This window comes from Aphelocoma coerulescens, chromosome 5 (genome assembly GCF_041296385.1).
Source record: "Aphelocoma coerulescens isolate FSJ_1873_10779 chromosome 5, UR_Acoe_1.0, whole genome shotgun sequence".
Classification (NCBI taxonomy): domain Eukaryota; kingdom Metazoa; phylum Chordata; class Aves; order Passeriformes; family Corvidae; genus Aphelocoma; species Aphelocoma coerulescens.
Genome location: NC_091019.1, coordinates 56,668,861 through 56,813,039, shown reverse-complemented (window position 1 = coordinate 56,813,039; position 144,179 = coordinate 56,668,861). Strand labels below are relative to the sequence as shown.

At 41.1% G+C, this 144,179-nt stretch overlaps 1 protein-coding gene and 2 long non-coding RNA genes across 3 annotated transcripts; 1 reads left to right on the top strand and 2 right to left on the bottom strand.

The window, feature by feature from the left end:
• Nucleotides 1–25,898: 25,898 nt before the first annotated feature.
• Nucleotides 25,899–27,846, bottom strand: DIO3 (iodothyronine deiodinase 3). Its single transcript, XM_069016033.1, has one exon. It carries the CDS (start codon nucleotides 27,349–27,351, stop codon nucleotides 26,527–26,529), a length of 825 nt encoding a protein of 274 aa, XP_068872134.1. The 5' UTR covers nucleotides 27,352–27,846; the 3' UTR covers nucleotides 25,899–26,526.
• A 15,712-nt stretch (nucleotides 27,847–43,558) lies between these two features.
• On the top strand, nucleotides 43,559–54,551 carry LOC138111848 (uncharacterized). Its single transcript, XR_011151477.1, has 3 exons — nucleotides 43,559–43,645; nucleotides 47,186–47,308; nucleotides 53,971–54,551. It is a non-coding gene; the product is annotated as an uncharacterized lncRNA (long non-coding RNA).
• Nucleotides 47,734–88,931, bottom strand: LOC138111849 (uncharacterized). The gene is made up of 3 exons (XR_011151478.1): nucleotides 88,825–88,931; nucleotides 50,444–50,611; nucleotides 47,734–49,387 (listed from the first exon to the last, which is right to left on the bottom strand). It is a non-coding gene; the product is annotated as an uncharacterized lncRNA (long non-coding RNA).
• Nucleotides 88,932–144,179: the final 55,248 nt, after the last annotated feature.

The window sequence follows — 144,179 nt, the reverse complement described above, 5'->3', positions numbered from 1 at the left end:
GTGCTCTGAGTTGGTCTGTCCCAGGTGTGCTGACTGCCAATGGCCTCACAGGGCTGATCGAACAACAACTGGAAAACGTCATGATGTGCCTTCTGGTTCTGCCCAGTGCCTCCTTAGTGGTGGATAAATGGGATAGAGGGCACTGTGCTGGGGTTGCACCGTGGGGAAAAAACTGCTTAGTGCATTTTTCTTAGAGAACTGAAGGTGTCACTAAAAATCATGAAGACAAATCCATTCTCTGGAAGCCAGAACAGGGAAAATCTGGGGAAGTAGTGAAAAAGATGAACCCTTTTCCAGTTGCAGAGTTTGATAAGCCAACATAACAGAAAACAGGGTACTTTTTTATTGGTGTTAGATCTGTCTCAGTTCTTTATACATCTATGTCCTTAAAAAGTGCTAATTGTGGCTATAATTGGAGTTAGTAAGTTCTCCAAGTAGTCATTATGGTAAGAACAGTTTAAAGGTTCAATTTCCATCTGTTACTAGATCCATGGCTTGAATAGCAAACATTTTTTTTCCCTTAAAATTGGCTTTGTTTCTTGTATTACACTTGTTTGTCACTGTGTTCAGTATGTGGAAGATAAATACATGTCACTGTAAAATGTTTTAAAATTATTTTTAAATGCTTCTTCCTGAATAGGTAGGACTTCTGATGGTCATAGTTTCTGCTTCTTTCTCTAGATTCTCTAATGGTGAATATTGCTTATTTAAGTATTTTCTTTCCATAATTCCTTCAGCTTGGCTTTCCTTATAATTCAGTATCTCATAGGACATAATGGTATACTTAATGAAAAGATATAGAAAATATCTTGATAAGCATGTTTCAATTGACATATACTGAACACAGTGGAGAATGTAAGACAGTATTGCAATAGTTCTCCATTCACTCTGCATCTTTCAGTTTTCTCCCTTTCAGTTTTGGCATGAAGTAATGTTTTAAGTTTCATGCTTGCCTGGAAGACAAGAATTCTGGGAGTATTTGCGGTCAATGATCTGTCACAGTGTCAAACAGTGCATCAAGAATTTAATAAGACAATTACCAATGAACCATATTTTTTTTTCTGTAACAATGGAAAATGATCACTTTATCACTTTTAGCAATGAACAATCATCTCTTTCCTTTCTACCAGGAGGGATAAGAAATCATTAAATATCTACTTAAGGGGGGAAAGGCAAATAGGAAATAGAGAAAGAGATGGCCAAACAAATGGATAGCAGCAGGCTGAATTGAAAAGGTCAGTGTCTCTTTCCTGTTATACAATCTAGTACGGTCTTATTGGGTTGGGGATTGTTGACTTCTGATTCTGAATTGTTGTGATCACTTTTTTGCTTAGCAGGCTGTAGCTCCCTGAGAGCTCAGCAAGGGTTTCCTAGGGCAATGCGACCCATTGCATCCCACAGTCCGTTTCGGACGACCTCGTGCTCTTGCTCTGGTCAGCTACCAGCGTTACAACCAGTGATGAAGGAAGTGAGAAGGGTCCCTCATGAGGGTTTGAGATGGCTTTAACCACATCTTGTCGCCTCAATCTCCACAGGTAGAGAGGCCTTGTGGTCTGGGAGCGGGGTTTTGTCAAGGGCCCAGGGGCGGTCCCTGGGTGGGGTTGGGGTACGGGAACCAATAGGGAGAGTCCGAGGGAGTGGCCAAGGCTAAGGGCAGGGAACGGGGGGAACCTGTGAAATAGGAAAGCAATGGATCGCCACACTGAATGACCCTTAAATTGTAAATTATTTTAGAAAAAATATCTTTCCAATATCAAACTACTTCTGGTTTCAATTTCAAAGCAAGTTTAATTTGCATGCAGTGGTGTGGTGTGCCAGCATTTCCCGAGTTGGAGGAAACACCGACCATTTATCCATATGCAGAAGCAGTGTGAGGGCTAACTTTGAAACTGATTTGAGGAAGTTGTGTTATGGCCAAAATGGAAAATGCAATTACTTTTGTCAAACATCTGTGGAAATATGAATTAGCATCTCATAAAATGTGTTAAAACGTGTCTTGCAGAGTTTATTACTTTGCTGATTTATATCCTGTTGTACAAGGTGTTAGCTCCAGAAATATTTCATGTGTCTGCCTTGCTTGCTCTTTCTCATCTGTCATCTATCAGTGGTCTCTGGTAGTCTTGTCTCAAAAAATGTGTGTTAGGTAATCTGATAGTGCAGTTGGAAGCTTAATCCTGTAGCTGAGTTTAGCTTCTATGGGAAACAACATTGATAAGGAAAAGTGCACTTTCCCAATTGAATTTCCACTTTGCAAAGTTTCTGTACCTTGTTTAACATCTTCAACAGACATCTGAAGGACTAACACTTTCTAATTTTTAATATTTTTTAAAAAGTGCTTCTATATTTTTTCAATCATTTTTATTCTACCAAAGCCATAAATAAAGTATCATGCACATCTGCCTGTCTTTCTCTACCAGAAAAAGCTCTATGCAGAGCTTTCCCACTTTCATTTTTCACTTCATCTTTATTGGCTGAAAATCAAACGCCTTCTTGTTTACTTTGGCAGGCATTTGAAGGTTGTGACTGAGCCCCTCCATTTTCTTTCTTTGTTACATTTACAGTAGTGATCAAAACCACGAAGTTGCCTTTATGTGTTTCTTTTCTGTGAATTCCTGTGAAATCACATTGTGGACATAAGTGCTCTTGGCATGTACTGCCAAAATTTAATTATCTGATGCCTGTGTCATATTATCACTTATTCATTTCAGTCTTTTCTTATAATAGGGTCATATTGTGTCTGTAACCACATTTTCATTACTTGTCTTTGACACCTTTCTCTTTCAGCTAAACATCTCTTGAAGTGGCACGGAAAACAATAGTCAAAGTTTCATTGCACCATCACTAACCTTTACACAGTTTATATTGCTTTCCAGCTTTTTTCTCTGCTGTACTTGATTCTCAGTTTGATGACTTTCTGTGTGAGTTGTGAGACTCATTTGTTTTCCAAATATATCAGTCGGTTTTGCATCACACTTATGCTAACTACAATATAATTTATATTTCTCAGATTCGATATTTGAGTTTTGCAGTTTGTCATAATAATGAAAAAGAAAGCAAGGATTTTCTGTATCTAGTTCATTTCACTATTTGTTTCTTTAAGATTATCACACTTTTGAGTTTCTAGTACACCAAATGGAATATAAAATTTCATATAGATAGATTTGATGAAAATATTTTTATGTGAGAAATATAATTGTCTAAAAATTCTCTAAAAATATTATAAGATACAAGGAATATATTTGTGTTTCATTGTACATGAATATTTTTAGTTGGTTGACATATACTTTTTGTTCTTTTAATGTAATCCTGTTTGCAAGTACTAGGCTCTTTGAGAATTCATTGTGCTTCTTAGAATATTGAAAAATTTTATGCTTGCACTCATATTCATGTATTTAATATGCATAAGTACTTGTTACATTATCATATTATGTGAAAAATATATAAGCATATAATATGTATGAGTAATTGAGACAAATTAAGACCTTATAATTACCTCTGGAAAGAATGTACCACTGTTTGTAGAAACTCCTAGAGTTACCTTTTACAAACCTGAATTTGTGGGGAGAGGACTTCTATTGCACGTGCACCAAAAATTTTGCTGGCAGCTTTCCCCATCCCCATCCAGCACCACAGAAATGGCTCATTGCCTTAAAGAAATACAAAGGAGCAAGTGAAGGGAAAAGTCACTAAACGCCAGAATGAGAACAACCACAAGACTGAAAAAGGATGAAAAATAAAACATTCAAAATTTTGTAATAAACTGGAATTCAGATGGAAGTCAAACTGAAGGAAATAATAAAAGAGAAATCAAGACATGCAGAGTAATGTATACATGTACACTGAGATTTATTCAAAAGCAGTAATTAGTGATCTAAACTTGTAGATTTCTGCCATAAACTCCTATCTGGGAGATTTTGGCCATCTTCCTATGAGAAGGCAAGGCTTTTAGAAAGCATGGAATTCTCACAGCTGAAAAGAGACTTTAATGTTGGCACACAGATGCTCCATTGGCTTCTGAAGCTGTTGATCTAAAAACATTTCTTATTCCAGTAAAAAAATATATGGTAGAGTTGCAGGCTGTGGATCATCTCCACTTTCTCCTGCAAGAGAGAAGACTTCAGGAAACGGAGTTTTTATGGAATGTAGAGCCGTAGAAGAGGGTTCTTCTCCTTGAGTCTGCCAGGGAGAGGAAAAAGAAAATAGTCAATTAGTCTGAAGTTCAATGCCATTAGTTTAATACAGGGGATGTCAAGGATGTTTTCTTTATATTGCCTTTCAGTTATGAAAAGCCAGTTTTGAAAGCATATTAAGTCCTGTCCTAAGATATATTACATGCCTGAAAATCCTACTGACCTTGCTGGAAATTTGTAATCCTGTGTAGGAAGTCAACAAGTTCATTTTTATGAACTCATTGCCTTGTTTTCCTTTGAGGTTGACTCCTGAACTACCCGGTAACAGAGTTCAATGTCTAGAATTTGCCTTTGCAGTCTTGTCTTAGCTTATCCCAGAGCCAACATCTGTGTTCCTCCTTTAAATTCTCATTTGAGGGAAACTGGCTCACTTGGCAGACAGAGTTACTGGGACAAATATAACTGGACCTCAATGTAATTCCCTCATGGGCAGATGTAGGCTGATGTTTTTGCTACTCGTTGTTTGGCAAAAGGTCTTGCAAGGCCCGATTGATTGTTGCTTAGATTATAAAGCATTATAGATTATATACAGTGGAAAACAGTACAAATACATGAAACCTGAAAAATGAAGACTCCATCACGCTTTTGCATCTGTGATTTTCCATTGGTTTGGGACGTAACCATTTGATTTTGGCATTGTACTTATGCTCTGTCAATAAGTAAGATAGCTAAACCTCTTGTGAATTACTGTCTCTTAATCAAGCCCATCATTAAATTGTGTACACAGAAATGGGCCTAGAGACTAGAGCTCCTGCCAAAACCCCAGAAGCCAGAAAAGAACATCAAGATTTTAAAAAACATTCCTGTAAGACATTTACCAATGTTTATGCAAGTCTTAGTCCATCTCTTCCATTGCTGCTTTCATTTGATTGAGAGCATAAGGTGCTGTGTTTCCTGTAAGTCACGGGAAGCCTCTGGAGAAGCAGATAGGAGTGATGCCTTTTTTCATTTTGATATCATATGATCTTAAATTTCCTCAAGGGTTCTCTTGGATCCCCCTCTGGAGTTTTGCAGTCTGGAAAACCCTGATTAAGCAAGGCTCCTGTTTGTTTTAATAGCCTCAGATTTCACTCCACAAGTGCCACAGCATGTTTGGAGTGCCCATGGATATTAATTTTAAATTGTCATCTGAAGTGTGTTTACTGCATGCTCATAGACTGAAATGTGTTTATTGTTATGCACATAGAATGTGCATCGTTATAGAAATGTTTAATGTGTGTATAAGCTTATATTATTTTTTTCTTGTTGCCTTTCCTTGTTGCTAAGAATCGTTCAGTGTAATTTGTGTGTATATTGTAAAATGCATGCGAACAAACACATCATATTAGTGGTATAAGCACAAACCTAATGGAAGCACTCTCTTCATGGCCTGGATCTACCAGATATTTACTATCACACAGTCATTAGGTTTCAAACAGACAATGTGTGTTTTAGATGCACATAGAAATATACCATCAGCTCTAAGGGTCTTACATTGAAAATCAGGTCTCTAATCTTACTTTTTCTGCATTTCCAGGTTTTTTTATTTCCCCCTCTAATTTGATCAAAGTTTGAAATTAAATTGTTGTCTTTGAAATTAAATAAATTGCAGAAAATAGTAATTAGGCATGATTCTTCTTTTTAACTCTTGTATAAAATTTGAACCTATAATCAGCAGTGGCGAGGGCCGAAAACAATAGCTCAGGAGTTAAACTGACCTGAAGTGCATTCTTTTTACTGACTTATGTATCTTTCTTGAAGGAAAAAACCCAACCAAACAAAGCTCAACAAACAATCCACACAATTGGTGCACAGATGGTACAGAGCAGAACCAGATTCCTCTGCAGAACTGTAAAGCTTTCATCCCATGCAGTTTCTACACCGATACAGATTTTACCCATCCATCTGAGCTGTTAAGTTTTTGTGCACCGAGTGTGAGACTCATAGATTTGGCTCCAGCATCCACTCACCCCCACAGAACAGGGTATGTCTTACAGACTTTCCTAGCCCAGTGCCAGAATCTGTCTCCTGCTGCATGACCTGATATACCAGCTGCAGGTGGTTGGCAGCTCCTCTCATCCCATCTCCCAGTGTGCTGCTCTGCCCAGTGGGACAGTCTGCTGGGCTACATGTCCACCAGCTCTTTCCCAGGTGTGGGGCTCTAAGGAACCTGCTTCCAGGTGTGTTTCCTGGCTGCAGCACAGGGGCTTTGGCCTCTTCCCCACCATGAACCCCAACACACAGATATGTCTCCTGCACCGGACCAGTCCACAGTTTTGTCTTGTTCCTTGGAAAAGAAGAAACATAAGAGGACTGAGCCATTTGTAAATGAAGTTATGCAAAGCTACAGTCAATTTTGTTTGCCAGAGTTTGAGGATTTGAAAAATTTGTTCGCATATTTCTTCCAGCCTGTATCAAATATTCTGGAAAGTCATCTGCCTCTTCAAACATCTTTTTGGTCCTCTGTTGTATCTGGATAAATGCATCAGGACTGCTGGTTTAGTGGACTTCTACTTTTATACTAATAATGCACTAAATTGTTGTTATTTCCCAGACAACAAAAATAAATATTTCACTTGTTGTTCCACAACTTATTCCACTCCTGTGGCTTCTTAAATTTTTGCTTATTTCAGATCTGGCTCAGCCATATTTCATCAGGCAAAGCTGCCACCAAAGCTTGATGGGAGATTTGTCCAAGTAAAGGCTTTAGGATTTGACATGTACTATTTTGCTCTGTCTTTGTGCTGTTACTGTCTTTCATTTGATTTGGAACGTACATAATTATATTCTAGATGTAAAACAACAACTTTTTTTTTTTTTTTTTTTTTTTATGAAAGATATTTGTTTTACTACCCAACGCCTGGAAACACCTTCAAAGAGGTGATTTTAGTATCTTATAATTTTCTGTACACCATAAATAGTTACTTGGAATGTGCTTCTAGTTGTCTGCCCTAAGAGGAAAAAAATACTGACCAAAAGAATTTAAAGTGCTTAAGAGTTTTAACCACAAAGGATACACAGAGAGGCTAGAATGGCACATGGTGCTGAGCCTGTCAGATTCTTAAAATACCAACAATTTGGTGGTCTATAATCCTGTCACTCTTTTCATGTATCTGAAAAAAAATGCTTAACATCCTCGTTAATTGCAACTATAGCTTTCAGACAAGAGATTTGATTTTTCCAGTATCAATGTTATAAAACCAGGGAGGATTTAGAGTAAGAGCATAGGGTTCTACTTTCTAAAAAACCTACCGAAGCTTTATAAAAAGATTTTGCAAAGCAGTTTACTCAGAAGGGTTCTCTTGTGTATCATGTTATCCACAATTTCTCTTTTCCCATCTTAATTGTAGAACTTTCTTTACAATCTTTGTGTTTTAAAATCCATGTGCCCCTTTTTCTTCCTGCCTGTGAGAATTGAATTAATTCTTTCTTTGTGATTTCATTCCATCAAACTTTTTATGATGTCACAAAAGATTAGATTCAGAGAAAACCTGAGAACTGATGGAAATTAGTGCTCAGGATTCCACAAGATTGAGCCCACTGAAAGAATTGTAGTCATATTGAGGCATGATTTTCTAGCAAAAGCCAATAAGCTTTAGATGTGAAGTGGTCCAAGAATATATGAAGCATAAGGATGAATATTTCAAAATAAAATGTTTTCCAACATTTTCTCTGAAGGGTCAGCTATACAATTCCAAAAAAAAAAAAAAAGATTCTTGTTTGAAAATCTAAGAATAGAAAGATTTTAAACCAGAAATGATGGTACTAAATAGCATATAATCTACAGTGTATGAACCTAAAGACATTCTAGAATAAACTGGAGCTTTGTCATCATTATCACAATAATATTATAATTATTTATTCCAATATATTTATTCAAAGATTTCTGGTTGTCTTCACCCTTTTCTTATCTATGTGTTACAAGAAAAATGATATAGAACCAATATGACCAATGAAGCAGTAAATTACAGTACCTCATGAATATGATTTGTTGAGCCACACATGGTTTGTGTTGCAGTTTGGGTTTGGGGGATTTGTCTGGGTTTTTTGGTGAGAAATAAAATTTTCCTCTCCTCAGCAGCAAAAGTAGTAACAGAGCAGAAAGGATCAAGCCATTCTGAACTTCAGTAGGTGCATTAGTCAGCCTGCCAGAGTCTTTCAATATGACAAATCTATTCTTTATACAAACCATTCTTAGGTTCTTGCTCTGAATAAGTGGAGACAGAATAGGTGCTTTCTTTTCAGACCAGTTGTAGGGAAGCTACCTTTATCATCTTCTGCTATCTAGCATATTCTTACAGATGTCCTTATCCACTTCTCAGCAATGAAATTGTAGGAAATAATTGTTGAGAATAGGAATCCTGAGAATTTATAGCGTCCATGTTGAATCTATTTGATCTTGACAATCAGGTCAGACCTTCATTTCACTGAGGTGTATGTATATCCTTGAAACATTTTCTCCATCTGACAGCAGCAAGGTGTACAGGAGAATGAAAGTGGGTGTCCTTCCACCAAAGGAGGACATTCTTGGGTTAGCGCATGATGTTTGTGTATAATGGGAAAGATGGAATCTTGAAAGGCTCTGTTGACCTTCATCACAAAAATGGGAAGATGACCACATCACAGATGTGACAGTTATGTCATATTGAAGTCTGACCATGGATTCCTATATGCAAACTGTGTGTGCATTTGATCTTTGTAGATACTAGCAGACTTGTATCTGGTAAAACAGCTGAGAAAATAGTAGTGTCTCAAATGGGACAACTACCTTTGGTGATGTGCTCTTATTTATGCTTGGCACATTTTAAATTCCATACAAAACAACCTGCCTGCAGGTTGTGATGTGATATCCCTGCTACTTCTACTCTCTAACTGGATGGAATGGGTTTTCTTATCTCTTCTATTCTGTCTTCCTTTCTAGACTAATAAGGTTTTATAAAAGGTACAGTCTTGTAACAGTGTTCATAAGCTCTTGTCACGTATCATATATTACACAAAGTCTCCTAGGTATTCTTTGATTTCCAGGTTTTCCAAACATCTCTCCCCCAGATAGTTTTTGAATGATTATTTCTTTCAACTTGCATTTTTCCGGAATGAATCTCATTTTGGGTGATATCCAGAGCCCATTGAGGTCACAAGAATGTCTCCTATTGACTTTAGTGAGCTTTGGATTTGTTCCTTTATTTCCTATTTCCAGAAGCCAAATTCTGCACACCTTATTGTTTTAATAGGAATTTTGTATCAGCAGGGCAAGCAGTGTTGGCTTCCACAGTCTGATATTTTCAGACTCCTTTGCAATGTATGTCACTCTTTTCCCTAACATTTGTAATGGTACAACATAATTTGCAAATATAAGTGCTGTTTATCTGTCACCATGGATAGCTAATGGAAATCTTAAGTAATACTGAGTGAATTCTGTTGCATTTGGTACCACCTCTTTCCAAACTTGATATATGTTCTTCCATTACCTTTTGCTTTGGTCTTTTAATTACTTTGCAGTTCATAAGGCTTTGTAATGGTTTGGGAAAATGTGAATCATTTGTGGGTAAAGTTTTGAAAGGCACTGTAATCAGATATAAAGTCCAGCTACAGGTTATATTCTACATATAACAACTCTTGCCCAGATTCAAGAAAGTACTTTAACATGTGCTCAAGTCTATCCCTGTTAAGACATGCAACTAGATTCTTAAATATAATTGTATAAGTGAGACTTTGATCTCAATAAAAGTTAAGGGAAACTTTATCTTCATTCCTGAATAGGGATTTTTTTCAAACAGTGTCTTTTCTATATTATCAGTTCTCTTAGATGAAAAATTCCAAACTGTTCTAAAAAGAATATCCATCACTGCATTATGGTTATCTCTGAAATGAATGTTCTATACATCTTTCCCAGGATTTGTCATTTAAATTTAAAACTGGAGCGAGTTAAGCGGAGGGCCGCCAAGATAATCAGGGATTGAAGAATTTGCCTCAGGAGGAGAAGCTGAGGCTTGTTCAACATGGAGAAGATATGGGTATTGGGGGACCTTGGAGGATGGAGCCAGTGCTGCGTGATGGGATGATTACAGATAATAGGCAGAAGTTGAAACAATACAAGGCCAGGCTGGATTTAAGGAGAAAATTTTTTACAGTTTGGTCAGTCAAGAAGAGATCAGAATCTCAGCAATCAGAACAGATTGCTCAGAGAAGCTGTGCAGTCCTTGAAGATTTTCAAGACCAAGCTGCATACAAATAAGTTGGTCAGATCTCACAGCTGACCCTGCTTTCAGCTGGAGGCTGGACTGGATGAACTTCGGAGGTGCCTTCCAACCTGAATTATCCTGTGATCTTTTGATCCTATTAGTTTTCTACTTTGCTTATGGTTCTAGTCTGCTCTTGGTCTCTCTTTGGGTCCATACATTTTTTTTTCTTAATAGCATGTATCCAATTGCTTTTCTGGAAGGAGAAGAGATACTGGCAAGCAAGTACTGGAATTCCTTGGACTTCCTTTTGAAAGGTATTAACCCTATTTCTCTCTTCGGAATTTCTTTCATTTCTCAGTACCTGCTCCTCTTGGTATACCAATTTAATTGTCAGTGGTTCAAAAATTATCTAGATAATTCTTCTATGATCTGTGGATGCATATGTCCTCCTTCCAGTCTGTATTTTTTCCTAGCTGTTTTATTAAGTACTTGTTATAAATAAATGTACCAAAAAGATTCTGCTTCTCTAGTTGCTCAGGCATATTTTCCTTAATTTTCTTGTTAAAGATTATTTTTTAAATTGTTCCCTTATTCTTTCATTTTTCCTCTTTAATCTTTTGTTAATTTGAGTGATATTTCACAGAATCACAGAATCACAGAATCCCAGAATGGTTGGGGTTGGAAGAAAGCTCTGGAGGTCATCTGGTCCCACCCCCTTTCTCCAGCAGGGCCGCAGTGGAGACAGTTGCCCAGGTCCATGTCCAAATGACTTTTGATTATGTTCATGCATGGAGACTCCACAACTTCCCTGGGAAATCTGTGCCATCACTCAGTCATCCTCCTAGGAAAAAGGGTTTCCTGGTGTTTAGATGAAAACTCCCAGGTTTCAGTTGATGCCCATTGCCTCTTGTCCTGTTCATTGGACACCACTAAAAACCTGTACACCTTCAGATATTTATTTACACTAGGAACCTTCTTTTCTCCAGGTTATACAGTCATCTCTGGGCATTTTTTAGTGCATGGAGTTATTTTAAGATGCTTTAATTTCATACATAACAGAGAGCCTGCAAGGGTAAAGACCAGCAACTGAAGAAATCTAAAAACAGGTAGTTGATACAAACTATTCATATGCCTAGAGCTTTAGTTGGGCTGTATGTAGAATTACAGATTGACTGAGCAGATGAAGCCAATTTTTTCAGACCATAGTTCAGTGCTTTAAACTTAATATAATTAATTATATAATTAATATAATATAATTATATATATAATTAAATATAAATATATAATTATTATATAATATAATAATTAATATAAATTCCTCTATTAAAATTAGGTGTTTTTTTTTTTTTTTTACTGTATTTTTCCTCATCTTTCAGTAAAAGTTTTAGTTTCAGCCTAGCTTTGTCTGCAGCAGGACACTTCTGCTTTGTTTTAGTATCCCCTACAGGCGCACAAACCTCTTGAAAGATGGTTCAGGGAACATTAATCAACAGGGACATACTCTACCCAGAAAAGATAATCTATGAAGAGGTAGTACTAGACAGGTATTGTTTCTACACAGAAGATACTAAGAATTTCTCAAAAGTAGTTCTTGTGGTGTTGTCAACTCATGGCATGTAACGGACAGACAGACCCTGATTTGGTAAGTGAATGACCTTGTTTGTTTGTCAAAAAAAATTTATAATTTGTAAAATAAAGTCATCCTAAGTGGGAAAAAGAAAGACAATTTCTTGAATATCTTCTGGGGAAAAAAGAGAGATACAATTTAAACCTACTTTGGGTAGTTTGAATTGTAGTGTTTGGTTAAATTAAAGACATTCAATTTAAACATCTGCAATTTTTTATAATGTGAAAATTTGAACCTTTCTTTTCCAGATATGTCTGATTGAAATATATCTACATTTTAAAAGTTTTTTCCCCTTTCCCAAGAAATGCATAAAGTTAATTTAATTTCTTTTAAGAAGGAGTTCATTGAAAATGGCAGTTTTCTGGTAGAGAATTATCTGACATATTTTTAGCATTTTGTGTAAATAATTTAACTGAAATACCTCAGTTTTCATTCTATAAGAGTGTTTATAAGGATAATTAGTTTGTATTTCTGAAACACTTAAAGACAAAGATTTCTCTCCAAATGGAATTATAAAAAATACTGTGGTAGTCTAAAAGACATCAATGAAATTAAAAGGCAGTGTCAGGAATACCCTGAATCATGGATATAAATTAATAGTTGGTTTAATTAAGTAACTAAAATCTCTGTAGACTTTGTTGTTCAGAATTATATCAGGCAGGAATTATGTGCAAAAATGTGTACACACCTTGTCTTTCCTACTTAGAAATGGCATTTGATTTCATCTGTCACTTTACCATCAAGTCATTTGGGACTGTGAGGTACTTCTATACTCTGCCTCATACAACTTTAGTTTTGACTCTCCTGGGCAATTTCGGATCATCAGCAGAAGATATAAAGTTTGTGTTTGAGGTTGCTCAGGAGCAGGCTGAACAGCAGAGATTCCAGCAGAGACCTGTTAACACCTTGCGAGCAACTTCTTCCCTTCTGACAATTGGCTGCTCATTCCTTCTTTTCCTTCCTAACTTGAAAAAAATCTAATAATGCTCAAGAGGACCATTGCTCTTGTGCCATGGTAGCTTCTTTCTTTTAAAGGCCTGTGAATTTTCCCAAAGCTCCATGGAAATCCATGACATACGCACCAGAGTATCCAAGTATAGAATTACCACATTGCAGTTACCAGATCATCTTATCCATGTGCTGCTTTGGGTAAGCCTAACACATTTTTGAGACATGACCTCCATCTGCAAATCTGCATTGATTCTTTCCCATTTAAAATCTGTCACAGCTGTAACTCCCATCATATTGCCATACTAGGGTAGATTTGTTAAAATTGCAGTCTTTGTCTTCTAAGATATTTGGATACTTACCCCTTGATTCCTCCAAGTATTATGTTGCTTCTTCTTTTTTTTTTTTTCATAGAAAAAGAAGGTAAAAGTGAACAAAATACCACTTATTTTTTCTGAATAAATCATTAGCTCCAGAGAGTTCATTAAAGAATGCTTATAATGAAAACCAAATTCCAGAAGTGTATTTTATGCAAGGAAAACAAAAAAAAATGAAGAATTGTTTAAGGTAAGGTCCTGAATTTGTACTAATTAGTTACTAACCTGTAACTAATTAAATATTATTTTCTTTATGAGATCTCTGATATTCTTTTCTGTTTTGATTTTCAGATACATGTGTAGGCAACTTTTGTAAAAAGCAAATTAATCTAGGCTTTAGCTCTCACTCAGCTATGTCTGGCATATACACATCTGAGATCTGTAATAGAAGAGACTGTTTTAGAGACATGCACATTCACATCAGTATCATGTTTCTAAATTTCACAACAATCTTCATTTTCATGCCTTCATGCCTTGTATGTGCGAGATTTCCCTGTTGTGTCACTTGGGTTTTCTGCCTGTGGAGCACTGAGTAAAAGCATCAGTAAATTCAGATGGAAATTGCCTGTGCTCTTGACCTTTTCTGCTGTTGAAAGCGTAGCTTTAAACTTACAGAAATGGTGTAACTGCTGCCTGTTTCTAATTATTCCTGAAAAGCCAGTAAGAGGTAGTAGGAAGGGCCACTCAGGAGAATGATTCAGAGTGACCTGGAAGCTTTAGCTATTGTTCTTGGACTGATGACGTTCTCCTTGCTAAGCCTGACATCCGCTGCCCAGACCAAAGTTGTTCGTGTGTCTGTTGCATCCTGTTCTGCCCAAGGCCCAAAATCACACTGAGGGGGGGGTTCAGAGATAGTGAGGATAGTATTTTTCTTAGAAGTAATAAAAATAAAGAAACAGAAGGGGCTTAAGGATGTGTTCTATTGGTAACAACATCTTCTGTGAAAAATTGAAATCTCTGCAACTCATCAATGACATCAGCAGTTACCAAATATTTGAGCCCATCACTGCTTCACTCATGACAAACGTTCAAAACTGGATGCTTGTATTTAAATAGGCTCCTGAATTTAAAATGATAATGAGTTTTTCAGATAGTGTGATGTTTAGCCAAGTTGTACCTCCTACCCATTCATTGAGATTTGTGGATATCCATCACTGAGAATTAACAACTTTACTGACACTAGGGCGACTAAATACAGATTTAAAAGTTTAACATTAGGCTAATAAATGTGTTAATATTTTCACCTATTTTCTAGAAAGTTTTCTTTTTTTTTATCTTAAAAACACCTGCAGTGAGTAAAGCAATTTTTAAATGTCTTGGCCTGGTAGTTACAGCATCTTAGAATCATAGAATGTTTTGGGTTAGAGGGGACCTTAAAGATCATCAAGATCCAATCTCCCTGCCACTTTCCACTAAACCGAATTGCTCCAAGCACCATCCAGTCTGGTCTTGAACACTTCAGGAATGAGGCATCCACAACTTCTCTGGGCAGCCTGTTCCTGTGTCTCACTACCCTCTGGGTAAAGAATATCTTCCTTATATCTAATCTCTCCTCTTTTAGTTTAAAATCATTCCCCCTTGTCCTGTCACTACCTGTCTGTGTAAAAATTTGCACTGTCTCTTTTTAATAAGCCCTCTTTAGGTACTGGAAGGCCACAATGAATTCTTCCTGGAGTCTTCTCTTCTTCAGGCTGAACAACCCCAACTCTCTCAGCCTGTCTCTGTAGGAGAGGTGCTCCAGCCCTCTGATCCTTTTCATGGCCCTCCTCTTCACTCGCTCTTAACAGGTCCATGTATTTCTTGTGTAGAGGACCCCAGAGCTGGATGCAGAACTCCAGGTGGGATCTCATGTGGGCAGGGTAGAGCGGCAGAACCACCTCCCTTGACCTGCTGCCCACACTGCTTTGGATGCAGCCCAGGAGTTAAAACATACTCCAAAAGTTTAGTATTGATACAATCAAACAAACAAAAAAAAAATGGTGAAGATTTATTAAAGACACACAGAGTAGAAGCAAAATACTACCAAAATGAAAAGCAAGTTTATTGCTTTTCCACACTTGTTGGTAAGAGGCAGTGAGAGAGAAAAGCCCTATATGAGCTGGCTGTAAAATGAGCAGTTTCAGTATGATTGTGTTTTATTTTATGTAGACAAACAAATACATGAACAAGTGTGTATAAAATCCTTCATCTAACTTTGATTCTTGAGGAGTCTTCATCACTTGTAGCTTCCTGGCTGACTGCATTAATGCTACTATTTAATATGGATTGGATTCTTTTCTATTTCGTTTAACACTGTTCTCGCCTTTTCTTAAGTAAATCTCACTCATCCTACCTCCATTTCTCAATGATGTGTTTATTTTCACAGTTCTCTCAACCATCTCTTGCACAGGCAAACTCACTGACCATTTTTGAGTAACTTTTGAGACCCAAGTATGTACTTTCTTCACATGATCAGCTGGTAATTTAGAATCTAGGTCTCTTCATCCTCTTATTTCCTGGCAGCTTTGTCTAAAAACTATCATGGGGGCAGCCAGTCATCCTCAAGTACTTCATGCAAAAGCTGATCTCTACAGAACTCAGATAATTGTTGTCTTTAGGGATCTTCTTTATTGAATGCCCATTGTCCAGTGTTATGTGCTCACCTTAAGGTATATTTATTCAGTGTGTCACATGAGCATCTGCACAGCAGATAACAGCAATTTGTGGAACTTCAGTCCTAAGCTGCAAATAACTCTTTTGTAATACAAGCTGCCTCATCCCTTCTGCTCAAAAAAGAGGAGCAAACATTGAAACATACAATGAAAATGAACTGATAACTTTACTATAGCTTAGTAACTTGGATTCCTTTTTCTAATTAAAATAGAAAGTTCTTCAAACAGTAGAATAAAGATTTATGTTTTTCTTATCAGTATTTACAACTAAAACTCCTGAAGATAACCATCTCCTGTGTTAAAATGCTTTTTTTGAAGTCACTGCCAGAAGCAGGCATAAGTTGTCCCCTTCCTATATTCACTGTTGTACCAGTGATTTCTGTGCTGCCTCTGACATACCAGACACATGGCACTGCTGGTATTCAGATAAGATGAATTATGGCTTAGACCTGATATTTCTTTGTTATTTTTACAGTATAGCATATAAATTTTTAAAAAATATAAACCCTAATAAAAGTCTCACATAAAGAAAGCTCTCAAATGGTCATAGGCTTAATGTCCCTCCATCGTTTTTACAGGAAGAAAAATGACTAAAACTTGAAGTCAGACTCTGGCATGCTTGAATACCATATGCCTGCACTATTGAGAGACTGGAGCAGAGTATCTGGAGAAAGATGAGAGAGTGTGGGTGGCAATAGAAAAAACAACCACGACTGTAAGTTAGCAAGATAATATCCTTACTTTCTTCTGTGGGTCTCAAGAGTGATTAAAAAAACATTGGTGTTTTAAAAATATTGCTGAGGACTACAGTGTGACTCATAATGCTTCAGAGAATGGAATTCTTGGAAGTTCCACTGTAATGCCAGATTTTAGAATGGAGGGCAGCAGAGCTGCAGAGAAGTAACATGAGGCTATGTTGATGGAGAAAGAACATCTCTAATGAAATTCAAGTGAGAGAGAAAGAAAGGGAAAAGAATGGGCCTGGGGACATATGACAAGACAATTACTTATACTGAGAACTGTTGCTTGCACTGATGGGAATGTTTCACTGCTTTTTGAGGTTTTATTGGCCAGCACGCCTGCCTACACAACAGTTGGTCATATGCACAGCAGGGGAAGATAAGTAATGTTGACCAATCAGACAATGAAAGCAATTACAAGAGAGTCCAAAAGTCCATCCTAGAGCTGACCTAAAAGTTTTGGATAAAACTTTTCTTCTTTCCTTCTTTTTATTTTCCTTTATTCTTTTGGGGTTTTCTTTGGGATTTTTGGGGTTTTGTTTGGAGTGTGTGTGAATTTCTGGTAAATTCAGTGTTTTTGTGAGGGAATGTATTGGCTAAATGTTGGGAAGCTTTCTCAAGTCAGAATAACCTTTCTGGTCAGAATAAAATAAAGAAGAATGTTTGTCATCTGGAATTAAACAGTAGCCTCACTGTTATGGCATGTACCTGATATTTTGCTTGATACTGTAACACAGCTGTTTTATATCCTCAGTAAGTAGCTTTGCTAGGAAAGTGAACAGTCCAACCATTCCCCACAAGTGCTGATCAGTACCTCTTCTCTTAAAGTTCCAAGAAAATGGTTTGTGTATTTCACAGGCTATGACACTGTCCAGGTTATGGAATTTCCAGGTTCAGATCCATGGACATGGGCTGGGCTTGTACCAAAAAGTCCTCCTTTAAGTAAGTGTCCTCACTATCTGACAGCTGAGGTAGGATTGAATTCTCCCTATTGTTTATACTGGAAGCCAAAATGCTAAAATCTAGACTTTTTAATTATTATTTTTAGGAGCATTCTTATTATCTAGGTCTTTCCTATAAACTCTAGTTTGTGCATACTATTAAATAAAAGATGTTGGTTCAGAGTTCTGAAATGTGTCAATGGCTTAAAGATGGATAATTCTGCTGTCTGGATAGAAACTTTGTATATCTTGTAAACATTTAATGATTATTTGTCTGATAATCCACATCTAAGAAATGCCATTACTTGATATTTGGTATTTCCTCTCTGAAAAAAGAAAGCCATATAATCAGCAGGGGAGCAAATATGACACCATTCATGTAAGTGATGGTTCTATATCACAGCTGAATAAATATCCTATGTGAACAAATAGTTGATACATTCTTGGGTGAAATTTCTTCATGTAATTTGATCGATGAAGTGTGTGGATAAATTAACTGATCATAACCAGTTCCTGAGCAATTCATGAACAGGAAGAAACACTACAGAAGAGGGAATTTGAATAATGTGTGTTTTATTTCATTAACAGGAAAATGTATATTTTTGAGTTGGCCAAAATGGAAAATGAAATTTTAATTTTTTTTTCCTGGAAAATTTAATCTAGTTACATTTAGAAATGAAACGTCTTAAATGAAAAAGGTGGTCTATTATGAAAATGAGCACAGGGTTTTTTTGTTTTACTTTTAATGTTTTTATGGTGTAATGAATTCTTAGTGGACTAATTTTGCAGTTTTCAGATGGATGACACATGGATTTTAACCAGGTTGAAATGGCAATTGGGTAGATTAAAAATTTGATTAAAAATTTGTCCAGCTTTCCTGGGCTTACAATCTACCACTTCCTTATTTCCCAAAGCAGTGAACTGAGAAATGTTTATTCATTATGGGGTTAATGCAACTAATTTTCTCTCATATTGCCTGTCATCCAGTAAATTTCATAATATGTGAACACAGCCAAGCTATTATGATCTCAGAGTCAGCAGTACAATCTACAATGCATGATGATAGCAGATTCTCAGATAAACAGGACTTTGGACATAATGAAAAAATGCACCAAAAATTTGAGTAAACAGCAGCAAGTCAATCTGCATCTTCTCAGTTTGTGTAGGAGATAAGTTGGAGCTGGGAAACATTTTCTGTTATGTGCATTAATGGATGTACAACTCATCCAATCACTTGGGAGCTAATACTGCACTTTTCTGTTCTATGCATAAAAAATGTCATGCCAAATGACTCTGAGTGGTATCCATAATGATGAATTTACAGCCATCAGTAAGGAGACTTCTTCGATTGCCTGCATTAAAGCAGCAGATGATTATGATCCCATCCAGTGATGCTTTTCCTTGGCCTTATTAAAAAAGAGCAGCATACAAGGCAATCATACCCTTGGGTGTCTTTTGACTTACTCAAAAGTATGACTTAAGTGTTGATTTCTTTTCTGAAAAAGCCCAAATTCCATTTTGCAATGATGACACATCCATCGTCTAAAAACAAATGACATGGGAATTGTAATGAATGCCCTGATTGCTCACCTGGTAGCAAAAATAGCACCAGGTTTCAGAGACAATATTTATCTGTGCATGTCTCTCACTGCTGTGCATGGGAATAGATAATCCTCTCCCTCTTCTCATTGTCCCACAGTTTGGCCCTTATCTCACACATTTGTAATACAGTGCTGCAGTCTCTCTCAGAGACCTCAGTGGCTTCTTTCACACCATCTGGCCCTTGAACCACTGTCTTACTTCATTGAGCAAGAGGGGCTTGACAGATCTAGGAATGAGCTGTGAGACTGTTCAATAACTGAAAAGATAGAATAAAGTCTGATTTTCCTTTTTGTCAAGTCTCTTTTCTTGGGATTAGATTTATTAACAAAACAGAAGGTTCCAAAGTGATTTAATATTGGCACTGAATATGTGGTAAAAGGAAAAGGAGATATTTCCAGCTTCAAGCAGTGTCTGCAGGAAGTGCTAATATACATCTCTCTGGGTAGCTTCCTATCCAGCTTTAGGAAACAGATGTATTTCTATGGTACATATCAGTTTGTTTCAGCTTTACTGGTAAATCACTATGGAGTTCCTCCAAACCTGTCTTTGTGTTCATGACAATGCAGTAGAAGAGTTTTACTCAGTCAGTAAAAAAAAATACAAAATGCAAGGCCCATGACATTTCTTCCTCAATCTGCTCTTTTTTCTTCCATTCTGTCCCTCCCAATAGATAACTTCCGGAATGTATTATGGCTGAATGAATCAACTGAAGACATCTCATGGCAACAGGAGAGGTCTTGCCAGTCAGTTCTGGGGAACAGTTCCAAATTCTTCTGTTGCATTTGCTTACCATACCTTTGCTCTAATCAGGTAGATAGAACAATTGACTCCTTTTGATGTCATAGTTTATTTTGTAACAGATACTTCCATCAGCTAAACACTGTCAGAGGCAGATGTGCATGACCATCAAAAAAATTAGAGCCCAACATAATCATTCCAGTGGCATGTGCTCTAGAGAAGGCAATATACAGTTAAAAGGAAAAAAAAGATTAAATGAAATAGAGGGAACTAGACACAACTGAGTTTCATTTAATCTCTTCAATTTCCCCAGAACTGTTCCTTATTCACCAACACACACGCAATGGATGTGTTTCACTTCTGAGTGAGAAGAAATAGAAATTAACTTGGTCATTTAAAAATTTTTTTTGTATATTTATCACTTCTTGAAAGAACTGTTTCATTCTATAAAATGTACAAGTCCCTGCCTCTCTCTTTCCAATGTTCCAAAACCACTTTCGGCTAATTTTGATCTCTTCAATTGTATGTGTCTGTGTTAGTGGCACAGTATGTTCTCTGTGTCCATGTGCTTCAAATCTCATTGACAGCAGCCTTGCGCCCTATTCTTTCCTGATTGTCCTTCATCACAACTGGAAAATGATCAAATAAACAGTATTTTTTCTTGCATGGAATTGTGCAACTTTCAGAATTTCTTCAGCTCAGTGTCATAGTTTTTTTAAGAATCACTTCCATTACAACAATTATTAAAAGTCATAACATATACATAACTTTTTATTTTTAACTTAATAAAATGTATTTTTAATAAATATATATTTAAAATTTTATCCAGATGTTATGAAATTATTTTTTTATTCTTAGAAATTATTCTCATTATCAGGTCATTGGCACTAAAGATACCTTTGGCATAATTATGCCAACAAAGTTATATGAACTTAGAGAAAGCTCTGGAAGATGTTTAGACGCAAAATTTTTTGAATTTATGATACTTGAAGTGAGGTTCTGTGCAGTGACACCTCGTTTAATTTCTGTAATGTGGTACATAATTTGAGGAATTATGCCTGATAACCTCTAGTGATTAAATGAATATGCTGAATTTTGTCCACTGCAAGGGATGGACTGGGATTAGCTCAGTTGGTTAGAGCATGGTACTTACATGCCAGGGTTGTGGGTTTCATTCCCATATAGGCCATTCACATGCGTTGAACTCAACAATCCTTGTGGGTCCCTTCCAGCACAGAATGCGCTGTGATTCTGAATGTATATCCTGACTGACTCTTCAGGCAAGAAAAGCAAGACAGAAGAAAAATAAAAATATGACCCTAAAAATCCAGCCTGGGGTGCCTTGGAATGGAATGTGAAAATCTGGTCAAATGCAGACTGCTCAAGCACTAGTTGATCATAAACCTAAGATGATGAGAGAGAGAAGATGGCCATAAAATAATGAAAGTTTTACCATGATTCTTACCCTCATTACCATCACCTACTGAAACCCCTCATTGCTAGGAGTATCAGTAAAATCTAAATCTGTTTATAATTTTTCATAATGCCCATTGCTTTATAATGGATAATGGAACGCTATTCTGCTCGGGACCATGTTCCAGTTCATTCTTGAAGACACCAGTAAGAAATGCAGCTCTTGGACGCCTTTATCAGACTTTCAGGGATCACCTCCATGTTGGGGTAATTCTGGGCACTGGGGGATGATCTGTAGGGGGTTTAGCTACCTTACCCCATATGGCCATGTCCTAAAGGTCCTTTTAAGATGGAGGATATTTATTGCTTGAAAGGAAATGGAAGCAAATGCTTCCATGAGCAAAGTCTGGATGAAACCATTAATTTGAAAAAGAGAGATGAAACAACATACAGGCCTGATCTTTTAAGTTTGATTGGCCCAGGAACTGCATGGACCAGACTGAGGGAGCCTTACTTTTGAGGGCATAAGCCCTGAGAAGGATTCTCATGCGAAACATATTAGGTGAAGGATTTTAACCTTGTCCTGCATTGCATTTTCACCCAGGAAGTACTGAATACTGTTTGCAATTCTAGTTAAGATGTTTTTGGCCTTTGAGTATTAGTGCATTTACCACTGTAAACCATTTCCAAAATCTCTGAAGAAGTAGATGGAAGGCCAAGAAGATGAGAAATACGTGAGTTTGTCAATTAAGTTGAGGTCATAAATGAACCCCTTTTCAAGAGGCATCATCAAACATTTGTCTGAAAAGAGAAATTTGCAAAGAGGGAAGCAGGTGTCAAATTCCCTTTTTGGCAGCTGGATCTTAAAAGCAATTAGAATGAAAAGCTACCTGACCTAAAGCTCAAGACGCCAAGAGGATGTGCCTTAACAAGTAGAGGGAAACACATATCGATGGGGTTTACAACTCTCATGCTGTAGGGAGGATGCAGAACGATGAGGAAATGTGCTGACATGCCTAAATTGTGGCAGGACATAGGACACTGGCACTGGTGGTGAGGAGGAACTTGAGAATGATTTTTGAGCGCTGTATGCAAACAGCTGTCTGTCTTCCGCAGTGTGCTGTAGAAAAATAGAGGTTTTGAACCATTAGAAAAGCAAAGGAAGTGCAATAGCCCAGATTTTGATCATAATTACACCCAGGTGGTTCTGAAGTGACTACACCCGTGTCATTGAAGTCACACCAGTGCAAAACTTGTGTGAGAACTGAATCGAGCTCTTTGTTTTCTTGCATTTGTGTACCAAAAGAGTACTCGAACAGCTCTTAGTAAATAATAAATTAATAATGATATAATGATCTCTCTTATGACTGGAAGAAGTACAGAAAAATTAGTGTCAGAGTAAGAATTTGCTTGCAAGATTATTTTAATGTGTCATTTCTACATTTGTATTGAATATAGGATGTTTTGCCGGACTAATTTTAATTTCTGGACCAATTAAAATTTTTATTTCAAATATCAGAAACATCCAATGTAGTCAGATAGTACATGGTGAACAATAGAAAACCTACAACATATAGCTCATAGTTCAAATGAGCAAGACCTCTGGTCTTTGCATGGCAAAATACCTTTAAATCCCCAGCAGAAAGTAGTAATGAAAACAACTAACGAATGCAAGTGCTTTTTCTGTCTCCCTGCTGTAAAGCAAATAATATTTTGGTAGTTAGTTTCATTTGTGTTTCCCCATTTGTGCCTCAGAATACACCAGACTGCAATGTTACATCACATTTTTAATGACTGGAACCATGTCCTGAGATCCCCCTCTGACCACACCACAACTTCCTTCTTTCTTTTCTCCTCCTGGCTAGAGGACTGTATGTAATTATGATGAGGACATAATTCAATTAATTATTGACAGAATATGTAATCGCCACTCAGATCTCTCTCTGATAAATCTCTCTGCGCTCTCTGACTTCTGTTTGTCGTGCACCAGGGAGGTGGAAAGGCACTAAAAATGCATTTTAAAGATAGGACGTTTCTCAATCCTTTGTATCAGTCAGAGAGGCTTCTGCTGCCCTAGGCTCTTTAGATGTACAGCGTATTGTTCTCGTCTGTGCTAAACAAGTATCCCCGAGAAAGCTCAGTGGGATGGAGGCTTATGATTCATTTTAAGTGGAGGATATAATAGGAGCAGATAACTTTGATTTGTGCAAAGGAAAAGTGTGATCTCTTTCAGGGATTCCAGGAATTCATAGCAAATTTTTCTTCTGTTGCTGATTAAAGAGAAAGTGATAAATAAGAGCTCTGTGTTCGGTTTAAAGGAGGAATGTAGCTTTAGAAAGCTGACTTATTTAGGGAAAAAAAATCCTGACCTCATATAGCCTTTGACCAAGATCTGCTAGTAGTAGAGAGCAAAGATGAGGGTTTCTGTTATTATTAAAGCCCACAGTGACCATTTCTGTCTATATGACCGGAAAATGTCCTGGGGGCCAGGCCGGGGTGGGGATGTGCCCGGGTCTTGCCCGTAACTTCAGATTACAACTAAAGCTTGCCAAAATCTTATAAAGGAAAGAGATAACAAGGTTAGAAAACAAAGAATGGCTTTATTGTAAAGTAAGGAAAACTAAGCTGTACAAAAAAAACCCCCAAACAACCAAACCAAAAAAACAACAATAGAAAAAGAGTAATCGCGTACCCCTGTAGCCGAGACAGGAGACTCGCTGGTCCTCTGCCTTTGGTTTTCACGGCATAACGTGCGTGGGGCTGGGAAAGGCGCTGCGGGGCAGGGCCAGGGCCGGGACCACGCTGGGAGCCGCGGGCAGCAGGGCGGAGCGGGGGCTCTGCTGTCCCGCAGCGGGGCAGGGCGCGGTTTGTTGGTGCTCTGGAGTCTGGTACCAGGGAGGAGCGCTCATTCGTCCCTCGTAGGGTGGCGGGAGGGAGCCGAGGCTGATGTGCCCATGCAGCAGGAGGGAGGCACTGACGGGGACAGGCTCAGGCACCCACACCTTTGCCGTGCCTGGGCGGGCGCTGCTCGTGCCGGGGGGAGCGGGGTGATGCCCTGTCGCAGCCTGTCCTGCTGGCCCTGTCGCCGAGGCTCCCCTCCGCTCCGGGACTTCGCAGAGGGCTCTGTGCTCGGCGCCCAGAGCCCAGCCAGGGGAAGCAAGCCCACCTCGGGGTGGGCTCTCGCCCCGCCGCCCCAGCATCAACCGGAGACGCCTGAGCCAGGCGGAACCGGTGCAGCCCTGAGCCCAGTGCCGGGGGGTGAGCTCTTGGGGGCAGCGGGAAGGTGAGGAAGGGCTGAATAGGTTTCGAGCCCGTCAGAGCAGGCACAATGGCCAGGAGGGTTGGGAAGCCCGAAGCGGGCACCTGAGCTGGATCTTTTAACACCTCAGCAGAGCGGCCCGATTTCCAGGGGGGCTGCGGGGGCGAAGGGGACCGACGAGCGGGGTCGGAGCATCTGATTTCTCTGTGAGGGACCACTCGGTGCTGCTTTTGTTGCGGGGAGTGGCGGGTGTGGTTACGCGTGCTGGTCTAAACCGTGAATGTTGGGAGACTGGAACACTGCGAGTCCAGAGGAACATGGTCAAGACAGGGGCTACAACGCCCTTGCAAACAGCTTCCCGCAGGTTTAGTTTAGCACAGCGGGCGGGACTCGCTGCCCAGATGCGGAGAGCGGCGTCCGAGGCTTGCCCTGCCTCCGGGCCGTGCACCCCTCTCCAAAACTTAGGGGTTTAACAGCTGGGACGCCTCGTCCCGCTGCTGTCAAGGACGTGGAGGCGCTCAGAGGGGCCACGGCTGGTCCTGAAAGACCCGGTGTTTCTGGGCAGCTTTGCACGGCTCCTACGTAGGTTGCGGGATGCTCTCCACGCCCTTTCGCACCTGTCTGGCTCCAAGGGAGCAAGATCCGGCACCCTGCACCCTTTGAAGCGCAGCTGCCGGCCCCGGGGATGGGGCTGAGCCTCGCACGGCCGGGCTGGGCGCTGCCGTCCTGCCCGAGCCCCTCAGCCCCGCTTCGCCGCAGGTGCGGTTCGCGCTGCCCCCGTCCGGGCTCCGGTCCGGCACCGCCTGTGTGCCCGAGAGGGTTCTCCCGCCCAGGACGGCTTTCCCCAGCCTGTGTTTTTGGTCGGGACTCACTTGCCTGCACGGCTCCGGTCTGCCCTGCACCTTCGCCCTCCAGAACTCAGGGCTCAGTCCGGGGCCGCCTCGCCGGGGTCACTGAGGGAGCACGCGGTCTTCCCGACCGGTCTACTCCCCCAGGAACTCCGGAGGTTTGGATTTCCCCCTGGGGACACCCAGTACTCTCCCTTTCCTCCGGGTCGCGGGCGGTGGCGCGCTCCTGCCGCCGCCGAGCCAGAGCTCACCGCCCCCGAGCCCCCGGCAGCGCATCCTCTCCCGCCTGCCGCTCCGCCTGCCCTTCCTCGGCTGCGTGTTGCGGTGGGGGTGTTGCGAGGTAGGCAAAAGGGAAAGTGAACGTAGCGGTCTGAAGATAGAGAAAGGCAGTCAAGCTTAGACGTGTAGTTACTCAACCTTTATTATTTAAAAAAATTCATAAAAAAAAGGAAGGTGAACGAACGTCTTACAAAACCCCCCCACATAAATAGGACATTCCGTCCAGCTCTGGCTATTGGCAGTTCTAGTATTTGACAACATCAGACGCGATTTCCTGGCATTAGAGAAACCCATTTCAAAATCGGTCATCACAAAGAAATACTAGAAATCCCAGTTAGCACTTGCTAGGCAGCACGGAGCACTTGTACACAACTTTTCAGACACACACCCGCGCACACACGCAGCTGGGAACAGATCCCGTAGGAAGAGAGCCTCCTTAAAAAATAGTAAACCCTTCTCAAAACCCCCCCCCCAAAAACACCAAACAAACAAAAAAAGGAAAGAAAGAGAGTTGTTATTTACAAAACGCACATGGAAATACAGTATTGACAGAGCGTGGCTGGCAAATCAACATGATTTGAATAAAGAAAGGACTATGGCACGTCTTGCTCGAAAGCTCGCACAGCAGCCTCCTTCGAGTGTCCCCGCGGGAAGATAGCTCCTGCCACCCGCGACGCAGTGCCTTCTCCCTCCCCACCTCTCCTCCCGCCCTCCCTCGCCTCTCCACCCCTGCGCTTCTTGCCAGGTCCTTTTTACACTTGGATGACCACCGTGCTGGGGCTCTGGAGCCGGGTTTTGTACTGGTCTAGCCAGGTTCTCAGCTCCGAGATCTTGTAGCCCTCTGGTCCTCTGCCTCCCTGGTACATCACCTTCTCCTCCTGGATGATGTAGAGCCTCTCGAAGTAGGCACCGTAGGCGGCGCTGGAAGCATTGTCCATGGTGTCCACGGCCAAGGGGCAATCGGGCGCCCCTTCCCTCATCAGCTGAGCTGCCCGCAGCCTGTCCTGGAGGCACTGGTGCTTGGGGATGTTGTAGGCTGCGTCCGAGCTGACCCAGCCGTCGGACGGGTGTGCTTCTTCGATGTACACCAGCAGGAAGTCGGCAATGTCCACGAAGTGCGCGGCCAGGCGCTGGAAGGACCTCAGGCGGGCCATGAACGGGGGTCAGGTGCAGCTGCCGAAGTTGAGGATGAGGGGTCTCTTGCCGCGGGCGAAGTCCAGGATGCGGAGTCTCTTCTGCCCGTCCAGCTGGATCACCTCGGGGTTAGGGGCCAAGGAACCCACGTGCGCCGACTTGAAGAAGTCCAGCTTCTGCCCGTGCCACACGGCTTTCAGCGACTCCAGCGTGAACATGCGGTTGGAGTCGGACACGCAGACCGGGGGGTCGTCGGGGGGCGGCCCCTCGCTGGCGCTGGCCACCTCCTCCGCCGTGGGCATTGTCAGCATCTTCTTCCTAATGCACAGAAAATCCAGGAGCCAGAGCATCACGGCGGTGAGCAGGAAGCGGGGAAAGAGGAGGATGCAGGCGGCCGCCTGGGTGAGCAGCTGCAAGGTGTGAACGCCGAGGGAGTGGAGCATCGCAGCGGCTTGTGCTGCAGGGCGCTGGCTGCCGGGGGGCCCCCACGCACCCTGCGTGCCGGGGTCTGTGCAGCACAGCTGAGATCCCGCTTCTCTTTAAGCCCATTTTATAGTCAGGGATTTAAATGAAAAGTGACTCCACCTCCGGCCAGAACCCGCCCCTCTGGAACTTGAGCCTGGGGATTACCTACCCCTCCACTCTAATGACCTAAAAATACACAGACAAAAGGGGAGAGAGCCCCGGCGGGAGCCGCGAGGGACGTGCAACGGAGCAGTGTGCAGCCGCTATCAGGCAGGGCAGAGAGTCCGACTCAGGGCACTGCCGGGGTCCCCGGCCTCAGATAGCGGCGGGCGCTCACAGACAGCCCCGCCAAGGACAATGCAACAGGCACAGCACGCCCCCGGCCCGGGTCCCCACGGGTTGTACGGGCGCGGGGCCGGGGCGGGAGCGGGGGCCGGGGCCGTCCCGGCAGCGCCTGCAGGTGACAGGCACGGGCCGCCCTCGCCCGCGTCCTTTCCGGCGCCTTCTTCCCCTCCCCGCCCCGGCAGCCCGGTCGCCCCCTGGGCACAGCCTCCGCCCCACCGCACGCCCCGGTGCCGCGGGAGCACCCGGGTCTCGAACCCGCGGCTGCATCATCCGGCGGCGGCGGCGGCGGCGGGACGGGCGGTGGGCGCTGCCCCGGCCCCCCGTTCCCCCCGGGCCCGCTTCGGGCGGGCCGGGCCCCGGCGGCCGCGGCAGCTCCGGCGCGGGGGGCACCAGGTGGGCGCGGGCCGGTGGGCGCTGCCCCGGGCGGAGGAGGGGCGCGGGCGGCCGCCAGAGGGAGCTGTTGGCCGAGAAGCGGCGGCGGCGGCGGGAGCGCGGGGCCCTCAGCCCCGGCCGGGGTGTCCGCGCCCGGCCTCGGCCCCGGCACCTGCCCCGGCCCCGGCACCTGCCCCCGCGGCACTCGGGAATACGGGGCTGCATCGCGGGCGCCGCAGGGCCGGGGCTGCGGGGAGCGCCACAATGGGTGGGCAGAGGGGACGGTGCAGGCGACAGGACAGCGCTGCGTCTGCGATGTCCCGCTGCTCACTGGGGTCCTGCTGCTTCCAGGTGAGCAGCGAGTCAGCGCAGATACTCCTTTACGGCGTCCCAGGAGGAGCCAGCAGTACTTTTCTGCACCTGTCAAGTGACATACAAACATAAGCCTCTCACGGGACTAGGTCTGGCAAAATCCTTGAGCTGAGGGCTGAAGTGTCACCTCACGGGCATGGCCAGGTGACCTGTGTGCTGTCCACAGAGTGGACATGCGAGTGGCTTTGGATTGGGTGGGTTGCGTGTCTGAACACTGACTGGCCACTTTCAGTCTTCACCCATCAAGAAGGAATTTATGGCCTGTAAATTCCTTCCTGCTGAACCAGATGGAGACCCGTCCCAGAAGTACAGAGCTTAAATGTAGTTTGGTGTCTCTGCTCAGAATCTTGCCGCTCCATTGTTGCAGGGTTCCCAGCTTGCAGCTTGCACATAATTTCATCACCAGCTTCCTCAGAAAGTGACATTAGTTGTCCAAAATGCTGAACACTGCCCTCTGCTATGCAAACGTGACTCATGCATCTCTGAGCTGCTACTGCAGCTGCCACTCACCCAGGTGCCTGTCACACTGACTTTGGGACATGCAAACCAATATGCCTGTGGGTCCTGAGTGCCCCATTTCTGCCTGTGGCCAATGCCAGGTCTCTGGATGCAGATTCCCAAAGACCCTGAGGACCTGCAATTCCCCCAGGTGCAGTTCGTGCTTCTCCAGAAGTGACTGTGCATGTCTGTGCCTCCCGTCTAACATCTGCAAAATGGAAAAATGAATGCTGAGCTTCCTCATGGGAGGCTAGGCAGCTTGCTTCATTTTTATGTAACTTATTACAAGAACCCTAAATAAAAGGCAAAATTAAAATCTCACTTTATTTTTTCTTCATCTGGTTCTGCATAGGCTGGTTTAGAGCAATTTAATCAGATGTCTGGTTTGCAGTGCCCTGCTGCACCATCTTTAGTTGGAGTCAACAGCAAGGTAATCCAGCATTTTAGCATCTGAAGAGAAACGTATGCTCCAGCCCTCATAAAGCCACGTTCATCCACTAGCCTGATTAATAACTTCTTTGGTATTCCATGGTGCTCAGTCCAGGGAAAATTACTGAGTAGATATTTACTATATTGTCAAACTTATTTTGAACTATTCATGTGGGCCTCTCACCACCTCTCTGTGCAGTTATGCAATCTTGAAAACCACAAATTAAAGCCTCTAAAGAGACGCAATAACAAATTGTGGTAGCTCTGAAGAAACCCCCAGGAAAAAAAATTGATCTCTCAAAGTGACCTCTTCAAACTATGCTGACAGACAAAAGCCTGAGTAAACAGATGGGTTTGCAACCCTGAATATCAACAAACTTTGCTCTACTAGATCAGTGAGAGATATTCTGAGGTAAAAAAGCTATCTGGTCCTATATGCTCTACTTGTAGTTGGATAGGGACTTTGGAAATGACTTTTCTCCATTCCCTGGAAACAGCTTTGCTTTGTTTTTATAGCTTGAAGGAAACCTTTGAATTGGGGTTTCCTATTCAGCTGTGGATAGAGCAGAGAACTGAAGCATTTTGCTTCACTAACCCAATGCTACACTTTCCTGCCACAGGAAAATTCAATCATGTCCTGAGGCCACTGTTTCATGGTGAATCAAACAGTGGCTCTGTATGGCCCTACAAGCCATGCTCTGACATGCTCAGCTGAAGTGCAACACTCATGTATTAACTCCATGGGAAAGGGTGGAATTCCTTCTGCAGCCCTCTGGTTCTCGGAAGGTTTGAAGTGATGTCTTGCTGCTGTTCTCACTTCTGTGTTAGGCTGGATGGTTTTCAAAATCCTGTGTTTTCACTCTGGTAAACCTCCTCTCTACTTCCCAAGGGCTGTACCTCCCAGTTGGAGCTTGGATTATTTTTAGGTGTGTGAAGGTAGTCAGTCTTTCTAGGAATGCGTATCACTGATATTAATAGTGTGGGAACTTATGTCTTCCTGTACACTGAGGATTTCATAAAATATATCCTAAAATATGGGTTTTACAGTGGCACATCTGGTTATGGGTGGTTTTTACTCTTCTGCATGTGGTCTGTGGTTCAGCAGTCACTAACTTAAAAATACATAAGTTTGTGTGTGTGTGTCCTCGCACAAGTGCACATACATGGTTCACATTATTTCCTTTTTTCTGAGAACTTTATAGCTGTAGTTTTTCTTCATTTGATAAATGTAATTTATAACTCTTTTAAAGTTTTTTTTTCATAAACAGGAGCTACAAAATAAATTCAGCAACTTATAAAAGCAAAACCTCAAAAAGCTGAAATTAAAACCATCAGGTCTGCTTTGATGTAGAGGATGTGTTGAAATGGTATATTTACATGTTTATTTTCTATTTTATAATTTCCTGCACAAAGGCACGCAATACTTTCTGACAGGAACTGAAATGTATTTTGGAGGAGTTCCACCTCTCATGTCATCTAAACTCCATGTTGTTAATGTGGTAGAACTCTATGTGAAGGAAATGAAAAAGACTTTCCTGAAATAAGAGCTGGACAATTTCTACTCATGTAAGTGGCTACCCAGTGACTGAAGAGAGGTGCAGTGGTGCAGTGGTAAATTACTCACCTTTCTGGTATCTGTAAGAAGTGGGTAAATGTTATATTGCTGAAATTGGTGGATAAACTATTTGCAGTTGTTTGCCTGTAGTGACACCTCTGGAAAAAAGTAACCATATGCTGGAGTCTGTGCATGGGTCTGGCTGTCTCTGGAGTTGCCTCTCTCTTAATCTTTCACCACTTTTAGATGACACCTGTTTTTCTTTTCCTCCCTTCTGCCTTTTTTTTTTTAATAAAATATATATGACTCAGAAAAAACATACAAAGCCAAGCACCTAGGCAATGCCTGGAGTAGGTTTGAGTATGGAAAGAAAAAGGTTCTGTGCTGCAGATTCATCTATAGAATCACTAGCAGAGCTATGGACTTTGAATCTCCTACCCACCCTGTCACTCTTACCTTCGAATACATCACAAGTGTGTCATATATGACAAAGAGGTGCCCGGCATTGAAGCTTTTAAAACTTTTTTCCCTCACTTTTTGCTGACTGTGTGTTGAACTGGGAAAGAGTTATTTAAATTGGAGGGAGGACTGATTCCACAGCCACAGGTCTGTTAGTGCAATGCTCAGGTCTCATCTCATCCTAAGTGGAAACCAACATTTTCTTGTGTCTGTGGGCCATCTACCAAGGCTTTGCCATGTGACCAAGTGTGCAGTTCCCCTGATGTGTTAGTGGGTTTCTGCACCTGCCTCTCCATGGCTGCTCCCTAGTGCCCCTGTTATGCCAGCTGCCTGTCAGGCTGGGGTAGAAACTAGATAAACATAAGGTTCTGGATTAAAGAATTCTGGTTTTAAACCCAGATAGTTTTGGTGAGTGAATTTATTTTAGAATCCCTAAAATAGTGTCTAATAGCATAACTTTCAGTGCAACTCAAATGACAAAAGGTGCAAGTTTCTATTCCATTAATCCTTCCTTACTTCTGCTTGCACTGTGCTTTCTGCCTCACTGATCCTGCAGTGACCTGCAGTGACATGCTTTGGGGACTAAGGGGGCAGAAGAGCTTGGCTTTAGAAAGAAAGAGTTATTTCTTGACATGTTAGTTCCCTAAACTTGCTGATGATGAAAGGAAATGGTCACCTGTGATGCAGGGGAAGCACAAGAGAAATGGCCACAGCTTGTGGCCAAGGCAGGGCTAACAGGACCATCCCATCAGATTGATTTAGGAACGTTATCCATCCATCCCTGGGTGGAATTGCATAGTGAGATGTGTTAAGAGCTTCACTGCAAGTTTCACTGCAAATGTGTGTAGTCTTACCCTTTTGTGTAGTGGAATAGCATAGGGCACGTACAGGAGGTGATAGTGGCTGTCACAAGGTCCAGCTGGGCAAAGTAGCTGGATGGAGTGCACAGCCGGCTTCTGGGGGAAGCCAGCAATATCAACTTCAACAGCAGCTGCTAACACACTTCCATCAGTGGGAAATCAGATTATCCAGAACCTCCTGTGCCAAGCACATCCGTGCTACCCATCAAGCAAAGTGCTTGAAAGCTGCTGTGGCTCAAGAGCTCAGGCTGGACCCCCTGGTAGTACAGTATAATTACAGTCATCTGAATGGTTTGTTCTGCAGCAAACACAACAGTCTAGTCCAGAAGTGGAACCCTGTAGAGTAATACTTAAGCAGCGACTTTATACACAATGAATACAGATTAAGTCCTTGGCAGAAAACAGAAAATACTTCTTCCATTGTCTTTGTTTCAGGTGTGCTGTAGATGAGGCTAAGGAGATGCAATTTGCTTGAATCTAAATGTGTTGTTTTGGATTAATGACAAACATACATAAATCTCTAAGAAGATTGTAACAAAATTCACCACGTGCAGTGTTTTACAACAGAATGTGTTTCAGCACATGACATAAAAATTCAATACACTAAGGCTGTTTAGAGAGATGGGCACAGCAGGCTGATAACTCAGGTTAGTTTATCATCTTTTAAAAGGCAGCATAGCAAGAGTATTTTCTCAAAATGTTACTGGGATAGTTTTGAGTTGAAAGACTGGGTCCAGCCTCTGTCAGGATAAAGGGAACACCACTGCTTTGAGATCCTTTGCCATGGGGGGGGGGGGGGTGCCTCACTGCTGCCTGGCAGTCTTTGTCACAGGCTGGTTCTCAGAGCCCCAAGGTTTTTGTGATGAAAGCTGTGAGTGATCAGCAGCAAAACTCCTGGTGCTTTCCTTGTGATTGTGATTTTGCCTGAGCCATGTAGTATGGTAACAAACAAAAGGAGATCTGAAAACTGAGGGTCCAGTATTCATCATCTCACTTTGCTTAGAAAGTGCAGTAGAATATAAAGAATTTGAATATTATACAATTTAATAATTCTCATGTTTTAAGGCGATTGCATGTGCCCTGCCTGAAATGATACACACGTTTGAATTTTCAGTCTCTAACAGAGGGGAAGGCAGGAAAAAATAGCATTTAAAAAACATTTATTCAAGGAAAATTTTTAGGGATCATGTATAGGATAATCTTCCTCAGGGTGACCCTCATTTTCTACAATATAATGGTTTTATCCAGCAGTGGTTTAATGGTTTTGAATAAGCTGTAGAGCGGAGGAACAAACACTTTAGTGAGAATGGAGGAGTTTACTGAAAGGCAGGAGTATCAGCCTACTTTGAATATAGAATGGAGATGATTATTCTGCTGACCTTTTATCCCCACCATCACTAAAATGTATATTATGAACATAATGGGGCCTGGTTTTGTGTAAATGATTGCTGTAAGTATGACTGACTCGTTTGAAGCAAGTGGCATGCCAAGCAGGAGGCTGGAAGGCACCATTTCTGTGCATAGAGGCTCTCATCAAGCAACTTTCTCGCTACAAGCCTTTTATTTGAGCATAAATGTTTGTGAAGTTTTCCAGTGATTTTTTTTCCTGGCATTCACCCCATGACTCTTATTATTTTTAGCCATGTAAAATGGCATTATGCAATTGCTGAATTTGTTTCTTTCAGCCCATGATGATCTATAAGACTTAATTTCCAGGATACTCCCTTGAAGTTACCTTCTCTTTGTGACCTCAGGATTTCTCTTCCCAGACCTGTGGTATTTATTTTTACTATTTCTGTGGTCGAGGTTTGGCAATATTATTTTGGATTAATGACAAACATACATAAGAACTGGAAGGAACACGTCTTAATATCCTAATTTAGTGTGTGGATTGTTTATCAATAGTAGAAAGAAGTTCCTGGACAGGTTTAACACAGCCTAATAATAGGCCTCTGCAGCCAGATAGAAAGATTTTGATGTATCTGAACTGCATGTAATTCTTCACTTGTTCCAAAATAGATGAAATTTGCTTATTTTATATTGCAATGCAGTATTTATTTCTCAGACTTTGCCCAGAAAGAATTGGAAGTCAGTTAGTTTGGACAAGTATGCATTGTTTATATGGAATATTTTAATTGACATAAAATTGTGTAAACCTTCTAGCTCCTTTGCTCTTGGATGAAGAAAAGATCTTTGGCATAACGAGATCCTGAATTTCTCTTCTATTTTTACTTTTATGCAGGAAATTGCAAATAATTTAATGCACAAATTAAATTACTCAGCATTTTACTCAGTTGAATTTTCCTCGTAAGCAGTATATTTTGCTTTCATCATATACCCAGTTATTTTTTAACTTGCATCTTCTTATTTTTTGATTTCTCTGTATATTCTCATCTACCTTCATATTTATTTACTCAGGCTTAATTCCTTCCCTACACAGCCTGCTGTGAATAAAGTGTTCCTTTGAAAATGATTAACTTTGCACTTTGTTTACAGTGTAGTCTTGCAATGTTATATCTGATACTCATTAGCAGGAAAACAGAAATAAAAGGAGAAACATTAGTTATCACTGCAAATCATTTTGAATCCTCTGGGATCAGGATCTGACCTAAAATGTTTAGGTTAATTGAACAGCTCAAGTCGATTTAAAGGGTCTCAATGTTTATGCCTAACAGTGCATCCTCCTATGACTTTTTATTTTTAACTGCTCAACAGTTCTCACTTTCTGTGAATTTTAAAGTTATTCTTAGACTAAGCAATATAGTCTCTTCACAGGGAAAAACTGTGACAAGCATATCTATGTGATACAGCTAATAATTTCTGAGGGCGCATCACATCTACCTGAAGATCTAGCAGGAGAAAAAACAACCAAAGACTAAATGGTTACTTTTAAACTTAGATATGAAATTTTGGGTTCCAATGCACTGTCTTCAATGTGTGAATTATTCTGGGTACCTGGAATGTTCCACCCTTCCCTCTGGAACTTAATGGCCACATTACTAATCCCTTGCTACTCTGTCTTACTTGAAACCAAGTTTGAATTTCTTAAAACAAGAAAATGCTGCCCTTTTTAGAAAAGTATTAGTAACTCATTTTAAAAATGGGAATCATATACTTACATATGCAAATAAAATGGATCAAAGTGATCTAAGTCCACTTGTAAAACCAGGAAAGATCTCTGAAATGCACATTTATTGCAAACAAACCCTGGATTTGTTAGGTAATGAGGAAATAGTTTTTTAAGAACAATGATGTTGTATTTGGAAAACCTGACATTCTCTCTCTTAACTAATTTTAATTGGCATTATGCTCCCATTGAGCCAAAAAACTCCCAAACAAACAAGGAAGACAGCAGCAAAATATAAATATAAACTAGGAGTAAAGTATCTCAGCCGGTGAAACCATAGACAGAAGCCTCTGAATCCTTTTTTACAAATACCTTCTTCAAAGTTGGATGCTCCTTGAGCAGTTGCGGCCCATGCCTATTCCTTGGCCTTTTCTACAGTTGTTGACATTGCACTGCCAATGAAGCAGCTGTCACTTTTTACCAGCATAATGCCTGCCAGCAGCTGGCTCAGAAGTGCTGCTTTTAATTAAATTTCTGATTTCAATTGGATTTTGGTTTGCAGTTCACAGCAAACAGAGATTTTCAGGGTGGGGTCTTACGGGGCATCTACGGGTGTTTCAGACACCTCTGTCACACAGAGATCTGTTCAGAAAAATAAATCATCACCTTAAAATTACAGTTTTCCTCCAGTACTTGTGAGAGCTCTTCCAGGATCTCGCTGCTATAATGGATAGAATTATTCATATTTTCAGCTTAACTGTATCTATGGCATATTTGCACTGTTTGTTGGTGTGCCAACATTGTCTCTTTGCTGAGGCAGTTATCCTGTCTCCTCTTTCTCTGTGAGTTAAAGAATTATAGAATCATTGGTTTGGAAAAGACCTTTAAGATCACTGAGGGCAGTCCTACCCCCTCGGGTGCTGCTCAGCTGGGACTAACAAGCCAAACTGTTGTGGGGTGCGTTGGCACTGATGGGGACAGGCAGATCCAAGCTCTCTGTTAATCTCAGTGAGCTGGGATACGAATTGGCCCTCTCCTGGTGCCTGTAGGGCTATGGCAGTGTAATGCTAAGCCTGAGTTGGTGAGTTCTGCTGGAAACTTCATTAGCACTGATTTAATTCAGGCCATGTAGATTCTGGGACAGTGTGAGGCCAACTGAGGCTCACATCGGTCTGCACCTGTTTGTTCAGATGTCTGCACAGTCTGTTCTCAGGAGATGGATTTTCTATTTCTCTGATCCTTCTAGAAGCAATTTTCTGCACCTGTTTCATGACAAGTCCATTTCCCTGCATCATATAGGAAGGAATTAATTGGAGAACAAAAGATGGCTCTACCCTCTCCTCCTTTTCCTTGTATTAGCACTGCTTGGCACAACATATGGTCACTGGTTCAGCACAATCATTCTCATCAGTCAGGTTGACATCTGGAAGTCACAGACAAACACAGATGCAGCTTGACAGCTGAACACCTGGGCAAGGAACGTGGCATTTCAGGGACATGCTGGGTGTAACTTACATGTGCTCTGTTATTTGAGCGCTGCTGTGCGATATGGCTTGGACCTACTGGAAACCCAAAGGACAAATGAAAACTTTGGGTACATTTTGTTCTGAAGCCTCTCTTGTTGTATCAGCCAACACACTGTAGAGTCAACCCGTCTTGGTGAGCCCGGTGTGGCTGAAGAGGCTCGGATGGATTGTGCACTCGCTAGCCATCTGTGTTCACGTTTCCCACAGGCTGGATTTCCTGCCCATGCGGTGCATGGCATGGGATTTCCCAGGCACAAACATGGGAGCCCAGGCACATGCTCGGGGGCCGTGTGACAGGGCTGTGGCTGTGGAACTCCCCCATATGGAGCACAGCTGTGTCTGTCCTTGAAAGGAGTGACCTAAATTTTACACAGTATTCTAGTGACGTATGACCAGCACATCCCTCACTGCTGGAAATACCCCATGTTTTTTTGAATTGTACTTGTTTACCATTGCTGCCTCTCTTTAGGGGCTTATACTAACCCTGACTTTGATTGAACCATCTAAGTTTTCTCCTCCACGTGCAGCTGGCAAGTACCCAGTTTATTGTGGTATTTTTTGCTGCTAGCTTCATGAGTTTGAGCTAGGCAGTTCTGGATTTCATCCTATTCTTACTGCTTCAGTCCTTGAAGTCGTTTAGTTCTTCCAGTGAAACACTCCAGTCGTGTTCTGTACACTCACAAATTTCCTAAGGTTGTTCCAAATTTTTGAACCCCAGTGTTCTATATGATATATATGGTTTGCTGACCATATTCTTGTATTTTAATTTGATCATGATAATAAGCAGACAGCAGATAACCTTAGCTGGTGTATCTGTCACAGCTTTTGCTATCAAAATAGTGTTGGTAGTGTTCCCAGCTAAGGTTTTGCCAGAATGCAATTAGAAATGTACCTTTAAAATGTGATCTTTAACTACTGTAAACATATTTTAAAAGAATTCCAAAGGCTTTGCTTAAAAATAAAACCATGCTTATGAAACACTTACTCTTAGATCAAATTAACACTAAGGATGTAACATAATATTAAAGGTACTAAGTTATTATAGGTTTAGATTTCCATTATGAGGAATATTTGCCCTTGTTTAACTCAGCTGCAACTTTTTCCTATATACAGAATCATTTAGGTTGGAAAAGAACTGCAAGATCACGGAGTCCAAACTTTGACTGACCACCACCTTGTCAAATAAACCATAGCACTAAGTGCCAAATCCAGTTGTTTCATGAACATCTCCATGGATGATGACTCCACCACTTCTCTGGGAAGTCCATTTCAATGCTTGACAACCCTTTCAGAGAAGAAATTCTTCCTGATGTCCAACCTGAACCTCCCCTGGGGTAGCTTGAGGCCATTTCCTCTTCTTGTTACTGGTTGCTGTGAGAAGAGGCTGATTCCCAGCTGGCTACAATCTCCTTTCAGGTAGTTGTAGAGAGGAGTAAGGTTTCCCTTGAGCCTCCCTTTCTCCAGGCTAAACAACCCAGCTCCCTCAGCTGCTCCTCATATGACTTACAGTGACCCCAGTTACTGTGACAAAGCACACACATCTTTCTTGAGTCAGATGCCAAAGAGATACTGCAACAATCAATCCTGGCATCAGTCTGTTCCAACATTGCTGTTGAAGTTGGCTTTTAAAGCCGTTTTGTACTGTTAGCCTAATAACTGGGCATTATGTTGCTATTTTTTCTATGCCACAAGGTTCCCATCCCCTTTCTCCAGCTTTCTGACTGTGAAGAAAACTGAAGAAATATAAACCAAACGCAGTAGTGCATCTGAAAGCAGTCTAGGTAACAACTCCAAGTGACAAGCTGGGCCACATCTTGCATATGTTCAGCACTGATGATTGAAGTGTTGACATTGTCATGGTGACAATTAAGAAGCAAGAAGGGGAGGATCCTAGATCTGGCTGATTTAATGGGAATATTTTGGTTCTAATATACATCTCTTGTTAAGAACCACCCAAATTTAGTCCTAGCAGTCTCCATGAATATGAACCCTTTTTAGGGGGAACCAATCTGGAAAAGTGTGTGTAGTGAGAAAATAGAAGGTGTCCTGTACTGAACAGCTCTGTTTTTTGAAAGCAGCAGCTCATCTGGATAATCAATACAGAAGTTGCTTAGCTAGTGGGTGCCACCATCACTTTGGCCAGTTGATCTCTGACAGGAGACGGTGAAATTTGACCATGTGGCAATAGGAGGCAGTGATGCAGACTCCAGCATTTAATGAATCACTTTTAAAGGTGTTTGGAACTTTTTCTCACTTCTAGGTTCTAATCAGTCAGAGAAGGATTTTATAAAATATTTATCCTCCATTCCATGCATAAAAATGGTTTACTTTATTTGGTGTTTGACACATTTTTTTCTCCATTAGGAGATCAAGCCATAATCTGTTAAACACCTGAAGGGAAGTTTCCCAAAATGACCTGATATGATGAATACAACTATAGACTATAGCTGAAGAGGTGCTTATTTTCACAACTATGGGGACTGTAGAAACTGAAATATTTTTTTCTGAAAAGTTCTGACATCAACTTTTTTTCTCCTACAGAAAGCTTTTTACTATAGAATTAAAGTTGCATGAGTATATTTCCTAGCACTAAACATTCTAAAAATAATACGGATGATAAATAAGATGACATTTAAATTCAGTACAGTGCTCACTGCCATCAAACTTTGTAACGACAGCCCTCTTGTATAGATATTCAATTTAACAATACATCACCTTTGATTCACAGCTCTGAATAGTTGAAAAATCCTCATGTGATGATTGCCCTTGACCCCCAATAACTTGCCATTTGTTTGGATGGCATTCAATGAGTAAGCACTTGAAGCAGTGTACCTCTGCACATGTCAGTAATGTTTGTGTGAGGTTTAATTTAGCACTGTATATTATGTCTCAGCCTTCACTTTCTCGGAAAGGTGATGTGAGGATATTGTTTTACTAAGTAAGGACTGCAAAATTCATTATTTACTGCACGTTAATTTGATGTACCATTTTTAAATTCTAGATGGATTTTTGCCATTCAGCTGCTGAACAATGTAATTTTGGAGTTCAGCCCAGGTGTTTGTGTCCTGAGGTACATGAGGATGACAGTACTAAAGAGGTTGTTAGCAGCTTTCTGACAGATCAGATATCTTGTGTGTTGGGGATGAAATCACTCCTTTCTACATAAGACAGCTGTTCAAATGCAGAATTCCTCTCCCCATGTGTATTTGAAGTGTGGGGTGGAAATTTTTACTTCCTCTTCTGCTGTAATTGAGCTATGTAGAACTGCCTTAGAATTTGCTGTATTTGTAACTGGATAGTGGTATAAATGCCCAAAATACAACTCTTCTGTTTAAAATATATCTGGTAAGTTTTTATTTTGTTTGTTGAAGTTTTTGTTAGCTTTTGTTTTTGTTTTTTATTTCTTTAATAGGAAAAATGAAGTGCATTAAGTTTTTTCAGCTGGCCCATTTGATCTTTCCCAGCTCGAACATAAAAATGTCACAGGAACCTGTGAGTAATCTGAAACACAAGGTGTGACTGAGGCAAATTTTCAAGGCCATTCTGAGACATAACATACTTTTAAAAAAACTATTGTAAGTCCTGGTTCAAGCTGGCATGCCTTAGTTATGGTGGTGCTTTGAATGGTACGTCAGAAACTGTGGAGACGAATATAAAGCATTGTGTCTCTTTCCATCTCTCTTGCTACACTTCATTAGAAGGCTATCAACATCAGTTCTAGCTTAGCAGCATCTCAGTCTCCATCTCTGAGTACTTCACTTCTTCCTGTTACACTTTCTTCTCAGGATTTAATGTCATTTCTCCAAAGTGGCTCTTCTCCAAGCTGTATGACAATAAGCATGGGTAGATGTACATCTCCTTGAGGACCACTGGAGACCAGTCTTCACCCAAATGTAGCTGCCGACCTACTCAAAGACAATGCTAATGATAGCCACAGATCCATAGTTGCTGAGTGCCTTATGTGCTTGTCCAAGAGGGATTCATGGACCTATCAATGCGCTTCACTCAATAACCACAAGTTCATAAAAGTTTTTGACTATTACTAATATACTACAATACAAATGAATGTGTTAACAGTGCCGTTGTTGTTTGGAAGCAGCACTATTGCTTATGAGAGAAGAGTTTCTATTTTCCTACCACAATTATCACATATTACTATTCATTTAAATTGAAATAGAAAAGTCACTCAGGCTTTGGAATATGAACATTTAATATGTCTCTTAGACATCTATTTTTTATTTTAACTTATTCACTATGTGTGTTTTCTTCTCTCACTCTGTACCCATTAATATCCTTCAAAAATGATTGGTTTTTTTGAAATACAACTTCAAAAGAGAAATGTGATTTTCCCAACATGCTGAAACCTTGGGTGGTATACAGTATTGTCACTAGCCATATAATTTAAAATTAACACCATTGACAAATGCTGCGTTAAAGCTTCTATTGAAAAATCATAACTTGTAAGTGCGGCAGGGCTTTTTTGCTGATCTGGATTTACATTTGTGTAATTTACAGTTAATAACTGGAGAGATCTTGTTATAGCTTGATTACTCTTCTTCAGTATGCCCCTTGTTTTGTATCCTGTTATTCACTCAAAGAACTTAATTAAATGAATCAGAGTATAAGCTCACATTTGCTGCAACAATCACAATTCCCCATAGATAATTTTCTTTGGCTGGTCTTGCTGGGATTTCCAGGAAAGTTCCCAGAAACTGTTTCACAGAATAGAGGGATTTCTCTTTTTAAAACCCTTTTTTGGTGTTACACAAATTTGAGCCAGAAGAGTTTAATTTTTGAGATGTAACCATGAATACTACATGCATGTGTGACTGTATAATAACAAAATCTTCAGAATAAATTGCGTTTAAGTTGAATCTTATTTGATTTTTTTGTGGTTGGCTTTGGAAACATTTGGTAGTTATTTTCCATTGAAATTCACATCCTCTTGGGGCAGCAATGTGTTTAAGTTCTTCTGTTATTTCTGCTCTGTAATTTTAATTTAAAAATTATTTTCAATTTTTTTCTGTTTGCTCTGTTGTGTGTACTTATCTTTCTACATATTTCTACTTATCTTTTGTACATGACAATAAATAATTCTGCATTTGGTATTGGTGGTCTCGGTCTTAGTGTGCATCTATTTGTGTTGAAGGGCTACAATATATAGCCCAGTAAATAGCATTCTTCTTTATTTTGAGAAAGAGAGAAGGAGGGGTTCTAATTTATATCCATATTGCTGAAATAAAAATGTGACTCTCTATTCAAGAACGTGGCTGTAAATTTTCAAAATTACTTGTAAGGCTTAAGTGACCCATTTATAGATGGCTAAACTGGGATATTTTTAAGAAATAAATTTTTAGAGAAGAAGGTTCAACACTGCAGCAATTTGGACAGGACAAGCTGGCCCCAAAGAACCAGTAAAACTCTCAACTGCCGTCTGTGAGTGCAGTGCAGTTCCCTTGGTTTCTGTTGCTTTTGTTGGGTCAAGATGCTTGATTTCTTGATTCTTGTTAGACATTAAATAATACTGAATTATGCCTCAGTGTACTGACAGTCTAATGACAGGCATTAAAGTGATAAGGCACGTGGGATCAGTCACAAGGGAGAATTTGTTTCGGGATTTTGGTTTTTTTTTTGCTTATTAACAATTAATTGAAGACATTTCTATGAGAGCAGGTGAAAGCTTCCTCCAAGCATGTAGCAGACTGACAAGGTACAAGTCAGCTTGAATCCAGAGGCTGTGTCACTGTGTCAGTGTTCCACTATTTAGCAAGAAATGGTAGCTCAGGCAAAGTCACCTGTTTGACAGTGCTGCACAATGTTCTGCTAAATGCTGGGTTGCTTCTTGCCAGCCTAAAGGGAAGAGTGACTCTGACTTCTCACACATTCACAGACATGCATCCATTTCTGTGAGTATCAAAGGCTTATTCTGAGGGTCCTCAAAGCAGTCCAGTCATCTCCAAGGAGGTTTGTATCATAGCCCAAGAGCTCTAACCAGAACATATTGGGGCTAAGTGTCATACCTAGGAGCTCCAGCTGAAATATGGTTTCAAATGGCAAATACTAAGTAAGAAAGAGATCCTGCTTCCAAAACTTGAGTCTGAATTGGGATGAAACTTAGATGGAAATGATCATCCAGCCCAATCTCTTGCCAAAGCAAGATTATATCCTGCAGGCTGTTTTCTAGTATTTGCCAATCTGGCTATAAAAGCACCAAACAAATAGGCTCCATTACTGGGAAGAGTCTGGGAGACTATTCCATTGTTTAAAAGACGTCATGCCAGTTCATTGTTTTCTGAAATTAAGTATTTATTTTTTTTTCTTATCTTAGTTACATCTTATCCTTGGTTATGTTCTGAGATACCAAATTAAAATCTGACATTATTAAAGGCAATATAGTTGTTGGCTCATACAATCTACCTTTGTGTCCTCAAACCCAAAGTGTTGATCACCCAAGGGAAAGAGCTGCACAGCTGCATGACCATGATTATTCTATGTAACAGGGGCCACGGCAAATGATGGCTATAAAATGCCTTTTGCTGCCTTTTTGTATCTAGCCTTCTCTTTCCTAATTAATAGCTTTCTCCATCCCATCACAGCTTTTGTTGTTCTTCAGTGAGTGTTTGCCAGCAGCTGTATCTACTTTAGTAAGTAGTGTGGCCTTGTAAGAGTGTGGGGTGAAAACAACACAGGACCTATGGAGTAAAGTGTTTGGTGCTGAGGGCTTAACATCCACAGTCATGCATGCTTCAAGATTTTGGAATAGTTCGGGGCTGGTCCCTCAAACTGCATGTATGTACTGGTTGGAAATCATTATATGCACTTCTGGAATGCATTTTCTTATATAGTTTTGTCTGAAAGCCTGTGAGTATGAGTGTTTTGTTATGTGAATCAGAGCGTAATATGTAAGGATGAACTAAAATGCTGGTGCAGATACAAACCAGATATTTTTCAGAGTCTGTTGTCCAGAGCTGAATGCAGCTTTATATATCAACAGGAGAGATTTGAGTCAGACATCAGGAAAATGTTTTTAATGGTAAGGGCAATGAAGCACTATAGAAGTTGAATAAAATCCATGCTGAAATGTTTCTAAAAAAAGGATAAACAAAAAAAAATTTACTAAGAAGAAAGATACAGTTGTGCCTACACAGAGAAACAGAAATGGATTTGGTCAGTTTATGGCATCTCCTCAAGTGAAATTTCCCCTGGAGAAAGGGAGGCTGGGGGGGGGGGGACAGGACCTTATTGCTCTCTACCCTAAAGAAGGTTGTAGTGAGGTGGGAGTTGGGCTCTTCTCCCAAGTAACAAGAACAAAAGGAAATGGTCTCAGTTTGTGCCAGGGAAAGTTTAGATGGGGTATTAGGAAATATTTCATCATGAAAAGGGTTGTCAGGCACTGGAAGAGACTGTCCAGGAAAGTGGTGAAATCAGTATCCCTAGGAGTATTTTAAAGATATGTAGATTTGGCACCTGGGAACATGGTTTAGTGGTGGACCCAATGAGTTTAAAGGCCTTTTCCAACATAAACTGTTACATGATTCTATGATAGGTGTCCCCTTTTTTTATGCATATCAGTTTCATTTTCTCCAGTATTTTAGTTTTGTGTCCTTCCTCCTGCTGTTCATTATATTTTTTTCTTTTCCTTGTCTGTTATTTATAACTTGGGATTGTTAAGCTACATCCTGGAGTCTCATTGAAGGCAATTTACTCTCCATACCAAAAGTTTTTAATAAAATTGACTCAAAAATAATGTCTACCAAATAATGTATATCATAGGTGATAATCTACTGTGAGCCATATTTCAAAACACGTATCATGTTTTCTTCAGGTCAGTTTAAATTCAGGTTCAGATGAGAAATAATCACAAATGCTTTACTAAACTGATATAATTGTTTCCCAACGTTAATTTGGTCAAGTGGAAAACTTCAAATTAATAAAATTGCCACCATTCTCTTCCTCTATATTGTAAAGTGTTGTGAATTCCATTCCCTATTGTGTGTATCAATATGCTCAGTGTTGAGAAAGAAGTGTCTTGAAACAGAACTGCACCCCACAAAATACACATTTCAGAGCCAAACCCCAAACAAATCCTACTCCTAAGCCTCAGATCACTCAAAAAGTGACTCAATAAATTTTGGCTTCTCTACCATTGAATTTAAGTAGATATTAAGACCTTAACTCACTAAGATTTCTTTTAAATGCCTCCCTTCCATATAATAATTTTTTTATTTAGGTATTTTCTGCTGTGGCTTGTGAAGATTCCAGTGTCCCAAAAGGACAGGCCTTTTAAGTGGATGGTACAGGTGTCCAGTTTTGACATAGAGAAGCAGTCTAGACTTGCCTCTTGGCTGCTGTTTAATGCAGTCTCTGGAAAAAATGAAAAAGTAGACTTAAAACTACCCTACTAAAATGTTTTAAAGTCCAGGTCACTTATTTCCCAATAATTTATCTTAAATCTGATTCTTGCTCTAAAGAGAACAAAGATTTAGAGATCCAAGGCTATTTCATATGTGTTCTTTTGTGCTTTCTGATGATATTTTATTTAGAAAAAGATATACTTTTCTTTATAAGGTATTTCTGTTTTGCTAGGATAAATAATATTCAGAAATATTTTCTTGATGTCCAAAATTATGTGTATACCTCTATCCATTTCTGATACTGAATTGGATGATGTTAAAAAAGAACAATAAAGGGGGATGTTTTGCTACAAACATTAGTTTTGGAATGAAAACATTTTCATCTATGAGGCTCCATTTGTTCTGCAGTTAACAAATACTTCAATTGACACTGTTGTCAAACCAAGGACATAAAACTGAGAGTGTGATATGTTATCTACTGCCAATTACGTAAGCTCATGATGCATAAGTTATTGCAAAAAATGAGGTCATGACCCCTAAACCAACTCCTTTTGAAGTTGTAGTTCTTTATAAAACCTTGCGCATATTTGTATATTTTAGTTGGTTAACTCTTAACTGAATTTATGCAATTGCTTATGAGAATGATTATATGACATTTAAGAAAAAGCAGACTCTTACATCTACAGAAATACTGATTTGTTGATATGCTTATAGAGAGGGGAATCTGACTAAACCATGGATTTTAGTTCCTAATCAAAGAACTTGGATTAAGTTCCTTATCAAAGAGATGCTTGAAAATAAATATTTCTGATAATCAAATGTAAATATTAAAGCTATTGCAGTATATTATCTAGCAGTGAGCAAGAGGATTAGGACTCAACCTCTCCAGTCCTTGTCTTACCTTTTTTATGATCTTTTTTGGCAAAGCTACACTAATCACTGAATTTTCCCTTTTGCTTTCAGTTCTCTTTCTGTATGACTAATATGACTAAAAGTAATGTTTACCATGTGAAAATAGTGTGTAAGTAATAGACTTAAACCTTCATTTGAAAAATTCCAGCAAAACTGGGAAGAGTGTTAAGTGAAGAAATCACTCCACTTGGAACTGGAACAGTGAGGTCCTTTTTCATGTCTCGGGCAGATGTTCCAGAAACTTTAAGAATAAAGATATTGTGATGCTAAATATACTTAGCACCTTCATTCTAATGCAAAGGGTTTGTTAGAGGATCATTTAGCTAAAGGGTTTTTTTTTAATTTAGAAAGAAAAAAAGTATGACTTTTAAATATTATTTCTTTTCAAAACTTGGTGGAATTATGACCTTTGAGATGATTTAACAAAGCTTCTCCTAGAACAGCAAGTAGTCCTTGTTCTTCCTCATTCAGGTCAAGGACTGAAAACCAGGTGTTTCATACTCTAGTAAATGACTTTACCAAGTGGTTTTCTTTTTTTTTCCCTTGTGTTTTTGGGACCCCCTCAGCTACCTCTGTTGCTCTGCAACTTGCTAGCTACATATAAACAGTTACCTATTCACTGACCTGGGGAAAGACCAATGCAATAGTTTGATGGGCAGTCTGAGTTCAAGCCCTTGTTCAATCAATGGTTATTTATTTATACAAAATGAAACAGGTCCAACAGGAGATACAGAATACAATAATAGTCTGATATTTTGGTGGCCAGAAAGCCTGCCTGGAATACAGGATTCTGACATCTCGCAGAACAGAAACTTGAAATCTGGACTCCTGTGCCACCAGTCAGTGTCTTGATCACAGGATGATTATCTAAGAGGGGTGGCAGTTTTCTTGCTCTTTGATGTATTTCATCCTAGGCATGAGAACCTTCCCCAGGTAAGAATTCCATAAGAACTGGTAAGTGCCTGAAAAGGGTTTGGTCTCAAGAGACTATAATTTCTCAGTGAAAGAATGCATTGCTGTGAACTCCAACAGGGACATGACTAGAGTTTTCATGACCATGTAGGTCCAGAATGGTTTGTCTATTGTGAAGATCCATCAATGGCCTGAGTTTGAAGGAGAGGTCAACAAGCAGTACTGGAGGGCATGTGTCTCAGGAAGCCTGCAGAATGCCAAATCATATGTCTGTGTAAGTGTCAGACTTGTAAATCATCTGTTGGTACAAAAGTTTAACAATGGGGAAATGGTCACATACAAACATTCATTTGGGGATTAGGCTTATGAGTCTGGCTGCTTTTAAACACTTCAGCTGACATTGATATGAAACCAGGGCATTAAACCAGGAGCCTGACATGTGATCTGTTGCCAGTTGCCTTCAAATTACCATGTCTGATGAGAGAAAAAAGAGATGAAGTGAATGGAGAAATGGGACAGGTCATCTGGACTCTGATAATTAATGTTCCCTAGAAAATAAAAGTTTTGAAACTTTCCTGGAAATGAAGTTTTATGATCTGCTACAACAGCCCACAGGGGGAATGCTGCAACCTACACATATTGACAATTGTGGTATTACCAGACAATTAATTTTTATGAGTAATTTCCAGAGCAACCCTCAACCATGCAGTCACGCATACAGTGGAACAGTGTGCCATGGAATTGAGACTCAGCTAAAGGCCAAAGATTATACAGATTTATTAATATTTGCAAAAAAGATCCTAACAGCAGAGAGCAAATTGAGCAACAGAAGGGGGAAGAAGGAATGGACTTGACAATAAAATGAGCTCTGTAAGGATATGATCCAGAGCATGGTGAACTCAACAGAAAGATTTCCCATTGATTTTTTTTAAGATCTTGGATAGATCTCAAGAGAAATGAGACACTCCGTCTTAAACCTTTCCCCCTACTTTCTCCATCTGAATGGAAAATACATTCTTGTTCACAACTGGCATAGCCTTTAGTGATCAAGAATTGCAAGCAAAATGTTGATCACATTTGAGATGTAGAACCAAGAATCCCTACCTAAGCAGTCCCAGAAGTGGCTCTCCAAGGGCTAAGCAACTGGCAAATTCTCTCTAACAGTACCTTCATATTTGTATTAGACTCAGAATAGTCTTCCCCTGTACTTAATGTTGCAAACCCATTCTGCTTTCTCACTTAAAACAGAGAGAATAATGCAGTAACTGCATTTATAATTTCATTTCTCTTAAATCCTTCTCCATGCACACTTTACTTGCAAAGGTAATGACCTATTTAGTTGTCCTCTACTTATGTTTAGTCTAAACAGTAATAGCTGTTACTTTTAAACAGCTATTAAATGCTTCAGTAATTCTTAAATCATGCCAAGGAATACTTGTAATAAAAGAACAATGAACAGAGATGACTGGACATGAAGTTGTAGAACTGAATTTGTTTATATATCATTCAGAAGAAAATAATAGTTCTGTCAAAGTCGCTGTTAAAGGCTATTAGAGAAAATAATATACTTTGCACAGAGTCTACACAGATCATGGATTATGGCCCCAAGTGATAGATCTCCAAGATAAGCTTGGTTATCTATTTTCAAAATTTTTCCTTCTGTGGGAACAAAAGATTGCTGCCTAATGTAAGTAATGTTTGAGAAACTCATCCTGCTGTGATAGCAACTCTTATTTCATCTTACGCACTGAAGAACATAATTTACCTTAACACTAGGCATTGAGCGAGGCTAGCTATGGGGAAGTAGTACTAATAGGGTTTCCTTTTACTGCTGCACTCACTTGAAATATACAGTCAAGGCAAGCCTGGTTTAAGCACTCTGTTGGTTATTTTCTTTAACATGGTGTGAAAGACCAAGGCTGCTTTATTGCAATGGAAGGATAAGTTACCAGCAAGACGTGCTGAGTTGAAGAGCTGGTGACAACAAGAAAGAGAAATCGTCATTACTTCCCATCACTTTGGAGATACAAGAATAAACTTCCTTACAGGGAAAACCAGAACATTTTCAATGGAGAATGCTCAATAGACAGTGCTACTGTTTGGTGGATTGCAGCCTTCTCAGTGTCCAGCAGGTCAGGAGTGAGCACTGCCATGTCACTCAGCACAAGCCTCTCACCTTGCCCAGGCCATACATGACTGGAGCACCTGCTTCTCATCTTCTTGTCAATCTGGATTCCATCTGTATCAGAAAGCCCAAATTCCATGGTCTGAGGATTTCCCCACTCCCTTCACAAGCATTGCAGGTTCTGGCTTTCACACTGTGAAATCACTCTGTGTTGCTTCCTCCAGGATCCTGTAAGGCAGCATCAGTGGAGACAATTGTCCTTCACCTAGCCTCAACACATACACAAACCCCTTAAAAACAGGCATTGGCATCTCCTTCTGCAAGGTGATTCTGACCTAGGGGGCACAGCACCAGCACTGCCTAAAGCTTTGCAACAGAGGAGAAAATATGCAGCAGAATTGGATTAAAAGAACAAAAATGGAAAAGACCTGCAGTTTTCTGCTGTTACAGCACTGGACATGAAACAGCACTTCCAGTTTAAAGTCTGTCAAATGACGAAGCACAGATAGTGCATTTGGAGTTATCAGTTTAACTTTTGTCCCAGACCTTCCTGAGGACACTGGGAATCCCTCTGTGTTTGATAAGCCACAATAGAGGCTCTTTCCTCAAGGACAGGTAAACACATAGCCATTAACAGTCAGGTTGTAAAGGATAACTGAGCTTACCCAAGGACTTGTTTTCTCAGGTTCATCTGCACTATCAGCTTGAGCGTATCTGTGAAGGTCCCCTTGGGTCATGCAGGTTGCCTTCTTTGTCTTGGTCTCAGGATTTTTTTATCAAGTTCCCTGTCCACAAAGAGGTGTGGCAGAGTGATGCCTGAAAACCTGGCTCTGTTCACTCTATCAGTGCCACAGTAGATCTAGTTTTTTACCAGGATGCCCCAGTGACTCAAAGAATGAGGGGGACACAGACTTTATCTGTAGAAAGTATATTAAAAATCTGGTATGTTGCCACAAATAATGTAAGATGGAAAATCCTGATTCAAAAATCAGGATTCAAAGGTGAATATGAGTTTATTGGGCAGAGACAATTATTTAATCCATGTTGTGAAGCAACAAACCCACTAGTATCCTGACCTTGGTTTTATCTGGAAAGTGATGATGAAGGCAAAGATGATATCGTTCTATGTCTACGACAAAATTAGTAGATTTTTCTGTGGATCCCATCCAAATACTACTGAAGCCTCCAGGAAAAAGCCCCACAAAACCACACAAAAACAAAAGGTGCTTTTCTGTGCTTGCATACCAAAGTAGATGTGTATCGGTTTTGCTTTTAAACACAAACCTTAGGATGCATCCTGACCCATCCAGCACATGCTTACACAGCTGATGTGTACGTTTCTTCTTTTTCCACTCTCATCAAAAGGTTCATCAAAGCTGTGGAGATGTTTGATATTCCTGGTGAGATGAGGTCAGTGCCCCTCTCTTGGAGCTGATTCATATGAAGTGGAGGCTGAAAGGGGACAGAGGGCAGAGGGAGAGAATGGGTACTATTTTTAGCACAGAGACATTTATCAGTAGCCTTGGCATCACTGGAAATCAGCAAAGAGAAGTCTCTGTTGGGGACATGATACACGAAATAATATACAGAAGACATGTGGAGACCTGCAAATAGCAGACTTCCCTATGGTCACACCATTGACACCTGTTTGTATTCAGATTCTATCATACTTGTGTGCCAGTATTTCAGACTTATTATTTTTTCCCTTAGTCTTTTAGGGGGTAGCACAGATGGTGACTTCTCTTGTGTGTTTTGCCCTTTACACTTGTTTCTAGTGACCACCTGACTGCCTTCATTGTGGTTCCATTCTTTTCAGAGTGCTATTGATTATATATGGCACTTTGTGGGAAGCTGGTATAAAGGGACAGCTTTATAAGCCATCATGGCTTATAAAGGTATCTATTTTTATCAACCTGAGCAATTGTTGCTTAGAAAAAGAGACCCCTACTTCCCAGGCTGTGTGTTGCTGACCTCGGTTAGTCCGAACTCCTTTGACCTCAGTGCAGCTTAAGCGATGTGACAGCCGAGTCAGCCCCTTTAATTCCAGTCTTTGTGAGGCTCATGTGATAATCATGCACTTGCTCTGTCAGAGGAACCGGCAAAGAGTGATTCTGTCTGTACTTGCTCCCTGCAGCAGACCTCTTTCTTGCCTTCTCTCTTCCACCAGATTCCTTTCATTTCGTTGGTTCTATTCAGGAACAAAGAGGACTTTGTTGAATTGCCTTTGTGGTTTATTTTCCTGAGCCTTGGAAGATAGCAGACTTTTGCCACCATTTTATCCAATCCTTTATCACATGCACAATAGCCTGAATGCTTAACGGAGGCTAGTGTGTGTTAGCCTAACTATCTGCTTTTTTTTTTCATGTTTGAAGCCAAGGCTTACTTCTGGATGCCAAGTTAGGAATAATGGCTGGAGTAAAAACTCAGGGAGGGGTCTGTCCATGCGGCTGCAATAAAAGATTCAGTCAGAGGAGCTGTAGTCATCAGTAGATTTCATCTTGTTTTTCATGTCCTCTGGTTTTACTAGGCCCCCCCATGCCTATGTAGAAATCTATTTCTTTACAGGTGTAGAACACATCTTCATCAAATGGTCTTTGGCACATGTTCAAAAAGAGATAAAAATGCATTGGCTGGCCACTACAGCTGTTAATATTTTGCAGTTTTTATCTGAGCCTGTAAAAGTGTTTTGACATGCTAAGGTGCTGCGGTCTGCACAGATGCAGAAAGGCAGTTCAAAAGAGTGAGATGAAGGACTCTAATTTATAGATTTTACCATAAAAGTCTTCTCCAATCTCAGGACAAGTCAGTAGTGTGGTGAAGACTAAAAAGAGCAGCTGACTCTGATCTTCTGCCCTAACCACTGTCCCAGCTGCTTTTCACATGACCTGCCACTCTACCTATTCCCAACATACAGCTCTCAATGTGTTTTCTTTATTTAATGCATCAAAACATGTTTTTTAAAACAGTGGAAAATGTAGCCATTACTCAAGGCTGTCCTTGAGTGATAACTTTGTCTGTTTTGTCTATTGCCAGAAGGACACAGTGTGGTCCTGGAGTCTCTGGACAAGGTAATCACTGAGAGTTGCTTCATCAAACCTCTTCCCATGAGGGAAGAGATCTATAATCTTTGTTTTTAGTGGAACAGACTAACATATCTGAAAGGGTAGTAGGCATCAAAATACAGTGCTTCTGAACTCTGTTAAAAAAGGTCAGGCAGTGTTTAATCCCGAGAGTGATCTCATGGACCTTGAGAGAATTTCATCAAGGATGTAGTTAGTCTGTATTTTGCAATAATCTGAAGGAAATAAGCTTGACATTTCAGAGATAAAGCTCACAAGCAGTACCATTCCAGTCACCCAATGTTCTTTGTAAATGGGATTTCTGTGCTGTTTATTTCTAAAAAAGTCTCATGTTCAAAACCTGAAACTTTCAGCCCTTACTTGAGCAAAAATTACACAGAAACCAGCATGAATAGTGCCTAGAGCAAAGTGAAATAAAAGCTGGAGGATCTGGTGCTGTGTTATTTGGCTCGTGCTGCAGAACTTCAGCGAATTTGTTTCTAGTAAGAAAAGTGAGCAGTTTTGACAGCTTTTATTATATTGAATTACAGTTACAAATAGGGGCATTGGTTTGCAGAACATTTGAAAGCATGATAAACACAGTCCTAATGAGAAAGATGTTTCTTTTTATTTGACAGAACACCACTGTTTTTTCTCATGCATACAAGTGCACCAAAAAAAAAAAAAAAAAAAAAAAGACCCGGTTATTTGAGGCAAAATTCCTGAAATATTATTCTGTAAATCTCTAAGCATTCACTTATTACTTTTTATTCACAAAAGTATTTGATGATTATATTGTCTACAAAAATTGTAGCAGTGATAAATAAAATAAAATTGTTAGTTCAAACATAGAGTACCACAGTGTTTTCTTACGAATTTAAGTATGAATTTAAAATCAAACATGCTTTTCAACATTAAAAATCGTATTGTCCAGAGGATAAATGGTTCTTGCAGGGAGGGAATTGCTTATATCCCTCATGCAATTATAGTCTTTGGGTTGTTTAACTCCAGTTTCACCCACCATGGTGCTTTTTGAACTTTAAAGCCTACAGTGAGGAACTTGTACTGCAGAAGAAAACAATTTAACATCCACGTGCACATAACAGTTGTAGCAAGCTCACTGGAGAGAAATCTGTTTGTAAAGCAGCTAGTGTTATGGGTGCTGCTAAAAATAGCAATAATAGCAAGATAATTTTGCTTATCCACCAGTAACACTTGCAAGTGAAGGCATTTTGCCGCAGCTGTTAGGGATTCAATCACTTCTAACAAAGGTGTTTAGTCCAAGACGCTGGGATTTTACATGAGTGTGAATTTCACTAAAAACCATTTAGCGCTGCTGTCTGTTGTGCTTCTAAACTTGCATCCCTCTTCATCTTCTTTAAACATAAAGGGTTGCTGTTGCCTGTGCAGGTTCATTCTCTTATGCTGGTCCCACACACAGACCCATATATTCCATCACCTCTTTTACTTTTGATGGCAGTAAAATGGAACCAGGAGGTTATTGCTATTCACACAAGTTTTCACACTTTTGAGCCCTCCCCACAGGTACATCTGTGTGTGCATGCCCTTGACACGTGCATGTCCCTGCGAGCAAATGTGCTTAGCTTGCTGATTTTCTAATTTTCTGAGGAATTTTCAGGAGACTTAACTGAGCTTTGTTTCTGCTGGCTGAGCAATTTCCTTACTTCTTCCTTACTTTTCACTTGCCTGCTCCTCTCTGTCCTCCCCGCATGCCTACCTCAAACACTGCAGCCTGCTGAGATCAAGCCTGTGAGACGCCCCAGGCAGGGACACTTCTCCTGGTGCCTCCTGACAGCATTGCCTGTTCTCTTCAAGTTCATCAGCCCAGGAACTCGCTCCTTGTGTGCTGATGCAGTGGGGTGCAGTGCCAGCTGAGAGGAAGCTGCCACGAAAGCCACGGGAGCAGAATGCATATGGAAATGAAGCAAGATATGACAAACCTGCCGCTAGGGCAGCCTCAGCTCACCCAAACCGTGCTGAGCAGAGGTACAGCTGAAGGAATTTTTCATGTGTTGTCACATCCTCAAAGCTTGTTTTTCAGGGCATAAAAATGCTTTTTGTTGTCTCAGAAGCCACCTCCTGCACATTTACAACTTTTAAATCAGCCTCACTTGGATTCAGCAGAATTAGGGATAGGGAAATCCTATTAGGTCTTATTATCATTTGAGCTACTAGAGCAGTATTGTTCTATATGTTAATTTGCCAAGCACTGTTCCTGTTTAAATAACTCAGTGTAAACACCATGTAATTACTGTCTGTGCCTCTTAATACATATTAATATGTTTGAATAAAGATTTTTAGTATTTCCCTTAGAGTTCAAACACCTTCCTGCCTCTTTTTAAAGATTTAGCTATTCCTCCTAATCAAGAAGGTCATGTTAGTTTTGATGAGGCACTGGAGGGAGGGTGAAACTACACTGACAGCTTATGCCATATGTCCTTTAGCCAAAATGCTTTTGGACTGCCTGTTGAACCAACTGATTCCCTTAAGACAAAATGCAAACGGAATATTGTCTCTCAAAACCTCTTCAGAAGCACAGTGAAGAAGGAAATGCCTAGTTTGGCTTCTTGCACCCCACACAGATTATTCCCAGTGGCTGCTCAAAGTGATGCACGGGAGAGTACATGTTCTCCCATGTCCTCCAGCCCTTGGAGAGGTAGCATAGGCGGGAAAAAGCTACCATCACAGGCAGAGAATGAGTTTATTTGATTGAGATTATTTTAATCCAGTGCATCTACTCCCTGTCCAGCAGTCTGGTCTCTCAGCTCACGCCCTTGCAATCCCAGCTCACTGGAAGACACCTTCCCTTCTCTCCCTCTGCCAGCCATTCCCATCCCGTCACACCCTGGCAGCCTTCTTACTTCATGGTCAGGGTTTCTGCAGAGTGGTGTGCTCTGGCATTGCATGGAGCACCTCTGGGATCTTGGGGCTGTGGTTAGCACTGCTGCAGTCCCAGAGCAATAAGGTGGCACCTTCCCTCTGCAGAAGAGTTGCTGCCCTGGCCACACTGAAACCTTCACTAATGACAGACCTAAAGTAAAGAGGTGTGTGCCCGAAAGTAAGGACCTTTACCTGAGGCTAGTAAAGATGCTGGCCTGATGCAAGGTGATATTCAGGTGGAGATCTTTTAATGCCAGGTGAGAAAGAAGATGCAGCCCTGGAAGTGTGTTCCTAGAAGAAAGGCTGACAGCTCTTACTGACACCATGGTGACACTCTGCCATGTTGTTACCACTATCCCCACTGCTCCAGGCAGCAAGCTGCCCAGTGAAAAAGGACCTGATGGTGCTGGTCGACAACAGCTGAACATGAGCCAGTGTGTGCCCAGGTGGCCAAGAAGGCCAATGGCATCCTGGCTTATATCAGCAATAGTGTAGGACAAGGGCAGTGATTTTCCCCCTGTACTTGGCACTGGTGAGGCCACACCTTGAGTCCTGTGTCCAGTTTTGGACCCCTCATTCCAAGAAGGACATTGAGGTGCTGGAGTGTGTCCAAAGAAGGCCAATGGAGCTGGGGAAGGGTCTGGAGCACAAGTCTGATGAAGAGCAGCTGAGAGAGCTGGGGGTGTTTAGCCTGCAGAAAAGGAGGCTCGGGGAGACCTTATTGCTCCTTACAACTAACTGCCTGAGAAGAGATTGTGGTGAGATGGGGGTCAGTCTCTTCTTTTTAAGTAAGCAATAGGATGAGACAAAAAGGCCTCAAGTTATGCCAGGGGAGGTTTAGATTGGATACTAGGAAGCATTTATTCAACAAAAAGCTTGTCAGACATCAGGGAGGGGTGTGCCCAGTGGTGGGGTTGAGTCACCACACCTTGAGGTATTTAGAAGGCAAATAAATGTAACACTCAGGGACAGGGTTTAATAGTGGACTTGACAGTGCTGCATTACTGGTGGGACTTGATGATCTAAAGGTTCTTTTCCAACCTAAGTGGTTCTATGATTCTATGATTTTGTTGCTGTGGCTGGTGTGCAACAGCATCAAGCTGGAGAGACATCCAGGGCCTGTTGTCTGTGAGATGGACTTCTCTGCAGGCTGGTGGGATAAAAGGTCTCTTTATAGTGACAGTTAAAAACAGAGAGAGAGAACATGGAGACACACTTCAAAGAAGGAGATGAGTGGGTAGAAAAGGAATGAGGGAGCCAAAGCCATAGTGTTGGCTTAGGAATTTGGAGATATATGTGCATATTTGGTCACCTTAGGGCTACCTCCCTGGTCTGGACAGAGGCTGAAGTTCCTGGTGGCTGGAACAGAAGTGGAAAGAAACCTCTGTACATGCTATGTGACCGGCAGTGGAGCTGGAAAGGGACACTGCCTTGGAAGGGGCATGTGGGGAGAGGAGTGAAAGATGGATGCTGCCAGAATGATTTCTTGGTGACCTGGCTTATGGGTGGCTTACTGGTGGCCTGGAATGGGTTATGCAAGAGGCTGCAATGACCTGTCCAGCCTGTCGCCCCAGATTTGTCATGCTGAGGTCAAGTAGCTGATCACATGCTCTGCTGGGAGCTCACAGGCAGCCAGACCCATACTTGTATTGATACAGTGCCTGAATCTCTGTAGGATATTGTCAGTAGAGTTTGCTCCGGTGCCGAAAAGTGTTCTGCTGCCAATATCTGAGGTAGGATGAAAACCTTAGCTCCTATGGCACAGAGCAGTGTTTCAAATAGCTGCTCTTTCGCAGGTGTCTGGTGTAGTTGCCAGTTATCTCTGAGCCTTCTGTTTAGGGCTTAGAAAGGGGAAGAGTGGAAATCTCTTTGGTGAGGTATTTCTGGAGGATACTAAGGAGTTCCATTAGTTTGTTTGGGTATCTGGAGAGTGCACATAGGATAAGAACTTGTACCAGCCTTCTGCATTTGCAGTGGGCACATTGCGTGAGCAGACCAGCTGGCTAACCTCACAGACCTCTATCGCAGTTGCACCCATGACTGGTGAGCCTTGAACAGGTTGTCAGCAACTGGTGAGAACTTAGAGTGGCAAAACTCTCTAAGGCAACTGCAGAAGTTTTCTCTTTCACTATAGGTTTGTAGAAGGGGAACTGCAGGAAGCCCTGAAGTTGGTCTGATGTATACAGAAGTGTTGCCTCCACCAAGGGTAGCCCTACATGCACAGCACAAACTCTTTCAGGGAGAATGGACACCTCCTGTGAGCATGAAGAGACTGACGTGAAGAGGGGATAACACTGTGTCCCATGTCTGCTATCAGTCTAGGACAGCTGCCCTTATCTATGGCATCAGTCTTGTCTATGTCTTGGAGGTCCACCTGAGCAAGTCTGTCCACCTGACACAATGGACTGTTTTTAAGAAGGCAGAACTTGTGATAGGTGGGAAATAGTAGCAAGGGCCATAGGGATGAGCACAAGCAACTTGTTCAGTAGAGGTGAAACAAGTGGGAGCAGTGGTGACGCTGCTGCTGCCTGCATATTGGACAATGGATACCAGAAAGCTTGGAGCACAGCCCACCTTTAATGTGCTTGCTGTGCTGTGGAACACACAAGGGATGAGTGTGCTGTGTGGATCAAACTGGAGCTGTGCATGGGGTGGTTCAGAGGCGGGGCTCACTCTGGTTGCTGCTTGGTGGAAGTAACCCCAGCCAGTGAGACATAGGCTCTCTGCATTACTGACACTGAGAGAGGATTATCTGTCCTGTTACACTAACAGGGAATGGATTTGGACTTCCTAAGTCTAGGTTAGATTCTACTGCAACTCCAGCACTTGAATCTGTTTCTCATATTGTACATTATTCTCCTCTGGGAAATCCCTCTTTCTCTGTAAAAGAGACACAAAGAATAAGCCATAACAGACTTTATTAAGTTATCCAAGAGATGTTGTGCAGGACAGTATCCCTGGAAGTCATCCCTTGCTCTGAGGAAAGATCACACTTAACTAGATGGTCCCTGAGAGAAATTCTTGTAAACTCCTCCCTGCCACCTCCAGTGATACAGCATCAACTACACACTGAGGCTTCAAGGCTTTACTCCCCTTGCACCTTGCACTTCATTTATTTTTGCTCTCCTGACCTCTTTGCAGCAAGTCAAGATTAAAATTTCTCATCCAACTCTTGCTGCATATGGCAATGCTTTCTTTTGGTAACAGCCTTTCCTTCATATTGGACAACTCTTTGGAGGCCTCTTTCTCTCTATCAAGGCCTCCCTTTTCCAAAGCACTTAATCTTCCTGCTGTGCTCCACTGGCCCCTCTGGCTCCCCTGCACTGCTCTTCTGGTGTGAGCTTTGTGTCTCTGTTGACCTTGTTAGCAATTTAGGTCTAACATTTGATGCTCAACACAAACCTAGGATTGAGGAGACTTGCTCCAAAGACTGGGATCCTGGCAGGGCTCTAGCATGTGGTGCTCCTAAAGAATAATAACTCCATGAGGATTTGGTGACCCCTCTGTAAGACCTGAGGAAGAGAGTGCTGGCCAAGGCCTGGGGAGTTCTGTGGCATGTTGGCCCTCCCTGCTCCATCTGCTTTCTATTGCGCTTGAAAAGGAAATGAACTGAGCTAAATGATTTCAAAGTGAAATTCTCCACACTGCACTCTAATTCCATAATTGCCAGCTCCATGCAGTTCCCGGTACTAAAATGTTTAAAATAACAGCCTTCTAAAAGAGCCAAAGCTTCGAAAGGCCGTGCACCACCTCTGCTGGAGTAGTAAAATGATGGCAGAATAATTTCCACATGCAGTGGATGGATGTTTGGTTATTTGGGGGTTGAGCATAGTTTCTTCGTTTGCCAGGAATTTCTCTAAGTTGGAAATCAAAATTACTTTTTCCTTTGTGAACTCTTTTTAAATGCTGTATTGACTGATGTATCAGCTGTGGTTTGGTCTACAGTTGATCTCTCAAACTTTCTGGTGCAAATTTTTGAACAGACAAAAGAAGCTTTTCATTTTTTAACATGGAATACTCTGCATCTCCATATGGAGAGAGATGTGAAATAATTTTTACTCTCTGCCCTTTGATCTGATTAATTTCTCATGTGCAGTTCTATAAATGCCTCTGTAGCAATGATAGCACTGGCTTGGTTTAGTCTGACATCCATTAACAGCATCTTCAGTGTGATGTAACATCTGGGACAAGAAAGATCATGCTCAGCCAGTTGACAGCAGGCAGCCACCAAAGATGTGTTGGCCAGTGGTGGTTTGTACACCATGGCTCAGGAACTGCAGGCTGAGACTCTTCAGCAGGTGAACCTGCAAGACTAATTGTGACTTTTCCTACCCCATTAGCTGGTTTGTTTTGCATTCTTTCTCTAATGTTATGGAGACATTTGCTCCATGCACACCTCATATTTTCTCTTCCCTTGTGTTTTTGGTGAGGTTTTTTTTATTTCTTGAAATCTTCCTCTGAAACAATTCTGCATTTCTAGCATAATGTATCTACCAGCATGATTGACTCTGCTGTGTAGTATTGAGTCTACTTCTGGAATTCATCAAGTTACTGTAAAGACTCTTGTATATATTCCATTAAGTGAATGTGTATCTTGCCATACCTTTAAACAACTCTGTTGGTTTTGACGGAGAGAATTAAACTTTTTTCTTAAAGTAAAAACAACCAGAATAAAAATAGCAGGCAATCTTTTCAGCAATGAGCAATCAGAATTTATGCTCTCATTGTGCATGGCTCTGAAGATGTGATGATTCAATTCAGCTGAGCATCAACAAGATCAAAAGACTTTGTTGAAGTGTAACTGTCACTTTGATCAGAACTGTATTGGAAACTTAATGACATGAGTGGCTTCTTTTGACAGTTGCTTCTTTTGACTATTTCTAGTTGTGGTTGTGATACTATGGGAAAATAACCTGACCCTGTTGAGTCCAAACACTGTGGTTGGATTTTGGGTGAGAGATTAGATAAGACTTTCCTTTTTTCTCTGGTAAATACAGTTGTCTTGAATTTTGACTTGAATTTTGGATCCATCAGCTGATTTCTGAAGTTAGACTTTTTTCTCTTTTTGTCCAGCTCATAAGTTATTTCATTAATTTCAGATTTTCCAGCATTCTCAATAATTCTGAAATGCTGTTTCCTAGTCTAGGCAGGAGAAAGGCCCTAGCCTGAGACTTGAAAAATTTTGATAGAATTATGTGGAAAAATCTGTCCATATTTTGTGTGAGGGTTCAATGACCTAAGTTTGGTTTTGTTGCACTTCCATTATGCTCGACTTTATGAAATCACTGCAGGGGCTAGAGAAGACTGTAAGATGGAGCTGATTTGGGAGATTTGAGTCAGGAATGAACAATGCAGGTCTCTCTACAGGAAGATTTTTGACTGACCCTTCCTTTGTGTTCTCTCACTCAGGTGGTGACTGAATTTGTCTTTGAAGTGATTTACCCCCAGCTAAATACAAATGGCTGGGGACAAATCAACCTGCTTTTTTCAGCTTAATTCTGAAGTTATCTGTAAAACTCTTGGTTCAGTGTATTCTGCATTATTTTTTGGATTGTGGTCATAGTTTCTCTGAAAAAAACAATTTTTCTCCTCTTGTAACTGGGTTTTAACTCCTTTGAATACCTCTAAAAGCCTCAAATTTAAAATTACATTAATTTCCTCGAGTCTTTTCTTTTACCTTGTGGTCTAATCCTTAGAGCACTACCATATAACACACAAGCAGATGGTGATCTCAACTTTTAAGAAATGCTGAACAATCAATAAGTGCCTGCAGACAAGGTACTCCAAAGAGTCTTCTCTCTCTTCCGAACAATCCTCTACAAACAGCAGCTGTAGTCATGTTCAGAGGTTCAACTGACTAGATTTGGGACAAATGAACATCCTGAATTTGGATGCTCAGCTCTGAACCTTATGGAGTTTAAAATATGTATTGCATGATAGACTTGAAGCCTGATGGTAACCAGACCAGAGCTTCCCATCAGTGTAATTTTGCTGCTCCAGATATGGGGACCACCTTCAGAGCTGGTGGTGCAAATGTTACACACTTGTCCTCACTCTTAGGGGACATGGCAGTAGCACTTGTCTTCAATGTCTGTTTTTTTCACCAGAAGTTAGCTGGCAATTTTGCTGGTATTGACTCTCTGGTGATGCAGATAAGAGGTCTGCCTTTTCCAGAGCTTGAAATGTCCCCAGGTCCTCTGCAGAACGAGCTTTGTGTGGAAATGTCCATGTATTTTTTTTCCCCAAAGTGACACCTTTCAACAAGGGTTGGTACCAGGTTTCTCAGAAAAATTAAGCAGATGGCTAAAGATTACATTGTGGTCTGAGGGCTATGGCCTTTTGAAAGAATCTTGTTTAAAGAAACAAGTAGGAAAGACCCAAACAGGAAGAGTAGTTTTGAGTTGCCTTCAGCAAAAGGAGCACTTAGTAGCAGAATGGTGCGACACCTTGTATCCCTCACAATGAATATATCTAAATTCTAATTTCCTGAACTCTGGAGAGGAGTCAAGTGTCTGAAGAGAGTTTCTTTGCTCACGGGTCCAAAACTTCTGCATTCAGAGAGCTGGGCAGACAGCTTGTCTCCACTTTCCTCGGGAATGCGTTGCCAGATCTTGCCTGGCTGCTTCTGACAGCCGGTATTTCCCACTGCAGAGCCGGCTGCTGCCTCCTCCTGTTGTCTCTCAGCTGCCTGTGAAGCCCAGCAGACAGTTTGGACCCTGCCATTCACCAGACATATTCACTAGCCCTTGTCCAGTGTGTGCCATAATCCCAGCATTTGCCAAACAGAAGAGAATATGGATGTTCCTGCATTTCTGCTGAACAGACGTGCTCCCCACAAGTCCTGGTGATGCAGTTTGACTGCCTGGCTTCCACTGTCACAACCATGGGGATGAGCCATGAAATTTCCTCCTTATTCCTAGGTTGCTTTCTGCCCTGAAGCTTGAAAGCGTAAAGCTTTCCAAAGCACTTGGCTTTATCAAATGCTTGTAATTCTGTGTAGTTTTTATTACCCATGCAAAGGTTTCCACCAATGTAACTTCATGGATTTCTAGCAGAATAGTCTTGATTTCTAGCCATGTGAGAGGAGGATCATATTCCAGAACTTTTCAGCCTGGGACAATTATATTTTCAATTGGAAGCAACAGCATTTTGTCTATAGACATTTTCAAACCTAAATTATTCTGCTATTTGAGCTCCACCAATTTATTTCATTGATATTTTGATTTCTTGGCCTGTTTTTGGATGGAAATGAACGTTGAAATAACAAGATTCCCTCCAGATTGGAAATTCTGTTTTTTGATTAGGTTTTATGCAGCATGGGATTCTTTTGTCTCCTAATTTAACACATACACACATGTATATATATACATCTCTCTATAATGAGCACCTTAGGACCCTAAATAAAAGTTTATTACAACTGAGTGTTACTTGTAACTGCATTTGGCAATTTACCAACAAACGGAGAAATGTCCAATTTTAATCCAGCAGGAATTGTATAGTAACTTCATGAATAAGCTTCATATTGATCAAATCTCAAAAATGTCTTGTAAGGAATGCAATAAATACTTGAGAATAGAACACTTGTGTATTTACAAGCTAAACACAGCTTGCAGTGAAGAAAGCAAAAGAAGTAAAACCATGATACCCAAGTCAGTCTCGTGTCCCTGAGATTTTTCTGTGTGGGAATTTGGCACAAGCAGATCTACTATGGCAAAATTAGAGTGTTTTGAGCATGCTGAACATCCCTTTTAAGCTCCCCCAGGCAGCTGTTTAACACTCCCTTCTTGTTGCTGCATTCCTCCTCTTCATCTCTGATGTTTGGAGCTGTTGCTCTGCTGACCTTCCTCTTTCCCAAATCAACTTCTCTCTCTGCCTTGCAGACCTTTTTTTCCTTTTTTTTTAAACAAAGGCTCACCTAAGTATCTTTAAGCGTTTAGTTCAAAACCTTTGTCTCACATTTTACTTTCCCCACTTCCTTCTCTTTCCCTCTGTATCCCAGGCTTTTCAAGACTGTGGCATTTGCTTTTAGGAAAAGCCCTTGAAGGGAGACAAGGCAACCAGGAGGGCATCTTCATGGTTAGGAAAACACAAGGGAAAGTAATTTCACTTTGTCTCTCCCCCTCCAGCTAATACCAGAAGCTTTCTGTTGAGACATGGCTGCATGATAGCTTAGGTGCTCCTCTTCCCTGGGGGTCTGTGGGAACAGTGGGTGTTGGGTGCCTCTGAAAATCCTTCTTCTTAGGAAGCCCTGCCTAGAAAGGCTGGGCTAGGTCAGGCTTGGCCCCACATGGCTACAGGTCGACTCTGAATTGGGCCTGGTCTCACCTGACATATGCCAACCCAATGGCTCAGCTAGTCTTTGGCTATTTTTGTCTTTTCTTTAGGGAGACAGCTTGACTGCTTAACACAGTGCTTAATTCTCAGGTCATGATCTGCATGTCTTCAGGTCATAGGGGAATTTTGGCTTGCCAATTGTTAAACCTTCTGTGTTTATAAGCATTAAACCTTAATGTGGTTACTGCTCGCTGCTCTCTGTGTTTTGTTTCAGTCTTGTGAAGACTGTGACATTAAGCTTAAGGGCACTGCAGACAGTAACTCAAGCTTTGTTTAAGACATGGCAGATGAAAATTTTTCATACTACTAACATATATGGTAATGTGGGACACTTTACGCTGTATAAATATGAAACTAGCATGTTATGAAGATAAGGTATTTGATATTTTCTTGCTAAGGAAAATATTTAATTATTTTTATAATTTTGATTTGTACATAATTAAAAAGCCACCTTATTTTGTTAGCTTTTGTGTTAATTAGGGGATGGAATCTTAAATTTATTTTAAAAATAAAACCACATCATGCAGTCATTTCTACACAATGTGGGAGTGCTGACCTCTTTAGTCACTTGCAAAGAACATTTCTGGTTGGCTTTTCCAGCTGCTGCAGAGCTGGCAGCCTGCAGGTGAATGACATGTGGGGAGGACTCACTCTCTTTAGTCTTCCCACCTTCTTATTTCTCTGATAGCTTTGGATCAGCACAAAATTCTTTTCCCACTGAGCATCTGCTGACCTCAGTGATCTGCTGAAGTCAATCAGCCTCTGCTGACCTCAGTGATTTCCCTAAGAGCTATTGTTTATAGGGAGGCTTTCCTGTCCTTAAGACCCGTATGTTAAGAGCCTGTCCCAAACCTCACTGAGTTGATGGCAAATCTAACCTACCTAAACAGGCTTTAAATTGAGTCTTATTGCAGAATTTGCTAGTGGAATACAATGGGATTTTGTGTCCTGGCATGTTTCAAGCAGAAGTGCTTTTCTGCTTCTGGACAAAGAGAGTAAAGCTTTATTTGTATGGGAGGGGATAAGTTCCTGATGTGGGTCCAGGGATGTACTTGTATATAAGAAGCCATGAACAACTCCTTTGCAAGCTCTGAGAATTGTTTAAAAAACCACTTGGCAGTTTTTAATCTTACTACAAAAATGTGTGCAAATCTTATTTCAAGGTAAGTGGAAAAAAAAACAAATACTGAGCTATTAAATTTAATCTCTATCCAGAACACTGTAATAAACAAAGAAGGAAGAAAATACCTAAGTACCAAAGAACCATGCAAACATACAAGGTCTTTTAAGTTCATGTTTGCCTGGACTCCAACCAATGCCTGGTTGCACACTATAAATTTGCAGGTGGTATTTCTGTTTGATTTCATTCAGACCTCCAAAGCTACCTCTTCTCCAGGTGGAGATGTGTGGAGGTGTTACTTTACTGAGCTATATGAGAGGGTCTTACACAAGTGCTTGGATGAGGTCTAACTATAAAAAGCAGTGATTATTTTGCCTGGTATGTACTGTTTAAGGGACAAGACCTATAAAACAAGGTACTTTGCTGTTTTCTATGTTATGGAGCAACTGCTGGCATGTTACAATGTGTTATTATTGGAAGTCAAATTCTGATCTCATTTTAAATGTACAGATTTTATAGAATATGAGAGGCTCGGATGTGTGTAAATGAGGTCAGAAGTTTACTTCATTTTTTTAGAAATTTAAAGTAAAATATAACCATAGAAAAACAGAGGTGAAAGGGTCCTCAACAGAACCTCAATCATCAGTGTGTAACAAAGTAGGACCAATTATGCCCGAGTCAGTCCTGTCAGCTGTTCATTTAACTTGTACTAGAAGATAACACAGTAAAGGAAAATCAAGATGATATATTCCAATGCCCAGAGTATATATTCCAATGATTCCCAGTTGGGTTTTTCTTAAGTCAAATCTGAATTTTTCCTACTAAAATCTTAACCCTATTCTTTTTTGTCCTATCGTGCAGTATCACACTCCTGATTTTTGTATTGCTAGGAATATTTTCTTGTGTTGTCTATCTGGAGGTGTTCACAGACATGTTTTCCAACAGAACAATTGTAATTTAATTAAGGTGCTATGAGGCAACAAGAATAGAAACTATTACGTCTGCTAACAACAGTCATATCTCTGCTTATCAGCGTAACAGCAAAACAATTTAATTAAATGCATTGGCTCAGTCAAGTGAGTTTGCATTCTGAATTTGCCATTCCTGTTAATGGAGCCAATTTTGTTTATTTTTAGGGATTCCAGAAATTCATGCAACCATTTTCCAAGAATGGCTGTTGACAGCAGACTGATAGTAGTATTGAATCATTTTTGCTGGTTGTAACAAGGATTTCTATTCCTGAAGAGGTATCCATTGAAAGGCAGAGTACGTGCAGTTAGACTGTGATGGGCATGTATGGTGTTGATGATGTGAAGAGGACAGAGGGGCCTTTAAAAGAAAACCAGCCAGACCACAGAGAGAAGGGGATTCAAGGTAGGGCACCATGGACTTGGCAAAGGAGATGAATATTTTGTCCCTGCAAAGGAAACTTTCTAAAAATGCCTCACTGTTGGCTCTGCTCCACTGACATTAGTGAAGCTGGAAGACATAGTAATAGCCTAAAAGATCAAAAGCATGAGTGGGAGTTCTCTGCTGTGCCATACTGGTGGAGCTGGAGACTGGCTCAAAACAGTGGGGAATCCTTAGTGAACATCCCTACTATGGACAGGACCCCATGGAGCTTTGAGGAGTTAAATCTGCAGGAAATAAAAGGAGGGTGAGGGAGTGCTAGAGATGCAGTGCAGACCATTCCTAACAGGAGTAAAACTGAACACAGCTCAAAATATGATATACGGAATATAATTGAAAAATATGTTTTTTGAATGAACAATAACCTTTAAATCCTTTAGTGTGTGTTCTCTGAGCTGTAGAATGTTCTGATTGTCAAGGCAATTAGCTTTTAAAAATAGTTATTTTTTTAGATTTTAATTACATGCTGCATTTTGCCTTTGTTATTAGATGAGGTCAGTAAGGTTACTGAAGTAATTATTGCGCTCTGCTTGGCACTGGTTAAAGCATAACTGGAGTAACTGCATTCAATTCTGTATGAAAAAACATGGACAAATTGAAGAATTTAGAGTGGAAGAAAGATGGTAAGAAGTCTGGCATTCAGATCTAAGAGGAAAGGTTAAGATAACTTGGCACCTTTAGCCTAAAGGCAAAAGTAGAGTGTGGGGAACATAACAACGGGAGACATAAAGGAATGTTATAAAGAGGACAAGGATCAATTATTCTCATTAGTCAACAAAGATGGGACAAATAGTAATTGGCTGAAGCAGAAGGGAAGTTTTAGGTTAAATATTAGACAAAACTGTAGAAGAACTGTTCAGCAGTTGGACAAGCTGCCAAGAGCTGTTGGACAATCACTGTTGTTGGAGTTATTCGAGGCCAGACACCCATCTGCAGGAACAGTTATAGAATAATTAGATCAATCCTGCCACAGACAGAAGGGTAGGCAAGGGGTCTTTCTGGCCTCAGTGACCAAGATTTTGTTATGGATCTACTTTTTCAGGATTCATGCCCACCCTCTGTTTTGTAAACTATGGTGTCTGCTACAGCCTCCACTAAAACCAAGAAGGAGAGCAAAAATTTAAAGCTGCTCTTCACAGGGTCAGAAAACATGTGAAACATAAAATTATCCCCTGATCTGTGGCCATGCATTTCTTTTTATGGCTTCTTAGAATGAGACTTCCTCTCCTCTGGGTGTCTCTCCTTTTTCCCTTTGAAAATATGAGCTCTGGGAGTATAAAGTAGCAACCAAAACAGAGCAAAATGGCTTTGGACTTATTCATTGCTATTCACTACTTTATGACAGCTTTTAGAAGTTGAATTGTAAATAATGTCTGCGTTTTATTGACAATATGCTTCTCATCTTCCCTACTACTTATATGGAAGAAACCAATCATGCCAAGTGCAGACTCTGCCTTCGTGGTGTCAGCAGATCCCTTCCCATGGATCTGTTGAGATGCTGAAAACAAAGCAAACCAGGAGTAACTCTACAAAAATTTGCTGTGCTATACGATATTTGCCAGCTGGATTGGATCCAAAGATTGGCCTGGACAGGTTCTTCTTCCAACTGCATAGTGAATGTCAAGGCATGGCTCCAAATACTGGTCACTGTGTTTGCAAGCAGAGCAGATCATTTTTAGAGGTCCATCACACTGTTTTCAGCACATCCGAGATTGGAATCTGGCTGCATGATGGACAAAAAATGAGATGGCTTACGTGTGCTCTGAAAGGCACTGCAGAGATGATACAAAGGGCAGTGAGCTAATTTGTATTGCTGAGAGTGGTCTTAAAATGGTAATTACATATGCAATTATAAACCATGAGCCCAGCTTGTTTATTTTTCCCCTCTAGTGCTAATGAAAAACAAAGTAGTCTTAGTGTTTTGTGAGATCCTGGTGCAATGCAAGCAATCATTTGGCTGGCTAACTGGGAGGCAGAGGCACAGTAGGACACTGGTTGTGTTAAAAAAAAATTTAGGAAAGGAAAGAAAAAAAAAGTAATGAGTAAAGAGAGACAGTGACAAAGATTTTAAATCCCCAGAATAATGGCAAAGTTGTACTTATTTGCTAAGCCTCATAACACTGAGCAACCCCTAGTGTCTGGAATGCCTTGGCTGGCTGTGCTCTGTCCACTTCTAGCTGGTAATGTTATCTCAGGGATACAGGGATATGTCTGCAGTGGAGATTACCTCTCTGCTGAGTCAGGAGACCAGAAAATGGTCACAGAGCAGGAGATGCTATTGCAATGTGATGCACCACCCAATGTGCAAAGTGAGCAAGCCCATGACCGGAACCATGGGATGCCTTCACTAAGCTCCATTGCTCTTTTTTTATTCCACAGTCCTATTTCCTGTGGCACAAAGCAAAAGGTGCTGAGGTCCTTTGAGGGGGATGGGTAGGAGGGCTACCCTGTGACTTGGGAACACTGAGAAATCTAAGCAGGCAAAACTCCCCCTGGGGAACTGGCAATGGGTCTGTGTGATGGCTGGTTACTTCCAGCCAAGAGGCAGGAAGGGCTGATGGTCTTGCAATTTGCTCCCTTGTACGCCCAGGGGCTCAATGTGGAGCCATGGCAGTCTCATCTCCAGACTTCACTCCTCCTCACTCCGAGGATTCCCAGATCATCTTCTGCAAAGTGTATAAAGGGACAGGGAAGATGTTTCACGCAGGCCTGGTTTTCTGCCTTAGTAGTTTTGAAAGAGGCGATTTCATAGCATTAGGTCGGTATTTATTTTCTAAAAGCAGACTGTGCGCTTAATGAAAAACTAATATTTAACATTCATTTAAAATAAGCAGACAATGGCCTTTGAATTTAGTTATCCTTGGAAAATATTGTTGATCTATATACATGTCTATATACAGGTCATGCATCTAACAGGGGAGGAATGAACCTTTTTCTTCTGTAACATCTATTAATGAGTCTACGTGCAAAACTTCATCCAATGGTTTTTGGAACTATAAACCCTTCCTTTCTTGGCTTAGTTCTTCAGGCTTTGCTAACCCACTTTTTTTTTGATGCTGTGTCATCCTGGACTAATTCACATGTGAATGTGAGGGGGAAGTGTACCTTCACCACCCCCTCAATGCTGAACTGAAGCAGCCTGGAGGGCCAAGGGGCCAGGCATTTCTACCTACAAAAGCAGCTGATTGTCTTAGTGTGGAAGGCAACACAGTCCTAACACCACCGGGACGTAATAACTCAGAGCTGCTTGGTGTGGCCATCCCTTTTGTGCTTGTGGGTCTCCTTGCAGGCTAGAACCACTTTGTAACCTCGGGCACCCTCGAGACCCAACCCCCTCACGTTTAATTCACTGGGGAACTTGTGACATAACAGTATTAAGCCTCTGCCTGCTCTGGCTTTTTCTGTGAAGGGAGTGTTTTAAAAAAGATTTCTGCTACAAAGTTGAAAGACTAGAGGAAGAAAATCTGACATGACTTAAGGGTAGCACAAACGAGTCATAGGAAACTCACTCTAGAGATATCTCCAGAGACTAGTCAAGACAAAAGTTACAGCACAAGCATTTGGAAGGGGGCCACTGCAAACAATTTGTCCTCATTCCAGTTGAGCAACTGTAAGCAGGGACATTTTCAACACAGGCCATTTAGGGACAGAAGGAAAGATTGGATGGCACTAAAAGAAACTACACAAATACGTGGTGATAGGATGACTCGGCCACCCGCCACACATACTCTGCTGCTTCGTTTTTCTTTCTCCTATCATCCCGACATCTGAAAAGGTTCCACCCCAACACAGCAGCACGGCACTGCAGAGACCAGCATAAATTAACTCCAGGTGACAAAACCACCTTCCTCATCTGGCCTCCGTTTGCAAGGAAGGAGGACAGAGGTCATATGTATGTCAGGAGCTGAGGACAATGGGGTGAAAAAGGAGCTGAGGACAATGGGGTAAAAAAGGATTTTGCTTGTCTAAGTGAGCAATATAACAAACATAGGGAGAAAAATGCTTTTCTCTGTATTTTTCTCCCTGAGTTTTTGGGTTTAAAGGACTGCAGTCATCCTGTTTTTTGAGGAAATACTTGAATACCGTTATTCCAATTCCTTTAATCCTTCTCTTCCCCCTCATTTACAAGCTGTTCCTGCTCTACTATTTTCCTCAGCATGCCAAGGCACCATACCTTTCTGTGGAAAGTTTCTGCCACCCTCTCTGATTTTGTATTCATGCTGCATAAATAAGAACAAGACCTCCCTCCAGCACCTTGGCATGAGGTGGAGAGTTAGGTGGGAGGACGGTGCGTGATAGAAACATTATGTAAGCAAGGTTTGAATGTCTGTAGCCCTAGATCTAAACAGCCGTTATCCACAGATATTTTAAAACTGCTTCTTTTTTCTTTTTCTTCCCTTCTGAGCATCACATCACAATACAGTTTCATTCAGTGAAGAGCTGGCATTCAGGGGCTGGATGGCTTAGCTGGCCCAGATGGGGTGCCTTTCATCTGTAGGTCATTTCTTTGAATTCTGCCCACATTTTTGGCTACTAGGAGTTCTTCTCTTCTGATGGCAGTGCAGCAGCATATGCAAAATTGCAAGGAAGTCTCTGATCCTAGACACCATGTCTAGATCATAAAAGCTACCATAACAATGAGTCTAAATGGCACCCCTCTTGGCAGCTGAGGCAGAAGCCAAGCAATAAAAGGGCTATGGAGAATGGGCTACTGTCTAGCATCTATAAGCTAAGAGTGAGGAACACTAGTGAGGGAGTGTGAGAAAGTATGCACAGCCCATGAAGGCTCTTTTGGGTGAAGAAAGAGGATTTCAGTCTCCTAGGCTGAAAGGCCAACACCTTTCAATAGCAGATGAATCATTTACAAATGTGAGAACAAAACCATTGTTAGTCCTCGTGCCTTTAACAATGCTGCTTCCTGTTGGCATCTTTTGCTTACTAATAACACAGTCCCACGATTTGTATCTTCACAGTGCTGCACGAGCACTAACTAATTAATCCTTTTTCACCCCTTTGAGGCAAGTGATTTTTTACTTTTAATGGTCTGTAGTGGAGACATCTAGTTTAAAAAAGATTGCAGATATGTTTATAAAGGTTACATTATGCTGACTACACAGTGTATGCTAACATTACGATTTATGCTTTTGATACAGCTATTCCAGTTCAGGTAGGTTACACCCAGTTATATGTTTTGCTGAACTGAGGTCTTAATTAAAATAAATGAGTACTAAATCTTGGAAAAAAACCCAAAACAGGTCAGAGTAGACCAGGGTTGCAGTGTAATGATACGAAACAAACAAACAGCCCCTCCTTTCTGCCCCCCAAACAAATCAACTCCCCTTCACTGGAATAATCTCTGGCTGTCTGACCTTATTTATTCAGATGCTGACATGAATCATCATCTGAGCAAGTACTCCCTCCTACACCTGCAGTACTTGGGGTTATAGTTCTCCTTGGTTTTCTGCAGCAATAAGAGCTCAGTGTTACTTGGAGCTGTCTCCATCTGGCAGGCCATGAAGTCCACAAAAGCACAGAGGTCTTTCTGTAAAAAATGGAGACAGCCCAGATTGCTTTCCATTTACACAACATCTCAAGAGGACTCTGGACTTCTCTCTTTTGCAGTTACAGTCAAGTGTGCAGTCTTTTTCTCTCCTATCTACTTTTTCTGTGATGACCTCTTCTTGGGGTAAAGAACTGCGTGGGTGAGTTTGGGGGGAGGGGTTGTTCTTCTCTGGAAAGCCAAATTGCAGGATGCAGCACATCTTGAGCTTGGCAGCCTTTCACGCTTCCCCAAGAGGCAGCTGAAGGGCCCAAGTAGGGGTAAGACGTTATCAGCTCATTTCTACCCTGCCAGAGCATATCTTTACACACAGAGAGTGACACACTGCATGCACCACAGTTGACCTTCGTGGGCCAAAGGAGATCCTTTGCTGGCAGCTCAGGGAATATCTTGTGTCATCTGAACACTGTTACAAGGCTGAGTACTTAACGAACGAGTAGCTCTGCAGTGTTAGCCATAAAGTGTGCACAAAAGTGAAGGCAGTAGTTAAACATTATGTTATCTGCCAGTCATTCATTGTTTGGAGAGAATATCCCAAGAGCATGGCTGCGCATTGGTGTCATAAAGATCTATATGTTGCTGTTGAAATGATGTCATTTGTCACCATCTGGGATTATACCACTAGCAGTATATGAGTGTATTCAGCTCCATGTTTCAGCCATATGGAAAAAGTGTAATATAGTGAGAAATTCAATCCTTTAATGGAATACAGAGCACCCTCCAGAATGTTTTCCTTAGTTTTATTTCTTTGCAACGCAGGCTTAATAACCACTGATGTAGCATTTAAATTGGAAGAGATGCGACATCTAGATAAACTAGGAGATCTGCTGATACCAACTGCCTTCTGATAGGAAAATCCCCTGCTGTTTCAGTGGAAAAACCCACCAGGCTTACTAGAGCCAGAGGAAGGGTATGGCACAGCTGTGGCATGCATTAACCTCTTTTGACTTTTGTCTCTGTAGACAACCCGAAGGGCTCCCTTATCACAACAGAAATACTCTCAAGTAATTATCACTCTGGAAATTGTCACCCCTTTTGTGCACTGAACAGGCAAAATTCTAAAAAATTCTAAAAGTATAAAAAAATTGTGATTTGTGATAAAATCCTGTTGGTGCACAAGAAAGCAGGAGTCCTTGTCTCCTTCCCTATCACCTAACCCTCTTTATAGACTACATTTGTCTTAGAGTATTCATGTTGATATGACCTCACTACTTGTAGAAGACTAGGTTGGCCTTTGCAAATCCATCTGCAGTTGTAACACATCAAAATGGTCATAATTATGAACTCAAAAGCAAAAATGTTTTATTCTGTAGTCTTTCCTGGTGGTGCCAGGCCAACTTCCCCATAGCTGAATAGAGTATATGGAACCGGATGCTATGGTGTTAAGGATTTGGAGTAATGGTAAAGCTGGAAGGAGTTCCTGTGAGAAATTAGCTCCATTGATTGGGAAGCAATGATGTCTGGACCAAACCCTGCTTCTGGCTGAGTGTTGTCAGGAGTATCTGAAGGAATTTGGTGTAATTCTGAGCTTGACATCTCCAAAAAGGCTGTTACTGAGATGTACCTGGCATGGCATCATAGTCTAATGCCAGGAAAATGGAAATAATCCCTGAAAGAGATGGTGGGGTTTTCTGAGGCCAGGAGCAAATAATACATGTTGCTGTCTGGGAAAGGTACAAATAGCTGCAGCTTAGTGCAAAAAAACTACATTATGGCTATATCTGGCTTAAGTGCTACATAGCTCTGTGGGCTGTTAACAGATGTTGCCAGAGCAACATGTTATGACAAGCTGTGTTGTATTTCTGAACCCAGTAATGTTACTGGCACCACCTCCTCCATCTGCCAGTGAATGGGAGTTACCTTTGGTTGAGATAAGTTCACAGCCCATCCCAAACAAATACCCTTGAAGCTCCATATGTGGGTCTAATGAGGCTCTGAGCTAAGTTCAGTGTGTGTGACAAGTAGTCCTCTGATAGGCAAATTTTCCTTATTGCTGTACAGGTCCACAGAGCTTGTCAGGATAATTTAATGGCTACATTTTTAGAGGTAGACCAGGGGAGCATTTGGCAGTGGGGAGGAAGTACAGATTGGCAGAAAATGGGCAAAGGGAATGGAAGGAGGCAGATGAGCTCTGCAATAAAGTAGTCATGTGGCAGTCCCATGCCTACATCTATATTCTCAATCAAACAAAGAAGGGATCTGTACCCAGGTAGGTAGATAATTTGCAATGCAATTGAATTTGGTTGGGTAGACCCCTTTGTGTCTCATTTGTTGCAGAAAAGTTTAAACTCATTGCAATTAGTTTCAGGAAATTTTTTTAGAAAACTCACAGTTTTTTTTAAAATCAATCCATTTATAGCTGTGTTAGCCAGGTTATTTTCTCACCTTATGAAAACCCTGCAAATAAGCTCTTTGGGAAAGTGTATGAATCGTGCAGTACACGATATCTCAGCAATTCACCCTAGTAGAGGATGAGCTTTTCACACAGTGAAACAGATAAATCAATAGCAATGATGTAGGGAGGTAGTAAAGTCTGTGGGAAAAAAATACTTAGCATTCTGTAAGTCAGAATTCTATATTGTGTTGCTTAGTTTCTTTTCTTTCCTACTGATACAAAAGAGGGAACCAATGCAGAAGATTACCTCAAAGAAGATTCACTCCTTATTGACCCTTCCTAGTGAGTAGCCAGAAGTGAGGAAAAATGAACAAAGGCTCCTTCCAAGGGACAGCAGTGGTAATGGGTGCAGCTCATGACAGCCATCACTGACCCATCTTTTTTTGGTATGTGTGAGTCAAAGCAAAGAGTGATTGTGATGTAGTTCTTCAGTTTTTGGTTTCTTGACAGAAAAATAACACCGAAAAGACAAAAAAAGTGATAAAATAGGCAAATCCTCAAACACTTTTATTGTCTGATTGATTCTTTTCTCCCAAGCACAGTCTGCTCAGTAGCAAGATGGTAACTTGTCATTTGTTAAAAGCAGCAGTTTGCTGGACCTGGAGACAGAAATGCTTTGAATGAGAGGAAACAGACATTTTAATAATTTTGTAAAAACTGGGCATTTAGTCACTCTGCAGATGGGATATGCTAAAAATAACTGTGTTACATGGTCTGTGATCAGGAGCCATGCTGGTCATGGCTGGCCAAAGCCAACAAGGAATGGTGTGGGCCACCACTACCAAGAGAAAAGGCTGATGCAGACCACAGCTGGCTTATTCCAAAAAGCAAATAGCCTTGAGGATCTGATCTACAAAAGTGCTGAAGTAAATGGGACTTGTGGTTCCTCAACACTTCCATGGGTCAGGCTGCTCTGTCCTCGTTATCCATGCTGCTGCTAAATCCTATGAAGCCTGCCACTCCTTTTCACGCAGATAAGCTATCATGTGGGAGTATCCCAACTCCCTCCACCCTGCCAAGTCCTGCAGTCCTTCACCAAATGAAAGCCCCTAAAATACAGCACTGGTATTCATTTTTGGTAGCCTAACATCTGCAGATGCCTGATTTTACTAATCCTGCCTGTGACTAGCTCAGGCAGGCTGGCTGATGCATTTGCAGAAAGATGGAGCTCACATGTGCAAGATCAGGAAAACAGCCAAACCCTCAACAGACCTATGAAGTAAAAAAAGCAGGTTTCTGGGATTTGGACATGTCATGTCTGCCATCTAGTAACTAGTCAGGGCTTGTTCCATGTAGAAAATGAAGAGTAAATTATCCAGTACCACATCAAAGGGGAATAAATTTACTGGGGCTTTTGACAAATGAGAAAAAGACATTAAATGGTATTTTAAATGAGGTTCTTGGGAAAAAATATAATTAATAATTAAAATAAAAATATGTGAATTCCTAAACTTGTTTTGTTTGACTGTAAAAACGTTGTATATGCTAAACTAATAGACAGGAATACAAATGATGAAGTGTTACTGCTATAATGGAGTTGAAAACTCTGGGTCCCACTCTCAAGTACAATGAGGTTGTTAGCATGAGGTCCTGTTGGCATGCGATGTGATCTGGTAAAAGTTTGACCAGTGAACTAGAAGCCAGGACATCATAAATTGTGTGCCATTTTGTTCTTTGATTGATTGAGTAAGGAACAAATTGGCACAAAGAACCACTTTCAGTCTCAATTTACCCATTTGTAAATGAAGATGTATATCACAGTGATGTTATCAGACAGACTTAATTATTGTTGTCTAATTAAAACTTCTCGGGTGTAAGGTATTATAGAAAAATGCAAAGTTATTGTTCCTAATCTAAAGTACATGCAAGATGTTCAGAATTCGTAATCTTCTGCATTTGTATTTCATGGGTAACTTTAGCTGTGAACAATGTTTTCCTTTATACGCACACGCATGTTCTGTTGAAAAATAACATTCTCTTTGCTTTCTAACAAAGTTTTCTGTAGTGTGGCTTGGCATCCAAAAATAAGGCTGCAGTTCTGCTGAACATTGATTTAGTTTAAGTCTTCAATTTACTTAATTTTTCTGAGCCATGTAAGATGCTGACTTGCAGATAGTTACAAAATAGCTAAAATACTGCTTAAAGATGTAATGCTGGTGGACAGTTTATTCATTATGTAAAAGACCCCTTAACTTTATAAGCCAGAGTTGCTCATTATGAGTGTTGATTTTCTGCACAGGAACTATTAATCTTTAGTTTTTTGTACATAAAAGAGGATGCTAACAGCTATAGAAGTACAAGTGTTTGCTGTGCATAAGGGGAAGAATGAGTTAAGGGTCTCCTGATGAACATGCTACTGGTTTGGAAATACTGTGGCTGTTTTGCTAGGACATGATACTGGGTTTCTGTAAAAAGATGTAAGGGGCTGTTTGGTGATACTCTCAGTGTCTCTCTGACTTCAGAATGTAGAATAGGGAATAGTGAATGTTGAATAGGGAAGGGCATGGCTCTGTCAGCCTCAGAATCCTGCTCAAAGGTTGGTGTTTGGTTCTTGGTGTTAGAACAGTGCTCCCTGACTTACTGTCAGATGGGCTCTTGTATGGTCACCTGTAGCCTTACTGTGTGTCCTGCTGCGACTCACAGCAGGATGTTACAAGGGCTGTGATCTCCTCTGGGCAATCTGGGGACTTGTGGTCGCACCCTGCAATTGGGGGCAGGGTCTTGGTGAGCAATAAGGGGGACATGGCAGGGCAGTGCACAGAGCACATCACTGTGTTGTAGTGGGGAATGTGACATGGCTAAGAAGGAGTGGAGCTGAATGCTGGACCTAGAAATTTGCATTTTCACTGCAGGTTGAATAACATATGTGAGTTTAACTGCATTAAAACTGAATACCTTGCACTGAATATGGAAAATTAGGAGCCAATGTCAGAAGCAGCCAATGCCTCTCTGCTGGGGGAAGCTCTGTTTATCAGGGAGATAGGACAAGTGTCAAAAAGAGAGCATATCTCCAGGGTATTCACTGCAATCTGTCTGTCAGCTCTTTGGCCAGCCAAACTGGCTCAGAGCAGCCCTGTGCCTTGGCCTGGCTTTCACTGAGACAAGTTGGTGTCACAGTAAAATCCAAGTATCTGATCTCCCCTGTGGCTTCCTTTGGGGTGGCCCCAGTGAGTCACTTTTTCTCTGGTCTCAAACCCTTTTTTTTCCTGAGCAAAGGTACCACAGACTGTGACAGAAGGGCTGCTGCAGTCCCTATTGGGGCTCAGCCCTCCACAAGCACAGCAGGCTGGGGTGGTCCTTGACTCAGATGGATGGTGCTGGGGGCAGGTGACACCTTCCCTTTCACTGCTTGGAGAGACCCTTTTCAGGTCTAACTCTCCACTCACTAACTTTAGTCTTATGTAAAGAAATTACTTTAGTGAGGTTGCCTCCTGATTTATGTCAGTGGGAGCAAACAGAGTATCAGCCCTTGAGCCTTTTGCTGAACGAAGTATTTTACACTATTTCTGGACATTATCATGTGCTGGTTGTGCAACAGATAAGAATAATGTTTGGTAAGTCATTAGTACTTCAGTTTAATTTGTGCTAAAATAATCAGCTACATCCCATTTAGTTTCTAAAGCCTCCTCATTATTGCTGCAAACATCAGACCCATGACCTGCTTTTCACTCTGTGAGAGAAGGGTAAGTGAATTTAATGTGATCTCTGCATTACAAAAAGTCTGCTGCTGCTCCCTTGAAATCAAGTGGTGCCCTATCATTGACTTCAGTGAAGGTAGGATCAGGTCCAAATTTCAAACACTTAATTTTCCAGCAGAAGAGAGTCAGGCTTAAATTGCTGCACTTCTTTGGCAAATAATGAATGGGACCTCATTATCTCTATTGGGACGTGACTTTACAGACGATTACATGCTGAAAGTATGCCACTGATAGACCGGCTCTGTCCTGAACTGTGAAACTTGCACGGAGAATCAGACTGCTAACTTTCAAGACACTTCATTCATTCTCATATCATGAATGGTTTTGTCAATGAATGGGACTACTGACCTTGATGATCTAGTATTGGCATTTCCTGCTAGGTACAAGCATAGTGATGCTATGACTACTGAGCAGTATTCCCACATTCTTTTAAGATGAAAAGTCATCCAAAGCAGCATTTACCAGAATTTCTCTCCTTGTAAGGTATTATTGTGGCATTTTTAATTTCTAAAGAGTTTGATATCTCTTAACAGTATACAGATTAAGAATCAAAGGAGTTTCTCCACAAGTTTTATATGGAAAATCTTGGTCTGAGTTTCTGAACATGCATTTGTTAAAATGTTGTAAATCAAGAAGCGACAAAATGAATTTGATTAACTTTATCCTTATTGCATATTAGAGGTGAAATGCAAATAGGACAGGAATAGAAAGGTTTTGATCATGTTTGATCTATTTGCTCCTGCCACATATTCCCTGACCTCTACTTTTTAGAAGCGTTATGGGGCTAAAATCAGTAGTTCATGTCTGCTTCTTGAGAGTGTCTGTAATGGGTGCTGTGTAGAAAGTGTGTTGAGAGTGCGTAAGAGACTTAATGATTTATGAATTTATTCCCACAAAACATTTCTGAGTCAGAGAAACACTGTTATTGCTGTTCTGCACATGGGTAAATTGAGGGGTGGAAAGCTTAAGTAGCACGCACAAGATCACCCAGCAAGTCTAGAGAAAATAGGCTGGAACCAGAATGTTTCTTTTCTATTTTCATGTTCTGTAAGTGTTAGATCATCTTTCTTCCATGATTAGCTGCTATTCTGGCACGAACTCAGGACCATTATGATAGAGCTATTTTTCATACAATGGGATGAGACTGCCATGGCTTTAATTACAAGCATGTGTTCACTCCTTTATGGCATTTGGATTGTTATGTAAGGTGATGTGTAAAATTAATGAATTTTAAATTAGGAGTTTACATTACAAACCCTTTGGGGCAGGGAAAATTTGCTTCCTCCCTGTTCGTACAGCACTTATTAACTTGGAGTCCTAGTTAATGACTGGACCTTGGAACTGGTACACCAGTGCAAGAATAAAAATAATTATCAGATTGTTTTTATTCAAGAAGAAAATGTTTTACGTAAATAAGGAGGAAATCTCACCTTCAGAAATTTGCAGAAAAGTTCTTAATTCTGACTGAACATACTTTTCACAGAATTCACAACTGGGATGGGACACATACTCGTAAACTTGAGTTTAGGGGTAGAAGCATCCTAAACACGTCCCGCAACATATGTTTCTAAATTTTGTAAATTTAACCCAACCCTTTTGGAGAACAATGTGATGATTTCAGAAATGAATAAATGATGATACATTTATAGCTTCTTTTCAAAGAAAAGAAAGGTAGCCAATCCTTATGACTAATAGCTATTATTTAAAGTACAATCTGAGACACTTGTAAAATTTCAGCCAGGGTCTTGGCATGAATTGGTGCCCAAGAAAAGGATATCTATATTGGGAATCAGCTGCTCTTACGCAATCTTTTTGATGATTTGGAACCACTTAAAAACAAGGAGTTGATGATATAATACATTCTTTGGATTTGGAGATGTTCCTCCTATTCCTGCTTTGAATTAAGAGAATATATTGGTGGTTTTGTTAAATGTCTCTTAAGTCAAAATTGTATGTCTTTCTTTATCATGCATTTCAAGCCAGATCCAGCTCTTACTGTAAAAAGACACATGCAGGTGTGGAGAGCTTTCAGCTGCCCTAACCACTGCAGTGGATTTGAAGCTATGGTCTGTAGACCACCAAAGGTCTGGGGAGAGTCTGCTGGAGGTTTGTAGAAGACCTGGCTCATCAGATAGGATTGACTTCTTTTTTGTTTGTTTGTTTGTGATTTGTTTTTTCTTTTTTCTTCCCAACAGTTTAATGGTGCTAAAAGTAGCTAAAAATGCATTAAATATTTCCTAGCTAGCACTTTCAAATGTTAACAGTTTTGCTTGCCTCAGGGCTGTTATTCAGCGACCAAAACCAGAAGGTTTCTGTGTGATCAGAAAGCAGGGGTGAGTCTCAATGACAAAACTTAGGAAGATGCTGCCTGTAGTCTGAAACTCTTAAGGAATCTCTAGCCTATTTCCTGCTTAAAACCTGTTGGTAAATGCAAGCATCTGACTTCACTAAGAATCTGAGGTGTATTTATATCATTGTGAGAATGCAGAGAGGGCTCTAGTGAATTGTAATGATATTTTCTGATATGATACTCTCAGTACAAGATATTTGGAGGACTTGCTGCTGTTCATATGCTCTAGAGCAGCTAATGATCACCAAATAATAAAATAAAGATATGATATATTATTTCATCACCTAATAGAACATACAATCTATATATTTAATCTGAAAAGTTTATAAAGGATACAAGATTACAAGTGGCAGTCATTGAAGTAGAATATATACTGTGCATTTGATTAATAGTTATAAAAACACAATGAGTCAAAAGCCTAGGCTACATTTTTCTCCTTTGTAACTCCATTCAATGTGTGCCTGAGGTGGCACAGAAATAAGCCTCAGTAAAATTTAGCCACCCATAGGTGTGGCATTTCTAGATCTGGTGTTCAGCTCTTGAAGGCGCTATTTTCCCACTAAATCTAGAAGGCAGAAGACTGTTTCACTTGTATTTTTCTGCAACCAGAGAGCTGGACATAGCAGGGAAAAGCATGGTTTATCAAAATAGTTTTTGCTATGCAATATGTTTATAAATCAGAGATTTCACAATGCTACTTATACAGAGTTTATGAAGGCAATTGTCCCTCTATTACAACTGAGACTACTGAAAGGATTTGTCACTGAAATTCTTGAGGGGAGAATAATCCTTGGCCATTTTTGGACTGATGCAACACAAAATTAAAAAAGAAAATAAAATGTAGCTGAACCCTGTGCAAAGAAATAGGCACAAAGAGGGGAATCCACTCTGGGTGACTTGTCTAAAAGAAGAAATTGATTTCAACAGCCATAGTACATCAATCGTGAATTGCTGAAACAATTAATTAAAGCCATTACTTGGGAATCAATAGAAAAGAAACTGTATCCATTTGCTCAATCCAGCAATTTAAATTTCTCAGGGTGCCATGAATAAACTGTGAAATGTATCTTTAAAATAAAGTTTTTAATTAGAACTGGCAGTTCTGAACCTGCTGTTGGCAGGAGCCAACCTACTGAAAAAGAGCCCGATGCAATAGACTGTAAAGTGTGTTTGCTTAATGCTTTAGCATTTAACAATTAGAAAAGAAATAAAAAAAAGAACTATCAACCTTTAATATTTTAAGTTCTGTTTCAGCATCAACATTAGAAGATTTTTTTTCTATATAGTTAAAGCAGTTTGGAATCTTCAACTGTCATTTTTTTACAATAGGTAAAAATGTGCCAAATAGGTGCCAAATACAGATGGTTTCCTGAAGGATGAAACCTGTTTTACAGGAACACACGCGAAAAAAGAAAAAGTAAAAATGAGTAAAAGGAAAAAAACACTTGCTATAGCAGATTCAGCAGTTTAAGTGCCACCCCACAGTCCACAGCTGGACTGCTGGTGCAGGTAATCCTTCATTGTTTGTGACCTGATTCAAGCACTCAGCCAAGAACATGCTGAATTACACTTTGCTTAAATTGCATTGTCTCTATCAGGACTTAAAAATGTGCTTAAAGTTCAATGTCTGAATTTTAAATAGGGTTTTTGTATGACACCTGCTTGGCAGAAATTACTCAGTTATTTTCAAATATGCTTCTCTGCTTGTTCCCCAGAATAGGTGGTGCTAACGTTTTTAAAAATCCCATCCTAGACTGAGTAAAATAGGAGAATTTGATGTTTTGGTGAACATTCATGGTGAGGAAATAAAAGCTTATGATAAGAGGCAAAAGGGTAGGTGAATAAAAGGGCACAGTGTCCCATGCCACCTGTCTGCTCATTCTTTTGAAAAGTCCATCTGTGCTTCCCTTTCACCTTCGGTTTAGGGGCCTTGGGGGCTTCTGTATTCCTCTTCTTTCATGTTGCTCTGACTGTGATGCCTTTTAGAAAAATCCATTTTTTCTGTAGTTCAAGCCCAGTAACCCTTGTTGCTGACCTCACCAGCCATGTGCTCAATGTGAGCATGACTCACAGTAACGATGAGGAATCCTTATTCTCTCTAATTTGGCTTTCCCAAGGAAGAAAGGGGGAGTGGAGGTGGGGGGGAGTGGGTGGTGGTGGTGAGGGGATGGGGGAGATTCTGGTATTTCCCAACTCACTTGCTGGAAGTGTTGTGTCAGTTACAATAATTTGGTCTAGCACATAAATCCTTAGGCTGACTTGAGATTCCCAGCACACCCCTTGTAGTCTAATTGAGGAATTGCTTTTCTGTCAGTCACATACTGTGGTGGAAATGCAAGAATGTGAGAAACAATAGGAGCAGGCTTGTATTGAGTCAAAACAGATAAAGCCAATTGCTTGTTGGACTGAAAGTAAGTTGGTTAGAAACCCATTGCTGCTGCTGGTGCCTGTGCAGAAGGTACTTGCCCAGTGTGGGAGCACGGGGGATGGACAGGCAAACCAGCAAGAATGCCATGAACCTTTTTTTTATGAAAGAGGAAGGATAAGGGCATCAAAATAACACAGTATGCTAGAGCCTGCAAGGCAAGGAGAGCACTCTCCAGATTGATCTGGAGGTAAAAGTCAGCTGGAGTAAAATAAGCCCATGAACAGGTTGGGTGTGAAGTGAGTGGTGCCTGGACTGTGCGGGAGAGAGGGATCTGTGCTGGGATCCGGGATCTGGCTGGCTGCTCCCAGGCTGCCAATGTTCTGGATCAGTTCAAGATGGCTGCCCAAGGGAGCACGTGGCAGGCTGCTTTTCCCTCTGGAGGCTTTTGTTTGTTATTCCTTTTCTGGTGATTTCCTCTAATCTGAAGAACAAGATGTCCTTAATGAAAACAGATGTTTTGGTCCCTCGCATACGGAAAAAAAATTCCCCTTAAATAGAAAAAGCCCAAAGAATGCTGAAACCAGTGATGGGTTTCCATAAACCTCTTCATCAGTGCCCTGACCTGGTTGCTCATTTGCACCTGACACGTTGTGGAAGCCGTTGATGCAAAGGTCCGTGGTGAGACCTGGGTGTAGGAGTGAGTGAGCTGTGTGCCTCTGTAAAGTGTAAACACCACACTGAGCTGGCTCACAGCTTTCCTCATCCATGGTCTCCCACTGTGAGATCCTGGTCAATGGCAGCTTTTGTCATTGGCTCCAGTGTAACTCGGAATTGGTCCCAGCATTTAATTTAAAGCACAGCACACAAAACACCAAAATCATAACATCCCTGCTACATTTATAGAGCTGCATAAGCCACCGATTAACAAATGGATGAGATAGTGAACTTTGCTTTACCATCTGTCTTTAATTACATAAAATAACTTGAAGCAATTAACAAGAAAGAAACACTGTGACACAAATAAATAAATCCTATTGATAGAAACAGATGAGGGAATACTTGAATATATGGATGAAAGTCACCAAAGCTGCATAATCTGAACTCAATAATATGACAAGTAGTATCTAAAAGATTCACACTGACATTGCCAATTATTTTTGAAAAAGAATAGTTACCTGTGGAGATGCAGAGAAACAAAAGGAAAGCTTTGTGTGTGTGAGTACAAAAGACAATGTGTGGTCTATCCAACAGTCTAAGATTTGTCTTTCATAGATAAGAGAAATTAATATCAACAGAAAAATATACAAAGCATGAGGTTTCATAACTATGGACCTACAATGAGTCACATAAGTCTGCGTGCTTATAAGTGTTTAGGCACCAGTTGGGATTAGGCTTTTTAACACTTTCCAGGGTTTAAGTTCTGCGTCCATTTTTTCAGCATTCAAATACACTTGTTTGCCTCCTCTGTTTAAGCATTTAACAAAAATGAGTGCTGTACGATAGATATTGAGTAACTGCTGAGTGGATTAAGAACTAATTGATAGGTGTCAAAAAGCAGCTGTCAGCTCTGAAGAAAAACTCTGGAAAGAGAGTTTGCAGAAATGGGTGTTACGCTTGGCAGGCCACGGAACTGTCCTTAATGGTTGAGAGACAAATACATCCCTAGTTAAACAATGCTTAGTAAATTAGGGAGGAAATTAAAATTGGTGGAATGATAAATAAATTCTGAAGATGGAGCAGCACATATTCAGTAAGCAGGACCTCTGCAGAAAAAATGAATTTTAAATCATGCACAAACGGTTTCTGTATTGATGCAATAGAAATCATATCCCAAGGGTGGTGCTTGAAAAGTCCATGGTATCATTGTGGGAAAGCAACTGGACACAGGATTCAATCTGATGGTGTGGAAAAGGGATAATGTCCTCTTTGAACAAGTTAGCAGGGATATATGAGTTGACTTACATGGCTGGGGTATGTTGCAGCACAGTGGGTGCTAGAAATCTGAAAAAGGGTGGGAGAAAAAGCATTCGAACCACTTGCAGATTGGAAAGTATGTTTTGTTTCCCTTACCAAAACGAGATGACTGGATTACAGTGTATAATTACCTTCACAACAAGAAAAGAAGTGTCTTACATCAGATGAATATATTACAAGAATCAGTGGGTGGAAATGTAAGCCAAGTAAATTTAAGCAAGCGTTAAGGCTTGGATTTGTAGCAGTAAGTGTGATGAACTGCTGAAACAAACTGCCCAAGAAAGCAATTGTGTACATATCAAAATTGAATCCCTTTCTGGAAAACACATGTCAGCCAAGCAGAAATTTTTGGGCTCTGTATATAGGGAATGGGGTAATGCCTGTGACTGAGAAGGTTATACAGGATAGTTAATGGTCATTTCTGACCTCAAAGGTAATAAATCAAGGACAATGTCTTTAATATTTTAGGCCAAGTTCTGTTTATTTCTTACAGCTAAGTCATGCAACTAATCCCAAGGAAACTGAGGCAAACAGCATCAGGAACAGCAAGTAGTATGGTCTAGTAAAAAGTAAAACTTATTATATATGCCTTTCATGCTAGTATGCAGCATATAAATTCTGTATATTACAGATTCGGGAACCAAGGCTGTAGGCTATGGTCAGGATGCTCCAAGTTGGCACTCAGCAAGCAAGGCAGTATGATAAGTGAGTGAACAGTATGATAAGTGAGTGAACAGAGAGATACACAACATGGTAGGAATGTGGGTGAGTGCATATATGGAACACTGAATATGTCTGATACTGCTTCAGGTATTCATGTTGAGAGAAAGAACTTCAATTGTTTTGGCGGGGAACACTGCTGTGTAGACTAAAATGGGAGAAAGAATGTAAACAAGAGCAACGATCGATTCTTGTAGCTTGTGGAAATGTCTTGTGGGTCATGTCAGGGACTTTTGACAGACATTGTTCTATTTAATATCTCCATGGTAATCTCAAAGTAGAGGGAAACAGCAAAACAGTGAAATGTGTTGATGATACTAAACCAGAAAAGAATGCAAACAGAGGACAGCAGATAAATTATATCAAAGGAATGGGAGATATTAGAAAGCTGAGCACAAAATCACCCAAACAATTCAGAAAAAAAAAAAAAAAAAAAAGGGGGAAACAAACCCAGGACTTATTGGAATGTACATATACTGGCCATCAGTATTTCTGATAGAGTTTCAAGGTATAGTGGAGAGAAGACCAGAGAGATGAAGACCAGAGGGGGAGAGAGATGAATTTGCAGTTATGAAAGCTGTGCATGTACAGATATATACTATGAAGAAGGGAGGTAAGAGTGCCTGTGTAAAAGATCTGTGCTAGTACATTCAACTCTGTTCAATATTGCCACCACTGACTGACTAGAAGGAGTTGGAAGAAATCCCACAACGATTCAACGGCTGGAAAAAACACTTGGGGGAAAGACTCAGGCTCAAACCAAACATCTCATTAAGCATAAACTTAACTTAAACTGTATGAGCTGTGCTGCAGATTTACAGCTCCCTTTACAGCCCTGCTAGGTGGCTTTAACAAAGGAACTACATATCAGATTAAATGGTGAACATGTTAAAGCACTTCATTAGCCTGGAGCAGGAGGGGTTTGGTTAGATCTGTCAGGAAATATGACCAAAGTCCGTGAGCCCTTGGCCACCAAGAGGTGCATATTGGCTTCATCAAAATCAGCAGGCAGTCATTTATTACCATAGGGCTGGGCTTCTGCATTCTTAGGCATGGAACAAAGGTCTGCAAAGTCTTAAACCAGACAACATTATATAACAGAGGGAGGATGGCAGTGAAATCATGCCTTTTGGATGTACTTTTTCTTAAGGTAAAAATTGGAAGGCTGTCAGATGGTCTTTCAAGTGGAGATCATATTGCTGGAGGTTTTAGCATAGGTTTGAATAGAGCACCAGAGAATGTATGTCTTTACATTGCAAGGCTAGGAGTTCTTCCCTATCCCAAGAATTCCTATAGTTGACACAGAACCTTCACAATTCAAGGTGGGAGGAACAGTTCCCTTCTGAGCTCTGAAATCGTCTCTGTGACTGTTCATAAAACAGTTCCTGTGAGGCTGAACTCCTGATGCTGGTTTTCAAACCAAAGAAAATTAATCTTTAAAGAATAGGGCTGTGGAATGCTGAACTAGGATCACAGATACGGTGGGAATATCTCTTCTGTGTAACCATTTATTGTGCTTATAACTCAGAATTATCTGAAGTAGAGAGCAGTTTGTTCTCTAAGAATGGTATTTTGGGGGAGAGAGCAGTTTGTTCTCTAAGAATGGTATTTTGGGGGAGTTAGTACTCAGTTCTTTAGGGAGGTCGAGATGAATACCCATCTCTTTAGACTCTTAATCGTTGGCACAGACTGAGAAGGGTTTTTTTTGGAACTTTTACTCAGAAATAGTAGGGAAAAACTCTCTTCTGGAAAAATTAACACTTCAGGGTTTTTCTTAAATAATTATTCTAGACTTATAATACTGTAAGTATCACATGATTTTATAGATAGTATTAGCAAATCACTGCATATTTAATTTCATCATTCAGAAATAAATTAATGAAGAAAGTGTTGACTTTGGTAGGGATTTAGTCTTGGAAAATTAGCAGGCACTTTTCTGGGCTTTACTAGTCAATACCCACAAGAATTTAATAAAACCCTTTCATAGATTATGAAATAAATAACAGGGAAAGACCAAGTGAGTGATGATTAGGGCAGAGTTTCCCTTTACAAATCTTGACTGAACAAATTTTTCAAAGTTGGGTTTCTCACCATAGGATTGAAGTCAGGATATAGGGTTAAATTATTCACATGAGTATCTACAGATCTTTCTTCTTTTTCTTCTTTCTCATTAACCTCTACAGTATAGTTTTATGTTGCACTGCTTTATTAATTCCCTAGTGCTTTTCCTCTCCCAACAGGATGTCTCTATAAGATCTTTACTTGCCAAACTTGCAACCTACTGCTCTTTTCATGCATTTACTTAGTTCTAACATTCAGCACTCAGTCTCCTTTGGATATTGAGTTGCTACAGCAGTTGTTAAATATTTTATGTGTAGTACAATACAAAAGCTACCAAAAGAGGGCAACATATGAGCCAACAATAAGAAATGCAGCCTGACAAGTTTACGGTTGTGTATTTGTGACACCCTCCCCCCCTTTCTTTTTGATAGAGAAAGAAATTTTAGCAGAGCTGGTCAGTAAACAGAATTTCCATCCTATGGGAAATTCCAGCACTTGGGGAAAAAGAGAAGGTGGTGAAGTTTTCAGGGACTGAAAATTCCAAGAAAATATATTTGGCATGGTGGAAGTGTTCCATAAGTGTCAAATCATTCTCACACCAGAAAGCCCAAAAGTTATAATGATATTAAAATATTCAATTTAGTAGGAGAAATGTTAAATATATGAATGCTATATAAAGTTCAATACAAGATTAAACAAAACAAGGAACTACTTATATGTTTTCACTTTATGGAAAACAAGAATTTAAATATAATTTACTGTAAATAATATTTTAATTTGTCTCCATTAAAAATGTTGTCAAAATAAGTATGCTCTCAAAAAAGAAAGCTGATTAAGATGAAGTTGTATTTCCTTGAAGAATGTTTCCTCTGAACATGGTTTAATTATATTTTCTCTCCATGAAATGCCTGAGAGAATTTCAAAATACTCTTAATAACCCTGCAAGAGACTAAGGTAAATTGGCTGCATCCCAGAACTGTCCCCAGTGCTCTGTTTGTGAAGTGAGACAACACCAAGTGCCCAAACACCAGGCATGTGAGTTCTGGAGCTCCTATACCCTGGAAAACACTGGATGTGCACTCATTGGCAAACAGTTTATTATAAACAAAAGGTTTTTTAAACCATTCAATAGCACTCCAAGGAATTAGACAATCTTGAACACACGCGAGCATGGCAATGGGTACAATAAGCAAATATAATCTACCTCACTTAGGGTAAACATTTGGCTACAAATGTATTGAGAGCTCTTTAATTCTTTGTACACTTCTGTGATGAGAACCAGAGGAAAGGCAGTGGCAATGCAAGGACTGGAGGGTGAATTTTTTCTTCTCTTATCAGCTGCCCAGATAGGCTAGCTGCCAGTCAAATTAAAAACCTCACTGGAGGAAATGAATGAAGACCTGTAGGTGTAGAAATCGGCTGTTTATACAGCTGCCTCAGGTTTTGCTAATGATCAACGAAAATCAGCCATATCTTCATGGAGATGTACAAAATTCCGTGGCAGTGTCCAGGAGGTTGATTACAGAATTCAGGGCATCCTCAGGTTTATTTTTTTTCCCTTTGTTTTTTTAATCTCCCTTTCAAAGCAAACTTCTGCTTTCTGCCTGCTTCTATTATGGCTTAGAATGCTGGAAAGTATCTGGGAAGGAGAGAGGGGCAGATCTATGATCTACTTGGATGGCAATGAAATATTTAGAAAGTTTGGAAGTACTCACCCATTCTGAAGACAGGATGTTCTGCTTGCAGGAGCAACACCTTATCTTCTCTCATTTATCCGTGTCCTGCTTTTGCGTCTGTATTTCTGTGGATTCCAAAAGAAAAGATTTATTTTTCCTAGTCAGAAACAAGCCGAGGTTTCTGTCCAGAGGGTTTCTGTACTGTCTGATCTATCTCATGAACAACGACTTCACATCGTTCACCTGATGAAGGGCTGCAGAATCACAGGGTATCAGATGAGATGTACAGTATAGGAATGACAGCAGTGCACACTGTCTGTGCGGCTGGATCGAGTGTATTGACTCTAATCACAACGTTTTCAGACAGCCCCTGTATTCTGGATATGCAGGAAGATATTTATACTCTTCTGCTTGTCCTTCATTTCTTGTACTGCTCATCTATTTTTGATTAATGCCTTGATACTCTGTCCCAGGCAATGATGCTACTTTTGAGACACAAACACGGAACAGTTGGAATGTAACACAGATATTTTAATGGCACTGAGAGGTGTGGTTAATCATCTGGTTGTGTTTATTTGTAGGGAAAAAAGGTAACTTGCATCCCTAAATAGCCTTGCCTCATGAGTATGAGCCTACATGTCTGACTGCCATCTTATATCGACACTATACCCAGCAGCCCAGGGACTGGTGTTTATTCAGAAAAGAATTGGCCCATGCACACAGACGCACTGATTCTCACAAATGGTTCTGTGTATGCCTTGGCTTCTCAACTTCTGCCAAACTCAAGCCTAAATTCTAGGAAGCAACAATAACATTAACAGGAATCACGTCAGACTTGAAAGTGATTGCTTCAGCTCTGTGAACATGAAATGGACTTATTTTTCTTCCTTAGAAGTGATTTTTAAACATGCCTTGGCTTCTCTGAGCCAGCGGAGTTTCACCCTGCCAGTCAGGTTACGAAGACGAATCTGTTACCCCCTTTTGCAGATGTGGTATGTCAGCCTAGTTACATCACATTTTGATGCAGATGGATCTCTGAAGGAAGCTCCAGTATCCAATCATGTGCTTTCTGCCCCTTGCTATTGATTCTTGTGGTTAGTCTGTTTCTGATTTTATTTTTCTGTGTAGTTTAAGGGCAAGTCTGTGGTTTGCCCCATGTGCCCAAATGAGGGAGCAAGGGTGCAGAAGACTGCCTGAAAATAAATAAATCAGAAACAGATAGACTAATTGCAAGGATAAATGCCAAGGGATGGAGAACACACAGCATCCTCATGATCAGATACGCCTGGACTGTTGGAGGAGGGATGGATGTTTCACCATGTGATGTAACTCTGCACCACACTGGAGAAGAGATCCAGAGAGTCCTCTTCCTCTCCTGGCTGAGCAAAACCCTCTCATGTGGTGTACCCACATGGCATGTCCCAGCATGGGGAGGAAAAGCTTCCCTGAGGTAGGGGTGGGGAGAAGTAAGGCTGGGAAATCAGAGACTGCTTTTGCCTCCCCAATACCTGCCCAAACAGCCACTGGGGCTAAGCTGACAGGAGGAAGGATGTAATCTACTCCTGGTTGTTTCATGCTGAGGGCACATTACTTCCTTCTATGGAACAAGAGGAGAGTCATGGATGTCATCATGACTCACGGTCTCCCGGGGCAGCATGGCTCTGTGCCATGCCTATAATCAGATGACCCGGGGGGTGAATTAGGAAGGCTTTTGATGTCATTCTCTGAGTGCTGCACTGCAGGAGACAAAGACTTCTTAACGAAACATCAGGCTATATCTTAAACATAACCATGAAACTAACTTTGACTTGCCAGCAGCTGGTACAGACAGTGGCCTCCCTACACCGCTCTGGCACTTAGCATAAGAAATGTCATTATGTGGGTGGATTAGGCAGAACCTGTCAAAGTTGTGTGCATGTTCTTTGGCTGTGTTTCCCTCCCCAGGCTAATAATGCTGAAGAGTTGGGGAGTGGGTTGACACATTTTCTGGCATGTGTCGTATAACCCAGTGAAGTGGAGGACATGCCAGTCACAAGACTTTTGTGCTTTAGTAAGGCGCAGGCAGCAGGGACATGCTGCAGTGGTTACCAGTCTTAATCCTCTCTGGATTCACACTCTTAGCGCCTTCATTGTGGTTTCAGCTTCCCCAGGGTTCTCTGACAGACCCGCAGGTATGCTTGGAGGAAAATGTAAGGAGATGTATCCAGGCAGATACTGTTTAAGCTGTTACCTACAGAACCTGAAGCTCTTTACAAGTTGACTGACATGATCTCCATAAGAACCACCGAATTTAGCACAGGTGGAAATATTCAGTGCCTGTCTTGCAGTGTGCAGAAATCCTCTGAACCAGTTCAGCAGAGGATACAAAGAATAGCCGTAAGAAGAGATTTTTAGGATAGAAGATTCTAAAGCAAGATAACCAGAGACCGATGAAATTTAGGACACAATCACTGTTTCTGGTTCCCAAAACAAGAGTGAGGGGTGTTGATATAAATATTGGGGTGAGAGAATTCCCATGGTCCAGCACAGTCTCAAGGTAAATCATCCTCAGGAGAACAGGGAAGAACAGTGCATTCAGTCTCACAGAGAAGCATGGTTTTGCACAGCTGCCTGCTTAACACCTGTGCTGAGGAGGTGAAGTTTAGTCCCTGGGCTGAGGCAATATGCCAGGTTGATTTCTCACAAATCACCATCAGAGAAACAGAAGACGGAGTGAGCCTGTATGCCCTGTATGAAAGAAATGCCATCTTCTGTCTCTGCCCGTGTGCTGCAAGCTATGTTTGGCTGTTGGGAAAATATGTATCAGCTTAAGTGTCGACTGCGTGCCCCAAAACACACAGGCTATAGGTCTAATGTGACTTGTAGCAGGCACAACACCCAATTCATTGCTGAGTTGTTGTACTATTTTCCTTGTACCTCATAATATTAAAAAAAATATAAAAATAATTTAAAAAAATAGTAGAGCCAATAGCTTCTGCAAGTAACTACAGCTGAACAACTGCTACTCTGATGTAGTATCTGTAGCATCTTAGGTCAAGAACTGCCATGCCCAGGTGCCATGTTCTCATTCCATCTAAAAGTGAAAAGCAGTAGCTGCATAAGTGGTAAAAATGTAACTTGGCAGGCACAGAGGCAACCCATGTAGGGAAACTGCACAATAACCTTCTCCCTTCACTTGCTGGTGTTGAGTCACAGAGGGGGATTTTATTAAGTGGGTAACAGAAGGTGCCCCATGGCTGTACCTCCTGCAAACACATCATTGCTGTGACGCAGGTGCAGATCTGTGTCACACACAGCTTGTCACCAGTTAGTCACTTGGGGACAGGAGCTTGAGGGACTGCAGTGGAATGCTCTGAGGGATGTCCTATGCCAATTATGCCACAGGGGAGGAAGAGACAGAGGGTAATGATAAGATGGGAGATGACTCTGACAATTTATTCTTGCTTGCACTGCATGACACTCGTGTGAAGTTGAGACAACCTTCAGCAACACGATGTCTGACACAGAATTTGTATTGTCCCATGACCAGTGTGACCCTGCTCAGATTGCCAGATAACGTCACATCTCCAGTTGTGTAACACCACCATGCTCTATAGATTCCAGGTCTTTAAACATTATTGAGCTGACAGTTTGTACCCTGTGGTGGGAATTCAAGCGTTGTTTATCAGTGGAAATGTTAACTATGTGTCCTTTGTTGGGAGGAAAGCAACCTGATTTCTCATATGTCCACATGCTGAAAGTAGGAACTCACTGGAGAGAAAAAATGTGTGCCAGCAGGAAAAAAGGAAGAGCTTTCATCTTTATGTGAGTACACAACGTGCAGGGTACACAACAGTGTTTTGGTAGATATCAATGTTTTGTAATTCAAGGATCACATAACTGGTAAAAATTCCACTGCTGCCATAGTATTTTTCATTTACAAACAAATAAAATTTAAGTTAAACTCTGTTCATTTATTGCTTTTATTTCTCCCCACCATGTTTATTTCCCTATTTTCTTGTATGTGTATGTTGTCTGGTTGCTTGTTTGCTTTTATTTGAAATAACTTTGCATGTAATTTTTTGAAGTCTTGGAGAGCAGAGAGACTAGTAAATGTGTATGTTTATGCACCTTTGTGCATGTACAAAGAATGATGGATAGTTAATAAAATGCACATCACTGGAATCCTTTCATGCTTAAGATCCCCAAACAGAAACTGTGAGTATTCAAACAAAATAGAACTTATCCAAAATGTACATATTTAGCTTAGATAATAGCAGTCCTCAGATATGTGCCTCTTTCTGCCTTTGGAAATCTGTCAGTTGAACAAAGAGCAGGATATAGTGTGAATCAGGCTGTTCTAAAAGCTTTATGTGATAGACACACTTTATGGAGTTAGTTCAATTTCTCTCACATTTCAAAAGCAGACTCAGAGCCTAGTTATCATAGGGAAAAACTCCACAAAATCATTTTTTTGTAGTCAAGGACCACAATATTTTTTAAAAGTCAGAATACATGTTAAAAGAACAGTCTGTCCCAAGGCTTATGGTTCAGCTGTAGAAAGTTTCTTCTTGATCCACCCATCTGAAAAATTATTCCTGAAAAGTCATTCTGCATATGGGTGTTTTTGCTATTTTTCAGAGAGAAAAACTATAAATGAGCTGTAAAGCTTGCGTTGTTCTGAACTCTTTCTCTCCTCTTTCACCAATGAGTTCATCAAACAAAATTCCACAAGAAACAAATGTTATTATGAGATTAGCAGAATGAACGCCAGAGTTCAGATACTAAACATTTTTTTTAAAAAGCAGTGAGCTTAATGACGTGAAGGAAGTTGTAGTTTAAACATCAAGGTCAATTATTTCGTTAAATATTATTTAAAAGTTACTTGTCTTGAAACAAAACCAGAGCTATCCTTTCCCCAAAAATGCAAACAGATGATTCTGCCCTGTTTGTCAGCTTCACTAGATAACTTCTATTTGATCTTCAAATGAAAACAGTTTCTGTTTCAGATTTATACAACAGGCTGCCTCTAAAAAGAAAAAAGATGTTAAGGTTGGACTGCTGTTTACTTTCCCTTCTAATCCTGTGAAAAGATTTGCATAAGAAAAGCAAGTAGATTTGGGTCTAGGTTTTGCTGTCTACATCGAAAGCATGAGCGTCAGTCAGTCCTCTCTATTTATTCAGAGAGAAAACGATTGTTTTGTAAGTCAGGTGAGTAGAAAATCTTTCAGTAAGTTCAGCTGGGTTATTCTAAAAGTAAAGGACTACTTATCAAGACTAAATGGAGTTTAAGTAAATAATTATAATAGTCAAACACTGATAGCTTAAAACCTAACCACCCCAGTTCCATGTCTGTTTCCTCATACCATATACTTGGTTTAAAATAACATCCAGAACTGGTATTCCCTGGATCTTGCAAAGCAGCCCCTTGTATTTGCAGACAGCCTTCTCTCAATTCCTAACAGGATCAGTGTCATGGGGGACTTCAGTGAGCAAAGCAGTGCTGGGTGGTGGTGGGAGCTCTGGGTCTCACGACTGAGCAAGTGCTGCCAGCTCCAAGTATGACCCCTAGAGCAAACTCTGTAGAATAGGAATAGGGACTCATACCTACAAGAGTGCTGTGAAGCAGAGTAGTTTATTGTGTGCAACGTACTTGATTTTTTTTTTTTTTTTATGTATAGAAAGGCAAATTATTATTTTTTAGGAAGAGTATTAGAAGGGATGTTTTGGATCACGGGGTCAAGTTCCTTGCTGAGGGTAGTAACCACATCTCAGAAGCTGGTTCTCAAACCAGTCAAATTTCATCTTCCAGCTGCTTTGATTCCTTCCTGACTGCAGAAGGCCTTTCTGGGTCCTCACCACGCTGGTGGAGTGAAGGCGCTTTTCTTTTTCCATCTTGAATCCCTTCCTGGATAGTTTGTACTAATTCTTTCTCAAATTTTATTTGGGAGAACGGGAGGGAAACTGTCTCACAATTTTCAGATTCATTTGAATTTTTCTCTAAGCCCCAGACACCTGGTGGAAAGACGCCAGCAATGCTGTAGGCTGGTTCGATGTACCAATAAAAATAAAATTAAATTAAAAAAAAAACAACCCTCGTGTAAGAAAAGCGCCATTCTTAGAAAGCCTCCAGCGTTCCAGCTAGAGCACAAACAGCTGCTTATTTGGGACTCTTCTCGGGTAAATCGACAGCCCCGGGCCAAAGGGGCCGCAGGTCTTGTGGTCTCGCACAAACCCAGACCCCCCTGGTGGGGAACACACAGGGGAGAGGGGAAAGAACGAGTAGGGAGTGGGAAACATCCTCAAACAGCGGCTGAAACTTCTCCTGAGGAGGGCCGACGCTCCGCTGGGTCGAGCTAAGGCGGAGAAACCTCCGCGGGACGCAGGTCCCCGCCCGGGTTCGGCCCCGCGCCCCCCGCCCGCCCCGCCGGGCTCAGCCCCGCGGCCCCGGGCTCCGCCGCACGGAGAGGGCAGCGGGGCTCGGCGGGGAGGGAGATCGCTGTTTTGCCTCTTGACTCGGGTTTCCCACCGCCCGGGAAATAAGCGCCTTTGCTGGAGCTGCGCTCCCCAGGGCTGGGGGTGATTTTTCGTTTGTTTGGTTTTGACCTTCCTCCTCCGCTGCCTCCCGCAGGCCCGTCCCCGCAGCAGCGGCCCCCAGGGCGGACGGGGCAGCGCGCTGCCACCTGTCCCCAGGCGACCCTCGGGCATGAAGAGAAGCAGCCTGTGGGGCTGAAACGGTGGCGAGCGGGAGGGATTCGGGGGCTCTTCGCCGGGATATGGGACAGAAGCAGCGGTCCGTGTCCCTCGGCGACCTGTGAAGGCAGTGCGTGCCCCCCGTGGAAATGCGGTGTGGCACGCGCGGCACGGGCTGCTGCGGAGGGGCGCGGCTGGAGCCAGGGCCAGGTGTGCCATCGGGAAATACCATCTCCAGCCGCGGATCGAAGAGCTTCCAGGCCGTGGCTGCACGGCTCGACAGGGGAGCAAACAGCCTGTCCCCATCCCCCCTCGACAATTACAGCCCCCGCAGCCTCCAAGTCCAGTAAGGCTGAAGTAGCAACCACCAGACGCCCTCGAAAAGACCCTGCCGGACCTCTGAAACCCCAGAGAAAACTGAACACCAAAGTGGGAGCGAGCCAACAAGGCCCACCAGCGAGCCCCCCCGAAACAGGGGGCGAGCCAGTCCGCGCCGCCAGCACAGGCGCAGCGTTGCCAGCCCGTGGCTGGCCGCAGGGGGCCCGGCGCCCGGGGGACCACCCTCACCCTCCAACGCCGACTGCTAGTTCCTAATTCCTACGAATTCAACCACATTCCCCCAGGGATAACGGGGGCGGGATGGGGTTTAACCCCCCGAGTTCAATTGCAGTGAAACCACAAGGAAACAGACGCAGGCGAAGGGCAGAGAGCGTTCTCACTGCCGTGTTGCTACCGCAAAACTTGCGGGGGATCGGGGCGCCTCGCACAACGACGGGAAGCAAAGGGAGAGCCTCTCCCGAGGGCTCCAAGCGAGGAGAGAGGAGCCGAAGGAAAGGGGCTTTTCCCGGGAAGCCGGGGCGGGAGCGGCCGGCTGTGCGGGACCAGCTCCCGGTGCGCACCTTCCGCCCCCGCGCAGCTCCGCCGGGACCTGCGCTGCTTTTACACGGGGATCGCGCCTGGCCGGCTCGCATCGAGCAAGAGCCTTTCCGGGAACAGGCAACTAAGAGCAGCGAGAGCAGGAGGGGGAGGGTGGGTATGAAATAAAAGACTAAAGAAACAGTGCGATTTTGGGACTAAGACCAAATCCTAACGTGTTACATAAAAGCCACGGGCGGTTCTTATCAGCAAGCCCGTCCTGAAGAGGAACAATCCCCAGGAGCGGCTCCAAAACAACCCTGTTAAAGGAACAATTGTGAAATGCCAACTTCCCACCAGAGTATGAACAGCAGGAGCCGGGCATGTCCTGTCTATAACCGGGCTTCTGACAACCGACAGAGAGGGGAGGGGACGGAGGGGGATCCTCTCTTGACAAGATTTATCAAGAAACATTTAACTGGGCTTTAATCATATTAGCAAGAGCCCAATTAGGGCTGAGAGCGAAGCGAGGCGGCCGGCGGGCTGGGGAGAGGAGGAGGAGCAAGCGATGGAGTCACTCGAGGATAAAGTCCTTTCATCAGGCTGCGCTCTCGGCAAGCAGAGGAGTGCGAATAATCAGTGCCCTTCACTGGGGGGACGGGGGAGGGAGCGGCTGGGGAATGTGTGTAAAGGATCATTAAGGACAGGCAGAAGGGGGTTTTTGTTATTGTTGTTTTTAATTATTACGGCTATTAAGGTGGTGTCTGTGGGCTCCCTCGGGCGCTGTTTTCCGGGACGGAGCGGGGAAGAAGAGAAGGGGTTCGGAGGCACCTGCTGCACTGCGACAACCTGATCTGCGTGTGCGGATAGGGCTCTCCCTCCCGGGGCAAAGAGGGGCTCCGTCCCTCCCACCCCGCCTCACATCACCGAGGGAGAATTTCCTTAAAAGCCCTTTTCCCCGGGTCTCCTCTCCCTGATGTCGAGCCCTTCCCCGGCGCATCCCACCACCCAGCGCGGCTCCTCGTGGGGAGCGCGGCGCCCCACCGCCCCCGGCGGAGCCCAGCCCGGTGGCCAGGGCTCGTCGAAAGCCCCAGGGGAAGCGCTGCGCTGGGAACGCCCAGGTCAGGGGCAGAGGGCAGAAGATGTCCTCTCGGGGGTTCAAACTCTCCGTGCTTTCGCGTGGGCAACCTGCCCTGTCCTTAGGGACTCGCTCGCTCCAGCTGTAGGGGATGGGGAGGGCGGAGAGCAAAGAAATAAAGAAAAACTAAAGATGACAGGTGGGAGCAAAGGAAAAGGCTGTGGATAAGCCCATGAACCCCCCCCTCCCCGGCTTACACCACCCCGGGGACACGGCGGTGGGAGCGCGGCAGCGGCCGTGACCCTGCCTGTGGCTTTCGAGATATCGCCAGCAGCTGCCGACAGCTGCCCCGATTTCCTGCCCCTCCCCGCGGCCAGGAGAAGGGAGATAAGGCTGTTGGGCAGCGAGGCACCTTTCGCCCAAGAGGAGCCGGATCTTTGCGCCGCGGGGCAGAGGATGCTGTCTTGTTTTTTTTTAACAAGGCAGGGCCCGAGTGGGGCTTGCCATTCGTACCGACGAGCATCCCCGCTGTCGGAAGCCATCTGCCCCGTGCCTGGAGCTTAGGCGCTTTCGCCCCCCACGACCCCCTCCGCCTCCTCCCCGCGCCCTGGGCCGCCTCGGGGACGCGCGGCCCGGGGGGCAGCGCCTCCCCCCCCGCCCCGTGCCCTTTGCGTGACCGTGCCCCCGGCGCACCATCCCTGTCCCACGCTTACCTTTCCGGCCCGGCCGCCGAGGAGCTGCCCCCCCCCCGCTCCCGCCCCCCGCCCCGTCTCCGCCATCCCCGCCGCAGGGGTGTCGCACGCCGCCGCGCCGGCACAGCCTCGGCTCTCGCCTTGCGCGCACTCGGCTGGCGCTGGCAGCCCCGCCGGGTTCATCCGAGGACAGCGGCGGCTCCGCGCCGCGGCTCGTCTGGCTGCCAACGCCGCGGCGAGGCTGACGCTGCCGTGGCCGGGGGTGACTCACGGCGGCCCGCGGCAGCCGCCGGGTAGCGGATCCGACAGTCGAACGGGGAGCGGGCGCGTCGCGGGCCCGCTCCTCGCCCCCTTCCCCTGGCACCGTGGGCCACCCCTCGCACCCATGCCCCCTCCCCGGCCCCCTCCGCTTCTGCCAAGTGGAATAAACTCCCGGGTTTCCGGCAAATATTCACCCTTCCGACACCGAACGGGAGGCCGCCCCCCTCCCGGCCGGCTCCCCCGTCGGAGGCGGGCCGGGGTCCGTCCCCGCGGCCGGCAGCATTCCCGGCGGCACCCGCCCCCAACGTAAGTGACCGTCGGACGCGGGAGGGGGTGGCCGTGCCTCGCGCCCCTTTCCCGGCGGGGCTGCGCTCCGGAGCCAGGGCTGGTGCGGGCGGGCGGGCCGGGGCTGGGCCGACCCCCGGCCGTGGCCCCGAGTGCAGCCCGGGCGATGTGCCCCGCGCTGTCCCCGAGGTGCGCCCGGCGTGTGCCCAGGGGACAGCCGCCCGCCCTCACACGGACAAAGGCAAACACAGCCCAGAGCCCGCTTAACGCGGGGCGGGGAGGGGATGCGGGGCGCAGACCGGGACAGGGACACGGAGTCCGAGTGACGGGCAGCGTCGGTGTCATCACCGCCTGTGCTCTGTCCTGCTCGGCAAACACGCGGCAGGGTTTTAGCTGCCTGTGGTTTCCATGGAGTCCTCCTGGCACGTCCCAGCAAAAACGTATGGGAGGTGTCTTCATGGCGAGCCTACAGCGGGTCTCCCACATTTGATCAGAGCTCCCAGGTGGAGTCTTTTCAGATTCTTTACACTGCGTAGCTCAGCACCAGCAGTGCTTTTGAGAAACATACTTTGTGTATGACATCCCTGTTTTGAAACAGAATTTTGAAGCGAAGTTGTAGCAGCACACATCTTTCAGTCCAAGCTGTCAGCTGGACGGATAGTTTTAAAAGCAGTGGCTCCCTAAAATGAAGAGATTATTAAAAGTTCATTTATTGAGAAGCTCAAGCCACAAAGGTAATGGTAATGAGTGCTACATACTCTGCATATACGCTCAAGTTTTGGATATAGGATGAAGGCATGAAGTCGGGCCTGTACTTAAAAGTACTCTAAAGCTACTTGTCAGAAATGTGCTAAAATGATAAGCCGTGGATTTAGTGACATGGATTATGTTGTCAGTCCCTCAACCTTAAGTTCATCTTTAAGTCCAAATTTCAGTCCTTCGAGAAAAGACAGGACGAGGAGGAGGAGGAGGAGGAGGAGGAGGAGGAAGAGGAAGAGACTATTATAATTGAAATGCTGACATTGCTAACCATGGCAGTTTGAATTCACTACTATAATAAGACCTCAGCTAGCAGCCTAATCCCAAAGACGTGATGTTATCCAGTAATAATGTAATCAGTTTGTTGGCTGTAACATAGGAGACTGGGAATTGCTTTATTTTATTGATATTTTTGGCCAAAATGTAAAAAAAATAATAAATCCATAAGATGCCAGGATTGAGGCAGGAGAGCTACCTTTGCTATTTTAAATAATAAACCAAAGTTCTTCATGAACATTTTTCACTTCAGTGCAGTTTTAAAAAAGCATACTTAAAAAGGGACAGCTAGTGAAAATGCAAGCTTCCAACCTAGGAATTGGAGGACAGAAAGGCCCAAGGGTGTAACACTGTCAAAAGTTTTCAGAGAGGTCCCAAAAGCACAAGGTTCACTTTACAAAATAGAAATTTTCTCCTGGGTAATCACTGAATGAGTTTGCATTGATTTGCAGCTGCAAATTTAAAGGAAAAAGAGGGAAAGAAAATAAATGAAAAAGACAAATGCCCTGTTAGTAAACTATGCCACAACCATTAAGAAAATTGTGTCAGATACATGAAAAATTGGAAGCTTCTGAGTTTATATAGTCAGGATTCTCCATCCCTCATACCTTTCTTTAATACTTATTTTTAAGGAATAGATATTCTGATAATTTTCTAGGCATCTGCTCTCAAATTAGAAATAACAGCAGAAGTGAATTAACTTGTAAGGTGCATGCGCCAGAGGAACCTTATTAGTGAAATAGTCCATAGAGGGTTAGTCAGTGTTGTTAGTAAGGTCAGAATTTCAGCCACTTTGAAGGTTTTTTTGTTGCAGAAAATTACAAGTATAGGCCATATTATCTGCCTAATTCAGATTCAGAATTTGCTTTTGCTCTTGATGGTGTTCTGCCTGTTTAACCTTAACCAAAATTCACTGTGGTCAGTGGGACTCTTTGGGTTGGGGCCATGTATTCTTTGAAGGAGCAAATCTTAAGTTTCTCCATGTTGCTAGGAAGCATAGCAGTATCAAGACAAAGATGGTGAAAGCATGTGAAGACAATGAAAACAAAGTAATGAGTATAGCCAAATCATAACTGCCATTTTAACAGAGTGGCTTGTAAATAACCGAGCCCTACAAGAATACTTGGGTGTGTCTGAGTCAACCCATTCTGAAAACCGTATGATATGCAGCTGCAGAAACTACACAAATTCTTGAAAAACTGTCAACAAAACTTGAAATTTCTTGAAAATCATGTTTCCAAATAAAAGCACTGTTCTGCATATACGTATACCACATGTTGTCCAGTAACTCTTGAAAAGTAGGCTAAAACTGCTGCAGTGACTACTTTGTTCATCTGATCTTCTTAAGGCAACATTAACCCTATTTTAAAACTTGCCATTTAACAAAACATTATTATAAGTATTACAACCATTTGTGAATGTGGGTAGTCTGGGCTGTGGAAAATCAGTGGTTGGCATTCACTGTCAGGCTTACATCCAAAAACATACAAGTTAATTTGCACTACATGACCATTGGCACTACAGAGTAATGAATTGGAAAAGGTGTTTTGAGAATATTTTCCAAAGCTGCCCTTATACACTTGCTTGAAGCTAGAAAATAAATGTGATATAATGATAGCTGTTTTGGCTTTATTGTGGAAGATAATATCAGCTTGTGACTACTGACTGGATGTGAAACAAAACTTTTTGGCTGTATGGATTGGATGTGGTATGTCAGCAGTCATACAGGGTACTAATGGAAGCATTGTGCATTAGTTCTGTACAAACATTCAAACGACAATTAATTACTGTTTGTCACAAATACAAAATGGGAGGCAATGAAAAATTAATTGAGGAAATTTATGTATGGATACGGAGCATGGTAGTCTGGATGCCAGCTGCCACACAGGAAATCCCCAAACCACTAAGTGATGGAAATTTTAAGAACTTAACAGGTTAGGTTCCAAACAATATTTTCAGTTTGGGTATTTTTTTTTTTTGGCATTAAGCCAGGACAGAGAGATTACATTAGCCAGTATAGACATTTTTGCTTCCTTGGTGGATTGTTCTTGAAGTCTTACCTCCTTCATCATTACTCCCAATTGCTTAGTTTTTTATTTTTGATATAAAATGTCACCTTTTTTATTGAGAGATTGAGTATGATAGTGGAGGTGGGGTCCTCATGTATACAGGAGGAAAAGAAGCAAGTGAAAGAGGAAAAGGGAAAGAAGAGGGTGTTTGGAGAACACAGAAGGAAGATAGGAAATGTGGGGCTCGCATAAGAATGACTGGTGAGGGGATGGGACAGAAGGAGACTGGACCACTGACTGTGGAAACATCCGTGTTCTGAGTCTGTTATTTGATCAAACTACTCCTTATTTAACATGCCATGCATTTCTCAGTGGGGATACATCTTGGAATCTGTGTGAAATGGTGAAAGATTGAGAAGGTAAAGACAGAATGAAAAAGCAAGAGGTAATTTCCTAATTTGTTTCATTTCCATTTCTAAAGCCTGCCTAGCCCATACGTCGGGTAGGGTATGCTTAGAATATTGGAAGAAACTAAGCTGCAGCTGAAACAAAGTTGGAAAGAAATTCCAGTAATTTTAAAGATGATAAAAAATATCTGACCACGCATTCTCCCTCCTCCCTCCAGAAGGTCCAACAAAATCATCTACCCCATGGCAAATGCCTGACAACAACATGGTATGTGTATCTACTCTGAAATCAGAGTTCAGGATATATATATGTAACTGCAACTCATATTTTGTCCCTCTGATATTGTTTACCTGGAACTTTCCCACTGTTATATTTTTCTACTTTCTTTTTCACTCAATTTTCTTCTTTGCTTTTGGGACAGAAAATCCCTCATGCGGTGTGGTCCAGGTTATACTGAACCATGGATGTCTCATGCAGAGCAGTATCTTATTCCACACATGACTTACTCATGTTGCAAAAGCAGGGTGAGTAATGGGTGCTGGAAGTTAGCTCTATACTGAATTTGGCATCAGGGGTTTCTGTAATAGATTCATGAAGTTCACAGACTACTGCTAGTAATTTCTTAATTTTTCTACCTCCCATTCCTGCCTTTTCCCCCCATTTCTCCAGAGATTTTATGTGACCCTGGAGGACTTTACTACTTTGCAAAATGATGCAGAACCATATAAAAATGCTCCAAGCACGGTATAAACACACAGGGTATGTTTGTGCTGCAGAAATACCAGATTTTGACCGGGCATGTTCCCACATAGCATTTTGTCTTTACCAGCAGCAAGCTTTGCAATGACTGCATGCCTTAGGGATGTACTTAGTGTGTATAGAGGGGAAGTAGTGCTGGACTATTTACATTGCAAGTGGGATGATTTAGGTGGTACCCTGCAATGTCATCCTTGGATACACAGAGAGAAAAACTGATATGCCTGTGATGCTCTCAAGTACATGCTATATGCCTCCAAGTACAAGGGCAAATTTGAATTTAGAAAGAAGCTCTCCAGTGTGGTAAATTGCTGAGGTAGCACTTGCAGTGAGGAATATACTGGTCCAGATAGAACTTTTGGCAGTACACTCAGGTAAGACAAAGAGGGTCTCAGAAAGAGATGCAAAACAAACAACAGAAGTGTTCAAACCCACAACCAACTTATTATTTGATCTGCAAACAGAACAGAGGGGTTGCCTGTAGCTGCACTTTGTTCAAACTTCTTTTGGGCTTGTGACGTAACTTTGTGTTAGTCCACACAGCTCATGTCAGACTCTGGACTGTGGATTTTCTTACTGATGATTCTGCAGCCTCTCAGGCTCCTGGGGCTAGTGTGCAAGGGTCTGTTTGTTCAGAGACCTCCATTCAGTGCAAAGAGGTGGTGGCAGAAGTTGCTGTTAATTGTTGCCGTATGGTTAAAGGTTGGGGGTTGCTGTTCAAGCAAGTCTCCTCTGCTCTGTTCCAGTTCAAAGTTAAGCCACCTAGATGAAACTAGGGAAAACTGTTAATACAGCTAGTGCTAGATCTCAAAAGAATAGAGACGAGGAAGGTAACCAAAGTTCAGACCCAAAGGGTGCATGCAGTATAGAAGTGCTGAGTCCAGTCTTGTGTCCCACTAAACAGATCACAGTCATTTGTGAAAAAGGGTCTCATGCTTTCCAGGGTAAGCTGGCTGTTTAGTTTGTCTTTCTAACTAGTCAATAAAGCTCAAACAATGTTCTAGGAATTACCTTTGTATTAAAATTACCTTATTCCTTATGTGTCGACGTCTATATTTGGATGTGAATTGTAGGACCTTGGATCCTAAAATATTTGGAGTCCAGTTAAATTTTGACATGAGAGCAACTCCATTATTTTTCTGTTCATTTTCCTAATCTGTAAACAAGCTTTTGTGCAAGACTATTGGCACTGAAAGTCTGTTTGAAATGGACTTGTGGAAGTGCAAGAGTTCATAACCCTTCTGTTGCAGCAACTGGGAGTGCAGTCTGAACACTGAGTGCCTGCTGTAGTGAGAAGTGGTGAGGTCTTCCTTAGGTACTCCTGCAGAATCCTAGGGAAGTACAGCACTTCTGCCAGCTGCATGACAAAGGACACAGATATCCTTCTCTAACCTTGGCCAGGAAGAATTAATAAGACATTTCATTATTAAATTAAATTCAGTTCAAATTAAAACACTTCCTGAGGCTGAGCTTCAAACTCTTTAACCTGAGAATGGATTCAGCAGCATCTTGTGAGCTTTGGAGCTCACTAGGTTCCACTTTTACAGCAACAGAACAGTTTTCCATTGTAACCTTTAGTTTCTTGTTTATTTAATATGCATGAATTACTGCTGCTGGCTCAATAGGTTAACAGTTATTTTAAAGAATGGTCTGGTAAATTTTTTAGTTCATGTATGGATTATAAAATATAATATCCGTCACTATATTCTCTGGTCACTCACTTTATGTCAAGATTTCATTAATATGCTTTTCTTAAATAACAAACAGATCCTGCAGAGCTGGTTAGCCATGTGAGGACCATGTGGTGTAAGCAGTTATAAATATACCAGTAAAAAACATTCCAGAGGATTATAAATCACTATAATGTTCAACTGCAGTGGGTTGGTGAATAGTATCCTTATTAACTTATTAACCACTTATCAAAATGATTTGCCTCGTACTTAGACTTAGGTTTATGTTCAGTGTAAATTTTACATAAAGCCTGACTTTGTTTTCTTTTGCCAGACGTATTTATTTCTGAGTCAAAACTCAGTCTCTTTTGCAAAAAGGAGGAGAATCAAAGAGGCATAATAATCAGCCTAAACTCATCCAAAACACTTTTAAAAATAGCCAGCCCACCTACTGCACTGGGAGATTTTATAGTGCAGTGTACAGAAGCACAGTGTGGAGTAGCTAAGGAGCTGTGCAATATGTAAGCTTTTCAAAATGTACCCGAGGCTGTGGCTCTCTAACCAGCACCAGATCTGCCCCTGCTAGGGCATCTGCCTCTCAGACCCACACCGCCTTACAGATTGCTGCCCAGGGTGTTTAACTCTGCTTTCCATGAGAAATGGCCCTGCATGGATTTTTGTTTCCAAATCAGTGGCTCATAGTGCAGAGGTCTGTGGCAGAAGGTGGTTGAAAAGAGCGAGACGGCGTTGCTGCTCAGTCACTGGTGCGGTGGGTGGCAGTGCATCGGCATTGTCACTTGGGCTGTTACACAGATGGCCTGTGTAAACTTGAGTAAAATTCTAGTGGATAGGTCTGCAAAGGGATACAGGCACCCAGCTGCGCTGTGTGGGCCTTGCTAGGCTCCATAAAACCATGCCCAGCTGTCACTCAATTTGTGAGTGTCTGAGCTCCGCCAGGGAGCAAGTTACAAACTGCTTGCAGGTTCTGGTAGGGGTCTTGGGGAAGACCTTTCCTGGACAAGTTTTCCCAGCAGAGTCCTGTGCAAAACTGTTGGAGCCTCTCCTCATACAACAAAACTGTTTCTTGGTGGATCCTGTTATTAGCATGGTGAAATGTAAACACATGATGTATACAGACACAAATTAAATAGTTCTAATTTTCAGAGACCATTTTTAACTTTTTCCCTTCTCTTGCCTCTCCAGCAAGCTTCCTCTCTCTTGTTATAAATCTCTGCTTGTGTGTTCCTCTAGGCAGTTTTTATCTGTTTTACCTTTAATTGGTACACATAGTTCGCCAGTTTACCTAATTTCTCAATAAAGAGTTTATCGGTGAAAGAGCGTTTGCCGTGTGAACGGCATACATTGCAAAAGATGCTGAAGGAGGAAGGGCAGTATAGAAGTGTATTACCACACTCCAGCTTATGTCAGGTGGTCACATTGCTGTATCTGAGGGGAATCTTGCACCAAAATAAACTTTGAAGTTGACTAAATAAAAAGGGATTTTCCCATTGTAGAATAAACAGATTGTACTATGCAGGGAAATGAGGTAAGTCAGTCTCATGGTTTTCAGCATCACTCAAGCCTTGAAAGGAGAAGGATCTGGGGGACCTCTAGGTACCTTCAGTACCTAAAGGGGCTGAAAAGGGAACTGGGGAGGGACTTCTTACAAGGGCATGGAGTGATAGGACAAGGGGTAATTGCTTTAAGCTGACAGAGGGCAGGTTTAGATTAGATATTGGGAAGAAATTCTTCACTATGAAGGTAGTGACCCTGGTTGCTCAAGGAAATTGTGGGTGCCATATTCCTGGAAGTATTCAAAGCCAGGCTGGATAGGGCTCTGAGCACCCTGGTCTAGTGATAGTTGTCTCTGCCCATGGCAGGGGGGTTGGAACTGGATATTCTTTAGGCTTCTTTCCAACCCAACTGATTCTATGATTCTACGATTTTAAAATAGTTAACTGCCTGTCAGAAACTGCATCTTATTAATGTAAGGCATGTTGGCATTTCCGCTCTCTGTTAGAGAATTTGGTAAAACAGCTTTTGCTTGTTCATACTTTTTGTTCTTAAAATTCGTATATCATCAGTAAATGTTATTTTTTTTCAAAAAGAAGAAGAGCTTGCACTTTCTTCTCTATGAAGACAGAAGTCAAGCCATCCTATTGCTTTAGACTATAATTTTCAGCTTGATTAAACGTGTCAACATGTAGACTTTTACTGCTCTTGACAACAAGGATTGTAACAGTTTACATACTAAGATTTTATAACTTATGTGTCTGTAGAAGTTGATCACTGTAGGAATGGAGTATGATATTAGGCCCTTAATACATTTTGTGGAGGTAGCAAAAAGGAGTTGATAGGGTGAGTCCAAGCTAACATATGGAATGGACCCCACTCTTTCCAAAGGGAAGGAAATTCTGTACTTCTTTATAATTTTTTGAAGACTTTTGGTGCCCTGTGGTAGAAAATATGTTCTCAGGATGAGGGTTGTCTAGACTGTGCACTCCAGATTATTGTAAGCATTTTATTCAGCTGAGAGCTGGAGCTCTGTAAATGGTTGGTGGGATTTGAAAGGACTTCAATGTGCAAGGGCAAAGAGGAACCTGCTGTAGATCTTTTGGGTCCTCTGCTGCCAAGCATATAAATATGGATAAGCATGTCCCACTGACTGCAGCAGAATTTCAAATTAATTTTTTTCAGAAGTTTTTCCAGAGTTGGGATTTTAAGCAGTTTCTGTGTTTAGCTACAGTGTACCAAAGAGTGTGTGCTCATACAGTGAGCTTCCTTGAGCCAATGCAGAAAATCAGGGAGGTTGTTATGCAATTATTGCTCTATATCTTCCTGCTTGTAAGCCTTAATTCAACTCTGATTTTTTTGGTGTGTTTTGTTTAAATCCCTGAAAAGATGTCATTCTCTTGCTGAATGTGTTTTTTCTCTGAAACACAAGCTGTAAATACATACACAGATAATATTATGTGATTTTTTCAGTCATCTGCTTGAAGTTATGTGTTTTATGGTAGGCAAATTTAGAAAATTATCAAACTTCATAAGCTCAGACATAAAAGCTCTTTGACTCGTCTTTGCCATGGATATTGCAAGTTTTCACATGTAAGTGCATATGTAAAAGAAAAACCCCAGAGGTAACAGACAAGTAGAATTTTGCAGGGTTGTTATAGACACAGTGACATCTGGTTTTTATTGCACTTAATGATTCCTAATATTATGTGCCATTTTGTGTTATATAACCATTTATTATTAATCCTCATCTCCTCTTACAAATCAGTTTTCAATGCTCTCTTTCCCCCCAAACATATCTTGAGAGAGCATGTGGGTATATATTTGTGCCCACTAAAATAAAACTAAAGGTGTACCTCTATATTAAAAATTTTTGAAGTACTTAGAGGTGAATTCTGTGTTCCCCATGAAATAACTGTTGTCCTAATCATTACCAGGAATTGAACCTGGAACTACAAGAGCTAGAGAATAGCTTGACAATTTGAGCTCAAAAACGCTAAATCTTCTGGCTAACAGTTGTAGGAGAGTCATGCCTTTTGTGGCTCTGGCAGAAGTTACTAGTTGGAGAGGGAATTATGCTTGTGCAACTCAAAATTATTAGTGAAATCCAAGGGAATTTGGGGGTTTGCAGGGAATGCAGAACTGGGCTCTTCCAGGAGCTTCCCAGTAAGCATGAAAGAGGTTTTTTTTGTTTGTGTGTGATGAGTAGTGAGAAATCCTAACGTCTGACAACATTCTGGCTAAGTGTGCTCTTCAGTTTTCCATTAGTGGTGGCGTAGTCCATCAGTAAATCCTTTCAGGAGTAACCATCTGGCATTTCCTAAACCCTTGTCTGTGTATCATGTAAAACTCAGTGTTACCACTCAAAAGAAAGACCTTGAAAAGTTAAATGCCATTGGAATTTGGTAATGTAGGCCACAGTGTAAACTGTGGTTAGGTTGAGCTGAGGCCTTCTTTAGAGGAAGAACCTGTAATTGATTAAACCCTGCCTCTAGCTAGATAAAAATGAGTTGAAGTAGATTAATATAAAAACAGTTAAAAGCTTCCTTGTTGTTGTCAGTTTTCAAAATTAAACTTGTCAAGAGTTTGGCAGAAAGAGCTCAAAGGCAGATCAGATCTAAACAGAGGAAAACAAACCCAGAGGAGCAAAGAGCAATGTGGACCTTCTCATTTTTTGGTCGATTTAAATGAATTTCCTAGCTGAAGGCTGTGAGCTTTAAGGTCCTTCCAACTCAAATGATTCTATAATTCTGTGACTTCCAGGCCTTCATTTAAACTTGCCAAGCCATTTTTCTCCAGACTACCATCTTCCATGATTTGTTTCTCACAGCCTTGTCTAGCGCAGAAATTTCTGTATGGCTTGGCCTATCTTCTCACGGTCTTCATGAATCTTCTTGGACCTTAAATGAGCATAATTATTATGAGAACATAAACCAAGGGCAAAACTCAAAAGGTAGTCTTCAGTAAGAAAGTGTCTGAGAGAGAATTGAAATTGAGACAGCACAGCCTAACAGCTAGAATGATATCAGGCTTTTTGCTGGAATCTGCTTCCATCTGTATTTTTGCACGGCATGTGACCTCTGTGTCACACAGTTTGTCCTACTGCAGACACACCTGCATCTTGGTGGCAAGATGGTGCAACTTTCTGTAATTGATATGGACATAAATTCTGCAGTCCAAATGATGAGTGAAAAGTGAGACTCGTAGACTCACTCAATACTACCAAAGTTTATCAAAAACAATGTTGATTTTACTTAGTGTCACACTGAGAAAGTAATTTTAGAACATGTTTGGGCTTTGACACCCTTTCTTAATATTTTTCCCCCATACCCTTTTGTATATACCACTGGGTCATGTTAGTGACCACAGGTATGAGTCTCCATTCCATTGCATTGGTTTTATGCCAGAGTAACCTCACTGTTTTTCACAGCATAAAAGTCTGATGAAATGTGGTGAGAAATTGATCCCATACATATTCTAATCTCTGAGTGACTTAATATTTAGTGCTAAAACATTTTCAACCTTTAAAAACAACACTTCTATCAGTCATGTTACAGTTTTAAAGTCTGCTGTCTCACGACTTGCCAGAACTGCAGTAAATGCTGAGAAGTGAGCATGTCCTTAATCACAGCAAACCATGGGATATTTGATCCTTACATTTGACAGTCCTGTTGGACGGTCCACTAGTACTCTTATATATTGACCTCAATGTTGAAACATGTACCTTTCCCCCTCATATCTATTTTAAGGTAAAAATATAGAATAATTTCCATAGATGTAGGCTATTTGTTCCTTTTAAATGGTTGCAGTTACCTTTAAGTGGTAGCAGTTTGAAATCTGTATCAGACTTGGAATCTTATGGACTGAGAGATAAGTTAACAGAGACCTTGAGAAAGTAAACAAGGCAGAAGTCAGATGCAGGATGTTTCACAGGTCTGCAGGTTGATCCTGGCTACAGAAGTAAAACGTTAAGTGTGTTGTTGTTACATATTGTAAATATACATATTTCTATTATTACGTACATACATATATATAGTCCCTCTAACTACTAACTAATCTGCTGCTTTATTTGCAATATAAGGGAAGCATTGCAGTATTTTTAGATTTTTGAATTCAAAGAGCCTATTCCTGTTAAAATTAGTTGCAAAGCTCCCGTTGATAGCAATAGGAGCAATATCATTATTTTCAATGTTCATAAGCTAACACTGCTGATAACTAACTTGGGAAACTGAGACAGACTGTAGTCTCAAAGGAGATTTCATTGAGGAGGTATCAAAAGTCTGTAGATTTGAGGCTTTGCTACACCACAGATTTCCTGCATGACCTTTGGATTACCTAATATGGTTCCCCTTTGAATCTATAAACTGGGCATAGAAGCACATCCTTATATTAAAGAGTGATGTGCTCAGATAATGAATGATCTGTGGCACATTTTGTGATTGGAAGAGATTTCTCATAAGACTCAGACATAAGTTTGATCTGAAACAGTTGGGTAAATAGCACCAGTAATTAATTAATTATTAGTTAATTATCTCAGTTAATTAATAACTGATAGAGTAACAGCTGTTGCTCCGGCTTATTGTGTAAGACAATCATAGAATCACAGAATGGCCTGGGAAGGGACCTTAAATTAGGGAGTTGTGAGCCTTAGTGTCATGTGGTGCTCCTACTGGCACTGTAGTACCACAGCAAAGTAATGATGCTGCAAATCAGTTATGCTTCTTTTCTTATATATATATCCAAATTGATGCAGGTTAATGAGATGTAGGTGCCTTCCAACTTGAGATGTTCTATTAGTAAAACATAGTAAGTGTTTATGCATTTAGACTGAGGCATATTTAAGGCAATCAAACTTGGTTTAGCCAGTAACAAAAATGGTTATGTTAAACCACATTGTCTTGTAATACTTAAGGGCTGAGGATGCATAAAGACGACTTCGTTCAGCTGACATGTGGTAACTTGTTAAGCCTCGGTAATTTCAGCTCATATAAAGGTGGAGATAAGAAATTGCTGTTGTTCCTCCTGGTATCAACATTTCTGACTATGGGAAAACAAGTCAGGTAATATAAAGGTCTTGAGAAGTTTTATACTGGTTAACAGTACTCCTCCTTCCTTTTCTCCCTTTCACTACTTACTGATTTTAATCGGCTGAAGAAGAGAAATTCTGGTTCATGGGAAAACTTCTTTAATTTTTTTTTTTTTTTCTGTTGGGGGAGGTTTTGGTCAAAATTGATCTGGGAAATGAAAAGAAATTTTTCTGCCAACCAGAAATTTTGCCATAATTTCCTGCTGGAAACAGCAAACATTTTATTTCTGAAATAAATGTGCTTTCTGATTCCTGCAGCTTCTCAGTTAAAATGGCATTTGACAGGTGACTCTGACTATCAGCTCTGTAGAGTAGTTGCAGAGCTACGTGCTATCAGTGGTGCTCTGGCAGCACTGCTCTGTGGGCTGACTGGAAGTCTGTTGCAGGGCTTCCAAGCTCCCAGCTGGCAATCTGTTCTTACTGTTCGGCAATCAGAAAGTCTGGAAGATACTGTGATTTCCATGTTTTCTGTACCCTTAGTAGGAAGTTACTCCTTTTACGCTCAGGGTTTCCAGAACTTCCAGCTTAGGTGGCTGAAACCATGAAAGCTTGGTGTTTTCTTTCTTTGGGACACTCTCTTGAGCAGATCTGCCTCCTGTATCCTTACTAAACTCACCTTTATTTCAAGTGAGCCACTTACACCTTTTTCTTCAGTACCAGGGTGGTGTGCTGTGCTATAGGATGCAGAAAGAAGGACCTCCTGTCTATTTCACCCACCTCCTCTCTCTGGAGATGTACCTATCTCGCTTTTAACTAACTTGCTGGAGTAGGGGTAGCAATCCAGCTGTGGAAGAGTGGAATTTAGCGTGGGCTAATTCCTGCATGCAGTTTACCCAGCTTCTTTGGGTGTGTCCTGCATGGCTGCTAGACCACAATGGAAACTACCCACGCAGCTTCAAACAGCTAATGAGGCGACCTCGCACCCACCACACCCAGCGACTGGAAGATTCTGGCCCATCTTGCAGAATAGCACTATGCAGTTACAGCATCTGGCTCTGGCAAGTCTGCAGGCACAGTCAGTCTTTGAAACAAAAACAAAACCATGCACTGTTTCTTCCCACATTTACATGACTAAATGCTGCAATGCACACATGTGGGCAAGAGCGGGAAGAATGCACTCCACCAGTGATTGTGAAGGGACTTTAGTGGCTCAGCACCCTGCAGAATCTGCTGCTTGAGCTGATCCACAGCTTTTTCTAGCCACATCAAGGGTTTCACACATCTTAAGCAGAGTTGGCACTTGCAATGTGAAAGCTACCTAAAAGGTGTCAGATTTGGCATTCCAAATTGAAGTTTATCAGACATTCTTACAGGCAGATTGCAGTTACACCTATGCTTAAGCCCTGAATATCCATACAGTTCACCAGAGCTGCAACTCTTTTCCAAGCCTCTTTCATACAAGAGTGATATGGATCTCCTGTAGTTGACATACAGGTACAGAAAAAATGGATTTCTTGCAATCTTGCTTGTGTTGCTACAAATGTAGAACTAAGCACCTTCAACTTTTTTTATTGCCCTCATTACTCTTGGTCTGTGGAGAGCTAGATGTGGCAGGAGACAGAATATATTTTAGATGAAAGATGATAGAAGAAAGCAAGAATTGTTGTCAGTCTTCATTGGCACAGTAGGCCATTTCTGCATTTCCAACACTTTTGCAGAGGGGTTTATTCTGATACTGGGAACACCAAATGTACCTTATCTTTTATGGTTTAAGTGATCTCTGCATGAATGCATTGAATTCTGCTTGTGCAAGTACCTGTGTGGGTGAACAGATTTGAGCCCATAAAGACTGTTTTGGCTCTTCAGTTCATCCTTGAAGATGTCTGCCAACCTTAGACTTTTACAGCAGGAATCTTGCGTAAGACCACATGTGCAAGAAAATCATCCATGCAACATTTAAAACCCATTGTTTCTTCCATTAGTTAAGAGGAAACACAGACTTATTTCTTACTGAATGTGTTTTTATGGCCTTCTCACAGCTTTGATGATCTTGTGGGAACATGTAATCATAAATTATTAAAAGGAAATCTAAGCTGCTCAAAGCTAAACACACCAGTTATCTTGTTAAGGAGAAAAATATATGTGAATGGATCAGTATGATTAAATCACTGCAAGACACCATAACCTTCTGTTGTGATTGCATGTAGGGAACCTGATAATCTTAGTTGTCTCTGTTATAAGGGAGCAAAAATGTATTTTTACACATGCATTTTATTACAAAATGAAACATGGTGCTCTAGGCACAAAGTGGGGCAAGAGAGTGTGTGCAAACACATATGTACATACTTGTGCATACACACATGTGTTCTTTTGGTACACTTCCTTCCAGATGCACTTGGAGTCCTGGCTGCTGTGAGGGTTTGGCAGCTTTCTTGTGCAGTGTGGGTGTTTATCATTCTACTGTGATTGTTCATGTTGTGATGGGTTTCCCCTTGGGTGCATTTTTCAGGCACATGTTCCTGTCAACCAAGGTCAGTGCTGCGCTAGAGAAGCAGTGCACAGGTGCTGTGTCAGACTTAGCTTCTTTCTTTTGGCTGCAGACAGTAACACTTCTTAATTTAGCTTATGATTAAACCATTGCCCTGATACAAGACCTCATAGAGTCTTTCTGCATGGATTTAAAAAAAAAAAAGTTCTTTACATAAACAGGGGAAGAAATGAATGATTTCATAAACATAGTCTCTCAAGACCTGACCAAGAGCCTGTTAAAATTGATCTAAGGACTCCTTGGATTTTAGCAGGCTTTGTTTCAGGCCTTTAATGCATGCTCGGGTGTTTATAGTCCCAGGTGGGAGTAGCTCTTTGTTGAATAGGAGGTGGTTTCTTACTTTACTCTCACTAGGTATAGTGCTGGTGGCAGTGGAGAAAGCTCAGGGTGATGGGAGAGTTCATGACAAAGAATGATCTTTTTCTTCGTGGGCGGTAACCAGTTTCTAAACAAAAAAGCCCTAAGGAGAGAAATGCATCAGGGTCATTACAACCGTCATTTGGCACTTACTAACATGTATTCTTGAAAGAAACTGTTAACACAATTTTGCTGTTTCTTGCCAAACAGCGAGGGCAAACTGGCAATGTTTTGAAGCCAGAATTTGACTGCAAGCTTTAGAGCTCCTGTCTAGGATCAGCTGATCAAGAAATATGGGAAACTGAACATGCTTAACCCTTTTACTTGCAGAAATCCATGCTTCTGCACTCACAAACATGTACTGTGTTTCTGTCCAGCTTCAGATGTGTAGTAGAGATTATGGAAAGTGTGTTTGGAATCAAATCTGGCAAGGGATGTCAAGGACAACAAGAAGGGCTTCTTCAAATCAGTAGCAAAAGGAAGACTAGGGAAAATGTGGGCCTGCTGCTGAATGGGGTGGGTGCTGTGGTGATGATGGATACAGAGTATTTGGAGTTACTGAATGTCTTTTTTGCTTCAGTGTTTGCTGCTGAGGCCAGCTCTCAGGAACCCCAGCCCATGGAGGCAAGAGAGAACATCTGGAGTAAGGAAGACTTTCCCTTGGTTGCGCGGGATGGGGTTGGAGATCTTTTGGGCAAACACGACACCTGCAGATCCATGGACCCTGATAGGATGCACCCGCCAGTGCTGAGGGAGCTGCCAGATGTTATTGCTAAGGCACTCTTGGTGGTGATGGAGAATAGGAGAGGTGCCTGAGATCAGGCCACAGTCCAACGTCATGGAGCACAGGAGAAACATGTGAGGATTGGAGCAAAGCCAATGTCACTCCAGTCTTTAAAAATGGCAAGAAAGAGGATCCAGGAAGCTAAAGGCCAGTCAGCCTCACCTCCATCTCTGGAGAGGGGATGGAACAACTTGTTCTAGATGTCATCTCTAAACACGTGGAAGTAAACAAAGTAATGAGGTGTAGTCAGCATGGATTCACTAAGGGGAAATCATGCTTGACCAATCTGATGGGCTTCTAGGATGGACTGACTGGCTGGGTAGATGAGAGGAGAGCGGTGGATGTTGTCTACCTTGACTTCAGCAAAGCTTTTAACACTCTTTCTCCTGACATCTTCATGGACAAGCTCAGGAATTGTGGGTTGAATGAGTGGGTAGTGGTGTAGGCTGAGAACCAAATGCATGTCAGAGCTCAGAGTTTTGTGATCAGCAGCACAGAGTCCAGTTGGAGGCCTGCAGCTTGTGGTGTTACCCAGGGATCAGCGCTAGGTCCCATCTTGTTCATCTTACTCATCAGTGCCCTGGATGAAAGGACAGAGTGCAGTCTCAGCAAGTTTGCTGGTGCTGCAAAACTGGGGTAAGTGGCTGGTACCCCAGAGAGCTGTGCTGCCATCCAGCAAGACCTGGATAGGCTGGAGAGCTGGGTGGAGAGGAACCTGATGAAATTCAACAAAGGCAAGTGCAGGGTCTGCAGCTGGAGAGGAATAACCCCCTGTACCAGCACAGGCTGGGGGCTGACCTGCTGGAAAGCAGCTCTGAGGAGAAGGACCTGGGGGTTCTGGTGGACAACAAGCTGTCCATGAGCCAGCAGTGGGCAACCAAGATGGCCAATTGTATCCTGGGGTGCATTAGGGAGAGAATTGCTGGCAGGTTAAGGGAGGTGATCCTGCCCCTCTGCTCAGCCCTGGTGAGGCTGAATGTGGAGTTCTGTGTCCAGTTCTGGGCTCCTCTGTTCAAGAAAGACAAGGGACCACTGGCATGTGTCCAGCAGAGAGCAATAAAGATGATGAGGGGACTGGAGCATCTCTGAGCAAAGGCTGAGGGAGCTGGGCCTGTTCAGCCTTGAGAAGAGAAGAGGGGATCTTAGTGCAAAGAAATATCTTAAGTGTGGATGTCAAGAGGATGGGACCAGACTTTTCACTGGTGTCTGGTGATGGGACAAGGGGCAAAAACTGAAACCCAGGGAGTTCCATCTGAATATGAGGAAAGCCTTTTTTACTGTGTGAGTAGCAGACCACTGAAACAGTCTTCCCAGCGGTTGTGGAGTCTCCTTCTCTGTAGGTATTGAAAATCTGCCTGGACTGTGCAACCTGCTGCAGGTGAACCTGCTTTAGCAGGGGGGATGGACTAGATGATCTCCAGGGGTCCCTCCCAACCCCAACTATTCTGTGAAAGTCGCACCAGATTTTTTGCCTTTCTTTGAACGACAGTAATAATAACCTAAGATGTGGTACTGCTTTAAGGTCAAGGATGTTGATATTAATTGACTTTAAAATTGAAGTAAATTTATTCTTCTATTTAGACTGCATAATGGTTTTGCTTTCACTAGGAGTGGGTAAAAGCAAGATTTTAATCTTGTTGGTCAGATTTTTCCTGTTAAGCCAGCACATACTATCCAAAGTAAAGGAGGAGTTGATGAATCCACCCAGGATCTTGTACTTTCTCTGTTTGTCCTGTTTTTCCTGGAAAAGACAGGCTAGAATTCACCTCTCACCGTGTCTAAATCGACAAGATCCATGACGTGTGAGAAATTCAAGGTCTGAGAAGAGACACCTGTCCCAAGGGTCTATCACAATTTAGGATTCACCGTGACTCCAGTACTGCTGTTGTGCCATAGCTACATCAGCCTTTTTAGAAAGGCTGGTAGGTAAGCAATGGTATACTGGAGTACAAAATCAGCAATTAAATATGAAAAAGGAAAAACCCTTTTTTGTGGTTGTTGTGGTTTAATCCCAGCTGGCCACTAGGTATCATGGACCTGACTTCCCCCTCACTAACTTCCCCCTCACTCTGGTGGGAGGGAGGAATTGGAAAAAGGTAAAGCTATGGGTTGAAAAAAGAACACTTTATTAGCTGAAAAAATAAGTAAAGTATAAGAATAACAATAATAATAGTGAAAATGAGAGGAAGGGGAATAAAATCCAAGAGAAACAAGTGGTGCACAATACAGTTGCTCACCACCCACTGACCCGATACCCAGCCCATCCTGCAGCAGTGACCAACCCTTCCTGGCCAGGTGTTCTAGTTTATATACTGGGCATAGCCTTCTATGCTATGAAATATCCCTTTGACCAGTTTGCTTCATCTGCCCTGGCCATGCTCCCTCCCAGCTTCTTGTGCACCTCCTCACTGGCAGAGCATGGGAAACTGAAAAGACCTTGACTTCAGGTGAGCACTACTCAGCAACAGCTAAAACATCTGTGTTATCAACATAATTGTCATACTGAACCTAAACAGCACTTCACCAGCTGCTAGGAAGAGAATTAACTCTATCCCAGCTGAATCCAGGATAGTAGTGACAGGAGGTATTATAATGTTTCACTGAAGCTGGACATAGATATAAAATGATATATATATATATATATGTCATATATATAAAAGGATATATAAAGGGTGGGCTGGAATCTAACTTGCTGTTTGCCCATTTCTTCATTCATTTGGGTAGTTTAATTCTGATTCTATATCACTAGGTTATGTAAACTAAATATCGCTTAAATGCATGACTTTAGCAAGTTCAGTGCAATCCACTCCATTCAATACATTAAGCAGCTTCCTTGGAAGCTTGTAGAACAGTTTTCTTATTGATCTGAGGGACTTGTTTTGTTGGTACTTTTCAATGTGCTTTTGAATTTATTTGGAGCATTTGACTGTGCCAAGCTCTGCAAAACTGGAGGAAATGTAATTCAGTAACTGTACAGTATAGAATTTCTTGTATGTACTGTGAATGTTGGCACAGATGGAAGGTGGATTAGGTGAACAGTGCTGAACTCAGAGTATTTTGGATTTTTTTCTTGCATACATAAAGAAAAATAAAATGAACTCATTTACTTGAGGTCATTCTGTAATAAATCCACTTTAATCAATGATGTTAAACTACTGAAGTGTGTTACTGATACAGCTGCATTTTATTACCTGCTTTGTGGACCACAAATAGCAGAGAGAACCAGGTAAGGGCTTTTAGTTTCAGATGCAGGATGTGTGATGCAATCCACTACAGGGTTTATGCACATATGCACAGAGCATATTTTTGAGCTACTTTACTTTGAAATCTCTGCCAGACATCTATGCAGCCAGACAGTAAACAAAGAAAATGATACCTTAGGCCAGGAACCTTCAAGAGCACAGAGGGTTTTCCTCAGAGACTAGAAGGGGAAGCATAGCATGTGTAAAGTCACTAAGGTTAGTAGGCCAGCCAAGAGCAGCACTGTGCCTGTGAGCTACATGTATGGGGTCTGAAGTCACTGGGAGTTTTGCAACTAATTTCAAAAGAGGTAGGACTGCCCCAAGTGTTTCAACAGCGGTTTCATTCCATTGGTATCAACCGATTTACTTCAGATTTGGTCAAGGATGAGCAAGGTGAGTTTCATCTACTGTCAAAGAAGGTTGTGAAGTTTTATATGTATTGCTTACTTCAAAAAACATTTTCCTCTATCAAATACTTCATGAAAGTTTTGTCTTAGTCTATGTAAAAGTGCTTTCTAACAGAACCATGTTCTAATGCTGTTGAACACAGATTCCTCTGCACAATAAAGAATTCTAATTGCAGTGAATATTAACTGCAGACTCCTCCAGATCCCGAGATGGGACTTTGTAGTTTAAAGTTTTGATATGTAGCTTACATGTTTTTAGAAATTCTGTGAAATTGATGAAAAGATTGAAGAAAGCACTGTGGTGTTTTGTTTTTTTTTTTTTTTTTTTGCCTCCATAGCCAAACATAAGGTTAAAAGCAAAGCTTGAAACAATCTGGCCTGGATGCACAATTTGTTTTAGACTTTAAGAAGGCTTGAAGAATTATTTCCCATTCTTCAGTTGCAAGTGAATATAGCAACCAAGTTAAAAATAATTCCCAAAATGGAATATTAAGCATAAAAAGTATTCATAGAAAGCAAGGCTATTGGAATATGGTAATACTTCTGCTGTTTTGGTTTGGCTTTTGAGGTGTGAAGGTTTTTTATTTAATTAGTTTTCAGGTGATTTATTTTTGATCCACTTGTAATAATGATTATTATGATGTGAGTACAATAATGTAGTGGCCAGCTAATGACAGTCTTCTGCACCCTCAAAATCAATTTATCATGCCTCTTGGGAAATGTAGTTTCAGGTCTTTTCTCCCCATCGTAATGAAAAACACCCGTAGTGTCAAAAGTTGTTTTCCTTGTCTGTCGAAAAGTACAACAGAGAAATTTGGAGAGGTTTTAGAGCTCTTAACTTCTTTCTTTGGAGCATCTGAACACTGGCTCTTCTGCAGCAGGAAAACTAATGTTCTGCTGGAGGTAGAGAAGAGACTGAGTAGCAGATGTTTAATTGCAGAGAAGGCAAATAGGAGGAAAACTTCAAAATGGGATTTCTTTCTGTGGATATTTGTAGCCCAGAGGATTCAATCTCTGAACATCATCCAGAATCTGGGGAGACTGGCAGGTTGTCTGACAGAGAGTTTGTACCAGTGATATGCTGTCTGGGAAAACAACAAGTATTACCAAGAATTGGTCCTTGTATTTCAGTGGCAGTTTTGCAGAAAGAATACTCAGAACTGTAATTGATCTATTTAAAGGTCTTAGTCATTCTGACATTGCCCTATCTTCTTCTCTTTTCTCCCTGTATACTATCATTGCCTGTAAAGTGAAGAAAATAATAATCATAGCTCTATCTTCCTGCTTCACTGGGTAGGAGTGTGCTATAGTCAAAAGACTGGTGCAGTTCTGTGCAGAGTAGGGAGAAGCCAAGTTTACAATATAATAATGAATTACCAGCTCCTTTCTAATATAGGAAGGGAAAAGGATTTTTGCTTTAGAATAATCCCCCTACATAAAAAGGATTTTCTCAACAGTTTTGTGTTTGAGATTCTGCATTTTCCTCAGGGTTTGTCAAAGGGGTCACACATTGACAACCTTCAGCAGTAAGTAGCTGGATAAGACCTGTTAAATCCAAGAATTGTTTTTTTTTTTTCAGAAACGTAGATCATAACAAGCTCAGGACAAGAGAGGTGGTTAACCTTCCCAAGATTTTGACAGCTGCATTGGAGCAACTGACCCTCACTATGTGAATAAGAGATTTTCACTTCAAGGGCTGGATTTGCTCTCTCCCCATCAAGATCATGGCCAAAATTATTTTGCCAGGTTGAGAGCAGTCCTGAATCTGCAGCATCCCTACTCTTTATATTCATGGGGTTATATGGTGGTCATATGCCTGGGTTGCAAAAAGATGATTACGGTTCTTTAAGCAGAGTACTAATAACAGAAAATTAAGGGCCCATTGACTCTTTACAGGAAGCCTATTTAGCTAATACCAACAAAGCTTTTTTTCCCATTTTAACTAACATGGTTTTGTTTTAGCTGCTTTTGTTGTAATTCACTCTGGCTTTTTTCAACCCGTGCACTTTGCCTTTGTGATCTCTGTTTTCTTTCCATCCAGAATTTTCTTTTCTACACTTCTCTCAGGCAGATTCCTTCCATCCACTACAAGAATAAGTCTCAAATCAATTGTTGATTGAAATCTTGGTTCCCTGGGTGCTTCTCTCCGCTGCCTTTAGTAGTGTCAGGATGCAAGATACATTTGTTTTTCTTTCTTGCCATTACACAAATAGTGCTCCCCAGTAGGACTTTGAAGTTCATATTGTATTCATTAATAAGATTTTAAATCTTTTGAGACAGTCCCTCCTAGCCCTTCTTCACCAGCAGGATGTGTAGCCCATTGCATATGAATTGGTTCCGGGAGTGGGGCCAGGGAGTAAGGGAATAGGGCTGGGCCAGGAAGCAGGAATAACTGCTTCCCTAAGTGTAGGAAAAGGGACTTCTGGGTCCAAGCTTGTGAGGGTTGAGGAGGTGAGAAGTGCTGTCATCTGCGCTGAGCATGCCAGGGAGTGGGGTCTGCTAGGACCCTAGGAGGGTCACAATTTTTGAACCAGCTATGAATTCAAAAGTTGGTTTGATCGAACCAGGATGAACTGTTTCCAGCACAGTTTTGGCTACCCACAACCTCAGTTGGCTTAGTCCTGTATTCCTGATGCCAATGCATTGCCCAATGATGTCAGCGGGTGTTTTTGGGTTTGCAAGGAATGCAGGAATGGGATCTCTGAAAAACAGAATCTGTATGTAGAAATGTTCTAAAACAGAAGGATGTTTTGCAGAAGCTTGCCTGAAACATTTTAGTGAGAAAACTGGGCTCCTTCAGGCCCTTGGCTATTGTTTTTATGAGTTATCCTTGCAGGTAGCTTGCATTCTTCCATGCTGTCATCAGACACTTTTGTGAAATGCTTCTGAGGGCAAATAATTCAGGGCACTCTTTCTGACCAGGACAGCATACGCCAATTGCCTGGATGCCACTGAAGTTTGCGAGACTTCAGAATTACTTTTCTGAATAATGCCTTGTCAGATCATTATAGATATTCCAGTGGATCATCTGTGGAGCTGAAAACATCTCTCATGTGCTGAAGATTTTAACTTTATTTTTGTCCTGGAATTTAGCAGTATGCTATTGCACCTTCATAGCCCTTTGCTGGGCTTGATGTTTTCATCAGTTGTTAAAGTGGAGTGGAGTCACCACACTTCCTCCAAGAGTATTTCCTGCCAGAGCCAGTAGTATGGCTGTCTTTGATATTTCTTCTCATCCTTGTCAAAGGAGTAGCCTTCCTTTCCTTTTTCTTGGTTTTACTCAGTGGCATGTAAGGTCTGAGAGACAAATTTGGTTCTTTGTAGTAGATATGTCACACATGGTATGAAGCAATACCTTTGTCAATGGGTCTGTAATGGATTCATTGCTGGATCTTACAATCCACAAGTGCTTTCTGTGCCCTTCCGCAAAGGACTGATTATTGTTTGATGCAGAGAATAGTATTACCTTTTCTAATGCGATGTTCTAAGCATTCAGGGATTCCTTTTTAAGTGTCTGACATGCCTAATAAATTCACCAAGTTTATTCCCAGGTAGCTTTAGGATGAAAGCTTCTGAAATGTGTCAGCTAGTTAGATGTTAGTTTTTATACTCAAGATATGCTGGACACCAGAGAGTTCCTGCTGTAGCAGTATGTTGAATCAATTTCCGTGTAGCCTTCAGCCACTGTTGTGTGTTGGCTTTTGTCAGGCTGTGATAACCCCAGCTTGGGGGGTTTCCTTACCTCCTGAGGTCTTGGGGTTTTCTTACCTTCTGTGAGAAATGTCATTGGCCTTTTCTGACCTTGCCTTGTGGTCACACATGAGATTTTGAAAGATCTTTTGAAATTACTTGGCTTCTCCCTTGGTATGATAATATCGCAGAGTACTACTTCCTGGATTTTCCTGCTAGAACATAACAGTTTTTGCAGTGGTAAAGTTTTAAATAGAGTTTGAAATACTTGGCATCAGGATAGAGGTTTTTGCATGTAATATATTAGTCAATGTGACTTACTAAACCCCTAAAAAGAGTGGCTTGTGCAAGAAACTGCATATTCCCTACTAAATCATAGAAGCGTAGGAATGGGAGGGAGCTCAGGCAACCAGTCCATCTCTCTGTTTTGTGGCTGAGCCAAGGACTATTTTTGACAGTGATTTGTCTAACTTTTCCATAATGGACTCCAGTGATGAGGATTCCATGACCAGCCTCAGTGAGCTGTTCCAGTGTATGGCTGTTTTTGTTAGTTATTTTGTCCTAATAGCTAACAAATCTTCTTTTACCACACGGTAAGTGGAACTATTCTTCTAACCTTGCTGAACCTGAAGAACAGTTGATCACTGTCCTATTTATTACAGCATCTTGCATATTTGAAGACTTATGTCTTCCCTCAGTCTCTTTTCTAGACTAAACAAACCCAAATCTTTCAGCTTTTCTTCCTAGATTGTATATTCCAACCTGGTGTGTGGATTTTTTTTATTATTCTTCTCTGGACTACTCAGATTGTCTGCATAAATCTGGAAACATATAGTTCAAAATGGGACTTTATTTTTGATTTGAGGTATCACAAGTGCCAAGAGGTCTGCATTAGCTGCCTCTCATAGAAAACCATATTTGCAAGAGAATCATACTTCTAACATAGTTTCCACATGGTTGTATTAAAGATTTTTCTACAGCTTTGTAGCTAACTTGCTTTTTTCTACCTTGTAATTGTTAATTTGATTTTCCTGCTGAAGTACAGAATTTGTCTTTTTTATTTCATCCCATCAGTTTCACAGCCAGTGGTTAATTGACAACCCCTTCAACCTGTCCTGTGAAGGTTTTTCTACTTTTCATAGCCAGATGCCCAGCAAATTTGAAGTGTATTTTAATATTCCACCATTCTGCTTCTAGATGGGCTTTAGTCAATCTTTTCAAAAAAAAGAGATAATAATACAGTTTTCATCCAAGACTCATATGGTAATGTATTTTGAAGAACCTTCTTCTACTGGTTTCCCGATGAAAATGCTGAAGGTAATGTTGTGCAACTTGTGTCACAATCTTTCTAAAATTGAGCTCCTATTTTCTGTTTCTCCCTTAACCTGTGGACCATAAACATGGAACAAAATAGAATGGTCTGAGATGATTTATTTTTCATCTCCATTAGGAAGGTTGTCCAGAATACTTCCTGTGTCCCTGTTTCCCCAGCCCTTCCCTAGAGCCAGTAGTCACTTCTGGTTGGTCTGGTCTGAGTCACACCTGACAGTTTTATTAGTGCTCATGAACAGCATTGGGCAATGGCTGGATCACTGGCTGAAACTTGGCAGTATGTCTGTAATATCACGGATTTGGGCTTCTGGCAGGCAGGCAGCTGACACCCTGGGACACTGGTTTGACAATGGACGTCTCTGTTCATCTCAGAAGTAATTGTAACAGAAAAAAAATAATCTTGCTGTGATAGCCATCTACAAAGCAGAAAAAAAAATAAAAAGAAAACATAGCAATTTACCTAGTGTCTGGTCTATTCACTAACAGATTTCTCAACACTGAAATGGTTCCTCTTTTCTTCCCAAATTATTTAAGACCAATAAACATACTCATCAGCTGACTTGTTCTCCAGTGGCTTTGAGAAAGTTTTTAAAGGGCTGCTTAATTTCCCCCCTTCATTCCTGGCAAAATCACAAATATCTAACTGAACTCACATTACTTAAATGGAAACTAATAGAAGAGATGGTTGTACAAGTAGTTCAGGGTCTGGTCACAAATATGCTCTTAAGCTGCTGGTTCCCCTGGGTGAATTTCACCTTGAACGGAGAAAAGAATTACACCTGGTTAGCTCAAAAAAGGTAACTATCCTTCTTGTATTTTAGTCAATCTAGCTATAGAGTGAAGTGGAAAGACATAAGGGGAATCTAAGGAGTGTTGGCCTGATAGCTCAGTGGTTATTTATAGCAAAAGAGAATAATCATAAAATAAGATGAAAATATTTTCATTTTAGACTGTTATCCTAAAACAAATCACAACCAATCTGAACCAATAAATAATGGAGAGAAGTGTTTAAAAAGGAAAAAAATACTAATGAAAACATGATTTAAAAAAAAAAAAATTTCTTCTGGAAGCATGCTGTGCCAGCTGCAGTAGTAAACATACCTCCTTTGAATCACTGAAGATGAAAACCAGCCATATACTTGAGCTTAGATGGTTCCTATGGGTTTATAACTCTTTTGTATCTTTTGAGCACTCACTAAAATACAGCACACAGATTTTTAAATTATGATTCTGGCTATAGAGGCACAACACATTCTTTTCTGTTTTTAATAAGTCTCTCTCTTTGTGCAACAAATCCTCCTAAAAAATTGTACCAGCAGTGCTAACCAATGGGTAGCAGCTAGAGGCTGGGGGGAGAGGAATTGCTTTGGCTGGACAGAGACTAAGGGATTTGTTCACCCAAATTTCTATTGTTTTTAATAAGAATTTGGCTTCAAAACTCATAGCCCTCATATGTATTCAGTCTCTAAGAACTGGAGGCCTCTAACCATGCATTCCTATCTTGCTGGATCCAATCCCCCACTGGCTGGTGCACCAGCTGGGGGAGGCAGGTATGGCATCGCACACAGCCCCTGGCAAGACTCCTCCCTTGTCAGGTGCATGTGGCTGCTTTTCTGGTTGAGAGCATCTCCCATCTGCTGGCTGGAGATTACAGGTGGGGAAAGGAGGAAGCCATATCCCACCAGGAGTGCAGAGGTTACTTATCAATCTTGAGAAGGTTTACTGTGTTATAATATGGATTTTTTTTTCTCATTCTGTCAGTGGCTTTTTGGAAGATAAGTGGAGACTTTATGAAAATGCAGGGTACTTGTGCATTCTACCTATATTCCATATGCTCTGGTAAATTGTCATTCTGATTCTCCCATGCAAATAACTGAAGGGAATGGAAAAATAAAATTAAAAAAAATCCTTTTAATAAAATTGATTATCTCAGTTCCAATGGGAAACCTGAGTGAAAACGTGGAAGTATTAAGTATATAACAAGGGGATGTTAATTTATTTTGTGAAGACCTCTATGATTATTGAGAACTTTGTGATTTAGGATTATTTACAGGAGGGCTAAGTGTTACTGTTATTTTCCTGTAATCAGTTTATCAGTGGCTGATAATAAAGAATGTAATTTGGTAAGATGTAATTTGCAGGTGAAGGGGGTTTTTGCAATAATGTTTGCATTTTCACTACCTTTTCAAGGGTCTCTTTAATTTTTACAGAAGAGAACTAGTTATACAAGGACAGCTACATATGCTGATTAAAAAATTGCAAAGGAGTAGATTCTTGAGCAGAACTTCAATGGTGGTGCAGTTAGTTTAACATATGTTCACTGTAAGTTTGTTAATGTGGAGGATGTCAGAAAAATGAGACACTTAGAAACCTTGATCAAGGCATCAAGACAATGAGACACATCATTTTGACACAGGAATTTTTATGGATTGCATGAGGCTGGCTGTACTCCAGAATTAGTTCCAGGCTGAACTGTAGTTCCATTCTGTATCTTCCTTCATGTTAGAAACCTGAGTAGTGAGTGCTTATTACACTGAACTGTATTACGTGCACTGTTTAAGCACGCTGAGTACAGTAAATGATTGTGACTCTATTTTTAAGTACACTTCTCTTTTTTGTGTCTTTACTTAGAATGGCTCTGTAGGTTAGTGTTGGACACAGCCTGTACACAGAGTGCATGTGGTTCTGAGGGGAAGTCACGTTATCTGCCAGTGCTGAGCATAAAGAAAAGGGGAACTGGTCTCCTAACTGTATGAAAAGAATGTATGAACAGGCGTAATATTTTCACTTTCCTGCCATTACAGCTGCTGCTTTTATCCCAAGAAAATAAATGATCAGTGCAGATAAGGTGATGGCTGAAATTCTCCATATGTTTCCATAGATATGCAGCTTTCTGGCAGAATAGCACAATTCTTTGTGCAGGCAACTGAATCACCAGAACTAGTGGGCTAGATTAATGTGAGGAATTATATCTAAATTCCTCTTTAGTGCTTAGGATATCTCTAGGTGTCACTGGCATTCACCTGCCTTCCCACCTGCCTTCTCTCCCTCTATGCCAGTACTTTCTGGGCTACTTTCTGCTACTGAAATACCCATAGAACCTACCAGTCTGTTTCTGAGTTTGTGCCACCTGCCTGTTCCCTGACCACATCAATCCCTGTGGGGTTCAGCCCACATCTTAAAACTGAGAGAAATGTGTTCTCATCCTCTTTTCTGTCTTGTTTGTGGTTACAGAAAATAGTGTGTAAAGAATATGTATAATTTCATCAGAAAAAGGCCTGTTTTGTGGTTTTGAATCAAGCATTCCTTAAGGTTCTTACCTTTCAGTCAGGAGACGTTGAGATTTTTTGCCTGCTTTGGTGAATTGAAACATCTTTTTGCCAGGAGAATAATGTAACACTATCCAGGCCTGGGGTTTTAGTATTTGGTGCGTTCCTACTTATGTTCCTGCTGAATTTTCCCTATGCAGTATCTGGAGGGGTAAGAAAAAGAATGGTGTCTAGAAAATCTATCTTAGGATATTTACTACAGAGGAAGGAGAGGTAGGTCTATTCATTGATACTAATAGGCATCTAGAAAGAGGAATAGTATTTTTTAAAAAAGGACAAAAATAAAAAAGTGTGTGTGTCTGGATGATGGGCAGGACAGTGGGAACCTGCTGTGCCATCTTGGTGGCTGACTTTCTGCTGGAAGATATAGGTTAAAAGTCTCTCAGCAGAGGAAGAGCAGAAAGCCAAGGCTGAGATTGAGCCATTTATGAGTGTGTATTTGTGTGTGTGTGTGTAGGCAATCTTATACTGCACTTGTCTTTGTGTTTCCTGCTGGCTGGTTTAAGCAGCTTCCTGTTTAGTTTGCTGGTGTCTGTGTATCCCATTTCAATGTGCTTCTGATTGATTTATGTGTTGAGACAGATAATGTGGTTATCACCTCTAGCTGTTTACCCCACCCTAAAGAGCTAAATAACTCCAGTGGTTCAGCAGCTGGTTTATGAACAGCTCAAATATCAGCTCAGGGAGAGTGAGGGCAACACTTGGGCACAGTAACCTCAGCAGCTGTCTGAGGCTGAACCATCTCTTCTCGTTCGTGTGAGCCAGTGTCCCCTCACATGGCACAGGCCAGATACGAAGCAGTTCTATGGCCAGGTGCCCTTTCAAATTTAGCTTAGATACACAAGAAATAAATTTTATAGTGCTGAATGTAGTCCATCTAGTATAATTCTTCTGAATTAAAGTGCCTAAGCTCTGTGTATAATGAGGAGCCTCATCTGCTGATGCTAAATTGGGAAGCACTGTTTAGACTAGGAAAGCCCATTCGGAGTATACCTGGAAATAGACACCTCAAGAATGTCACTTGGAAAGGAGGACATCAGAGACTGGGATTCAGTTACTTAAAAATGTCTCTGCTTCTGGACCCGTTTTTTAGATTCTTTTCATAACTCTAAGTGGAGAAATAGATACTCTTTGACAATATAGAGCATTTCTAATGACTCAAATAGGCTGAGCAATGGGGCACCCCTATGTGTTCATTCCATTTTGCAGTTGCCTCCAGCTTGCATAGCAAAGGGTGAAGTTCCTCTTAGGTACCCAAATAAAAGTTAGTTTCTCTAAGTGTTCACCTACTCCCTAGTGGCTTTATTGTAGTATGTATCTAGAGTCACTTGACTTAGGGTTCTCAGCTTGACATTATGATTTAGAGAGAGAAGATGGATGAGATGTCAGTATTATCAGTTGCTCTGGGTCTCTGGGAAATGTCTAGCTGATACAAACTGTGTAAACAAATCTCTGTGAAAAGCTATTTTAAATTAGAGTTTACACAGTTGAGGAAAAGCTTTGGTTTCTTTTTTCTGTCTGGGTTAGAATGACAAAGGTAGATACATATAAATAATGTTTTTCCTTGGAATTTTTATCTAGTTATTTTCCATTTCTTTCTCTTTTTCTTGTTTACAGTCCCCATGCTTATGTAACAGCTCTCAAGAGGAAGCTGCTAACAAGTCCATCTGATTGTTTGTGCCAGCTGTTTTAGTGGAGGCATGCTGGGTGCAACTGAGCTCCACCTTCATTTTTGGGGTATGTTATACAGTGACACCATAATAGATGGCTCAGTCAGACTGATAGCTGCTTAACCTCTTGGTACTCTTTTCATTAATTCTTTCTTGGATCAGTTATTGTGTTTTGTCTGTCACAAAACTGGTTTGAAAACTGCTCTGGGCATGGAATGTGTCATTCATTTAAACAACATCAAGGCACACTGTTCATGTTTAATTATTACTTTAATGCAAGTGCTAAACTGTTTTCAGTTACATCTAACAAACATGTTTTCTGGGACTGGTTGCTGGCTGACCCCAAGTAAGGGCATGTTAGGCTAAGCCTTGAAATGCTGCATCAAGCTGTCATCTCAAATAGAAGTGAGCTCATTCATCCTCCTGTGAGCTATCATATAGAAGAACTGAAGGAAGCAGGATATATTAACTGCCCACCACAAAGGACATTGCAGTGTGCTGATTTATGATGAGCAAATTCTAGAGTAATCCTATTGATGATGCTTAAAAACATCTGTTCACAGTGTTGCAGTGACTAAGCTAGCAATACCATGTAGTAGATGAAAGCCACCTGTTGATGAAATCTTTAAAAATGATATATAAATATTTCTGTTGGTGCTGTTGCATCAGTTATTTTTCAGGATATCCATTATGGCATGTCACATTCATTTGGAAATGGTCAGAACATTTATAGTCCCAGTTCCAGCAGAACATGAGCATGTGATCAATGCTCTTGCTTTCAGTTGCTCAAAAAACCAGTTTGATGCAATGTTTAGAAGTGAATGTCATGCTAAGTTACCTTTAATGACAGAGAGAAAAAATATCTAAGTAGAATTTTTTTCGGAAGAAGGTACATGTAGGAAGCAAGTCTAAGCTTTGTCTATTTGAGAGATCATTCTAAAAGATTAAGAAACCATCACAATACCTAATGACTTGGTAATGGTAGGATTTGCTGGGTTTTGACATGCTCCAAATAAATTACTTCTGAGCAATGGATTTTGGGACATCCACAATCACTTCATAGGGCTGATGCATTCCAATTTTAAACTAAGTCAGAGGGCACATCCGCTTCAATTGACCTACCATTCACCCTGATAACATCATTATCTTAGCAGTTGACTAATATAATGACAGCACTCCTATAAAGATGCAGACCTGACTTAAAATTTCCTACAGGCATGATCCTAAGGCTTGAGAGACTTGTTTGTTTCTAAGTAACATCTGTTGGGAAAATCCATCATATCTGTCAATGGATTTGTTTTGACATCTGAGACCGAACTTTCCCAGGTTCTCCTTTTCCTTTTCTTCCTTCCTGCCTATCTTTCCTGTTTCTCCACTGAAATGATGCTCATCACTATCCTTTCTTCCTGTCAGTGGCAGTGAGAGCAGACAGCAGGGCTTGCCTTGACAAGTACCAAATGAAGCTTATATGTGCCAGGAATGTCTGCCCGTGTTAGTGACAGCCACTAGCTTACCAGTTATTGTACCAGACTCTTTTGAAAGAGAACTTGTAATGGAATGACTGTGAAACCAGTTGTCTTTTGCTGCCCTTAATGTAGAACCATTAAGAGCTTTAAAATTTCAACTCAACTCTTGAGTTTGAAGAAAGCTCTCTTTGTAAATTTCCTGGCCCAGAGTGCTCTTACTTCATGCTCTTGCCACGGTACTCTGTTGGTTTGTCGTGGTTTAAAGGAATAAATCCTGTTTTAAATTTCCTTGGTTTCTTATAACAAAGGGCTCTGGAGGAAAGAAAATCTTTTAATCCTCCCAGCAATAACCTGACACGACCTTCTAAACACACTATTAACTCAAAAATATTAGCAATATTTTGTAGCTGTCTTAAGAAGAGCTTACAATAGAGATGGACCAAATAGTTAGAAGAATAATTATACTTCGTTCTGAGGAAATTAGTATCCATAACACAATTAAACATTTAAAAAGGGCTAAATGTTAAAAACTATTTAAAAAGCTAGGCAGTAGGGTATTGTTCAGTAGCACTGGCAAAATACAGACAGTTTTCTGCATAGTCTTTCTAGGCTTGTGATTTCCTGACTGCCTTAGTACAAATTACTTGCATTCTCTGTGTTCTTTAGTTACTCCAATCTGTTTTTCCTTTCCTTCATAACTCCTTAGCTTTCAGAAGATGTTCAAAGCTTTTTTTTAATATGCTCAATATGAGATACTTCTTAGACAATCTGTAGGAGGAGACAGTGTTCTGCAAACCTGGTCTCTCTGCTATGTCAGTGGGCTCCCAAGAGTTGCATATAGCTTAAATATCAAATAGGTGTTTTGTAAAAATTGAATACTGTTGTACTAGTGTAAGTACATAAACCTAATTAATTTGGAAAGAAACCTATGGCAGTAAAGAATCACAAATGTAAAAATTTAAAATTAGGTATCCAACACTATACTATGACTAGGGGCAGAGAGAGGTACTGTAGTGTGGGATGCATAGTAGAAAAATTCAGAGAAAAGTCAGTAGGAAAAGATAGAGGAAAGAAATTCAAACTTGTTTTCTGTCTCTTGGGTTAAAATACCTGTATTCAGAGATAAAATAGGGGTTTGGAGCCTGAAGGTTTTTGTTTCTTTTATGCTTCTCAGGTATGCATTTTGGTATGCAGCAAGTAGCAATTTTGCATTCCCTCATAAAAATACTTGCTGAATCCTGCAGCCTTTAGTCAGTCATTCTCCATTATGAATTTCTATTAAATATCTGATCTAAACCTAGTCAAGTCAGTGAGAGTCTTTCACTTGCTTCAAGCACAAATTATGAAATAACAGCTAGACCCACGGAGGGACATGGGGGATATGATGTCCCAAAACAGGATGTACACAGGTATTCCCTGCTGCTATGTTCCAGCTAATTGCCTTGGAGCTGGTAATAACCATGCTCTCTCTTGAGAGGAGAGCACTCCAAGGGTGGAGTTCCCACTTTGAATTCGGATTTGAACCCAGATGAGCAGTTCGAATGGAAGCATATGCTTGGTGCCAACTCCTCCTCCTGGTGTGAGAATATTTTTGGGCCAAGAAGTATAACACAGAATCAGTAAGGTTGGAAAGGACCTCTGCAGGTCTGACCTCTAGTTCAACATCCCTGCTCAAGCAGGGTGCCCTGCAGCACATTATTCAGGATTGTGTCCAGACAGCTTTTGAATATCTCCAGAGAAGGAAACTCCACACCCTCTCTGGTCCATCTGTCCAACACAGTAAAGAATTTCTTCCTTATGTTTGGATGGAACCTCATGTTTGGATGGAACCTCAGTTTCTGCCCATTGCCTCTTGTCCTATTGCTTGGCACCACTGAGCAGAGCCTGCCTCCATCCTCTTGTATGGTACAGAGTGGTATCATGGTAGAAGTGTGGCAGGAACAGTCAGGTGTGAATTACCTGAGTCTTTGGTGTCCCACTTTTGCAGCCCAGGCCCTCTGTCATGGCAGAAGAGAATGGCTGGCACTCTGGAGGCTGGAGCAGCAGCTCCACTGGCTATAGTACTGCTGGCTCTACCACAGCACTTCCCTGTTGTGGCCAGCACAGTGGCTGTAGTGTCTTTGGTCCCAACCACGATCAGTCCTCCAGCAGCTATCACTTTTCCCCAAAATCTTTTTGCTTTTCTTTGAGGCCTGTACTGCTGTGTTCACTAGCCTCTGCAAACCCCTCTCTGGACTGTCTTCTTATGCTCCTGCATGTTTTCTTCTTCTGACAAGAAGTAGTTATTATAACAAGCAAAGTCCCAATCCTGCTTCTGCTTTTGACTCAGGCTGCACCGCCCAGTTCCTCCTCCAACCCTGTCATGCTGATGCGTACTTTAGCCTGTAGCTTCTATTGTTACATTTATTGCTAAACAAAAGCAGTATTTTCTTGCTCCCTCACTTAGACTGAGTAGAAGATAGTTATGTCCACCAGCTTCCATGAGCTTGGTGGCTGCTGGCTGCTCAGAAGGCTTGCTTGCTGAGCACCACTTCATCTCCAGCAAGGCAGGGTGCAAAAAGCCTGATGGCCTGGCAAATTTGGTAATTTTACCCAAGCCCATATGGATCTTATATTATTCATGGTTTCTGATGGGCTTCATATTCCTCACTGATTTAGTGGTTGACTTGTGATGTTTTTCGATGAGTCAAATCTCTGTAATAGTGACACTACATCCATGTATGTGGTAAATGTGAAAGGAAACAGATGTCTATAAAAATCACTGAGTCTGATTTGGAACGATGAACAGTATTGTGATTAATCGTAGCTGTACAGCTCATGTGTAGTATTTTTAAAGGATGGGATGGAAATTGCTTGTTTCAGACCTATATGACTTCTATCTTAATATCATTCAAATAAAGTTATGTATTGGACTATTTGTTTGGGGAGAAATGGCACAATTACTACTGAGTTTTGAAACTTCTAGTACAGTCATGCAACCTTGAATTCACTTCAACATTGATTTTTCTCCTGGCAATATCTGCACAGTGGTCATATGTAAAAGGAAACAAACAGTAGCCAATGAGTAAGTGTCATCTACAAATGTGGAAAGAGAGTGCAGCAGTCGCTCCCCAATAGATTTCTCCCAATAAAATGTAAATGTTTTTAGTGTTGTTCTTATAAGTTGCCTCAGACTGAAGCTGAAACATTTGCTGAACTCTAGATTAAGGACAGAGTCCTAATGCAGATTTAATCAGACACTCTGAAGCACAGAGTTACAAAATTCCTGAGATCGGAAAGCAAAGAATTTCGCAAAAATAAGTATCAGCCAAGTCCTATTCCTGTAAGACTGGAGGTTGAATAATGGAAGAGCAGTGGCAGAAAGTAATAGCTGAACACAGAAAAATGAAAGGTCTGACCCTATGAACTAGCTTTAAGGTCATGAACAGGATCTTACAAAATCAACACAAATTCATTACTGGAAGAAGCTAGAATAAAATCTTAAACACAGGGCAAGCGTGATGAGTCAGATCTGGTCAAGTGGTGTATACGTGCAAAATTCTGAATAAAAATAATCAAATTAACATGCAGTGAAGAGAGAATTTCCATAATGAAGCCTGTAGTTTCCTGAAGAGACTTCTCTAGATTGCTAAGAATGGTTTGGACAAGTCACAAGACAAAAGAACTCCTGTTTTTTTGCAAGGCTCCATGTGCTCTGTAACAGGATTTTGGGATATGGAGACACAGTTTGCAGTGCAGACATATTGTTTTGTTGGATTGCTTTCTTTGGTGTCAGGACTGAGGAACTCTTATGTTCTGTGGAACCCTCTTAAAACCTTGTCCCCTGGCTTAAGTAAAGACTATAGAATGTTCTAAGTGCAGTAATGAAGATCTGGGTTTTGTTTCACAGGAGTACATAAGATGTATGTTGGTAAATGGACACTGAGCATAGGTGTTATATATCTTTCATTTTTTTTTACTACTTTTTGAAAGATGATATTTCTCAGAATAATGTGAGAAGGCTTGGAACACTGATTTATTCCTGTTGGAAAATCATTCTGCAAATGACTCCAAATTGCAGTAATTTAGAAATCTTGAGATTCTTTCTATATTTGGATTTGTACATTCGGCAAGCTTTTAGTACAAATATACGAATCTTTGGTAATTACTTTAATTCTTGAATAGAACTTTAACTGAACTAAATACATGAATGTACCTTACAGGGCTCAGGCTTTGTGAGACGTTTCTGCTAAATCGGCTTATGAATTTCCTTTTGATGAGCTTAATTGTTGACAGATTTTTCAAAAGCCAACAACAGCTTGCTTTGCTTGCTAGTATTCACATGAACTGGATAGACTTGTGAAGTCCTTTATGCAATTTGCATAATATTTTTCTTTTATTGTAAGATGAAGTGAAATCCTTTGTAGTGAACCTAACAATGTTAGACATTGTAAAGACATCAATCCAAATAAAGTTTAAAAACCAGAAAAATTACCCTCCCAGCTTATTCTTCAACATCTCAGAATATGCGCAGCTAGAAAAAATAGACTATTTTTAAAAAATATTTTTCCCCCAGAGTACTATTTAGAAAAAGGTCCCAAATAATGATGTGATCTCTTGACAAAGATATTATGAAGATATTTTGCTAGTTTCTTCAACAGACCTGTAAATTGATTTTTCATTTGAGATCCCTCAAGTCAGAATACATTAAATATGCAAATCTATTCCTTAAATCAACAAAACGAATAAGCCATTTTGTCCATGCATGTGAAACAGATAGATAAATTCTATGTCTTAACTACCCAGAAATTTTTGTTGTTAGTGGTAATATTCTGGAATTTCTGTCTTTGAATTCTATTGTCTGGAAGCATAGGTGGGAAGAGAAATGTGAGCTAAGCAGTAGGATCTCTATCCATAATGATGGTTGTGGATGTCTGAGTGAAGTGAAGCATGTAGAAGCCTCAAAAATAACTGACCCTGTTTTCCTTCAAACATTTCTGAAGAATTCTGTTCCGTTAATAATCCCCTAAAAGCAATAAAGACTGGGATCTGTGGATTCTAGCCAAATGAGGACACATCCTACAGTCCTTGCTTTGTCTTATTAGAGTAAATTTCCCATGTACTCATGATAAGATGAGGACTAAGGATTGAGCAAGGATGGCATGATGGGAAATGGTTTGTCACCTCTGAGACTGCGTTTGCAAACAGCTGGAACCACAAATGAGCTCAGTGTTTAGCAAGATGGAGGATGCCAGCATGAAGCTTGGAAGTGCCAATTTTAATTAAAAACTGCATTTCCAAATCAAGTTCCTAGTTAACAATGGGTGGGAAATTCTTCCCACCAATAAGCTTTCTGAATGGTGTATTGACTGTCAAGATGGGTACAGCTTCTCCTTCCACAAAAGTCCTGCTACCGTCATCTTCCCCGTCACCTCCCCCCGCCAGAAGAAAAAGACTACATTGTTTGTGGAATGTCTTCTGGTTCATGTCCTGCATTTAGGCCAGAAGAGCCAGATTTTATTTTGTCCTCCCCATCCCCCTTCCTTCATTGTTAACAATGGAGGGAACACATGAGATTAACATGGCTCTTGACATGGCTTAGTTATTTGCCATTTGGAAACTATCGATTCTTCAGTTGTATAATTGTAAGAGAAAAAAAAAAAAGTATAAAAAGATTCAGTCATTTTCTGTTTATTCCAAAGACAGGGAGAACAGAATACTAGGGGGGAGATGGGGAAACCAACAACAAAAAACAAATTAGTTTAAGAACCAGCATGTTCCCCTTACTTTAAGGAACACAGTAAACATTTCAAAAGTGCATGCCAGCTCATTATCTAACCCAGTCTTCACTGACTTCATGAAAAACAGCAGCAGTTAAGCAATGTTTGCCAAAAGCAAATTTGGGTACATGCGTTGCTAAAAAAATGTGACATCTGCTCTGTACAGGTTCCTTAAACTGCCACACAGTGGCAAATCAACATTTCCTCATTATTATTTCTCTCTCTTGTTTAGTCCTTTCATGATTGCTCTTCTAGTCTGTTTTGATAATTGTTTACCAAAACTGTGGTATGATGTATGATTTGAATTGTTAGCCAGAAACAAACCTCTGCAAGCATTTAAATATGCAGAGATATCTTTGGTTAATATAACCTCAAATGTAATATCTGTTTGCAAGTATCTTTCTTACAAATCTTATTGTTTAAAAAAATCTTAAATGGATGTGGAATATTTATGAATTCCTTTTTCAAGATTTAAGATTCAATTTGTCATTAATTTGATGTATTTTTTAAAACTAACTTTGTTTTCTAGTTCAAGAATAATAGGTATCTTTTTTGGTCACTTTGGTGTGGCATTTGAGGTTTGCAGTTACATTGTTAAAAATACTGTGACAAAGTATTTGAATATGCTTTATATTCAAGTATTGCCATTTATTCTGATAACAAATGATACAGCAAATTTCATTAGTTGTTCCTTATAGATAAGCTACCCCTTCCTTAGTAAATACATGCCTCTGTTTGCTCAAAATATATAAATTTACAAATATTTTGAATCATATTGAACTTTGTTTCCTCTGGGAGTAACTCTTATTCAAGAGAAAGGCAAGCATCTATTGAACAATTGTTTTATTAAATAGCTTAAAGAAAAGTTCCCTTCAGAAACCATACAAGCTTTTCTCCAGAGTCCTCACATTTTCTGGTGTGCATGTTTGGGTCCTGTGGGCATTGATTTCTTTCATCTTAAGTCTCTGCCTTCAAAACTATCAGGTCATTTTAGTAAGCTTTATTTTGCTTTGGAATCTACATACTCTTCTTCCATATGTTTAAAATTCAGAGTTGCTGTGCAGCTCTAATCATTAGTTATTCTATTCCACATATAGTACATCATACTCTTACTTTTTTATGAGTAAAGTGTGTTGAAAAATGCTTGTTTACTTGTTTCTTAAATATAGAGTTTCTGATTTTTTAATTATTATCTTTAAAAACCAGAAACCCTATGATTCAGAATTTCTTAATGAAATGGGGAATTCTGTTGGTAGAAAACAATGCCACTTGCTTTTGTTCTTGAAATTTATCTCATTTTCCCATGGGGAGTAAGGAAACAGCTGGTGAAATTAGGATTTCAAAATGGGAAAAAAAATTAAATAAACACCCATTTGACATTTTATCAAAAGCTGAAAAATGCTGGTAAAATTTATCTTTACTAATTTTCCCCTTTTTCAGAAATCCCCCTTGTTACTGTTGAATTTGTACATCCCCACAAGGACCAGGTGACAGAATGCAGATTAGATTTTCTTCATTTTCTTTTTCATGGGGGGGGATGTGTTTGGTTTTTTTAGGTAGTTATGTCCAAACCAGAGTATATCAATATATTCCAGTATTTATTTCAGGCTTTTCTTTGTGAAGCAAGGATTGCTTCACTCCCATGGTGTGGTTACTTCAGTCAATGCAGTGCAACCTGGGAAGGATGCTGACATGGAAAATCAAGGTGTTACACTTTGAAAGCAGTTTTTAAGCAACAGGAGGAAGAACATTAGTATTGTCAGTCAAAATAACTGAACCTTAGCTATTAGTGTTAATGGGGGAAATGTATAAGAGTATAAGGGGAGCAATACATGCTTGTACAAAAGGTCTCAGCACATCTTTCCTGATAGCAGCCAGCAGAAGGTGCTCATGGAGAAGCATAAGAAGCAGGGCAAGTACAGAGTGATTCTTCCAGCTTCTGACACTCGGCAGTTTTGAGACTCCCTGTGCTGAAGTTCCATCTTAAGCATTGTTTTTATGAACCACTGAGTGCGGAAGCAACAATAGGAACAATGGATCACTGTTCAGCATCAGTGGCAACTGCACTTAGAAATAAGTTACAGTGCCACTTCAAAATGCTTAACATGGACAACAGAGACAGAAGAGCCAGGAAATTATGGTAGTGCTAAAGCCACACCCATGGCCAGAGGCAACATCTCAGCTTCTCCAAGTTGTGAGCTCCTTGGGAGCTGAGAATCCCTACCATGCAGAGAGGTAGGAGCCAAGCCCATCGTTATATAATGCAGCAACTTCTGCCCATGTGGTATCTTAATGGGATATAGTGTCATGTTCTTCAGTGCAGGGGTTCCTGCCTGTGTGTTCCTGCTGAGATTTTTGTTTGGTGAGAGCTGGCTGACTTTGCCTCATACCAAAATATGATGCCACCAGTCACCTGATCTCTTGAGGTTGGCTTCTGCATTCTCTTGGAGTTACTGTCTCATTCTCTAGTTCCTGTTCAAGGATCTGCCTCATGTAGGATGAAAGCAATCCCATGTCCTTTCCTCTGGCAGGCTTCTTTGTGGCCTCCCCAGTAAGTAGCTCTGTGTAAGACATCCGGCACAATGCTTGCCCTAATATGTGATCAGCTGCATGTTTCTTTCCACAGTAAATCATTTGGAAAATGACACAGTCTGAAGAATAATGGGAATTCAAAATCTGGCTCCAAATTTCCTTATGAACCCGTCTGCTCCTCTGCATCTGCAGAAAGGGACAGGTGGATTGCTGCAAAAAGCTTGGCAAGCCGCTCCTCAGCGAGCCCCACTGTTAGTCAGTCTCTTGACTCTGCATGAGGCAGTGACTCCTGCTGAGTTCCTGCAAGTATTTTGCATTGCAGCACTTCTCCCTGCAAAGTGGCAACACACTGGGACACAAAATAGAAGGTCCTGTCCTGGTATGAGCCCTGCGCAGAACAGGAAGGCAGTTGTGATGGATAGGAACTGAGCTGTATTGGTGTTATGGGTAGTTCCTGCTGTGTTTTGGAGACAGAATGTGTATGTTTGAAGTTTACTTGTGGGTGCAGGGTAATGTGCCAACACAGGTTTTTGAACAGTTCCTTGGGGCACAAATAGCCCCATTCATTGCAGCAGATGGCTCCGAGTGTAAGCCAGCTGCTGGACCATTGTCATCTGCATGTGCAGCTCTTCCTTGTTTTACTTAATTTTGCTCTCACAAAAATATCACTGAACTCCATGTAAATTTTACTTGGGTAAGGACTGTGTTAAATCATCAAAAAATGTCAGGAGCTGAGACCAGAGAAGAATGAAAGTTGAAACAGTGTCCACAGTAATAACAAATGAAACGAGTTTTTATCTGTTACCTGTCTCCCTTTTCCTGAAATTGGGATGTTGTGAATGGCAGGTCTTGTTTCCTTTTGCAGTACAATTATTTTTACTACATCCTTTATCTTTGTCTTTTGGAAAGAGCAAATAAAAACAAAGCTTTGTTTCACATTTTTGCTTGAATATGAACTGGAACATTTTAACAGAGTAACTCTAAATAACTGTTTACTTTTGCATTGATCAGGGCCAGTACTCAGGGCTGCAGCTACATGGCTAAACTCCCATATTTTTTTATAAGAATTTAGGGGTCAATGTTTTTGAAAGTGTGAGAAGGATGGCATTGATGCAAAGCAGTGGGTATGCTGCCCGCTTTGCCTGAGAGAGCTGCACGACTGAAAATACAGCTGATGTAGGTCAGTCCCAGGGAAGTGGCAGGGCACAATCTGTGAATTACACTGATACATGCAGTTGCATTAAGAGAGTTTTTCTGTTTTTTTTTTTTCATGGATAAACTTTTACTACCTGCTAAATTTAGACTCTTAGGCACATTTCTGTGAAGCCAGAGCTGAACCACACCCTTCAAATGTGAAGAGCTGTTGCATTAAATCATTGTGCTGCTCAGAGGGCTCAGTCAAATGAGGACAAGATTGCAGGCAGGTGCAATTTCCTTTTAGAAAATTGATAGATGGTGCTTCTGCATTCTGTAATGTTTTGGTTTTAGGCTTTACAAAATACAGCTTGCATTCTGTTATAACTGGTAACAAGTCACACATCTGGAACAAAGAGGAATGTAGCTGAGCAATATATTATATTTATATGCAATCTGGTTCAGATCCCCTGGTTCAATTTTAACTGTGCAACAAATGTACTCCCAGTCTTCATTTTATCACTTGTTATAACGTTTAACAAAGGTCACTGTGACCCAGAGGAAGCTTAAGAGGAAAGTGTTATGGTGGATCTTGGAAATGAAGTTTGACTATGATGAAGGTGGGAATGAAGCCAAGCCCAGCTCTCCTGTGTGTATTTAATTTGTTCTCTTTATTTTTCCTTATGCCAGACTGGATTCAATCATGGAGCCGCATCTATGGATGAGGCAGAAATGTTCAGTAATTAGTACATCTTTCTTCTCTGATGCCTTTTTTCAAAAGAATACTTTAAATATTTTACTTTTTCTGTGGTTGGATTGTTGAATTAATAACAAAAATGCAGCCACTGTTGAAAAGAACAGTCTTCCAGTGAATGCCTAAAATATTTAATTCTGTGCTTAATAACCACTATCTTGTCAAATCTGGTGACAAACTTTCTTTTAATGGGGATTTCCTTGCTCTGGTCACTAAATTCAACACCATAATGTCCTTTTTTTTTTTAATTTGTGATTTTATCTGTTTAGATTTTGCCTGCTTAAAGGCTGTCTGATTAGGCTGATGCAAAGGAAATGATTTTTTGTGGTTCAGAAATGCCAAAGTTATCCTGATTTCCAAAATATTCAGATATAAATAATTGCTCATATTATTAAAATTTATTAAAAATTAAAAATTTCAGATTTGTGCTATGCTTTGCACTATTTTTTGCAACAGTAGAGAACCTACCCATAAGGTAGGCATTTATGTATCTAGCCACATCTATAGCTGCTAGTGCTTCTGGGTACAAAACACTCAGAAGGTTCATTTCTAAGAAATGATTAGAGCTTTGGTGTATCACATACTTTAGAAAAGCTTTCCCAAGTTTTTTTAAATGGCAGTATCATGTCTTGCATGGTTTTTTCACATGCAGATGTTTTCTTGGCTCTGTAAGACACCACGGTGTTGTCTTTATCAAGTTGTTTGTGCTCAGATTTTACTAATTTATGGATTACCGTACTGTTGCATTGATTATGATTTCTGTTTCCTCTGTGGAAGAAATAACCTGCAGTGCCTCAAAAGAATGCATTCAGGAACATTGCATACATTAATTATCTTGTGTCCAGTGAAAAATGTTCTTGTTTTTGAAACATAATCAGTTTTCTGCCTTTTCTCCAACTGCACTCAGAGCACTTTCTCTGTTTTCCTCTTATTGTTCCTGTACTGAAGTGATGTTTGCAAGAGGGGTTGGCACTCAGATGTTGGCATTCAGTTTTTTATGCTGCGCCCATTTGGTGTAAATATCCTGCATTTCTGTGTTCTTTCATATTTGAAAATATATATATATGGATTACTGATTTTCTTCCATGAGTTCTCTAGTGCTATAAATACCTGAGGGTTTACATCTATGCAAGCTCAAAAGACAAGATCTAAAAAGTAACCATACAAGCTCAGATGAGCTTATCTGCTAATAAGCCAGTTTTAACTTTTTTTTTTTTGGTGAAGGTAGGAGTTACTTTTGTAAAGAAAAGTCCTTCAGTGATTGTGTAGCTCAAAGTATGTAATTTTTGTTCTAAATGCAAATAGTCTTGTTGTGCTCCTCACCGCATAATATACATCTTCTTGCATAGGAAATACACATACTGCTATTACTGACTTTGTCTTGTAGTGATATTTCAGATTGAAATTGTATATTTCCACGTTGTTGTGGTTTGGTCTAAAATACTCATTACTAACCTATGACACACGTCTTTCTGTGATTACATTCTTCCTTACATTCATGCACTTAGTTCTGATCATTATTGCATATTCTGTCAGTGGAATCCCAAAATACCTTTAAAAAGACATTAATCACATTAAAATTTGTTACCGGGCTGCTCACAACAGCTACAGGACGTGTATCAAATCACAGTGTATAAGTAATGCATTTTCAGTATGCTTTCATTTCCTACCTCCCTCCTACCATTGTGTGTTGAGCTACAAAAACAACTGTTGTCTCTAATCAAAGTAAGAAAGTGTAGTATTCATAGTTTCAGGATGCCATGAGCAATGAACAGTACATTTCCTGTGGTCCTGTGATTAGTTTGTAGTAAAGTATATTACAAATGTAGCTCTAATATTGTCTCTAGTTAAAAAAAAAAGAAAAATGTATCAGGCTCTTTATTTGCCAGAAACACACTGAGTAAAAGTTTAACTATTGTGTCAAGGCTATCTTCTCAACAACACAACAGGCAAACTGAAGTGAATTAGAGAACAAAGTACAAATATGTTTGCAACCAGCATTTCCATAAGATAATTCACATTTCACTGTGTACTTATGGGATGCCACTGTGACACTTGGTTGATGTAACATGCTGAGTGGATAAGGGAGGGGGAATCATATTGTAGCATACTTCCCTCGTGGACTCATGGCCCTTTCCTACATGTTACAAAATCCAAATCCAGCTAATTTCTGCCTGTTTTAAGTCTAATTACCCCTGTTTCAAGCAGTGCATAAAATTAAAAATGTTAGAATTTCACTTACCTGTGAGTGAACTGCCTTGTGTGTTGGCCATTCAGACCATGGTAGTCAAGGTGGCCATCTCTCAGAAGTCACCTGTGGTCAACCAGAAAAGTTGCTGTGTAGTGAAGAGACTTTAGGGACAAATCTAGGCCCTGTTAAAGTCAATGATGATTTTGCTGTTGACTCTTATGGCTTCAGAATTTGTAAAAATTATTTCAATGTGTCCAAAGATCTGTTTTCTCAGAGCAATATGTACTCCAGTGGCACTTTGACCTGGGACTCAGGATGAGGGAGTTTGCAAAGGGCCAAGAGCCGCTGATTGAAAACTTCCTTTCTGGACCATAGAAACCAACAGGCATTTCTGAAAATATCAGTAAGAAGATGAATCATGTTATCTGGTATATCTTAGAACTTCTGATTAAGTATTTAAGAATTTATGCCTAAATATGCCAATTCTTTTAACTAAATGACACATCACAACACTGGTTTAGAAGTACAGTCATATTTTATTATCTGGCATGATTCTGTGGAACAAAACCCTTTAAAAACTTGTAGGATGATCTAAATACAATTTTAAAAAAATTGCTATTATTTTAAATGCCATAACAATCACTGAAGAATTTTAATCTTATTAAGGAAATATATTTTTAAAAATATTAATACTTTGCTTCTGCTCGTTAAAACAGTATTAAAACAAGGTGGAAACGTGTTTGTAGTTAACTACCAGAGGACTTGGTGTCAGAAGAAATGTCACCCTCTCTTGTCCTTTTTAGGAAGGTGGCCTCTAACAGATGTAAGCTCAGAAATGGCAATTGCCTTTCACATAAATGACTAGCAGGTTTATCCTGGCTTTCTCTGGGGCCGTCTTGACTTTTGGCAAGAGGCAAAGAGCAGGACTATAAGAAAATAGTAGTTCTCATGGGAACAGTAAAAATATGTTGGTATTGTTTAATTCTTTCATAACATGCTAAATTAATTTATTTGTTGAATCTTTTAAAGTATTATGCCATTGGGGAATGTGTTTTTCATATAGCAGTCTTACAAATATATTAAAGGTTTAGGGAGAACAGTCAATGAGTAAACACTGCTGGTTATCCACGCTGGGTGACTGGGAGACACAAGACTTTATTTTTTGCTGCTTTACATATTGTATAGTTATTGGCATCAGTGCAAAGTGATCTTATCTGTACATTTTGCAATCTTTTTGCACAGACAAAGACAACTGTAAACATGCAGGATGGTGGAGTAGTGGATTCATGATGTTCATAAATTCTTTTAAAGCACCCTGTCATAATACTTATCATTCAGTAGATGCTTTTGATTTGGTGGATACTTTGATAGCTTTCATGTTTGGTTCAAAATTTATGGTTCAGCTGTGTTTCTTCCAAGCCACTGCTTGGATATGCTTGGGACTAGGCCATTAATTTTGAGATAAATTAAATTTAATCTTCAATTAACTCATTGTTTAGTTGGATTATTTTAGTAAGAGAACCTTATTATTTAAGTTGAAGGGAAACATATTCTCTGTTCAGGATACCACAGGTGAAACAGAATATCTCAATTTTGTTACCCATTGTTCTATTGATCATTCATAAGGCAATTCAAAATCCCAATACTGCAAGGAAAACTAGCTTTACAACTGTTTGGAGAGAGACAACAACAGAACCATGTATACTGTAATTGATTCTCTTCTGTTTATATGGAGCACTTTTTGATCTCTAAATCTCTACATGTTAAAGAGGAAAAAAAAAGCCAAACCAGATTTTTCCCAGATGGTTCACTATCTTTGCCCATTACCAGGAGCATCTTCTGTTTTCTACCATACATCCTGGCAGGTATTTTGAAGAGAGAAAAAGAACAGGAGCAACTGAAATCCTCTGGAGCTGTCCATTTTTTCCAGATACCCTCCA